The following is a 140,850-nucleotide window of genomic DNA, read 5'->3' as shown; positions in this document are numbered from 1 at the left end:
ACTGTGTTAGATTAGAGATCACTGGCAGTAAATGGTTCTCCAATTCCACAACGACAAGCAAAACACATCCTGATTTATCAGTGAACATAAAAGGTGCTTATCATTAAAGTCCTTTATTGTAGAAAATGTATTTTGCATCTAAATATGCTGCTCAGTCATCCCCCTTTGCATCATGTAAATACAAGCGACAGCGCCCTTAAATACTGAATATTTTATATAATTTGTTTGTATAAGATGATGCAAACATGCAATAAATAACACTTTCAATCAACTGCTCTCTTTACCTTTCATTAGGGTTAAAAGTAAAAGAAATTATTGTGCATGAAAATATCTTTCATGTCCGCATGGTTGTTCTACCTTTTTAATGCAGATAAAATATTTGTACCATGAGAAATAAAAACATAGGTTTTAAAGAAGAACAAAATAGGAGAAGAATAATGAAATGCATCATAAAATAAAGGACCACCGACAACCATGCAGTCTTTATAATTGGAGATATATCTTCAAAAATTACTTTTTATATATATATATATATATATATATATATATATATATATATATATATATATATTTGCCTCTATGGTCTTAAACTTAATAAGAGAGAAATGTGAAACCAACAAGTTTAATAAAATTCAACTCTTTATTTCTTTCTTAGAATACAAAGTGAAAATCTAAAAGAAACTTACATTATTGAATAAAATCCCAAATAATCCTAAAATTTCTACCACAAGTCCAAAAGTATAGCGTTCTGAATGAATTTTAGTATGAATGTGCTATTGTGCCAGTACACTTGAATGCTGATGTGCTAACAGTCTTAATATATCACAATGATATAATCTGGGATATCTTTGAATGAATTTGCAATAATCCCAAAATAGTGATTTAAAATAAATAATTAATTTGTAATTCCAGTGAATAATTTGAATACAATCCTCAAATTATAACTAAACACAGCTAAAAGACTGATTCAACTAGACAGATATTAAAATTGGAATGAATAATTCTGATGTAAACAACCTTTCTATAAAAGCATAAGACACAGTAAGATAACCAAGATGTAGGTCATTTTCCCCTCAAATTTATAAACAAGTTCATTTCTAGAACATTCAAAATTTCTACATGTATAAGAAAGAACAAAACCTTGAAACCAGGCATCAGTAAACAACCTATTTATAACTTACAAATGAAACTAAAAGCATGTACACAATCTTGAACCTTCTAAATCAAAAGGCCATGTCAACATCTTTCCATTTTCTTAAAATCTGTTAAGTCATGGACAAATGACCCCTACACTCTTACAATAACAAACAAAAGTTAAAATATGTGTGTGTGTGTGTGTGTGTGTAAATTATCATACTATGGTGGAATTCAAACACAGGCTGTGCAGTAAAACATGCCTCCATATGAAACATCTTTACATTTGTGACCACTAATCAAAGGGTATTAATAACTATGCCATAACTGTTTTCCCATTCTCACAGTAAGCATGCATAAATGCAGCAATAATTTGCACTTCTTATCTATTCTGTGATGTATTATAAGTTACATTGTTATTCTATTTTCCATGATACTTAACAGTTTATATGAAACATGCAGATCTTTTTTGAAGATGGCAATTAAAACAAAAAACAAAGGTGACCCGATTGCCGCAGAACAAAGAGTCAAATTATATTATAAAGAAAACAAAATTGATGATATTATTGATGATGGTCTCTGCAATATTGTTCAAGAAATTATGAACAGAGAGTACGATGAATTTTGTAATAACCATATTTCAGAACAATATGGACACTTCGATGATATGATGGACTGGGAAGAAGATAATAGAGTAAAGTTAATGAAGATATTTGAAGATATATGTAAAGAATGGTAATGAGGCTCTTTTGAAAATGTATAAGTTATCATCATCATATGAAATTGAGAAAAAATTTAGTTTGATTAGAGATGGTGTTATAGCTGATGTTCATAAGAAAGGAATGATGAACTTCGTAAGAAAAACGAGAGAGGCTGGTTTTAGCAAATAACAATATTCTCAATACACTAGAAGAACTGATTTCGATCGAAAAAATTAACCACGTGTAATTTTTTATTCCGGTATTAAGTTGTATAACACTCAAACTGAAATAGTTGACCAGTTGATGCTATTGATCTCATCGAAAGAATCCGGAAATGTAAGCACAGAAATTGACAATGAATTTGTTGAAATTTTTGATGATCTCAGATCAAATGGTTATCTAACATCCAACAAATATTATATTTTACATAATGATGTTATTACGGCGAACTGTTTCGCTAACCACAAAGCACAAACTACTTGCAGTTCACTTTTATCTAGCGGATAAAATAACAATGTTATCAGCTACATATCTGTTTGACTCCTCACTGACAATGCCTGACAGTGCAAACTTCTGTCTTATTTATAATCCACCAATCGAACTTGACCGATAACCAATACGAAATGCAAAATAGGGCAAGTATTATCTAATGCTAAGCATGCCATAGCATTTGTTAAAACCAGCTTCAGTGATGAATTTACCCTCTGAGTAAGCAAAGACTGTTGTCGACTGGAACATTTTTAAGATAAAACAAGGCACCTGCAATGTTGCAGATTTAAACAAAGCAATAAAATAGTTTATAACTGCTGGAAGCAGCGGTATCATCAGATTTTTTTAGCTCATTCCAAACTATAACTTATTACAATCAAGAATAACATTTTAAATAAATTATTCATCAATCTCAATAATAACAATAATAAGAAGAAGAATGCGTTATTTATAGAAGGTGGCTCATTAGTCAAGGACTATTCTCCCTTGAGGCCCACTTAAGGAGAGTATAATAATGCACATTATATGAAGATAGAAATAATTGCTGTTTATTTTAACATGTATAGTATTAAAATACTAAATTACATTATCTATTAGAAGCACATACATGCTCATGATATCTCTTTTTAAATACTCTAATATTTTCTGCAGATTTTACATGTAGTGGAAGCTGGTTCCACATAAATGTACCAGAGTATTGGAAGCTCTTCATAAATTGTTCTGTTCTTAGTTTTGGTGGTAGAAGGTTTCCATGTGATATTGATCTCAACTCTATTGTGTTGAAAAAGGCCTGAATAAGTCCTGAAGAAACTCTGGTGCAGTTCCATGTAGACATTTATATAAAAGAACTGCCTTGTGAAAATCTATCCTGTCATATATTGTGAACCATTTGAGTTCTGTAAATAATGCTTTTGAGGGATGATCAATAGATACATCTAAAATTACGTGTGCTGCTTGTTTCTGAAGTTTATGAATCCAAGCTCAGATTTAACACAGTTTCTCCATACATTTGAACAATAATCCATTGATGGAAGAATGCATGACTTGAAGTATAAATTTCGAGTTTCGATAGGTAAATACTTCTTGATTCTGCTGAGTAGGGCAATTTTGGATGACAGTGTTTTACAAAGCTTATCAATATGGTCATTCCATAATAAATTATTATCTATGGTCACACCTACAAGATTTTCATGTTTGACATTTTCTAATGGATGATTATTTATTGCATGAGATAGTTTTGGGTTTCCTGAATTGTGTAGCTTTTGTGATTCCCCAAAATCATATTTTGTTTACCTTCATTAATTATCATCCCATTTTGTTGTGCCCAGATTTGGACTCTAATAACATCCGAGTTTAATCTCATTTGGATAACTTCAGCATCAGAACTAGATGTATACGAGGTTGCATCATCTGCAAACAAATCTGTATTTTTGGATTCATTATTTAATGGTAGATCATTGATATAGATAAGGAAGAGGAGAGTGCCCAAAACTGAGCCTTGAGGGACCCCTGAATGGATCGTGCGAGTTTGAGAGCTAATATTGCCAATGCTTACTTGTTGAGACCTTTGGTTCTAGGTATGATCTAAACCAGTTTAAAGAAGGATTGTCGAACCTGTAACAGTTCAACTTTTACAGCAGAATTTCATAATCAACAATATCAAAGGCTTTCTTGAAGTCAAGGAACACAAACCCAGTCATATGTCCATCATCCATTTCCTTCAACCAAAGATCAATTAATTTGGTAAGTTCTGTTTGGCACGAGTGGTACTTTCTAAATCCTGATTGTGCTTTATGAAATAGAGAGTATGTTTTTAAAAAATTATAGACCTGTATGGCTACATGCTTTTCAAATAATTTTGAAAATACAGGCATAATTGATATTGGTCTGTAATTCCTTGGATCCTCCTTTTCTCATTTCTTAAGGATAGGTGTAACCTTTGCACATTTCAGTGTTTCTAGAAAATTACCACTCATTATACCTAAGTTAATGATATTTGTTAGTGACTTTGTTATTACTGGTGCAGCAATTTTAAGAATTCGTAGATCAATCCCATCCAATCCAGAGGAATTATTACTATTCACGTTAATTAGCATATCAGAAACATCAGCTTCACTAACATTAGCTAATTATCATCAGGAATTTTAGCTCTTATAAATAATAGAAGAGCATCATGTTCAACTGGGCTGTTATTCTGGTTGTGAATACTGTTACTGGAGATGCTTATGAAGAAATTGTTGAACATTTCCACAATGTCTTGTACAGATGCTGCTATATCATCATTTTGCTTAAGTCTAGGGATATAATAAATAAGATACATTCGGATCATTATTCAGATTCAATAAAAACAGTATGGATCTGCAATGGTTGCAACAATACCATATGATAGTAACTTGGTTATTAACGTCACAGATGTAAACACGATTTTGATAAACTGCTCTATTGCAACTGGATCGTATTCAGCACGAGATAGCCAAGGACAAACTATTTATTCTTTTAGTACTGATATTCCACCATGATGTCTAATGCAAGTAAATCCAAGACAGATAATATACTATCATGTTGGTGTTGAAAATCAAATATCGCCTATCACAATGACGCTGACAATTCAATCAGGGTGACACCTTGATCTCAATAACGAAATTTTAACATATTATTTGAATCTGCAATCAGCTAGCTGATTATAATGAGCTAGCTCACCACAGCTAGCTGACCATAGTTAACCAATCACATTAAGTTTTATTAGACAGTTTTGCATAAGAAAATGAAACAAAGAAAAATGTATTTCAGACAAATCGTTGGAGGTTTCATCGGAATTATATTCGCAAAAATATTTGAAAATGTACCTGAATTGCTCATAAAGTAGCACCAATTATGTCGGACGCATCGAAAGTTTTTGCCATAGGAGCCGCCGCCTCAGCATGTACAACTGTCTGACAAGAAAAAGATTTATTTTAATCAAGGGCAGAGTGAGGGTGCAGAAGATATAATACAAATAATTTCTGAAATATCACCAACATATGAAACTACTAAGGCGTTGATTAAAACAAAAACAAACAAACAAAAAAAAAAAAAAAAAAAAAAAAAAATGATATCTTCGCCAGACGAAGAATTTATCAGAAATTTGATAACAACAAATATTTGGTTCAATATTTCTTTTTAGTGTGAAAAGCTCGCGGATTTTATCTAAAACTTAAATCAAAAATGTCTGTCAAAAATTATACTGATCTGACCGAGTAAATAAGTACAGATACATCATCAACATAATACACATTATCAACACAATACGAGTATGTTGAGTATCTCGATGAAAAATCAAAAGAGAATAACAAATGGGGCACCAGGACGTTTAATACACGCGATGGAGAAGTGTTTCGACTGTCTCGTGAAGCCGTGCTTGAAATACATGTACAACTAATGACAGCACCAGTTCGTGCAGCACCTGGTAATATTGCTGCTGGTACTCAAGTATCACTCGTGAATAACGGTTGGAGTTTGTTCGAAAGCGCTAGATATCAACTAGCTAATCAAACCTTAGAAGATATTTCCATGCACTTGCCAGTAGCAAATACTATTCTTAACGTTATGTCGTTCAGCGACGACTACTCACGGTCTGTTGCAACAAATATGCTGTTTTTAAAGATACTTGAACTAGATCTGTTGTAACGGATAGTTGTATTTACAATGGATACCATGTTTTCTTATCACCATTTATACTGGCCGCCATGTATAGCCTATCTTGTGCTGAAAAATGGCGTTAAACCCTACAACATTAACAACAACAACAATAAGAGGCTAAAGTGCAACATCACTATACAGATGTCATTGGCAGACCTTAAACCGAATTTGATCTTCCAATAAAGATATAATTAAAACAAAATAAACTGTATAGCATCACTGAATGTTTCATAAATAAACAATACGTTTAAAACTCCTTGATGAAAATCGATTATAACATGGTTTTGTTCAAGAAAGAGGAGTTGGCCAATCAAGGAAGCTGTATTAACGGTATTTTGCCATTTTTCGTAGGCATTTGCCTGCGTTAGGAGCGATTCTTCCTACATTAGGTTTAGTCGCAGTGTCAGGAGCTTTTGGTGGAGAGGAATGCAAGGATGTAAGCAAACTATCTGGTATTAGAAGACAAAGAAAAGCAAAGAAATAACTGCATAGATACACTGTAATGATATATAAGATGCCATGAGTTTGGGAGTTTACCAAACAGCAAAATATAAATTTCACAGTATGCATCAACAACTGTACTAAACTCCATTGAGGTTAGAGTCACCAAAGCTCCATGGGGTTGACAAACTGGACCAGGGAAAGAGACAAATAAAAGAATTATGAAAGCTACATCAAAATAGATTATCTATTTATTCGCACAATTAAAATAAAATAAAGAAATTAAAAAAGGAGGCGCATGCGTATCGTTCGAATAATATGGTCATATACAAATGGTATAGGTACTTTAACAATTCTGTTAAGGTTTCTGTAGATCCTCAGCTGGTTGAGTAATCCATCTTGTTTCAACCAGCGAATTTTCTGATTTCTTTATTTTGTTTTTTTATCAGTTTATTTCTGGGATAGTTTTAACAACATGTTGCTTAAGTTCAGATAACATCTGTCTTACTTTCTGCTCTTTTGCCTTTTGACATATCAATAATCAGAAATCTAGTATATCTTATTAGGCTTGCTAGTATGTTGTCGTTAAGGCATCATCAGACCTTTCTTTGGCAGCAATATAATTATTGCCTTTTTAAGCCCATTTCATCTGCTTTTGATGACTGGAATCTTCTTTTTCCTCCAATAAAGATGATTAAGCAATTGTCTCTCATAATATCCCGGCCATATTTGAGTGATAAATCCACTTTCGTGTATCAGGTTTTGTATTACATTAAAGTCAATATGATTTCAAATTTATATAATTATATTACATTGTTTCTTACAAATTAGTTTGTAAAGCTTTCATTACATATTGGTTCCCTATATGATAATGATACTACTATATTACAATCCTCTGGAGAGAAGAAAAGTTTGTAACAATTGCTGCATGATATTTGTCACATACTACAAGTATGGCCTCGATTTCACTTTATGAATTTTACTCTGAGAAAGAATAAAGAAAGAAAAAAAAGTTGTTTACTTCAACTCTTACTGGTTCTGAATCAAGGTCAGGAACTAAGTCAGCATTAGATACACAGTTTATATTATCAGTTGTTTACAAAAAAACAGTCGGGTTAAACAGAACTGAACTAAAATTCTAGACAATGTCAAATCCAGTAAATAAAGTTACAATACAATAGCATGTAATGAAATATAAATAAGTAACAAACAAACAAGTAAATTAAATCAAATATAAATTAAATCAAATATACATAGCAAGTTGGGTCGAATGGCTGTCATTTTCAATATACGTAACTTAAAAAACATTTCATATTCTATATGACTACGTGAGAAAATAGTTGTACGACTAGGAAATTATGAATACATTAAGATGGATGATTCCCTGAGCCACCTATTATTTGAAATTCGTTATGTTTAAACCCGTCTTAAATGAATTATATTGATGATAAACAGAAAAGGATGTGTGCACCCGCGCGCGACAGATGCCATACTTTACGACTAGGGTGTGTGGAAGAGGTTGAGAGAGAGAGAGAGAGTAAATTATTACTTGGGTTCTTAACCTGTATCTCCAATGGGCGGCAAATAGCAACTCTTTCTAATCCCCCCCCCCATATATATATATATATATATATATATATATATATATATATATATATATATATATATATATATAAATATATATATATATGTGTGTGTGTGTGTGTGTGTGTGTGTGTTATGTCATTACTTCGTATGGATAATTGTTCCATTTTCTCATGATGGATCAAGGGGATGCATTCCCTCTCTTTGTTATACAAACATGTAATTGAAAGAAACTATAAGCTTTTTAAAAAAATTGCGTATTTGTCCCAGAATCTAATCATAAATAGTTCATACCTGTCTGTATAAAGGTACAGGAATATAAATGGAGAGTAAATGTATTTGTGAATGGAAACACTAGAGGTCTTACGAATTACGTTCATTGCCTTGTTCCTTTAAATAAATACCGCTGTCCCAATTGGGCTTAATCTTGTGGAAACCTTATAACATTGGTTCATGGGTTAGTTGTTGTATTTCAATCAAAGTCATATTAGGATTAACATATACTGGAAATTCTGCTGACATAATCAAAGCGAAACAAACTCTATGTAACTTGCACCAACATGGCGGCTAGAGCCTGTCTAGCGAAGAGTCATATGTGTTTTTATGTCCGTGTCGAAAAATCGTATTGCTAGGAGAGGTCATGTTCATATCTGAATTATTGTGCAAGCTATCTACAATAGACAATTCGGACGCCGTGTCTTGACATTAGCTTTACAGTGTGTACCGTTGTTGCATAAATACTAAAATGTGTTTGAAGATCATTTAAAGTTAGTTACAAAACCAAAATGAAACGCTCTATCTTAAGCACAATTATCAATAAGTGTCGTGATGTTTGAAGGTTACATCAGTATTGACCATAGACAGTTTTACCCTCGACACTCATTTTTCGTTCAAGAATATGAGAAAAATAATCAATTCATTATGCATAAATGTCGGAAACAAAAGTGCCATCAACTGGATCATTATTCACCGCCACCTCCCCTAATGTCTCTGATTATAGCTCAGAAAAGAACACAGTAATAGCGAACACGTATTCATTTTGATGTCTATAAATTCTAATTCGTTTTAAAATTCAGATACATGTTTCTTAGCAAGACTTTGTAACGGGTGTGAGGTTGGAGCTTCCTTCTCATGAACTACATGGAATAACAAGTTAAATCTCTGGACTGGCGGTGGGCGGGGCAAAATGTATCTCGTCCATGGTCCCAAAAAAATGTTGAATCATAATTACAAGTTATGCTTGTCGTTTTATCCGATGAAATTATTTATATGTATGTATGATTGCATGTATGTATGTATGTATGTATGTATGTATGTATGTATGCATGTATGTATGCAGATAGATAGATAGATAGATACATAGATAGATAGATAGATAGATAGATCTGTTGTTGGTGAAATAATAAGAAAACGAATAGAAGATATTTTAGCTTCATACAAAATTACCAATATAATCCATCAGCGTTGCAATCAGATTTCCACATAAAGAAGAACTCAGCAATTCATACATGCATGAAAGTTCACATGGATTGTATTATAAAGAAGTTTGCCTTAAAAAAATACATAATAGAGGCACGCGTATATTTACTTCCTGTTCGGTTAAGGGACGAATCGAGCAGTTGTGTCGAGGATCTAATGCTGTCGCTATTCTGCCAGATTATAACGTATATAATACCAGAGATAGTAACTCATTTCTGATGTAGAGACACTGAAAACACGAAGGAGAATGATACCTCTGCTTCTGGCAGTTATCTACGGCTTCTCCATGCTTTCAAGTCAAGGTATGTGTACATCTGTGCCTGGAATACTGGTTGTCACATATGACTAAATTTGACTGGGTTTTAAGGTTCGCGTACCTATGGGAATGTTATTGCAGTAATGATTTTACACCAAGAGTAATCTTTCATGAAAATGTGTTTTTTGTGTTACAATCAATTTTGTCACCAAGATTCGTCTAGCCAAAATTAGCCATCTGTTCACATAAACCTGACCAGCTTTTTCATGTAAAATATGAATTACGCAAAAACTGTTTAACAAATTCTACTTATATATTTGTATTGATTTAGGCAGAAAAGTAGGTCGGTGTACACGCATGCATACAGGCAAACACCCGTGGTTAATAAAAGTCACAAAAGATTGGTTTCAAATTGTAAGATAGAAAAGTATACATCCTTACCTCCGTTGGCACAAATAGGGAACGCAGTTTTATTCATACTCCTTATATCGTGATTTTGATGATCGATTAAAATCGCGAAATAAGGAGTATGAATTTCAGTATACAATTATATTCCTTATATATTCTTTACATGGTCATTTAAATACTAACTTTCCAGTTTATCCAAATCCCAAAAATTCATATACTAATAAAAATACCTTTCACACTCAAACTTACAGTTAAGTTCTTCTTGTAGGTTATTCAGTTTAACATCAATTCACCATTGCTCAGTATGTACTATCACCAAATACACAATCCCACCATACTCCTCATAGTCTCAAGAAGCAACATCTTCCTTTGAGCAGTACCAAGAGGGCTTATATCCAAACCAATGTTTGCCACACAGAAAGGAAGACGTATAGGAGAAAAATACTTGTGATCTTGGTCTGTATACCTCATGTGTGATTACTAAAAACAGTGGTGGATAACAGCCCACTTACATTTTGTTATTGGATATATATGGATCTTTCTGTGACAGTAGTCTTTAAAAACGGATGAAAATTAAAAAGAGGCTAGGGGACAGTCTAATAGTTAGACATTACAAGGATATATATTCAAAAAAGTAAACGAAAAGTAAGCTAAAAAGAGAGATGATTACTTAAGTGGCCAATATCTCAAGTTTAATCGACTGAAATATATCACATGCAAATATTTCTCCGTGTTCTGTGTGGTACAGTACTTCGTGGTTTCGTCTCACATTTACATATCGTCCATAGTGAAATTTCTAATGAAAATATGAGTCTCGCTAACTGGCCTATGGAATGGTACATGTCATTTTATATGGAGTTCTTTTTAAGGATCGGGGAATGCGTACTTCGGCGTTAATCAGTTTTATATAAGTATTCAGGATGTAATATATGGTGAGGGCATACAATTACTAAGGGTTTCGAATGTGAATGTACAGGCACAGTTTAACGTGGAAATAAAAATGTGCATCGATATTTTCTAATTACATAAAAAATGCAAACGGTAACATTGTTTTCCAATTGTGTCCAGAGAAAAGAAAATTACATAAATTCCCATAGGCTCCTAGGCACGTGAGATAAGGCTGAGATTGCGCAGATTGGGGCTAGTGAAAAGGATTCTAGTGTTGGTAAGGGTTGTTGTAAAGGTCATATATACCTAAATAGTGTAGATGAAAATCTTAACATTAACAGGTACCATCATTGAGACCGGGGCGTTAAATTATTCAGTGAAAAATATGATAATTAGCAGGTGTCATCATTGAGGCAGGAGCAATAAATTTATTCAATGAAAAATATGATATTTGCTTTCTGTGTTTAAGTCTTCGTCGATAACTGCTTAAGAGTTCAGCGATTAATTATTTAATTATGGGAAGATGCTGTTCGGAAAATATTTCTTTAACCGAGTAATAAGTCAATTCTGAGGAGCAGATGTAATTATGAATGATATTGAAGAGACCTTAATTTCGCACGGATTAGTTTCATACAATGGACCGTCCCTAATTTCTTAACATAACTAATTTTCGGGATGCTATTATGTGCAAGTATTTAATAGTTGGATATAAGAATAATTCTTTGTATTAAGTAATTGGGCCCTGTTTCTGGTGAATGGTATGAAGCGCTGATATTCAGATTTGAAGTCTTACTGATGTAAGCAAGCAAATGGAAGATTACGGTCTATTAAACGCGAGGTTATTTATTAATTATATGCATATTATTTATAGTATTTGTACTTTCAAGTACTCTTTAGCCTTTGGACATAGGGAATCATCTACCACAAGCCAGCCCCGCGCAATACTAATTGCTACAGGACTTTTTCACTGTTCCGGTACATCGGTTTAATTTATCATGCCCAAAAATTAAAAATTAGCTTTTGTATAAGAATTTTGTGTTGTCGTACATTAATTTTGAATCTTGCAAATATTGATTTAGCTATGAACCTTAAATTGCATGTACAACACGTGCTACGTATGGAATTGTGAAGGCCAAATGGGATATGGTGAAGTACAGTAAGGACAAATCCCATTTCTGTAAAATCAAACAAAAATAATATTTTTATACTTCTTTACAAGCATATGTTGATGTGTTCAGTACTTATACTTCTTTAAGAGACCAAGAATCATCCGAAGTTTTTCACGAGAGCAGTTTTTTTCCTTTTGAGTTTCTCAAGTCCACTAAATATGCTTTCATTTCTTAAGTGCGCTTTATGTTTACTTACTAATAATAAAGCCATTTTTATGAGAGCCTGCTTTGATAAATATTTTTCTGTTGTGTTTGCATCCCACTCAAAGTTTACCTGTTTGTTATAACAATGGTGTAGCTAGTAAATCGTAGACTTAATGGTTAACACTTCCTATTTAAATCAACGAGCTCTATAATGTCAACACATTATCTTGTACAGGCTATCAACTATTTTGTAATCTTAATTATCCAACTTTAGTTACAGTGTTTTCTTGTTGCAACATATACAACATTTAATATCCACATATCAGGTTCGTATTTTTTTGAGGTAATGACCATTTAAGTTTCGTAGGTGGAGGGGTAGATTTTCTTTTGAGGGAAATTAATTGTTTTAAAATACTATAATGAGTATACGATGATGCTATTTTATTATAAGGCAGAAAGCGAATTTTTTCCAGGTATTGAGTGAGGGAATTCGCTTTTAAAAATAAGTGCCAGACCTCTACCCAAAACATTAAATTGCATTTGAAGGACTCGGGGAGACGAATCGGATACATATCTAATACAGTCCCTGTATATTACTGTTGGAGAGACGAATCTTGTCCCTTCGTCACAACTTGAAAACTGTTAAGATCTCCATCTTCTCAATATATATAAATGTAATGGGATGGATAAATACATGCTCCTGAGTTCCAATCTTAAACTCTACTTCATACCCATCAGGTAGATGACATGCCCTTTGCGTCTAAGTTGCACGTATCATGATCCCTACCATATAGCCACATATACACTAATGTAGGATGAAGAGACATATGGACATTTACAGTGTTTCCACATTGGCCACTGTGTCAGGATCTGCGGTTAGTGGCATCCTTTGGACTGCAATAATATGCAATGGCGTGTCACAAGAAATTAACTTTTATTACCAAGGGAACAAATCAAAGTGCTTCAGAAATTATATAATTATGCCAACAAAATTAAATCAATGAGTAAGTGAAACGGTGAGTCGTATATATTGTCAACTAACAGGTCATAAATTACACGTTGAATAAAATCTGCATATCATGTGATGTTGTGTCCCCTGACACGAACACAAACACAAACACACTTAATTTTAAGGTACAGAATACACAAGATTTGTGTTTATAAATTATTAACAAATTAAACCTATACATTGCCTTTCATTTGTTTCCATTAGCTCTGAAAATTAAATTTCTTTGGACAAACGACTTTCTAGTTAAACAATCACTGAGATAAAGTGAGTAACCTAGCTTTAAATGAACGAACAGTTTGGCTCTTGCGTACACGAGCTACTGCAAGGTCCATTTATCAAAATCAGCACCGCTGAGGAAAAATCAGAAGTATACATATTTGTGACTATAATAGTGAACTATAATCATTCACAAGGTCACTATTTGTTTGTGTATGAGATGTTTTGTCATTCGAGAATGTTCAAATTAATTCTTGGCTGTCGCAACCAACCAAAGAAAGACGAATTATGGGTACAGCTTTTCTTAAAAAGGGTTGTCTGTTGTGCTTGAAATTAACCTAAATACTTTAATTAATGTATTAATTATTCCAACCATGCTTTCCCTAAAAAAATACTCATAGACATATATAAAATCGCATTCGCTGTTTTTACTTTTTTAATTTGTACTCTTAATGTAGAAGGATTATCATTTTCTGCAGTTCCTCATTATCCGAGTAATATTCTCATTTCGGCAAGTATTTTGCTCCTGTATACATACATAGTCATACTTGTCATAATAAAAATAGTGAGATAATGCATCTTCTATATTTTCAACACAAAGTAGGTCACTGAGACCGATATTTCAAACTTCACCGAATTTATTTTCATTTATTGAAAATGACATTGCTCAGGCTCTGTTTGTGCTACGAATGTCAACATATAGGATTATATGCGTCTTTATTAATTCGTTACCCTTATAATAATAGAAGGTCATTATCACCAATATTTCATATATAACTGGCTTGCGTTTTAGCCTTTTAACATTTAGCTCATGGAGTCAGGAGATTTTGTGCCATGTTATTTATCTACTAAGCTACCATAAATCGTGAAACTTGGTGAGCAGAAGATTAATACTGACTAATACACCGTTAGTGGAAACGTCGTGTTATATTATGTAAACAAAATAATTGATTAACGTTTGTTTAATATTTTCGAGAAACTTAAATAGGTAAAAGAGAGAAATTACTTTGGTTAAAACTACTATATGAAATAAACCTGACAGTTAGTTTACTGCTGAACTTATTCAGTGTTGAAAGTCATATTATTCTTCCCAATAATGCCTATTACCACTACACTACAGGACGAAATACATAGGATAACTCTTTCACGTAGCACATACATTGAGATACTTGGTTATTTTAGGGTAAGGAAGCATCTCAAGAAAAAAAAAGAAACGCAATATTGTTCAGTTTTTAAACAAGGTTTTGTCACGGAATTGTGTAAATCCCTTTATTTGTTAAATACATGTACTCAGGTTTCTTTTTTGTGTACAACGATACCCGAGGGTGGTTTATGTATAATGTACAATATTTCGAAATAGTGAGTTCGGTTCATCCTATGCTGCACGTGCGAGGTTTTCTCAATGGGAAAAACCGAATGCTTCCAAAGCACAGACAATGTGTGACGACTTCGTTTGTGCATAAATGCCCCACCGTAAGATTAAAACTTAACATTACGGAACGTCTTGTCAGTGAGCTGTCTCCTTTAAGGAGTTGCACATCTTCTGCTGCAGAGGTATGTGAATTATTAATTTATTTTGTATAAGTTAAAACTATTGCACTACCACATTTAATTTTGTATGTTTGCTATGTAGCTTCGGTTTACGTAGTATAATGCAAATATGTTATATTCTTGTTTGTGACTTAGCAAGGGATTTGTATTATGAATATAATGCTGCATTTTTAAGAAAGGTTTAGTACCGTAGGATTATTGTCTGTTACGGTTAGTTTACATCTGAACCTGTTTGTTGTTTTGTAATCATGCCGTATATCATCATCATTGGCGACTCAGTCTATAGAGACCATGCCAATTTCGCCCTTAAGGTGTTGTCTGTCTCTGGGATGTTGGCATCGCCTGCTGTGGCTGTGCAGGCCTATACTTGAGTGACAGTCCTTCTTGCAGTTGGTGCAGACATACTGGGAAGTCTGAGTTACTGTGGTTGCTGCCGCTTTATCCTTTCTCTCACGTTTCTCTGCAGCCAACTGGCCTCTCCTCACATCAGCGACTGATATGCCCTTGTTTACCATCAGTCTCCAGGTGCCTCGGTCCTCGGCCAGCACTTCCCAGCCATCGGTTGAAATGTCGCATTCCTTCACGTCCCTCTCGCACACATACTTGAAACGGAGTGAGGGGCGGCCGACTCTTCTCATGCCAGTGGCAAGCTGTCCATATAGAATGTCCTTTGGCAGCCTTCCATCCTCCATGTCCCAGCCATCGAAGGCGGCGTTTACTCAGCAGGGAGTACATGCTAGGGGTACTTGCACGCTGCAGGATCTCGCTGTGTGGAACACGGTCTTGCCAGCTGATTTTCAGGATGCGTTTTAGGCACCGTATATGGAAGGGGTTGGGCCAGCGCTCTTGCCTCATGTAGGTACTCCAGGTCTCACTTCCATATAGAAGGGTGCTGAGAATGCAGGTCTGGTAGACTTGGACCTTGGCGTGCTCTGTCAGCGCGTTGTTTTCCCACACCCTCTTCGTTAGTCGTGCCATGATGGTGTTTGCCTTTCCAAGCCTTCTGTCCAGCTCCATATCAAGCGAGAGAGTGTTGCTGATGGTTGACCCCAGGTAGGTAAAGTTTTTGACTGCTTCCAGGGTGACATCGTCGATTTTTATGGAAGGGGCAATGGTGGTATCTTGTACGCTGACATATGTCTTTTCCAAGCTGATGGTGAGCCCAATCTGCAATGCAGGCATTAGCGAAACGGTCTCCTAGTCTCTTGAGGGCTTCCTCGGTGTGGGCCAGAAGTGCTGCGTCATCTGCAAAGAGCATCTCCCTGAAGAGCACAGCCATCACTTTGGTGTTTGAGCGCAGTCGTGCCAGGTTGAACAGCCTACCGTCAGACCTGGTGTGTAGATTATGCCATCAGTAGACGAGTCGAGCAGGGAGAAGAAGATCCAGAAAAGGGTTGGCGCCAGCACGCAGCCCTGCTTCATACAACTGTTAATTGGGAAGGAGGTTGAGGAGGATCCATCATACAGGACTGTTCCCTTCATATCTGCATGGAATAAGATTATCATGCTGCGGAGTTGGGGGGGGGGGGGGGCAACCGATCTTACTCAGAAGTTCAAAAGGCCCTTCTTGCTGCCCAAGTCAAAAGCTTTGGTGAGGTCGATGAACATCATGTAGAGTGGTTGACTTTGCTCTCTGCTCTTCTCTTGGAGTTGGCGTAGGGAGAAGATCATGTCTGTCGTCGACCTGCCTGTTCTGAAGCCGCACTGGGATTCCGGGTACAACTGCAGCCTGCTGAGTATGATGCGGGCGTACACTTTTACCAACGATGCTCAGGAGCGTGATCCCTCTGTAATTATTACAGTCACTGCGGTCGCCCTTGTTTTTGTAAAGGGTCACAATTGTGGCGTCGCTCATGTATTGGGGAACTGCTCCTTCCTCCCAGCAGAGGCAAAGTAGCACATGCAGCGGTTGAAGCAATGTTGATAGCTTCGGGCGGGATGCTGTCACTACCTGGTGCTTTGTCGTTTGGGAGGGAGTCGATAGCTTTGCTGAGCTCCTCTAAGGTTGGCACTTTGTCGAGCTCCTCCATGGTGGGTAGATTCTTTATGCTGCTGAGGGCTGCATCGGTGACTGACGTTTCTCGGGAGTATAGCTCTGAGTAGTTCTCCACTTATCTGCCCATATGTTGACCACGGTCTGTGATCTTATCTCCCATCAGAGATTTTAAGGGAGCGACCCCTTTCACTGTAGGGCCTAGAGCCTTCATGATGCCACTGTATTTACCTTGGATCTTTCCGGACTCGGCGCTGAGCTGGATCCCTTCACACAGTTGTTGCCAGTAATCGTTCGCACACTGTCTAGCAATGCGTTGGGTGTTGCTTCGGGCACTTCTGAGAGCAGCAAGCGTTCGTTAATTAGGGCATTTTTTGTAAGCTATGAAGGCTTTTCGTTTCTCCTCGATTAGTGGTTCCATCCTTGATAGGTGTGCGTTGAACCAGTCCTGGCTGGGTCGTTCCTTCTTGCCAAACGTGGACATGGCTGTACTGTAGATGTCACCCTTCATGGCGTTACACTTGGCTATATCATCGTGCTCTGGCAGGTCCTGGAGAGCCTTGTCCAGGGCGGACACATACTTCTCAACCTTAGAGAGGACATCTGCGTATTGTTTATGCGAGGGTGTCCTTTTGGTTTTGAGCGGTATAGTGTGTGTGGCTCTAGTCGCACCCTGCTGCTCACGAGGGCATGGTCGGCGTCGCAGTCTGCACTGTGGTAGGTTGTAGTGGAGAGGACGCTGTTAAGGGCAGAGCGCCTGGTGATGACCAAGTCGAGTTGGTGCCAGCGATGAGACCTGGGGTGTTTCCATGTCACTTTGTGTTGTGGCTTACACTTGAAGAAGGTGTTTGCGACGCATAGACCATGGTAGGTGCACAGCTACAGCAGTCTCTGACCGTTTTCGTTGGTCTATCCAGTGTCATGATATACGAGGCAGGTAGGCCATGACTTGTGGTCCGCACCTACTCTAGCATTAAAGTTGCCGAGGAGGAATAGTGGTTCGTGTTTGGGGAATCCTTTGATCTGTTCGTCCAGCTGCCCATAGACCTGATCCTTTGTGTCTTCTGAAGACGTGAGGGTGAGGGCGTAGACACTGATGATGTTGACAGGACCTGCAGCAGTGATGAGGCGGATGGACAAGAGACCCTCAGTGCCCCCTGTGGGAGGTCCGACAGAGGCCAGGAGATTGTTTTTGATGGCGAAACCCAATCCGTGCTGGCAGGGCTCCTCAGGATCTCGACCCTTCCAGAAGAAGGTGTAGTTTTCCTCTCTGAGGGAGCCAATAGAGACGAGCCGGGTTTTCTGGAGGGCAGCTATTTAGTCTGGTGAGTTCTCTATCAATGATGGCCGTATTTCTGGTGTCGTCCACTTTTACTGTATATAACGTCATTACATTTGATCGCATATGCCCGTACACGGTGTTAGATGTATTTTCAGCTGACATGAGTGATCAGAGAATGACTAAGTGATCGGAGTGGTCGGACTGACCCGAATGACCCGAGTGATCTGAGTAATCACAGAATGACCAGAGTGACCGGAGTGGTCTGAGTGGTCGGACAGACCCGAGTGATCAGAGTGACCCGAGTGACGAGAGCGATCCGAGTTATCGGAGTCATCGGAGTCGACATGGTGTCAGCTGCAGAGCTAACTATAGAAGTCTACCATAGCAGCTGTGAAGCTGAACCATAGCAGCCGTTGAGCTTAATAAACGGTGTTGCTGGTCGAGAAGCAGGTGATCGGGAGTTGCTGACCGAGACTGGTGGGCACTGATTGCTTGATTGACTAATCTGGAATACTAACGGCTTGTTTTGCCAGTGTGACTGGTGGCCGCTTGTGCTGGTGACGGATGTAATCGTTTAGCCGTGGGTTAATTTTGCGGATTTCTAAAACCCAGTGTGGTTTTGGGACTGTAAAGATAATTTGTATATATGTCCCTTTTGTTTACATAATTTCACGATTTGAGTGAATGCATTTTACTATATGAGAAAAATACTACATTTTGTTTTACTGAGTAAAACCCATCGATCTTTTCGTTCTGAAATCACCGTGAATCATTTACCCATTGTCCTTGTACTGTGTAAGGTCGTTTATTTGTATTTTCGTTATTACGTCCTTGCGTTTTATTTTAATTGATCCAATATTTGGATCATATACACGCACACATTAATCAAAATTAATTGCTCATTCATGTCGTTCGTTATTAAACATTGTATTTGTATCACCATCAAAAGTGTTCTGTTGTAAATCCGAAATCCCACCCGGTTATCTTGTTACAGCTTTACATCGTCAGTTCCGTAAGGATTTGGCAGTGGCTATCAAGTGCGATAACATTTAAAGTGTAGAAATTCTCTTATTTAACGGATTCTCGAATATTTATTCTTATTTATCAATCTACAAACTTTCTCTCAGCTGTTAGATTGCTTGTCATTGGTTCATTTGGCACCAATTGCAAATTAATTATTGTTTTCTCATGATCCTTTCACTTGATTTCTCCATCAATATAAATGTATCTGTACCTGCCTTTGGCCATTCATTAACTTCAATCATTCTATTTTAGTCAGTTTCTAAAACTATCGGTTTGAAAGATATTATCCAAGGGAAATACACAAGACAAACAAAATTACTGGCAAGCATTTCATGCAGCTTGCATATTATTATTATTATTATTTTCCTTAACTTGATATTAATGGGCACATCTTCTTCACATAATATGCATGATATAGCATCTTTGTGCTAAATGGAGCAATCACATTTAAATAACTTAAGTAATTCTGAAAAATACTTCATAGGATGTAACACAGTTTTCGTAAGTGAGAACAATATCAGATGCGATAGGATCATTACCTTTAAACTTGTTATCGGAGAATTAGCTGAATTTTAATCTTACAAAGCTGTCGCTGAAAATCAGGGTTGTATTCACTTGCATTCTTTAAACATGTGTCGAATAGAAAAGCAAATTCGACAAGAAAAAAGAAGTACATTACATTTTCACCTTTTCTTAGCTTTATTTGTCTTCGCGACTTAGTTTCGTAACAACGGCCAAACACGCAAATGAAGGTTGACCAAAGTGATTTGCCGCTTTGAATTTCTAGTATAATATTTGTAAGGGTCATAGTCTGATCCGAAAAATAGGTAACAATCGTCATGAGTACATAGAACGGCATATGTATCTTGCGATCATAAACCATGTATGGCGCATTCGCGTCTGAATAATTGTGTATCGATAGAATCGAGCTACAGTCTCACTACATTTCTCCTTGTTTTGGGACAGGATAATGTTATATGATCTTCCTTAAGATATATCAAACAATAATTCGATTTTTACGGGCCTTGAAGAGACGATGAAAAATAGCTGAAACCTTTTAAATGTGTATACTAAAGATCCTTTCATTCTTGAAAAACGAGTTGAGGAATGTCTAAAATTTAAGGGACATGTTTATATTTCTAAGAGCCCAAATAATTGTATGTTGTGAATATTAATTCTCTATTCATCGTTACAAATAAGAAATATGCCAAGCGTATCAATATGCCACATAATATTTTAACTGTTTGACGAAGCATGGGAACAAATTAGACGGCACAATTCTGCTAAATGAACAAATGTGTATTCCGACCCAATATTTCATTGAGCTTATCCTCTTTGCTATTATAAATTCAGCTGTTAAAAATAAAGTGTATTTCAAACAAATGCATGTTGTCAATAGGAGAATTTCGACAGATACTGCTGTTTTAACAGGTCAGATGTTATTCAATAATAGCATTGTTCCATAACCAAAGATCCAACAATTTTAATGCTATTTCTTCTGCCATATATAATACAGCATATGTGGTCAAAGTATATAGAGAGATCAACTTACGTTTCGATGGAAGTGTTGTAAACAGTCTCTTGAAATCCATGTATATGACGCCATAACTACTCCAGCTAACATGACCGAGTGTACTTTGTGACAGTAATTTCGGAATGATACATTTTTGCAAAGTCACGTCCATGGCACGTTTTCTAACGGTTGGATGAACAGTTGCTCTTTGAAATGCGATTTTTAACTACAAATCTCCTTCTGAATATTAGTAGTGATCCAATTGTCCACTTGTATTTAATTCACTTCTCGATATATATTACATTTTGCGCAAGAATAGAAAGGTGCAGCAACTGAGCCAGAGTTGAACCTTATTCTGAAATCGTTTTGCTTTTTCTTTCTATCTAGACTCTTTCCATTCTAAATAAAATTTGCGTGATAAACTAATGGGTAATGATTTAATACTACATTTAGCAATCTCCTTGTCTAATTTTATATTTTTATTCAAATCAATTCTCGCAAAAGGGATGACAATTATTTAGCTCGTTTCATAAATTCACTATTATCTCATGCCCACTTGAGCTCTTCTATACAGAAACTGAGCTGTCCCTGTTGTTACGAATTGTCTTCATATGTTGAAACCTGCATTCGTTTTGTCACGAAAATGCTAACTGTTGATACTGTGTCAGCTGGCTTTAACATATACAATCTACTTTATTCAATGATGTTTTGAGACCTGGATATATAATTGTGCAGAATCATGTTCGTTGTTTAGGTCTGTAAGATTCAACCCTAGCAAAAGAAATAAGCGAATATATAAAACCTCTCCGCCCCATCAAAACTGACGACCACATCAGTGTTCTAGCGACATTAAAAGATATTACTGCAAGTTATCGTTGCATAGTCAGTGTTTAAAACTTAATTGCATACATTTCAGCCGAGGACTGTGTCAGAGGGAATCACAGTCTTGCTCGCTTTGGACCAACATGTGAATACCTGTGTCACTGCGGAATAAATCAGTGTGACAGGGTGACAGGAGCTTGTCCTAACAACGGTGAATGTGATGGTGGATGGATGGGATCCGGATGTCAGTACGGTAAGTACGCGTAATGTATCAAAGTACCATAAAATCAGACATATTTGTAGAGATTTATCTAATCCTGTATATGCATTGGCGGAGGAGAGGAAAATTCAACCCGATCATCGGAGTTTTGTACCAGGCAAGATGCGTTGTCCGACGCATCATTTTAAACCCAAGGGTGAACTTTTTTTATCCTACATTAGAGACTAACGAAATAATGATTGATCACATTTGTGGACGAAAAATGCGGACTTAAATCCTAATTTGTTTTCTCAACTCGAAATTGGCCTAAAGAAGCCGTTAATATCGGTAGGTCGATCAGTTTGAGGGACACTTAACTTCAACCGCTACTCGTGGTAGTTATTATATCTACTGCAATTAATATATATTTGGATTATTATGGAAGAATGTTCAAGTGATAATGGAAATTGCGAAGTTCCTGGCTAAATTATGGACACGATGCACATAGTAGAAATTTTAAACTTTTAACGAGTCAGGTTAACGTTTGAGTTATGATATATTAGTCCTGCACCTGTACTGCACTATGGAAACCACCATCATACACATATAGGAATATGAGAAAACAATATCCGGAGACATCGTGCTTACATTAGTGCCCTTCAGCTATATTTAATTGGATAGATTTACACACACAGAAAATAAGTCAGGTTCCATACCGATATTCATGTATGCCGTTCATTTGTTTTTAAAAAACTGTTCTCCAGTATTATATACGAGACAATTCAAAGCAGCCAAATTATACTTGAATGCTATACAATTTCATGCATTGGTCAAATCTCAGAAAAATTTAAAAGTTTTCTAAAATGCGCAGAATATTTTTCCTGTATTCTGATTAATGTTATACGCAAATATATTATGGACTTTCAGCACATAAAGTAATTGTTTATTGCTGCAAATATCCTTTTACTGTAATTATTGAAGTTTTAAAGGAACTGTCTTCTAATAATTTGAAGCGATAAGTAATGCTTTTCAAATCATTTTCTTCTTTCTGATAGAAAATTTTGATTAGATTTGTAATGCTACTTGTTTCGTGCAAAGGTGACGGTGAGATCTGAAATTACGCGCTAATACAAATGCCAGTGTTTTGTGGGGTTCTCGTCTCGGAATGAAAAATAACTTTGATTTCATATGCGTGCAGATATGGTTTCAAATACTTTCGAGCGACTTTCTCGACGTAATCTTAGATATTACCGTAGATAGTATTCATTCTATGAACGCATATAACAATATGAAGTGATTTATATGTGTTTATATTTGTGTGGCAAATATATGAATCACGCCCATTTATTCATTTTTTTTAATTAATCATACAATCGACGCAACACATCTTTTCATTAATAATAATAATAATAATAATAATAATAATAAATAACAAAAATAATAATGCATTGAAAACCAAATAGTGGTTTAAACATTTATTATATTTGGGTTATTTCTATTCTGTATATACATTTTAGGCAATACATTGCCAGATGACCTCCAGATCTACGAAACTTTGTGATCAGCATATCATTAGACACAAAATATCATCAGTCATTATCCCTGAGCAAACTTCTCTCTTCCCTTGCCTAAACTCTTGAAAATGTTCAATTGCAGTACCATTACTTGATGAGGGTGGGAGTCCTCGGGTGGTCGAGTGGTCTAATGCGTTTGCAGTTAGAGATCCATCACACATCTTATATTTGCGTGAGTCTCGCTTCGACCAAACGGGATATTGAAAAGCTTACCAGTAGCTTCTCGTGGGAAATTGGTTCTTCCTAATGTCTTCTACCTCCATATATTATACAGAGGAACATGTATAGCCTATCGTAGGTTTATAACTCGTGTCAGTCCCAACAAAACAAAACTTAATGGAGGGAATTGCAACGATATTTATTTCTAGTAATCTTTTTCTGTTCGTATACCGAAAAGCCCAGATTATGTCTTTAGGAGACTTCAAACGATCAATGCTTCAAGAAACAAATACTTTCAAACTTTTAGGCACGGTGATAGGCAGATAGCTAGTATGCATGCAAATCTGCGGAATACGTTCAGCTCGCTATGACAGTATCTCGACAGAGTAGGTTTAAGCAACACTTCCATCTGCATATATGTAGATTATACAGATACCAAAGAGCATTATTTATATTTATGTCAAACGTATGTTATGAAATGGAACATATTATTAGTTCAAGTAAAGCAATTTAATTAAATTTTAATTTTAATTTCATCTTGAACTTTTTAAGTTTGAGCCAGTCTCAAGCTACGAAGGAGGAAAATCAAATTACTGGTTTGGCACTTGAAATATATATTAAAACTACAGAACGTTTTGATCACGACTAGGCTTGTATATTTCCTGTGTCTATCACATTGGATCTATATTCTTATCTATTTTACCCTTTTGAATCCCCTCTTTTTCTTTCTTCAATAGGTTTGTTCTAATTTGTATTGATGAAGCTAATTTTATAAATATGAGAGTAATCTTAAAATATGTTGCATTAGAATGTATTCTTTATATGTGAAAGGCGACAATGAATTGTTGAAATATTTTATCCTATTCCAATGGTATTGGTTATAACGAAAATATCTTTGAACTAAACGCAGCCAATGGAATTGCCTCTTTGTCCATACCTGTATCATACACAAGCTGTCTCTGTTGAGTCCTTTAAAAACCGACTCTTGTCAACACTTGGCCCTGTCAGTCAACGATTTAATTTAGCAGCTTTGATACCAGTCAATAACTCTGTTTTGTGCTACAATATTTTGTCTATAGCTATGATGTATTTAGCAACTTGCAGCAGTTATCAAACAAAACTTGTAGCCAGTGAATCACATATTCTGGCATCTAATAGTTTTAGCAATGCAGCCTTTCTCGTAGGTGTTAAGCTAGAGTTTGAACACTCATTTATAAAGAGACCGCTTACTTATACCAAACTATCAAGTATAGTGAGAAATTGATTCAATATAGGAAGAAGCATGCACATTTCATTTAGTTTTCATTGAGAAGTCTTTATTTCAAAATCCTTTTTTAATATTCTATGCTGCTATCGTGCGTTTAAAGAAATGAAATAGAAACTAAAATGACGGTGTTTAGGATGTTTACAATTTATGTACTTCTTTTCACCTCTTTATTACAGTCAACATTGCATATCATGCAATTGTCAATAGCAACCACTTGAAAAATACAGCCACCATTGTGGATGGAACAAGCGACAGCTGTCCAAATGAAACACAAACGATAATTAATCCTGCATACGTTACGGTGTCGTTCCGGCGGGATGTGAAGATCACTGAAGTTAATATTGCCTTTTCTAAATCAGGTATGATACATGTCTTGCAATTATATATTTGTGCATATGACTATTTAGTTGCTACTTTAAAGGGGCACATTAAACGAGGTGTAACTAATATTTGGTCATAGACCAAAATTAGCTTCCACGAGCTGAAGATTGACTGAAACAACTGGTAGCCGTGTTAATAAATAATGTTTTAATAATAATTAAGATGATGGTAAAAGCTAGCTAAAATGTATTATTATTATTATTATTATTATTATTATTATTATTAAGCAAGCTTCAATGCATTTATCAATACAACAAGCGTGCTTGCAATTCTTTAAAATCTGTAACATCTTACATTTGCGATAAGCATGTATCAGCAAAATTTACTGCGTTGAAAGTCCCATCAATACACAAAGCTTTCATTTCAGCTGACGTTCCTCCGGCATTTGCTGTCAGTGTTTCTGATGGTAACCAAGCAGTACTATGTGGTTCGGTTGATGACACAAATGATAGAAAGGAATATGTCATTAAATGCAATAACACTCTATACGGACAATACTTAAACATCACCTCTCAATGGTCAGCTGGGTTGAAAGTTTGCGAAATTCAAGTTCCAGCAGGTATTCAGGTTCTAAGTGAAATTTTCCATATTTATGCCAGAGCAGCCTTTTGATTTTTCCTAGAAAGATTCATATCATAAGCAAAATAATTATTTGCTTGGACTTGATTTGAAAAAGACACCATACTGAAAGTTAGCTAATATGCTAAACAAATATAGCTAGAAGATGATGATCTAAAAGAAAATTTGAGCAAACATTATTGGTACAGAATCTAGCCACACATTATAATGATGTCAACAAAATAAATAAATTACAATGTTTAGAGACATGCGTCATAATATAGGGTTATGCAGTTCTATTCCTGCGTTTTGGCACTAGTAATTTAGTTAATTCCATTCACATTATATTATAAAGGTACCCAACATATATATATATATATATATATATATATATATATATATATATATATATATATGCCAATTTTATATTATTTTGATGAAGAAATATTTAGCTATCCTCTTGATATGGTTTCCTGCATGCCTTCTTGACTGTATCGTTATTGTCTATTCCGCTCATACATTGTCTTTACTGGGTCCATCCTCGTCCATCCTCGTCATCATTATCATCGTCGAGAGTTCGAGTACGGTTCAGAACTCTAAAACCATTCATGCAATCGCTATAACATGAATTATTCATTTTATAATAATGGTCTATATGTGTTTTTCCCTATTTGGAATTATTTAGTTAGTTTGAATTTGTTCATTGTGTTTTTTCGTCTGTCTGGCAGCACGTCTCTTCAAGATTCACACTTGCTGCAACTGCAAAATCCCATAACTGTGAAAGATAGCTATGAAATTCATGTGCAGCTTAATATTCACGATTCTTCACTTTCAGTATTTATAACATTTTTGCTCGGTTTGTCTCTATATCCACGTGTCCATCTTGCATATATATATATTCTCGTAGCAGAACGTTAAAATGGTTCAAGATATCATGAAGGAACTTGGCATATTTATTTGACAAAATGTATATATGTGCCGTTAACTATACTTCAGTTGTAATACTTTTCATGTTTTTGTGCGTGTAACTAACCATATCTCCATTATCAATACTTTCAGTAACAAAAAAAAAAGTTTCATTTATTTCTTTAAACTGGAATATCTTTTAGACTAGTAGCGTGTCGATTATTTAAGGAAATACAATATTTTAATTTTCCTGGTAGAAATTTGCTCACTTGGCCCCTCCTTCAACTAGTCATTACCCCTCGATACAGAGGCCGACACTTGTTTTTACAATTTTATACCACACGCCATCACTGATGACTACACATAATTACAATACTATTGATTCATGTTCTATGTCAAGATGAAACTATTCTTATTATCCTATAAACATTTTCTCACAGTGAATGAGGAAATAAGAATTTCATCTAATTTAATAACTTAAACCAAAAGAAAAATAACAATCCTAACAAGTAGGTTTAGTGTCTACGTTTGTGATATCGACGTTCTTTGGTAGACTATTTAGGAAAATAATTAAAGCATGATCATTACTATCGACAATGATCACACCATTTTCTCGAAAAGAGCAAAATAACAAAGAAATAAAAACTATTAATTCCAATGCTAAAATATGCATCTATTTCTGTACCTTTCCATCAATTAATTATTATAAAAGATCGACCACGAGCAAAATATTTTCTCAGGTGGCACGTTTATACGGCACCATCCATAAAATGTCCAAGTCTGATCATCAAACGTTGCGTTGTGAAATGTTTTGGTTTTATTAGTTTGATTGTTTATCCATCTTTCTAATATCACACTTTCGTTTCTAGAGCAGAACTAAAAATTGGAACCATATGCTTCTGCATCGTTGTATATGCATATCTAATGAGTAGTAAATATTTGCCTCTTGCTGTTATAAATCTTAATTATCAGCATTTTATACGATTTTTATCATCGATCTGTGCATTCATCATAATTCAACTCAGACTTCGCTAATGGAACAAAATCGTTCTAGATATCTTTATGAAACTTGGCATATTTATTTGACCAGATGTGTATATGTGCTGTTTACTATTCTTAAATTGTAATACTTTTCATAATTTTCGTGACATCAGTCACCAGAATCTACATTATATACAATTAATGTGATCCAAATTTGACATGTGCACCCACATGATGCTTAATTCTTCATTATATTGTTTGTAAATCTAAACGGCACATAATCATATTCTTCGACGAATCCTCCAATAGATGTACAATTAGTGATTTTGATATTCCCACTCAAAAAAAAAAAAAAGAAGAGCGCTCCATCAGCTACGAAGATAACCACAGACCTCCAAAACGCTTGGGGTTGGGGCCACCAATCGGAACCACTGCCAATACCCATGACCTCAGGGCATTGAACAGGAGCAATGAAAATATTATGAAATGATATCACAGAGTTTAGACGGGGATGTATAGGCTACCAATGTTAAGCGCGTGGGGTCGGAATGTGGAGATAGTACAATATATGAGGAATTTGTGGTGGTTATAAAAAAACAAGGGACATGATGTTTGTAGAAAACAGTGGAAGGAATCATTTTAGCAGAGTTATCTGCAAGCCTCAGTCAATTTGAAGAAACAATTGCACTTCAACAGAGAATGCGCAATAAGCTTAATCAGCATAAAATTATATAGAAACTAATATCATACTGGAGCTGTAGACGAACTACCCAGAGATGAGCTTGCCCGCAATGAAAAACTTGCTATCAGTGTATCCCAGTAGCGTATATGTTGAGACAGGAGCTTTATTTCACCTCCAAAATCTATATCAAAGCTGTGTATTGTTAGTGTGTAAAACACCGATAATTGATGTGTCAGATGGGCTTACTGTCAGCTATATTTCGAGCCAGCGATGATGTTGACCAGACCAGAACGTACCTTCAAGATATGGCAGACATTGATTTTAGAGGTATTAACCTAACTGTCAAGGTTATTAATACCGATAAATCTGAGTGCCGCAATAAAACTGTCTCGGTTAATGTTATGGGTTTAAAACATTATCTGTCTGCTATATATTAGCGACATAAGAGCAGTCTAACCACATGCTATCAATATATTGCTGCTTGCAGAGGTTCCCAAGATGGTGAAACGGTCGCTGTAACAGCAGAAAAGAGTCACTACGTTTGGATACGACACCTAAGCGGACTGGCATGGGAGCAGTGTAAAGCCCAAACCATGAAGCACCACTGATACAACGTTAAAGACAACAAACATCAGTTTATTGTGTTGCAGCTCAGGCGATATTGCATAGGAGCTACTAAGTTTGGGCTTATCTCCTTGCTCGCAATCCAGCCGACCGTCAACATTTTACATAATTAGTAGACCCAATATTAGCAGGAATGACGTTTTGATTAATTAGCATGTCTTGTGTCCAAACGGACAACGCTGTGATACTATCTCTATTTCCTGCTGTTAGAAATCGAAATTCCCTAGGGTCTGACGGTTCCATTTTCAATAAGGGTTTGTCAATATTCATATATCAATTCTCAAGGCTGCCGAAAACCTCATGGTAAAGGTGTGTGGGGTGTGATGGTGTAGAAAAAGGTATCCTTATATAAAGGAGAAGAAGATCAAACGATAAGCATTATTCCAAAAGTGGTTTCTTATTTTTGTTACTGTACCAGGTCAGCTTAAATCGCAGCGCTTGGTGACTCAGGTCACTTCCATAGGTTGTGCTTCTACAGACAATATCTTTTTTTTCTCTTCAATTTCCTTCACTTGTGCTGAGACGGTTGGAAGAGTCACAACTACGCGTCACACCAGCTTGTAGATTGTCATTCCTGAAGTAAGGTATTGGGGGTTCAATATCGCTCCGTAGTTGAAATAAAGACGAGAGCAGATGCTCGTAAAGAGGTGTTTGAATGATCTGGTAAAGTTTAGGAATGTTTGCAAGTTGATTGTCGTTTTCTATCAGCTAATGGCTGACCGCCATGATGCATAGCCCATGCAAATACATTCCCAGAGACTCTGCCGTCCAAACTCCTAAAGACATGGGTCTTATAAAGTTCTCATTTCTCATAGCTCATCGCTATTAGGCAGTCAAAGGTAAATGGCGGTGAAGGTATTTGTTTGCTATTCCAGAATCTGCAAACACTGAGAGATGGTCATTCAGTTACGCTAAACTTTTCTTGTGCTTCTCGCTGCTTTCGTCTACTGTGTTAATAACCGTTCACTCTGAACTTAAATGCGCACCCACGTTTGAACTGCAATCTTCCTCTTACATTTAGTATGCACATCCGTTTCAAGAGCTCCGCAATATTCTTGTTCAACGTCTTTTACAAAGTTGGGTTGTTTTAACAATGGCAGCTGTCAAAGTACTTGTAAGGTTTTGGATGATATGGTTATATATGCGCCTAACACTCTACAGCTGCCTATGTCCCCAGGATTCAAATGTCCCTGGTAAGGTATTCTGTATGAAGTCTCTCATAAAACTATGTAAACTTAATATCAATCCTGACAGATATGAAGGCAATATGTTCTTGTGTTTCGTTATGGCATACAGAGTTTCCCGAGAGTGTTTTATTTACATCCAGAGATAATTAATTCGTTTCGCCCAGTGCTGCACGACCAAATTGCTGGCAGTGAGAAAATCAATTAACGTAAGCTCTTTGGCCGTGAATTTCTTTATAACCAGGATACTTATAGACTGAAATCTGATTGTAGAATCACAATATTAGAGTATTGTCACGAAGGTTATACTTCATTAGAGAAATATTCAGATGTTGACATGGTTGTGTACAATAAAGATGTAAGTCAGTATCACTATGAGAGTGAAACTGAATAATTCACATATATTCTGCATGCGTATGGAACATTATTAATAGTTTTATACTTTGATCTCCCTTGGTGACAGTATCATACCATGTTAATAGTTTAGTATGGGTCTTATACTTTGATACTCGTATTGATAAATAAAACATTTTTCATAGTTCTGCTTAAATTCTATTCATTGATCATCCATAGTAATAGATCCATTGAACAATATGACATTTTGCATAGGTTCCATACGTTGATTCTTGTTTTATTACTGGTTTAAGTTACATGTTCTGATTAAGAATGATATCATTTCTTTTTATCAGTTATTAAACTCGGTGGGTACTAGTCTGTTAAATCTGTTGCTGGAGTAAATGCGCGTGAGGTTGGCTCAATATTTATTCACCGTTGTTAGAAATAATACCGTAAGAGGCAAGTGACATAACCACTATAGTACATGTGCATTAAGAACTATATGCTGAGAGAAAGAGCTGTGAAATATTTTCATATTGAAGAGGTTGTTAGTGGCTGATTATATGCATCATGAGCATTAGTATAACTCTTGACTCACAAAGTATATTGTATACAGGTTCGATAATGATGCGCACAAATATAATAATTTTTATAAACAAACACAAAGGATATTGACAAGTTGGTGAATCTCGCAGTAATCTTAGAATGGAACGAAATAAACTTGGGCAGATTTTTGTGGCAAACAGAATTAAAAATAAACTGTGGAATATCGTGCGTGAAAGAGTATACCCTCAAAGGAAACATAACTCGCCCACTGTGGCAGACGTGTTTGATGAGGTCAGTAACGAAGATGTTTCAGAGCAGGGAAATTAGATGCTTCGGGGTCATAAATATAAAAATTACATCCCAACACAATTTACTTTACAGAGCACATTACCGCGCTGCAAAAGAGAGAATGCGCATTTATATGAATATTTTTAGACGCTATCTTCGGGGGAAAATGGATGAAATTCATGATGGGAAGTTAAACATTATTAGGTACGTGTAATGGTCTCTCAAGACATATATCTTGCTAGTGTTCTCGATGATGCCTGCTTTACACTTGTTGAGGAAGATCCGTGTTGGAAAAATATTTTACTCAACATCTCTGAAGGGTTTCGCTGTGGTTGCCGTGAGAAAGTTGTGGTCAATTATTTCGCAAGGATCGATTTACAGCTTTGAGTTTGCAATGAAGAGTACGAGTGGGAATGCTGAAAACAGAAAATGTTGCAGTGTTTTGTCAATTACATGATCAATTAGATGAATGATCGGGCGTATGTAAATAGGACGCTCCATGTCAGTGGTACGCAGCAGATGCAAATCAAACAACCTTGGAAAATACGAATCATGTAGCAGAACATGTAATTGCGAGCAAAGTGGAGCACACAAGCCAATAATACGTGAATGAATGGCAGCGAGACCCTGAATGAAATGTGGTATTGGAGTCAAATCACACAACCAAATTTACTAGCCTTGTAGATCTGTTCGTCAGTATCATAAATTACGCAGACAAAAATCAAAACCACAAACGCCTGTGGCTGTCCAAGTAAAAACACAGATACCACAACAACAAATAAATAGATGAAATAATCGCCAGGACTAGAGCGAAATCAGTTTGTAATGCTGAAGAATAATATCAAAAAGTCATCGAAAAATTTCCCAGTTAGATAGATGCTTAGATGTCCCATTATTATAAGAATGATTACAGAAACACAGCTAAGACAGCTTGCACGATAGCATGGTATATACATACCAAGTCGTATGAAAAAAGCAGACATACTTGAATTATGGAGACCATTCTTTGAACGGAATCCACAACTATTACCGTCGATATCTCTGCGACAGTAGACTCGTATGAACAAAAACGTCGTTGTTCTAAGGAAGAATAAAATCGTCTTCTCGCCTCTGCTATCGCTACTTACGCGGATGAGTACCCTCACGTAGAAACACAACAATCACAAGTGCTAGAGTTTAGATTTCAGAAACGTAGTGGCGAGCAGGAAAATCACGTTGCAATTATTCCGTGGTATTATTAAACTTTGGTCACGCAGGAGTCAAAACAGACATTGTCCTCAGCTCTTATCTGTTCATGCCGCATAATATTGAAAGGATCGATTCGAAACTACTACTCCGTGGATTAACAGTGGTACCCGCGTGATTCAGAACCGCAAAGACAGCAGCACTATCAGCGATGAAATTGACAGAGGCATTGAAAAGATTCTCGAAACGCTGGAGAAATACACCAAAGCTGAATAGGGATGGACTCTCTAAAGATGTTATCAAGTCGAGGTCTATCTCTCGCCGTATCATCTGTTTCGGGGATCCATTTAAGCATCAAAAGCAAAATGGGTCTCACCCATGACAGTGATCAATATGAAGAATTTTGCTAATCGTTGTCCATGGAGCAATCTTGTCGGTGCTATGTCTGATCAGTGACAATCAATACATGAATCGAAAATATCGGCAACACTTGGGTACACTCAACATTGGTGATATCGATTTTCCTGTGCAAGTGACCAAAGCCACGCTGAAGAAATTTGAAACATGTATCCCAGGTATCACTGTTAATGCGTTTGCTTGTGATAAAGGATTTTATCCACTGGCACTATCTCCTAATGGACAGAACTATTGTCCTATCGAGTATTTTGGCGAGATTGTGTGGTGGCTGGACCACAAACGCACCGCTAGGTCTATCTACGTCGCCTGGAGCACAAATGCTCGAAACGCTTGTCTTTGGGGATATTCCATTTCCAGTACGTCCCCAGGATTAGCTTAAGATGCACCCGTGTTCAGTTATATGACCTGTTTACATGTGTACAATGAAACTTCGATGCGTGTATGTTTTTTTGTTGGGACAGCCAGCACAGCCGGCTAGATGCCAACCAAATCTTTCGTATACATCTCCCGTTTCAAAATTGGATGCGATTGTGTTGGAGATTTTTCATTTTGGCTATGTTCAAAGGTAGGAAGGTACAGGAAGATACGTGGTTGTCCACGCTGTCAGTGTTATCTAGAATTGTCCATGATGCGTCGGAGTCTCTAGGCTCTCCTTGCTTTCGAAAATCTATTTTCTCTAAACTTTGACCAGTGCAGGTATTTACAGAGTACTAGTCAAGTCTTGTGTGTAGTCGATCGAGTACAAAGCAAATCCGCTTGCAAGCAAGTACTGGTCGAATTCGAAAAGTTTGGCCTGCAACAAATCTATTCGAATATGGGACACATCGCATTTGGCTACAAATAGTGCAACGACTCTATTGTTGATGTTTTCTCTGAGCGCAAGTAATGGAAGGCCTGTGATTGTTACTACTATGAGAACGTGTATTCGTCAAAGCGGATTTCGAATACAACAAACCTCGTCAGTAATAGCATTTCATTGGGGTTATCTACGACACCATATCACTCGGATAACCATACCAACCAGCCTGTTATCTTCACATTGCAGTTGCCAGTGAGCAGATACACATTGATAAACCCTGCAAGTACGCTGGTTGTGACGCTTGCTGGCATTCATGCTAGCGTGTTGCTGATGACCACGCCACTTCTGGATATAAATATATTAAGGACAACTAACATTGTCTTGCCCTACATTGCCGTTGTTCCAATATGCCACAGCGGTCTGCTAGAGCTGAATGAATGCGTATCAGTTAGAACCGTCAATAAATTTAAGTTTCATATTTCGCTCCATATGCTACGTTAGATGTCATCCGTAAACGTATTTTAAAATGAACTTAACATTTCTCGAAACATACATGGAATTTAAACAGTTAATAAGTTCACCAACGATTATAAAACAATTATAATTATGATAATATTATATAAACATCTCAAAATAAACACACTTTGGTTTAGTACCATCAACTCTTGAATATTGCGTACGCTATATTGAAAGAACGGTGAGAAGACTAATCTTTTCGAAGACAGCTTCAATGCATAGATATTGTCTTTTCATGCTTGTAAAAGAAATAAATACTGCATGTAATACTGAACAAAATTCCCCTTCAATATGGCAATTCTTCGAAATGTATTTTTAAGAGCTTTATGCTGATAGAAAAGGCTGTTAAATATGTTCATATTGTGGAGATTGTTAGTGGCTGATTATATGCATCATGATAATTAGTAAAACTCTTGATACACAAAGTATAACGAAATAACATTTTCGATGGTTACAGGGGGGTGTACTACTTCCAAAACAATGAGATTTCTTATTCGCGAATGATAAATTGAGATCGTCGTATCATTTGAATACGTTATACAGGTTCGATAGGGATGCGCAAAAATATAATAATTTTCATAAACAAACACAAAGGACATTGACAAGTAGGCGCAACTTGCAATTATCTTAGAATGGAACGAAATAAACTTGGGCAGAAGTTTCTGGCAAAGAGAACATAAATACACTGCGGAATATTGTGCAAGAAAGAGTACACCCTCAAAGGAAACATGACAATTCGCCCACTGTGACTGATGTTTTTGGTGAGGTCAGTAACGAATATGTTTCAGAGCAGGGCAATTAGATGCTTTGGGGCCATAAATATAAAAATTACATACCAAAACAATTTACTTTACAGAGCACATTAGCGTGCTCCAAAAGAGAGAATGCACAAGCAGAGGAATAATTCCAGAGGTGAAATGGATGAAATTCACTATGGGAAGTTAAGTTATTAGGTACCTGTAATGGTCGCTCAAGAAATATATCTTGCTAGTGTTGTCGATGATGCCTGCTTTGCACTTGTTTAGACAGATCCGTGTTCGAGAAATGTTTTACTTAACATTGCAGAAGGTTTTCCCATTCGTTACTCTGAGAAAGGCGTGGCCAATTATTTCACAAGGATTGATTTACAGCTTTGAGTTTGCTATGAAGAGTACAAGTGGTAATGTTGTTAACATAAAATGTTTCAGTGCTTTGTCAATTAGATTAATGTTCCGGCGTATGTAAATAGGACGCTGAATGACATTGGTACGCAACAGATTCAAATCAAACAACCTTGGAAAATACGAATCATGTGGGATAACATGTAATTGCTAGTAATGTGGAGCAAACACACATATAATACGCGAAGGCTTAAGACCCTGAATGAAATGTGATATTGGAGCCAAATCACACTACCAAATTTGCTAGCCTTACGCAGAGAAAAATCAAAATCACAAGCGCCTGTGGCTGTCCAAGTAAAAACACAGATACCACAACAAGAAATAAATAAATGAAATAATCGCGAGGATTAGAGCAATTACAGTTTGTGGTCCTGAAAAACAAGATATAAAAAAGTCATCGAAAACATTTCCCAACTAGAAAGATGCTTAGATGTCCCTTTGTTATAAGCATGTCTACAGTACCACAGCTACGACAGCTTGCACGATAGCATGGCATATACATACCAAGTCGTATGAAAAAGCCGACATACTTGAATTATTGAGACCCATCTTTGAACAGAATCCACAACTATTACCATCGGTATCTTTGCGATTGTAGACTCGTATAAACAAAAACGCATTTGTTATAAGGAAGAATATAAACGTCCTCTCGGCTTTGCTATCGCTACTTAAGTGGATGAGTATCCTCACGTAAAAACACAATAATCAAAAGTGCTAGAGGTTAGATTGCAGAAACGTAGTGGCGAGCAGGAAAATCACGTGACAATTGTATCACTCAAGATGCTAAAAAACCGCTGATACATTTGATTCCTGGGAGTGAAGTGGTATTATCAAACTTTGGTCACGCAGGAGTCAAACAGACATTGTCCTCACCTCTTATCTGTTTATGCCGCATAGTAGATTAACAGTGGTGCCCGCGTGATCCAGAACCGCAAAAGGATCAGCACCATCAGCGATGAGATTGACCGAGGCACTGAAAATATAATCGAAATGGTGGAGAAATACACCAAAGCTGAATAGGGATGGTCTCTCTAAATATGTTATCAAGTCGAGGTCTATCTCTCGCTGTATCAGTATCACATGTTTCGTGGATCCAGTTAAGCATCATTAGCAAAATGGGTCCCACCACGGACAGTGATCAATATGAAGAATTTGGCTAATCGTTTTTCAATGATCAATCTTGTCGGTGCTATGCCTGGTCAGTGACAATCAAGACATGAAACAAAAATATCGGCAACACTTGGGTACACTCAACATTAGTGATATCGAGTTTCCTGTGCTCGTGACCATAGCCACTCTGAAGAAATTTTGAACACTTATCCCAAACATCACTGTTAATGCGTTCGTTTATGAAAAAGGATTGTATCCACTGGCACTATCCCCCAACTGACAGAGCTGTTGTCCTATCGAGCATTTTGGCGAGATTGTGTAGTGGCTGGACCACAAACGCACCGCTAGGTCTATCTACGTCACCTGGAGCACAAATGCTCGAAACGCTTGTGTTTTGCAGATATTCCATTTATAGTACGTTTCCAGGAATAGTTTGGGAAGTATCCGTGTTCAGTTATATGAACTTCGATGCGTGTATGTTTTTTGTCGGGACAGTCTGCACAGTCGGCTAGATGCCAACCAAAATTATCGTATACCTCTCCCGTGTCAAACTGGATCCGATTGTGTTGGAGATTTCGCATTTTGTTATGCTCGAAGTTAGAAAGGTACATGATTGTCCATGCTGTCAGTGTTGTCTAGAATTGTCCCTGGTGCGTCGAAGCCTCTAGGCTCTCCTTGCTTTCGAAAATCTATTTCCTTTAACCTTTGCACCAGTACGGGTATTTCCAGAGTACAAGTCAAGTCTTGTGTGTAGTCGATCGAGTACAAAGCAAATCCGCTTGCAAGCAAGTACTGGTCGCATTCAAAACGTTTGGCCTGCAACAAATCTATTGGAATCTGGGACCACATCGTATTTGGCTACAAATAGTGCAACGGCTCAATTGTTGATGGTTTCGCTGAGCGCAAGTAATGGAAGGCCTGCGATTTTTACTACAATGAGAAGGTATATTTGTCAAAGCGGATTTGAATACAACAAACCTCGTAAGTAATAGCCTTTCCTTGGGGTATTGTCCAAACCGATATCACTCGGATCACTATACCAAACAGCTTGTAATCTTCACCTTGTAATTGCCAGTGAGCAGATACACATTAATAAACGCTGCAAGCACGCTGTTGCTGACTATTGGCTGGCATTCATGCTAGCGTGTTGGTGACGACCGTGCTACTTCTGGATATAAATATATTAAGGAAAACTAGCATTTTCTTGCCCTATATTGCCGTTTTTCCACTATGCCAATGCGGTCAGCTAGAGCTGAATGAATGCGTATCAGTTAGACCCGTCAGTCAATTAAAGTTTCATATTTCGCTCCTTAGTCTCAGTTAGAAGTCTGCTTTAAACATATTCTGAAATGAAGAAAACATTTCTTGAAACATATATGGAATTTACACAGTTAATACTCTCATCAACGATCATTAAACAATTATAATTATATATATATATATATATATATATATATATATATATATATATATATATATATATATATATATATATATATGTCATGGTTTATTCTTAGATACTGGAAAATCTAAATTTACAACTGATTTCAGGATCAAATCTTCCGACTAAAGCGCAACATCACGATACCATGGAATCGAGCGGTTTAGGTGTTTTATAGTATCTGCATCGGAACCCAACAAAAACAATTGATTTCTGGATTTTATTACATGGTTCTCACAATTTACTGCGAATGAGATCATCAGCCACGACTTGAATATTGCGATCGTTAAATTGAAAGAACGGCGAGAAGACTAATCTTTTCAAAGACAGTTTCAATACTTAAGATATTGTCTTTACATGTTTAGAAAGAAATACATATTGCATGTAATACTGAATAAAGTTCCCCTTCAATTTGGCAATTCTCTGAAATGTATTTATATTCTTTTTACTTTATTATTATTATTATTATTATTATTATTATTATTATTATTATTATTATTATTATTATTAATTTAATTATAATACTATTATTGTTATCATTATTATTATAGGAAGAAATTTGGCGTATGGAAAACCTGCCATTCAGTCGTCTCTTGAGCATGTTTACTATGCTGGTAACGCTATAGATGGTCTAACATATCATGACGCGTCGTGGTTGACATGTACTCATACAATGTGGTCCACCAATCCATGGTGGCTACTGGATCTTCAGGCTTCAGTCATGATACAGTGGTTTAAAATTTTCAACAGACCGGACAATAATCAAGACTCCAGTTGTAAGTAGAATGTGTCATATATTGTTTATTCATGCAGAACAGTACGACAAAGTAAAACATTTCACTTCATAAAAAACGTACGTGATATCGATGTCAAGCATTAAATTTAAGGTCTTCACTTTTGAGGGTTTCGACCACACATTCAGCTAATAAAAGATATTTTCATTCATATACATACAACGGCGATAACGTTACTAAATATCAATTACAGTAAAGTGATGGTTTTATTATTTTAATTTGTAGAAGATAGTAAGGTCTAATACAATCAATAAACACCATCATCTAAAACAATATATGTAATGCAATCAATAAACACCATTATCTAAAGCAATATATGTAATAAAATCAATAAAAACCATGATCTAAAGCAATGTATGTAATACAATCAATAAACACCATCATCTGAGGCAATATATGCAATGCAATCAATATAAACCATCATCTAAAGAAATATATATATAATACAATCAATAAAAATCATCATCTAAAGCAATATATGTAATACAATCAATAATCATCTAAAGCAAAGCATGTAAAGATTCCATGACAAATATAATAATGCTTCCGCGTTCTTCTTAGTAAACATATGATGGTTTGTTCCTAAATAACGCATAAAAGTCCCATAACTAGATATACAGTTCACAATTTTCATACATCATGTTGTAATTATAGGTTACTGCATTTGTATGGGAAAGTATGAACGAGTTTTTTTGATGGAATACTACATGACCTTGGGAGTCCAGTATATCCATCCGACAAAACGAGTTCATATTTTCCCATAGAAATGCAGTAACCTTTTCATTATATGCTCATTGTTTTAATTCTACCTAAGGTTTAATTATATAAACAAAACACAGTAAAGAAACAACGTAAATGAATGTATGCCGTATTTCGAACTAAATACACAAGCGCATATTCGTCATTACAAAACAACAACATTATTACTGCGCACATAACTCCACCCATATAAATTTGAACTTAGTCGCAAGCTCGATATAACTCTCGAAAAAATGACGTGTCTAGTAAATTTGAAATTTGGAGTCATATTGTGAATGAATATGCATTGAAACAACTTTTCCATTTGATCTGAAATGAATAGAGTTTAGTATTTTTTTCGATTCTGCGAAATTTCGTGATTATGGACTGGACTTGTATGTGAAAATTCCACATGAAATATATGGGATTGAAGAAGCTAGGGAGACATCTGCAAATGTGTTTCTGTTTTTGTCATTGAATGTTTGTAATCATAATGTGGGAAAATATGAAGTCTTTCAATTGCAATTATCCAAAACACGCTATGGAATTTAATGCTTATTTAACTTTGAGTGCAGTAAGGAGGATGTAATTGCACTTACCATCGAAATTACAGTACAATTTCGAAATTTAATTCGGATTTGCAGAACTAAGAAAGTACATTTTGAGGAAATTCAGGATGTAAAACTATAAGTATATTTGTTTTTGCCATTTTTATCACCAGCTAACGAAGACAGTATATGACTTATCACTTGTACATTATTTGTAAGGACCTGTTATTGCGTCTGTTGTATACTGTAGCTAGCCTAAATCCGAAACACTGCATCAACGCGGAATGTGCCAAAGCAGCTGGTATGTGGCAGTCCACGAAACATCTGTTTTCGTTCATTTAGAAACAAATTTAAACAACCACAACGTAATGCGCCTCTTACGCGAGTGTACATGATTTGTTTACAAATCAAAAGTGCTGACGTCTGCGTCCATTGTCTGTTTAAAATAGAAAGTAGCTTCTTTATGCACGTGAATGCTATATGTGTATTGGCACACTGGTTAAGTATTGGGTAACACTGCACGATTCTGACAATGAAAGGTTAGTAATATTCGTAGTGTTTGACCTCAATACTCGCTACCTTGGTAAGTATGGTAAACTATGTGTAATGTTTACAGTCTCAACAGGATATATAGTATCAAATAGTTTAAAGGGTCAAAATAGTTTATAGAGTCAAATGGAAAGGGTAATGGTAAAATGGTTCCAAGGTTTGATCTGAAAACAGAGATAAACAAGGAAACACCTATACAAGACATCTACATCATTGTGCTGGCAAGGACGAAATGTACTTTTGCAATGAATTGGAGGGGTCCTAAAATGGACCACTGGAATTTGTTAACCAAAGAGATTTAACAAATGTTTCATCTTATTGATCTTCTTCTCCTCAAACTGCGTCTGCCCTCAGGGTCTTATATCAACATCCACTTCAGAAAGTCTTGTCTCTCCACGTATATTCTTATCTTCCAAATAACTGTATTGGTGATTCTTGTAATAACATTCAAGAAATTAGGGTATAGGATCCAAAGTGTGTCCACATCTTCGTGTGAGAAAATGTGCAACCAAGCACTACGAAACTGGTGTTCATCATCCAATGGCGGACCGAAGCGAATTTACATGTTTCACCAATCCAAAATCACGTTTCGAAATTCAGTCAGAGTACGGTGCCTGTCTTTCAATCAGAAGAGAGCGCCGCGTGACATGACTTGCATTATATAGATGCTCCAGAGTTCGTGCGCAGTGGCGGGTTAGGGAGCCGACTGCAGTGGAGACAAGGAGAGTAGTTAAAGGGGGCACTTTACGGACAATGGGAATTAGCATTAAAAACACCCCTGGGTCAGATTACGGACAATGGAAATTTAACATGGCGAAAAATCGTGGGTCAGATTACGGACAAGGGGAATTAACATGGCAAAAAATCGTGGGTCACTTTACGGACAAGGGGAATTTAACATGGCGATAAATCGTGGGTCACTCTACGGACAAGGGGAATTTAACATGGGATTTTTTTTATAAAAATTTTTTTAAAAAAAGGGGTAGGCAATTTAAAGACTATCTCTTTTCGAGAAATATGGGGGCCCTGAAAAGGGCCTTTGGGTTTTCTTCTTATTCTAATTTCTTCTTTTCCTCCACCAAGTTCTTATTTTATCTCCTACACTCTTCTTCTCTTTCTTTTTTTTCTTCTCCTCCTCTTCTTTCTTCTTCTCTTCCTCCTCTTCTTTCTTCCTCTTTTCATTTTCTTCTTCTTTTTCAATTTTTTCGTTCCAATTGCGTATTCTTATTCTTTCCTCTTCATCCTCCTTCTCCTCCTTGATCTCTTTCATGACACCACTAATCTTGTCCTTTGCTTTCCTTAAGTTATTAATTTCCATCTTCACACGATGGGGACTATAGGAATAATGGTCTTCAACCAGTCTTAATAGCATCTGTTCCATTATTCCTAAGTTGTCTAAAACGTCTTGCAAGGTTTGTATTTTGTCCATTTGGTTTGACGCCATCTTCTTTTTATTCTTTGCAGAATGGTTTGAACGACGAATACTGTGGGTTATTATAGTGAAAGCGCGGACGTGATGGAAAACATCCCCTAAAAACATAAAATTAATCTTACCTAGATCATGACCCATCAACGCGCGTACGTGAAGGAAAACATCCCCCTACTTTTTCATTTTATATAATATAACCCCAACTATACCCTTCACATACTCTAAGAAACCCATAATCTACTATCCACACCAACCTGCTTTATCACTTACAAACACAAACACACAATCAGACAAACACATACCCTCACATTTTTATAAAAAAGAGTTAGTGTTTATATTCACACTACTCTACCTACATACATTGGCAAATTGATCGTTATTTCTTTTCTAGAGTATTGGGTAGCCCTGAAAAGGGCTGTTTTGTTTGGAACTTCATGGACACCTGGTTAATGGTGGCACCTTCCAGGCCTGGCGCCACATACGCATCTTATCCCCCAGTTACTTTTTACCTTTTGGGGGGAGAGAGCAGAGGCAGGATATGTCGCTTCAGAATCCCAATTTTCGCTCTCTGGGATTTTGAAATTTCTTCTCTCCTTTTCCTCCTCCTCTTCTTTGTATCTTCTCTCCTCCTCTTTGTATCTTCTTTCCTCTTCTTCTTTATATCTTCTCTCCTCCTCTTCTTTGTTTCTTCTTTCCTCCTCTCTTATCCTTCCCTCCTCGACAATGGCTTCCGCGGCCAGTTCATTTAATATGCGCCTGGCATATTCCAGATGCACATGAAGCTCCAACAGTTTCTCAAGTCTCGTGTTCATTTTTTGGTGTTGATCAATCAACAAGGGTAGCTGGACTGCCGAACGACTTTCAATTTATAGTGAAAGCGCGGACGTGAAGGAAAACATCCCCTAAAAACATAAAATTCATCTTACCTAGATCATGACCAAAAAACAACAACAACGCGCGGACCTAAAAGAAACACTCACTCACTTTTTATTCTACCCATCACCAAATATACACCTCAAGCAGCCCAAAAAAAACAAACATCATTTTAATCTACTATCCACACCAACCTACTTTATCACTTACAAACACAATCACACAAACACATACCCTCACATTTTTTAAGAAAGAGTTAGTGTTTATTTTCACACTACTCTACCTACACACATTGGCAAATTAATAGTTATTTCTTTTCTAGAGTATTGGGTAGCCCTGAAAAGGGCTGTTTTTTTGTTTTGCTATGGCATTCTTTTTTTAGTTTCTAAGAATGCGATGTCCTCTGAGGATAGACTTTCTGGCGATAGGTCTGCTTCTTCGGAAAGAGAAGAAGAATTCTTTGGTGTCGATACGACAATCGACAAAGCCTCTGTCAGCTTCAGGTTGCTGCTGCTGCTGTTGCTGTTGTTGCTGCTGTTGCTGCTGTCTCTGAAGTCTGTACTTCTCTGTCCATTCTTCTTTCTCCCTGTTCATTTCTTCTCTGAAGAGCTCTTCTATCAGGTCTTCAGTGATTTTTAACATTCTCACATTCTCTATTTCTTCTGGTTTCGGTATCAGACTGTGTCTGACCCTATGCAGATTCACGTAGGCTTCGTTGAGCTTAGCTAGTTTGGAGCACATCTTCTTAGGAGGATGAGTCGACAATGGATGGCTAGACTGGGAACAAACCGGTTCTTAAAGTTAAAGCGCGGACGTGAAGGAAAACATCCCCCACACGGTTTTTTCGAGCCGCAACGTTCATGAGAGGGATAGTAAGAAATGAAAGAGCATCAATCCAACATTCTTCTAGCTAAACAAAAGACAAAGACATTTTTTCAAAACACAACATTTTTTATTCAAAAATCACTTAACACTAAACAACAACATTTTTAACAATAATCCAACACTATAACATCAAACAATTTTTTTCAAATTACAAACATTTTTTTTCTTCAATTACTAACTACTTTGAACAGGGCTGACAACGTTGTGAATGAAATTGTGATTTCCACTGTTGGAAATCATTAGGCCATTGTTGGACACTACGTTTCCTAGCTTGAGACAAAAGATAAGCATAATGGTCACAAAACCATCGATCTACTTTCACATCATTTCTAGCAGAAGAACGAGGATCAAAATGAGTCACTAAATGTTCTAAGGAATAGCCCAGGCTGCGATGATGCAGAAAATACACACAGTACTGTCCACACACCAAGGAATCTGTGCCTTGTAATTTCACATTATTGAATCGGGTGGTTTGAGCATTTCTTCTCATAAAGTCGATGATATCGTCTTCCAAAGGGGGCAATCCGTACGAATCGAAATATTCCACACATCCTTCTTGAGGAAAGTAGACGGCTACCCAGTGGGTTCCTGGGAGATGACTGTCGTCCGTGTTGATCACGTAAGCATCAAGGTCTTTAGGTTTGCGATGAGGGAGTTCATCTTTAGCACAGACGACAGGATTCCAAGAAGACGTATACGAACTGTGGTTCAAAAGGTAATAAAGTTCCCAGGTATCCATTGATTTGTGTTTTTTTCTTCACAGGTAATAATAAGTCGTCAATTCGATCCTGACTTTTTGCTTGAAAATGTCTGACGAATAAACGGTTATTCTTTCTGTTTCCTCACTCTGATTCAGGAGAGCTTCGATACGATGGATCTCTTGAGTGGTTAATGGTGGACAAGAATGTTCACGCAAGTCTTTATACCACTGGTGCAACACGTCTTTGTTCGAGATGAGACTCCAAGCTTCGTCCAGATACTCGTCCAATTTTTCTTCTTGACTTAACATCAGGCATTTATCGTGTTGAATTTGACTGGGATGATCGTTTTGACATCCATAACAATTTTTCTTGATCAGTTCCGTCATTTTGTCGACCAAGTGTTTGGCAAAACAGGAGACTAAATGGGCTTCTTGTTCTGGCCATCTCGACTTCATCATGATCACTTCTTCTTCTTTTTCCACGGTCTCCTTACATTCCATCTCCAAAGTTTCTCCATTAGGTAAAGAGGGATACCAGTCTTCCATAGCTTCTAATAATCTAGAATGACTTCTCTCAAACTGTTGATTTCTATGGTATTATCGAATTCGGCATACAGGATGACGTTCACTGTCTGTTTCAGTGTTTCTGCAAACTGAAGTTCCACACGAATCTGGCCAGATTTTATAGGGTGGAAATGTCCCTCGTCGCTGCCTTGGTCTGGAGTGAAATCAAAAGCCCACAAAGCATAGCCTCCGTCATAATCGTCGTACTCAATGCCGTGACTGGTGTTGGTTCCTAACTGGCCGGTGGCTTCGTACAGGGACAAGTACGATCTCAAGTAATTTTTGTTGACAAAGTCAGGTTCGAAAGGTCGGGTACACAAGGTCTTGCCATCGCGACTGACTTCGATTTTCTTCACGTTGAAGTGTTGAAAGTTGAAAGGATTTTCTTTGATGGCTCCGTTGAAGGCTGAATTCGAGACCATACCAAGGATTAAACGCTTGGGTAGCTGTCCTTGGAACAGATGATCTTCGGTTATGGATTGCAGTCCACTGGAAATGGTGAACGTTTTCACTTCCACACGTCGTATGGGATACTTGGCGGTCGTTCTGCTCAACGTTTGACTGATGTCGTTACCTACTTTGGGTAACACTTCCACGCGTCGTACGTAGAGTTTGGCCTCCTGGATTATGCTTTTAGGAGCCTTAGCAGGATCAGCAGCCTGCAAATGGAAAGCGGCACTGCTGCGATTCAGTCTCAAGCGGACATTCACCCCGTTCAGCAAATATTTCTCTTGCAACCACATGTCCAAATGCAAACGATCCATCAGTTCTAAACTTTTCTTGTTTAAGATTTTTTCTTCTCTTGCCTCAAAGCCGGAATTGCTTCCATCTATTGTGTCGAACTTGCCCGCTACGTCAGGTACCCACAGCACACAGGCATTGAGATGACTATCCTTGGCATCTGTTCCGTACGTCAAGAGATTTTCCAAGTAGGCACGGTAAGGGTATGTATCCATGCTGCTGCTGACTAGTTTGTTATTCAAGTACAAATCCACTGAGCTGAACAAGGAATGCATGAAATTGTTGACGGGAGCTATTTCGTCAGCGTCATCTACTCCACCATTATCTTTTTCTAGAACTTGGACTTTCAAGTACAAGTAACTGCTATTCAGATCGATGTAATCTTCGGGCTGTCCCTTGATTTCGAACTCGATGGGAGCGGAATCGGTCAGTGAGGAGACGGGATGAAATTCCACCCATTGAGATTCTTGCATCGTCATCATGGTGGGGGGCATGGCAAACAGATCCAGTTCCGTCTTGGAACAAGCGCAAGACTCTCGGTGCATCATTTTTCTCTGTGTCTCAATAATCGAAAACGTCTAAGTCTCGAACGGTTCTTCTTTTCTTAGCCTTTCTTGCTTGAAGTCTGGTGAAAGGGTGTTTTCTTCGTCGTCTCTTTCTGCCTTGTCCTTGCTGAATGCTTGACTCGGTAGCGTGCAGGGCATTTATAGGTGTCTCTCGTCGGCCCAAAATGTCTTTTCCCGTTTGCAGCAAGACATTTTTGCCTGCCCTCATGAAGGCTTCTTTAGGGTTTTGTTTGTCGATGATGACATTTTGGAGAAATTCTTTGCCTTGTGTCAGTGCCGCATCTTTCAAGGCGTGCAATCCTCGTGTCACCATCGGTTTCAACACTGGGGCCACCGAACGAAAGGCCGATTTTAACATGTCTCCTAAACCGTGTCCTCGTTGTCGAGCCACCCCTTGGTACACTGGATACATGACTTACTTACGAGTCGTGAGAGAACCGTTTTCGAAAATGGAGTTTCACCGTGACTTTTCCTTTGGTGAATGGAATATTTTGTCCCAAATCTCCTTTTATAGTAATGTTGACCGTGTCCAAATACGACTTGCTGACAGGTAAATAGTGAGGATGGACAAATTCGCGGTGGACGTGATAAGTGTTTCCACCTTCCTCGTCAGCGTTTGTGGCAGAATCCACTTTGAAAGGAATGACACGCAGTAACGGCACGGAGGTGTGTCCCACCACGTTGTATTCCACCACATCGGAGTACACGAAGATCAAATTCAGTCCTTGGTTCAGTTCTACCGGGAAACGAAAATACTTGGCAAAAGAGTCGTTGTCATAAATGACTGGTAATTCGGGGGATTTTTTTTGTTCTCCTATCTTCCTCATCTCCGTGTCACCGCCCAATATGTCAAACAATTCAGGACAAAATAAGAAAGACATGAATTTTTTGGACCCCTCAGAAAATTTCATCAGAAAGCGACGAGCTATTTTGTGGTATTCCAGGGTGACACTTTTTTGAACATTCCCCAAAGCTTTCAGAAACACGCCATTAAACTTGGAGGCTATGGCGCTGACCAAATGATGACCACTGAAATAATAGCCTGGGAGAATGGACAAGTTGTAGGTCCACGTTTTAGTTTTGTCATCATAGGTTTTATTGGTATATGTGCCAATCTTATCCAACTCATCTTGCAATTGTTTGTCATGAACTTCTACCTTAAAATAATTTTGATTGGGAATGACATTGTGGACTTGGGTTGGGTGAATCATTTCCACTAAAGCCACTTCCCAATGGGCTTCGTGATCTAAGGGGATGGCTTGAGGTAATTTGGCCGTGTAACAGCACAACGTGTTGTTGGGAAACACCTCCATGGAACTGTCACTGGGTAAGGTTAAGTAAAATTGATTTTGGTGACTCATAATTCCAGAGTTCTGTGGCTGTCCGAGGGAATATTAGTGGATGTCAGAGGTGTGTCTCCGCCCAAAATGGGGTTCTGGTTGTGGTTGTTGTTGGAGTGGTGACTGGCACTGGCACTGGACACTACGTTCCCGTTCGAGGAGAATTTCAGGGAGGGATTGGGAAGCAGGTAACCGATGCAACTGCTCAATAAAATGGTCCACAATTGTTTGTCTCCTTGTTGCAAACTCAAATTGGCAATGGCTGCCCCGATGACACAATACACCACGAAGATTTGGCAGAAAAAGACGATTTGCGTTTTAGGCACACGTTCTCCGCACCACACCCACAAAGGTTGTTTTTGTAAATCTTGCACAGAAGAACTAGGGGAAGAAGGAGTGGTCGACGTAGCTGCGTCTGATGTGTGAAAGGGCATGATGGTCACTTCTTCTTTTTATAGTCGATGACTTGCGAAGCGTCGATCCAAGAATCGAAACTGGGTGGATATCCTTTCCAACGTACTTTGACTTCTTTGACACGTCGTTTGCCCACTTTACGGGTTCTGCGTTCGAGAATGCTTTCGATGTCGTACACGTCGTCTTCTTTTTTGGTGACACGTTGTAACTCGGGCAAATAAAACGTTCCTTTGAGTACTTCTCCGTTCATGTCTTCCAATTTATAGACGGCAGGATGACGGCCATGTACTCGTCCAGTGACGCGAAACAGTTCGGTCGTCCAGTTAGGTAAGTAACCTTTGTCGAAAGTGCGTTTGGTTTTGCCAATGCGCACCCAATCTCCTACGGTCAACTCTCCACTTTTCTTAGGGACAGCCCTCGTCGGGGACGTACCGAACAGGCGCTCGAACACCAGCACTTCGTTGTCGGGAGTCACGTCTTGCGGGGCGCGTCCGATGCTTCGATGGTAAGATTGGTTGTACGCTTGCACCAGGTGCGGTAAGATGTCGATGTACTTCAGAGTGTGGTGATGCGTAAAATATTTCCACATGCGTTCTTTCAAAGTGCGTTGAAAACGTTCCACGATGCTGGCTTTGGTTTCGGGATTCTCGGTGGTAAAAAAATGAATGTCACGTTTCTTTAATTCTTTTTGGAAAGCTTGGTTCAGAAATTCGGTACCTTTGTCCGTTTGCCATCGAAGAGGGTGACGACCGCTTTTTTCAACACCCGTTGCAGGGCTCGCACTAACTCGCTGCTCGATTTGGAAGTCAAAGGCACGACCCAGGCAAATTTGGAAAAGACGTCGATGACACAAAACAAATATTTGTAGCCACGATTGTAGCTGGCCAAATGAGAGACATCGGCTAAATCGGCTTGCCGTTGATGATCGATGCCTTCCACTCGGGTGCGACTTCTGGCAAACTTGCGTCGAATGGGTTTGTGCAAAGTGTAGGTAGCTTGTTCTTGTAACCATCGTTGCACTTGAGGTAAACGGAGACTTTTCAGTCGCGTTTTGGCAGCACGATACAATTTTTGAACTCCTGCGTAACCTGCAGGATGGGAGGGATCGTAGTAAATGCTGGCTAAGACTTTTTCCATTTTTTATTTTGTGTTGATGTGTTAATAAGTCACCCACTCTTCGGTGATGCTACTTTGGGTGGGTCGAAAGGGTGGTTTGGAAACGGATTTACGTGTCCGATGGGCTACGGGAGTAGAAGTCGAAGGTAGTGGTGGTGGTGGAGGTGGCAATGGAATGGCTTTGGTTTTCTTTTCTTTTTTCGCTTCTGGTTTCTCTTCTTTCTTTTTCACTTCTGTCGAAGGAGGTGTGGACATCATCTTTTTAACCCAAGCTTTCATTTCTTCTCGTTGGGGTGTGGGGGACGGGGTCAATAAGGATGCTGCAATCTTACTCGAAATGGGAGCTGCTGACGGTGTTTGAAACACTTCGCGCGTCTCTTCTTCCTCAGGTCTTTGTGGGGTAGCATCTCTGGTGACGGTTGGGGATGACAGTAGTGGTGGTAATGATGATGATGGTGCTGGACTTTTCATCAAGGTCTTAAAATCTTTCAGAGTGGGTAAAGCTGTTTCGTCTAAAGCTTTCTGGTGAAAGAGTTGCAGTCTTTGCAAGAGTTGACCGTACTTTTGCGATTTTTCTGTTTCGGACAAATCTTGGCGATCCATTAAGGACTGCAATTCGTGTTGTAACTGGGACATCTCGCTCAAATTGGGATTGGGAGGTAAATGCGGGGTGCGTTGTTCTTGCCACCGATGGTATTCCATCCATCGTTTGTAAGGCACTAAAGCTAGTTTTCGTCCTTCCATGGGGTTGTCAGCGGTCGATTCTGAGATCTTGGGACTTCCGAGTGCCTTTTTATCTTGCTCCCATCAGTCCTCCCAACATGGTTCCCAAGACTCCTTTCAGTATGGGGCCTAACAAGAGAGGTAAAATGCCTCCACGTTGGACCAACATCTTCTTTTTTGACGAATGGGAATTTTCTTTTGAACCATTTTCCGAAGAACGTGACGATGTTTGCCTAAGCATTGTTTCTGGTGTTTGGACAAAGGGATCGTGCCTTTCAAAACGTTCAAACAACATTCGCACACGGTATCGATGACCTCTTTGGAGGCCGTTTGAATGAGTTTTTTTCGTAGGGGTGGAGAAGCTTTGGACAGGACAGATAACATGTCCCCATGTTTGGCTAAACGTGGTGGCAGTCCTTTCCTTTTCTTTCCTTGGGGTTTTCTGGAGGGTGACATCTTTGAGTCTTCAGGAGCACCAAAAAACACTGATATCCTACTCGGTCACAGGCCTTTTTTATACTGGAACGCGTCGCCATTGATTGTCTTTACGTCGTATCAGTTTGAGGACAGGCATGACACGTCGTGCAGGGGTACGTAACGGACTAAATCGAGCCAGTTCTTGCTTGGACAAATCCAGCAAACTTTGTAACATGCCCGATCTTTCATGGACTTTGATTTTGGGAGAAGGTACTTTGTGAGCAGCAGCCACTGCCGCTAAATTGGAAGGTCCTGCCACTGGGGAAGTTCTTTTGGGGGTCATCAACGGAGAAGTTCTTGGTGTAATCAACGTCTCCAAGTACTCTTCAGTTCCTGGTGACATCAACGGAGAAGTGGACAAACGTGAGGCTGTCGGAGACGCTGTGGCAGGTCGTGGTTTGCGAGTGTAAGGCTGCGTCCTGGCCGCAGTGCCTCTCTTGCGACTAGTTTTCTTCTGTGGACTTTTCTTTTTCTGAGGACTTTTTCTCTGTTTCTTTTTCTGGGGGCTTCTTTTCTTTTTTCGGGGTGGTGTCTGGTAAGAGGAGGGTCCCGCCACTGGAGAAGTTCTTCTCTTTGGGGACCTGGTCTTTTTCTTCTTGGGGCTTCGTTGAACTTTTGTCTTAGGGATAACTTTGGGGGCATTAGGATCCCATCTTAAGAGTGAGCGAATGATGACCCCTCCTAGAGTACCGCTCCCTCCAGGTTTCAAAATGATTTGTTTTTTGGTTTGAGTGTCGATGCGGGGATCGGCCAGTTGGACCAAAGCGACTTTGTTTCGATCGAAAAAGCGTTGGGTTTGATGAGGAATCTGAATGATTCCTTGGAGTAATTGACGTGCCGTCACCGTGAACCATCGTAAGACTTCTTTGAGACTAGCTTCTAAGACACGAGCTCGTGTTTGTGGATCTTTTTCTCGACTGATGCCATACAAGGCACGAATCAATTTGACGGGAAGATGCGACTGAAGGGACGTCATGTTCACACTGTGTGAGACAGACGAAAAAGGGTCTGAGGTTTTTATAGATTTTTTTCATGGGGAGTGAAATGAAGTCGAGGACGGAGACGTGTACAGGACAGGTCCTCCGTCTTGGCACCAGTGGTGAAACAAGTGGGTACGAAATCGCAAATCATCGGGGGTCGTAGGTTTCAAATCGACGAGTAAATAGGCGTGTGGTGTTTGAGTGGCATCGTCGTACGCCTGAGTCAGCCAAGGCGTTCCTAACTGTTTGGCTAAGACTTGCACTTGCGATTTATCTCGAGGGCTTTTAAACAAGACCACGTAATGCGCATTGAGACTGATGGTGCGATGGGCTTTACTTTGTTGAAACAAATTTTGGGTGATGTAAACGACACTGGCATTACGGTGATGCCCTTTGCGCGTGAACCACAATTTAATTTCTTCTTCGTCTTCTCCTAACATGTCGTCGAAAATGACCAAATGGGTTTGACGGGAGTCAGAGACGATGCCGTCGTCTTCTTTAGGAATGCCTTCCACAAACACGATGGAATCGCCTTGACTTTCTCGCAAGAGGCTGTACGCCGATTGCCACTCTTTGTAACACCACACGATCCGTTGAAGGGGCCGATCGATCAAATGATGTTTATGTTCGATCAAACGTTTGACGAATTCGGTTTTGCCAGAACCGCTAGGTCCAGCAATGAGCATGTTAAAGGGATGGCGAAGATACAAAGCCTCCCAACTGGCACGATCTAAGTGTTCGTCGATGACTTTGACAGTAGAGGAAGAGGGAGCATAGACAGTAGAGGTAGCCATGGTGTGAGAAATGTCACTTGTGACACGAAAAACAAACAAGACAAGAGTTTATATACTTTTTTCAGAACACGTTTATTGAATGTTTCAAATATGAACACGAAAGACAAAAATACATACAACCCAAATAGTGATGTACAGGAATATAAAACACAGCAAAGCGATCAAAGTGGAATATAAACAAGTGTCTGTACAACATGTTTTGGGTAACCAAGATGTCCTAGGGACGGTGTGTAATGTTCTTACAGTCTCTACATGAGGTATTGTCACACAAGTGTCCTCCCGGAATGACCTTTCAGGAATGTCCATGACAATCCTGTCCTGAAGCGAGTGGTTGTTCTCGGTGACGGGTTCTTCTGGCACCGTCACTAACACAGGTTGAAAAGTAACTTTTTTCCTTGAACAACTCTTGTGCATACTGGGCCACTTCTTGGGTCCAAGCCTCAAAACCCCCCTTTTTCCAGTCACGAACATCTGTCCAATGAGGGTGTAAGTCACAAGCTACACACACATCGTCATACACGTCTTGGGTAGCTAAAAGTTGACGAATCTTTTTTTCCTGTTGAGGTAGAGAAGTATCCAGATGAAACCGCAAGGCTTTGAGCCAAAGGAGCTTTTCGTGACCATTTAAGGCCATGGAGGTGGTAAGTACTGATCGTAAAGAGTCCACAAAGAATCGGCTGGTAAACGAAATCCCAGAAAACAAGTCACTAAGACACACACCACTTGTCGTCCCAAATTGAATGGATAAAGTTCTTGTAATAATCGATGGTAATGATCCACGGTTTGAATATGGTCATTGAGTTCCTTCCACGGAATCTGTTGGATTACATACGACATAAGTCGTGGCATAGCTGCCTGTTTTTATAGTCTCTTTGTTTCGAAAAGAATACACGTACTTTCTAGCCAGTGATGTTCGTTTTCCAGTGGGGAATGTAAATCTTGCATACTGTAACCGAAACGTCAGAGTTCGATTAGAAGTTTCCTCTTCCGCTAAGTAGATTCCACGTAACAAATGTTGGTAATCCTTTACCTCGTCTTCCTCAATGGGTTGCTCTAGGTGAATCTCGAAGTAACCAAAATGATCAACACGTGAATCATCGGGGGCCTGGAAGTATTGAACAAGGTCTGACCACTGAAACAATTTCTGACGAATCAGTTCTCTTATACCCTTCAGGTACCAGTGGTTAAAGATCTGGTGACGTAACGGATGCAATTGTTCTTTACGTTTCACTTGTATTTTGACCAGCTCTCGGTAAATGCGTTCTCTCAACTCCACAGGCAAAGCACGAATGTTCTCTTGTAAAGTATCCATGAATAGGTCATACTAAATCCTCTTTGGTCTGACACAAGAAATGTACTCTTTGCACAAACATGGTTTCACTTCAGTGTCGAATTTAAATCGTTGAGTCACTAATCTACACATTACAATTCGTTCAGAAGTTTCCTCTTTCACTAAGTTGACATTGTGTTCAAGATGTTGGTAATTCGTTAACTCTTCCTCTGGAATTCGATGCAGTACGTTTACAATGATGTAACTACAATCGTCCATACCAAACCAATCCTTTTTAAAACTAGAGGATCGTTGATCAATGTCTGTTCGATGGAACACTTTCAATTGAATCAATCCTTGTATAGCTTTCAGGTACCAGTGGTTCAAACACCGGTGACGTAACGGATGCAATTGTTCTTTACGTTTCACTTGTATTTTGACCAGTTCTCGATAAATGCGTTCTCTCAACTCCACAGGCAAAGCACAAATGTTCTCTTGTAAAGTATCCATGAACAGATTATTATGGTAAGAAGTTACTTCAATGTCTCGGTCCCACTAAAGGTAAGTAATGACAATTCGGTGACCATCGAGCATGTTCTACGTAGGCCGAATCTTGCGGTTCCCAGTGGTGAAGTGACACACCGCAACTGAAGCACTTGACTTTATCTCCTTCGCCCAAGTAGAAAAATCCGGCTCTGGCTAATTCTTCGGGGGTCGGTCCTCCCAGATACTTTGGCCATTTTCCTTTGAACGATTGAAGACGATTTTCAAAGTCGCAGTATTCCGACAAACGCACAGGGAACGAATATTCGTCTTTCACAGGTTCGTTTCGATGAGGGTTGGGTGACAGGAACAGGAGTTTGCTCAGGGCTGGATGACATCCGTAGGGAGGTAAACGTGAAGGTTGACATTCCCCTTTAAACCCGGTAAAATGTCTAAGAGGACGAGCGGCATCGCTTTCGCATCCCTCAGGTTTGACACGCACAGCATCACTTTCCATGACAGGGGCAGTGAGAACAAAGTTCCCATGATGCTTTACGGCATCGCTCAGGTCACAACGTACAGCATCGGTCCCATCGCAAGGTTCACAATCGCACTCGTCTGCAAACTCCGTTACGCAATTACAATGGTAACCACATGGACAATCGCAGTTTCCTTCCGGACATTTTCCGTCGCAATGCCTGGGTCTTATCCATCCAATATTAGTCACACTAGAGGAAGATACAACTTTTTTACAATCCCCAAACTGGAACGATGCCTCTTTCAAAGTATTCATCTTGTTCGCTCGGTCTTGGTAGTCACAATGAACTATCGATCTTGCCTAGGGTTCATTTTTTATATACAGACCAATACCGACGTGACCGTACGGTAAGGTGAAATGATTGGGAAGTCGCACTCGCTTCTGGTACACGATTTGATAGACTTTTTCCAAGGGTCGACTGACGATGTGGTGAGTGGGTAAACGTACAATTTTGTTCGGTTGGTAGGTGGTCACTTTAAAGTTTCCATCCTCTCCCGATTGCAAGGCTTCTTTCAATACCCCAAAGTTGACCACTCGACTGGTACGATAATTCAGAGTCAGTCCTTTCACTTTGCACGTCGTGTGCACTTCTCCTTGTTTGAGCAGCAGAGGGGGCGAATCGGACATTTTGTCCAATCGTTATTTGGCTTAATTATTACTTTCTGCACTCAACGATCTAGTGTCGTCAGCGCCTGGTAAAAAAAAAACGACGACGTCGTTGGGGGATCGTCGCGTCGTCATTTGGTTTAATTAACACCTTCTGCGCGCCGATCCCCAGCGTCGTCAGCGTCCGGTAAGCACATCGACGACCGCGTCGATGTCATCGCCCCCCTCTGCTGCTAAGTGGTTATTTACAATGAGGGTCTTTATGATCTTACAAACAGAGTGATCACTAACTCCTCCTCTTGCAGATCAATTAGGTTATTTGACTGATCGGTAAGTCTGAAATTAATTCTCGTTAAAAACCGATCATGGCATCGCATATAGACCGGATTAATCGGACTCTCAACGATTAAAAATCCCGGAGGGGCTGTTGGTGAAAACGAATAAAGGATATACCCCTGTTGAGCTTGATTTGATTGCTTGGTATCCACCTGATAACTCCCTTCGATAACATCACACACTAGATTGATCGCTATCACCGATGCGATATTTACGTTGTATGGAGCAATATGCCTACCACCATCTCCGTTATCGTGTCTGAGGATAGTTGATGGGGCGAAAAAATCATTAAGAGACTTTCTTAGTTCTGGCGCGTTGTATTCTGGAAACCTAAAATCGGGTAAATCGGCTTCTGTGATATTATACTCGGTTAGGAATTTTTGCTTATTATCATCGCTGTTAGCAGATATTATCCCGACGATTCGTTTATTAATATATTCCATGTCTGATATAAGTTGATTTAACACCTCGATGTGTTTTTGTGCTTTTGTTTTCCGTAGTTGTTCTAGTTGTGATTGGCAAATACGATTAATCTCAGCAAACGTATTAATGATATCATCTAAACTAACTGCGAGCTGGACGTGTGATTCAGGAGTGTCCTCATACAAAAAATACCATTGCATGGTATTCCTGTTTTGAAATGCAAACCGACTGAGTAATAACGTGTTTTTCATAATAGACAAATTATCTCGATAACTGGGATTAATCTCATGATACGATCGCGCATTCGTGTAAGATTCCGGCGGACTTTCATGAGGTGGATTCTCAGGCCATCCTAGTATGGTTCTTATTGAACTGTTATAAATATCAACCATATACCCCGGTGTGCTTATTTCAATCGTCGACGATAACGTCGGTTCATGAACCGTAATAGCGATTTTTGATTCCTTTCCTGTGATCGATTTTATCCTGCGTTGAAATTCTTTATTGATTTGCTCTATTTGGTATGACCCAGTTGGTATTGTAACCTCCTCCCAGTCTGGGGTCCCATCGGGTTTATTTGTCCGTGCAAAAACCAGCGAGTTATTAGGTTGTTGTCCGTTAAATGCGTCCGCTCGGATATTAGGCCAACTGTGATATACTCGCAATTTTGCCAGCGCTATTTCCTTTACTGGAACCGGTGATGGAAAGTTTACACTGAATTCGGGTTTCGTTGATGTTATCGATATCATATTTGTTTGTACCGGAGTGGTATTCTCCGCGATCCGCTGAAGTAATTGAGACCCTTCGGGGTTCAGCGACATTATTATTATTCGTTGTTTTTAGTGTCTAATTTTAACAACCAGGTGGTTTCGGCTTCCAGTTGAAAATCCTCGATTTTTGACATCGCGGAGCTATACAACTGGACCATCGTGGAGAATTCAACATCGGATACGAACAAATTATCAATCGATAACGAGATCAACCCGGATAATTTCGAGTATGCGTCGGATACTATTTGATGTTTTACTGTATACTCGTTGAGTTTTTTCTGAAAACACGATGATATCTTCCTAGTGATTGCGTTGGCAACTCCAGCAACTGTTGTCATTGCGGAGACAGCGATTGGAACAGCAATCGGGGTTATCGTGGTTACCGTGGATAAAATAACACCGGCGCCAGCTACTATGCCCGACACTGAGTACACGACCGCGTCGATGGCGGTTATTTTACGACGGTATTTTTTTATTTTTGCACGGTATTGTTCGGAAAGCGTTTTCAAGTTCGCGGAAAATTCTTTTGCGGTATCGAATCGATATTGATGTGACGTCGGTGATACCTCTGATTCAATTTCCTTGGTGGTCATTTTTATTTTAAAAGAACTAGTGTTTTTAATTACTTAGATTCGCTACAAATTCCACATACCATGTAATGTTTGCCCCGGCTAGATTTCCATCAACGGCATAAATTGTAAATAGTTCAGTTGCGTTCTTGTCTATAATTGTTGATATTGTATTGTTAAACCCGGATGAACTCGACGATAATATATTAAACTGCATCATTGAAATCAGTGTCAATCGATAAATGCCCTTAACAGTTGCGGTGATATTTACTGTATTCTGTGTAGGAGTCCAATCGAATGATCCATGCCGAATTGTGTATACTGTGTTGATGATGTTCTCATGAGGGGTTTTTATTTTTTCGAATTGCTCTGCTACTCTCGGTAGTCCGTCTTTAATCGCTTCAACATCAGTTCTGATTATTTCTATTTCCCGCCGACTCGCGTCTATATTATTTATGATCGTTACAACATTAGTTTTGATTGTTTCTATTTCCCGTGTATTCTCGGTCATACTTTTTTTGTTCGCTGCAACATCAAGTTTGATTGTTCCTATTTCATATGTATGCACGTCTATACCTTTTTTGTTCGCTGCAACATCAGTTTTGATTATTCCTATTCCCCGCCAATACGCGTCTACATTTTTTTTGTTCGCTTCAACATCAGTTTTGATTATTCCTATTTCCTGTGTATGCGCGTCCACACCCTTTTTGTTCGCTTCAATATCAGTTTTGATTGTTCCTATTTCCTGTGTATGCGCGCTCATATTATTTATGATCGTTGTAACATCAGTTTTGATTGTTTCTATTTTCCGTCCATGCGAGTCTACATTATTTATGATCGTTGCAACATTAGCGCCGATTATTCCTATTTCCCGTTCATGCACGTCTACACTCCTTTTGTTCGTTGCAACATCAGTTTTGATTGTTTCTATTCTCTGTCCATACGCAGTGATATCATTTATAGTTATTGTAATCTCATCCGGTTTGGTATTTTTTTTGCCAAGGAATTTATCAAAGTTGTCATCGATCCTGTTAACATTTTTTCGTAACGTGTAAAATTGGCCCGACAGCGTTGTAAACTCCGAAATAGTATTTTTTATTGTTGCAAGATTTGGTTCGGTTACCGTCGGGGTCCCAAAAAAACTAGCAGTAGTGAGTTGTATATCGGTGACAGATTTTTTCACCTGCGTGTCGAGTTTGATCACCAATTCATTCAACCTTATAAAACCGTTCTGGGCTAATATTACCCTATCCATCACATCCAATATATTTTCACCCGGTTTGAGTCGTCCGTCGCTGGTATACAGCGCGATAGTGTCCTCGGCGGCATCACGCTGTCGTATTAAAACGTCATTCAGTGACACATTACCGGATTTCAATTTACCCTGGCGGTCTTGAAATACAACTATTTCGCCCGGGTCAACACTTGTTAGATTCAACGTATCAGCGATTTCATCCTCAATTAGTTTTTTTATGTCGGCGGCGGTCGTTTCCGTGGATTCTTTCAGCGCCGAAACCGGTCGCCCCCAGATATCAATCATTATTATTGTAAATGTTATTCTCTAAAATCCGTTGAGCTTCTACGACCCCACTAGTGTATTCGTTTACAACCACATGAGGTGGTTTCCGCGATGATGAAATAGCCGCGAGTACGTTCAATACCTCGCGGCCACATATCGGCGGGTCACTCAATTGCTGTGTTGGCAGCGTGGAATAAAAAACCCGGGCTGAACACGCCCGGATATACCGCATGAACTCTTTCGGCGGGGCTAACCCGTATGAATCAAAATAGACGATCGCACGCGGATCAATTGCGTATGCAACCCAATGAGTTCCCGCTCCGGAGGACCCATCGAGGTTAATTATGCCGGTTTCAATATTTCTTGGTGCCGCCGGTAATTGATCCCTCATAAAAACACCTCTGAAGTTTTTTTATCGCTAGCGCGTTTGCGGCATCTATTAAATCAAAATTAGACATTGGAGTCATAGACTCAGGAGTCATTGACTCCCGAGTCAATAAACGGTTCCCGGTAGTCTTAGACCCTTTCCCGAGTACCATGAATACGGGGTTCCCGGTAGTCTTAGACCCTTTCCCGAGTACCATGAATACGGGGTTCCCGGTAGTCTTAGACCCTTTCCGGCCACGGGTCGTTTTTTTTTGTAGCCTTTCCCGGTTGCCTTCTTCAATGCCATCCCCGCCGCGGTACCAACGGCTCCTAACGCCGCCGCCTTAGCCACTGCTGGTGCGGCCGCGGCAATCAATGCCGGAATCGCAGCTAACAGCGGAAATATCCCACCGGTCTTTTCCATGTTTTTAATTGCTGCGGCCGAGAAATCTATTTGAACACCCTTTTTATTCTTCATCGCATCATTGAAATGTTTTATTTGACGCGCCGTCAACGATATCTTATGATTACCACCTGCCATCTGTGACGGCTTCAGCGTTATTGTGGTTCCGCATTGTTTAGCCGACTTTGATCGTAATTTCTTGACTTGACCATCAGTCAACTCTACACTGACGACACTATACGACATTTTATTGTAAACGCGTTTATGCTTTCAATTACATGTTTTCCACTGGCGCATCAACGATTCTCATTCGTCCACCAACGCCTTCCAACAGCATTGATTTATCGCTGAGAATGACAGCAACCGCTCTATAATTAACACCAGCCGGGGCTATACGAGCTCGGAAGTGTATATCAACGACGGATTGTCTCGTTAAATCAAGATGTTCCAACGAAAAGTAATAAATCGGATACAGGTTTTTAAAATCAAGTTGTGATATTTGCAAACCGGTGTCGACGTTTTGATCACGACCCATATATGACAGCAATCGATGATACACACGTGCGACATGGTTGTCACCGTAATTAAGCTGTATATCCTCGGATGGTTCCTGTTGTCCGTTTATTCTCAGCGAAACCTCCATGACTCCTAATCGATCAAATATCATATGGCTGCGTTCTTGATTACCCAATCGTTCCCTATTCTGTAGCGCTATGAATATATGACGCGGGGCTGAAACACCCTGTTTTGATGCTAGGTGCCATGTAAACGTATCGGCGACGTTATCCTCTTTAGCATCAGTTGTTACCGCTAGCCAACTCAACAACGATTTCCCTCCCTGTTCCATAAATGCTAACAATCGTGCTTCCGTGGTAACTGATGGAGTCAGCACCGGCATCCACAATGCCATTTTAGTTAAAATGACTTTACCGGCAGCGACGCCAGCAGCACGCCATATTGCATTGTTATCATCGCCCCTTCGCGTCAGCGCGATTGTATGCTTAGCCCCATAGACAACTTTTCTGACATTTCTGCAGAATCCGAATATGTGATGGAGTGGAATCGCGCATGAAAACTTTCGGCGTGGTCCTTGCAACATTCCTACTCGTGTTGCGAATCCTAGATTGAAATCATTGTTGGTGCTTTTTATAACAGTGAAATTGTCACCTGGTTTTGCTCTGCGGTCTGGGTTAGCTGCTTCATCCTGGTCAGTTGCGGTATTTCGTGGTGTCAGCACGTTGATGTACTGAATATGATCAGCGTTATCGGTGGAGTCCTTTGCGAACATCATAGATGGGCCCGCCGATCTTGTATAATCATCCGAGTATCTCGCCAACCCAATTATCGTCGTTGCAACATCAACCTCGCGTTCTATTGATTCAATTTCTCGCCCGTCAATAAGATATCTGGCGCTCTCAAATAACGCCATGATACCGTTGTTGACGAAGCCAACTCGAACACGATGGTCATCTGCGTATGGTGCATTATCGGCGGCATTTGTCACGAGTTCTCCCTCGATTTCGATAAACGCTTCACACGGCAAAAAATATTTACTGGTATCTTGGACTTGAAGTTCAATTCGCGATCGTAGGTCAGGTTGCGCTGCATAATAAGAATAATATTGATAATCACGGACAGAATCATCCCTGCGTACTGGGGCGTCCATATCAAACGCGGGATCAGCGGTACGCGCAAACATTCTATTATTTATCATGTTGATGTTTTCAATTGCGATTTTTTCGTCGTAAATTCTTTGAATTTAAACCACTCCCCGCTATCGCGTTCATGAGCGCGTTGGTTGCCGCATCGGCGGATGGCGAAGTCGTCGCCAACGACTCTAATTTTTCTTCCACGGCGTTATTTATTACTTTACTGACATTTGCAGGCATCACTGTCGTTGATGGCATTACCGGTGGTTTCTGTTTTTTTCTCCTGAATTTCACCAACGACATTAGTTTGTCTCGCGCGGCAGAAAACGCCCTTCCGGCAACATCTCCAATAGCACTAATTCCCTTATCACGAATAACATCAATAGCCTTCATTCCTAATTGTTTGGCTAACGGCGCTACTTTTGGAGCCATTCTTGTAAATAACCCCGCAATGGTGCTACCGAGACCATCTCCATAGTACGCGCGGTAAACAGGCAATCGCGAGTTTACCACGTAGACGAGTACTGGTTTATCATGGTTGTAGTGTATGATCATCCTTATTAAAAACACCAGTTTTCCAATTAATCATCCACGAGTTCGTCTATGAGTGTTCGATATGCATTAATGTCCATAATACCGCCTGCAAATAACCGCTTGCAAATATCAGCGGCCTCATTGATTATTTCCGTAGAGTTATTTCCGGCTCGTTTTCCTCCGATTAGTACTTCCAGCCGTGATATATCACTGAGAACACTATTAGGACAGGTAACGCCGTAGGATTCTTTACCAACAGAGTATCCTTTTCCTTTTTTTGGTGTTATACTCTTAACTTCCTTGTGGAATGCGTCGTAATCGGATTTACTACGATGTGGTAATGCATCTTTATGTTTACTTGCTAAATACACTATTCTTGCCCAGTCCTTTAACGACTTTATATTTTTCTCGTAACCGCTATTGATATGCTTCTTATCTCGTATGTTCTTAGCAAAATTGTTGGCAGTAAAATTAATTAATTCTTCCCTGTTGCTGAAGCCTCTAATTTGATCTATTGTGCTCTTCTTGAGTACAATACGGGGTATATTCCCCTCTTTTTCTTCCGGTATTTCTTCTTCTGGTGTTTCTTCGGGTATTTCTTCTTCTGGTTCTCTTGCGGTGGCGCCTGGTTCTTCTTCGTCGGCCATTGTAACATAAGGTTCTTGTGGTTCGGTTATAGCGAGTGGTGGTGGCCTCCGTGTTGTAGCAGCCGCTATTTTTGCAGGGAGTGTTTCTAAAGACCTTTTTGTTTGTTTTGTATCTGCCGCTATCTTTTCAAGCGCACCAAGAACGGGCACAGTTGCCGCCGTAACATCCTTAGTCGCTTTAGTTACCGGGGCAAATAACTGTTCGCTTCCAACAGTAAAATCGGTTTGCATTTGTTGTCGCGTTTGAAGTTTCTCTCTCACTCTGTCTCGTAACGGTATAAACTTTTTAAGCGCTGCTAGCCGCTCTCTGGCTAGCCGAGTAGTAAGTGATTCACCTACCATTATTGTAAATTGATCCGCAATTTTCTAATTTTCCGCCGAGTGTACCATCGGGAGCTCCACGGAGTTTTCGTCTATAATCCTTCTAATGTTTTTGATCTTACTAGAAATCTCCCGGCGTCGTTCATAAACACGTCCGAGTTTTTTTCGTATTATTTCAACGGCAGTAAATAGTCCAATGAATGCATTTGCGTCATTGTGGTACAGGTTCTCATTAATCGTATGTTGTAATCGTTTTATAAAAAAATACTCGCGGGCCAGGGTAAAACGCCCCCGTTTCGACTGTTCGTTAATAATCTCATAATCGGATAATATTTTTTCACTGTCGAGACCATCAGATAATTCAATTCCTTGATTTTTTAATTTTGAAATCTCAGTTAATATATTATTGATGTCTTCGATATTCATTATTCTTATAAAACATCTTATTTCTAATATCAAAAATTTTAATAAAATTATTGGGGCCATTTTTGACCCCGTTTTTTGTATGGACAGTACAATGCCGTAGATCTCCACTCGAGTGTTGTGGCAGATTGCAGGCATACATGGACGGTACAATGCCGTAGATCTCCACTCGAGTGTTGTGGCAGATTGCAGGCATATACATATACTTAATTAAGGACATTCACATCTTGGAACCCCAAAGCATACATCTCCGGGAGGGAGGCCTAGGGTGACAAACGTCATCGTAGACCGCCCAGAAGATATGCTTGGGGGACATCACTACATGTACTTAATTAAGGATGAATATATTTATAATGAAATGATTGATGGATGATGGGACGGCACAAGACAGCACAAACATAAAACGGCGGGGCGGAACTCTACGGCCAATTCAACCAATCAAAAGCAACCCAATTAAATTAACCCGGTTGCATGATTGTGAACAAAAGACAACCACACGCCCGGGTCAAGAGCGTGGGTTAGTTTTGATTAGTTGAATTGGCTTTCGAAAGCCCCAGGCTTATAACGAGTCATCTTATATATAAAGTGACTAATACAGCGGCGTCAGTCACAAGGTGTGTGTTAATTTGAATTCCCTTGAATCGTTTGAATCCTTAAATACTTATTAATGGTGTTTCACGGCATTTAAATGAAACCAAATACTCAAATAAAACATTAAAAAAAAGAATACAGCTGTTAGATAATAGCGTGTATTTCATTAGTTTTCATCGTAAAATGATTAATTAATCGCAACATTAATTGGACTTCAAGGGACATAACTCTTGTCATGAGACGCTATCACAAAACGAGTTATCTCCCTTTGATGTTATATATGAAAATCGAATTCTGTGACCCGTCTTTTTTGAGATCGCTGTTTTAGTTATATTCTCCGCAACATCTAGAACTGATTTACTACAAATATCGAAGTATTTACCAGCCGCATTCATAGAGCGAAATATTTTTTCCTCGTGCGTTATTGTATCAAATGACTTTACGGGTTTTGCCTTTCTCATCCCTCCTGTTTTTCCAAATTTGGAATTTTTGACTCGGTGTAACAGCTCTTAGATTACACAGTCTGTTATTTTGAGGACATCCATCAATGTGATCAATAACGAGACCGTCGTTGATCAGTCCGTTAAACGCTTCATACACCATCCTGTGAATAAGACAGATTTTTTTCCCAGCATTAAATCGCAAGTATCCGTGATTATTTACGGTACCAACCGGCTTCTTCAGTCTGCGGTTTCTAACAATACCGTCGCGAGATGCCTCGTAATTAACAAACACAGGGTGAGGTCTGAACTCTTGGTCCATTTGTATAATAATACTACTTGTCTAATTTATTATTTGGTTTAATTATAAACCTTGCAATGTAGTCCTGAGGAGTTTTGATGACGAAGTCTGCGGTGGGGTCAATGACGGCGTTTTTAATTCGTTTGTCATAATAGCGTTTTAGTTCCCTGTATCGCTTTCCGCCACAATTGATACACAACTGGGATTTTCCTCTTACACCGACGTGGCAAACCAAGCACGGTAGGGGGCCAAGAGAACCATTACGAACGCTTTGTAAATGATATCCGCAGAATTCACCTCTACATGATTTATTGCACGGGGTTGTCGACCCAATCATCAACCATTTGCAGTGATTCATTATACTATATTCTTTCATTTAAATACTTGTTTTAATTATATGGATGAGTTCGAGAGATTAGCAGCAATTAAGCCCCGGAAAAATATTAAGTTCAATCTCGATAGAGTCCTCAAGGACACACCAAAAGCGTTAATAAACGATAGAACCCTGTTGAATAAAATACGCGATTGTATCGATGAATTCAAACGTGATGGTGCATCTCATAGTTGGTCAACATTTCGAATTGATGGCGTTGTTGATGCTACCATGAACGACAACCGCGCAGCAATGATAATATCACAACTTGACGGTAAAAGGTATTTCTTCAGAGTAAAATTCATTGTCCGGGTGAAATCAGGCGATTGGATCATACGTGATAAATTTGAACCAGTTCTCAGCGACAAGAAAACAGTCACTGTCAGCCGCGACTCCAAGCCGGGGTTGTTAACCGGAATTGACAAACCATACTATGAACGAGCGTATCCTGAAACAGCAGTTGTTTATGGAATATACCCGTTAAATAAGAAACCTGATATCGGAAAACTGAAACCGATGAAACAGTCAACTGGGATAAATTGTGTAGCAGAACGAATAATAGAGCATTTTACAAATGCATGTCGAGGAAACAAATTGACTGATTTACGACGTAGCAAAATCAACCAGTGGGAACTAACCGTAAAAGAGCGTGGAGCAACCATCAGCGACATAGCGAGATTAGAAACGTCGTTGAGATTTCCAATAACCGTTACAACGATAACCGGTGAAGTATTATACGAATCGAAGTATAAATCGAAGGGAGCCCCAATCAAAATTATCGATCATAACGAACACGCATGGACGCCCGTGATCACAATATTTCCACGGGATAGAACAGTAAAGTATATACCCGAAGAATTTTTAGGAGAAGAATTCTCCCGGGATGGTTTCCTCGCGGAGAGGAAACTATTTGATGCTATTGCCTACTTGTGTAAAAACGACCCTGTATCAGTGTGGTTACTTCGCAGCGCTGAAAACGATGCGGATACCTTTGATCAGTTTGTAAGACCAAACGGCGAATTATATCGCACTGAAGCATTTCACAACAGGATGAAAAAAACCGCCATGGAATTTGAAGAGCATGATGAACAACTGCTAACAAATTGTTTTACGATTCCATCGGTTGTAGCTCATGTTGCAGCAAGGAAAAATGCGTGGAGACCAACGCGCAGGGAATTTCTACCGGATGTACAATCCAGTTGTTTGGAATACTATCACGGTGGACTATGGAACACTGAATACAACCGCGACGCTATGATCTCGGTTGATATGGTTGCCTGTTATCCAGCGAGTTTTCTCGGGTATGGATCCGCCGCTGAGTACTTTAGACGATTTGGACACCCCAGTCATGAAATGACTCGTGTTGCTATTAATGGACCACTGCCTGATTTTGATTTAACCGGATTCGCTCGCATAGTATCATTTGAATTCGCGGCAGGACTCCATCGCTGTTGCTATATTTGGATCGGTAGACACATGGCTGAAAAGAGATGGCTGCCAATAGCGCTGCTACGGTATATGATTGATTGTAGCATGCTAGTTTCGTTGATTGTCAGTGACGCGATTATATCATACCGGGCACAGACTGAAGTCTGGTTACCAGAACCGGAGCGTCTAGATAGCATAATTGACGAGTCCAGAAAAAACATTGATGCCGACGAGGAATATATCATCGAATGGTCCAGGAGGATATTTAACCAACGAAACCGCGAGGCAAAAGATCTCGGTAGAAGAATAATTGGTAAGTTCACACAAGGTGGAAAAAACCACGACTACAAACGATATTGCTCACGGCTGATTATAGATGACGCAGAATATGATTTCGTAATCAAGGACACAGTGGCAAAAAATAGATACGTGAACTGCAAAACAGCTTTCTTGTCCAATGGAACGAGGTTGGGTACAGTTGTTACCTACAGCGATGGAGACAGCCCGGCGTATCCACATTTGAGGGCGTCTATGCTGGGATATGCCGCTATCAATTTATTCTCGATGATAAATAGATTCCCCGATACCGCGGTTAGAGTAGCCGTTGATTCGTTTTATGTTGACGTAGCGTATAAGGGAAACGTAGCCGAGTTTACTAGTCCGGACGAGAGTTGGGGTACATGGAGAATTAAAAATGAAATACGACGCGATTATTCCCCGTCAGCAGATGTCACCGTTGAGAACAACTACTTACGCGGTGATAAATTGTCAGAATGGTCTAATGCACCATCGTGTTCTGATCCAATTTGTAGACACAAGACGGTTTATTTAAGCGGCTGTGGCGGGTCAGGAAAGACGACTCGGGCAATTGAATTATTTCGAACGCGGGCAAGTATAATCGTGCTTACACCGACTCATAGACTAGCGCGAGAGATAAAACAACGAAATGTTGACGCCGTTACTTATCACAGCTTCTTTCGATACAGCGGCGGTGAGTGGACTCCTGATCGAATGGGTGAAAAATTTATTCCCGACATTATCATCTGGGATGAGATATGTACTGTTTCGTTAGATACTTTACAAATGTTTCTTGAGTGGTTGCTGCGCGCGAATACAGCGGTAATCATGTGTGGGGACCATGGCCAACCACCACCATTTGTCGGCGAGGGTCCACATGATTGGTTAAGGGGTTTTGTGGACTATTATGAAGAAACCGATACTGATTACCGAGCACTTGATGAACAACTGCGCGAGGTTAAGAAATTAATCAGATTACAGCCGGATAGAATTCAATGTGAAATAATTCGCGAGGTGATTCCGGAAACGCCGTTAAATGAATTCTGGGAAACATGGAGACCAAACGATTTGATTGTAGCGAGTAGAAAGATAGTCAGAGACACACTTCAGCGGAAGTTGTTTACGTTGCATAAGGAAAAGTTTCCAACGCGTCCAGTGCCGTTATGTTATAGACCCGCGGACACACGGCGGCAGAACATTGAAGTTGAAATTCCAGGCCGGACAGAAAAACAAATTCTCGTGCTGAATGATATCGTGCTCGTTGATATCAGCGTCGTCGAGGACGCGCTACGTGCTGATAAATCCCCGTGGACGCTAGGATACGCAACAACAATACATTCCTCGCAGGGACTAACCATCACGGACACAATTGTTTGGATAGTTGATAATCGCATCGAATGGTCGAATCTAGTCTATCTTGCAGTGTCCAGAGTACGAAGGATAAATCAGCTTCGAAGAATTGTTATTGACGGAGCCGGTGACGGAGTCACTGACGAAGCCGGCGACAAAGTCACCATCGATGCAAGCGTCATTGATAGAAAACTCTCGGGTTACCGCCAACAGGATAAAAAAAAACAGCGGCGTTTTGATATTGATGCCGAATTAATAATCTCGCTACGACAACAACAGAATAATCACTGCGCAAGTTGCAATTGTATAATGAGTTGGCGTTATTCGGATAAAGACACTCGCCAATTTACCGTGGATAGGATCGATAACAGTCTCGGTCATGTCAAAAACAATGTGAGGTTGACCTGTCTTGAGTGTAATAGACGCAACGGCGCTAGTTAAGACCACGCGGGGGTAATTGAGTATCGTTAGGTATCACTTGTAGTTGCTCGCGTGTAAATCCGCGCTGAGGAGCAATTGAATCCAGTCTATAGATCGGTGGTCTACCAGTTGATCGTGTTATCGTTGATATGTTATGTGTGGTAACACTCCAAATAGGATCGGTAGCCCTTTTTTTACCGCCTTCAAGCTCTCCTGGTTCATATAGATATCTAACAGTGACATCGCCAAGAATCGGCTTAGAAACGCTATTTATTTTTAATTTTCCGGGTATATACTCGTATTTAATCGCGTCGCTGGGCTTCATGTTGATTACTCGGGTAATCTCGTTATTTAACGCTGCAATTACACCTGGCAACCTTTTAACCCATTCACGAGATCGTTTTTCTTGGATGAATTCCTTCGCGTATTGATATCCAAATAACCGTTCAGCGAGAGTCCGATTGAATCGTTCAACAATTGCCTGATCACGATGTAGCGCAGTATGACCTCGTCGTATCGCGACGCTATGATGTTTCAGCGTTGATAAAACAGCACCGCGAAATTCACTACCGGGATCAACTTGTAATAGATTTGGCCAGCGCAGAGGGCCTCTTCGATAAATTCTTTCAAACGCAGCGGCTACTTCAGTTGCTGACTTTGTTTTTAACGGCTCCGCTTGTTTGTATCGACTCGCAACATCAACTACGGTTAGCGCGTATTTGTAACCGTTGTCATGCGGCAGAAATAGTATATCAGCCTGATGAACTTCATTAGGTACGCTGACATCAAAGCGCGAGAAGTTGATTTGTTTAGGCGGTGGTAGATAGATTTGCCATATAGCCTGTTTGGATAACCAATTAGCCGCAGTGGTCTTTGTTACCTTTGCAGCGCTTGCAAGCTTACCAATTGCGGCCTTCCCCTTCCAGTATCCTCTCGGAGAATAATAGATGGAATCCATCGTTTTTCTTGGATGATTGTTATTAATTACCAGCGCCAATCATTAATTTACCTTTCATAGCCGATTTTACCAACCATGAGGCCAATTTTTCTTTGACGGATTTATCAGGAATAGCATTTAATGCGTGAATTAATTTTACATCCGCGATATGACGCTGTTGCAGATCGCTACTTTTGTAAGCAACATCATGAGCATGACACGCCTTATCGATAGCGTTTATTGGATACTCACCGGGTTTGGGCTGATTTTGATCATCGAGTCTAATATCTAATCGTGTTCCGGGGCCACAGTAGTTATATCCTGGGAGGTGTTTTTCTCCTGGATACTTTGCCCACGGTGTTCCGGGGAGTTTTGCCAATTTGGCTGCGATGTCACCTCCTCGCTTTTTTTTAAAACATCTCCGGGTCTAATAGAAATAAATCTAAATTTCTTTGTACCGCATTGTACACACTTACCAGTAAGCGCCGATCTGTTATTTCTTGTCGTAACGGTTGTCATATCATTTGTGCCAGTACGCACTCTACACTTCACACAATATAGATCCATAATTTATGTATAGAGATATGAATATAATTGATTTTTCGGCGACTAAAACAAGAGAACCAGTTAAGCATGTTGCAGCGTTACCAAACTCGATCCGGATGATTATCATCGGACCATCTGGATCCGGCAAGACGCAATTGTTACTCAATTTAATAATGAGATGGATGAAGTGGGATAAGTTGTATTTGGTTGCTCCTAGCGTAGATGATCAACGATGCTACGAGGTGTTGAAAGATTTCAACGAGAATGCATCAGCGATCGCTAAAAAGAATGTTATTGAGTTTATTACGGATATCAATGATGCACCGGGTATTGATGATATTGATGGCGACGTTAACAATCTAGTCGTGTACGATGATGTTATGTTAGACAATCAAAAGAACCCAGCTAGGATATTTTCCAGAGGCAGGCATAAAAACACTGACGTGATATATGTCACTCAACGATACACTCAGATTCCAAAAGTAATCAGAGATAACTGCAATATTCTTGCTGTATTCAACGGCGTTGATACACACACGCTACGAAATATTTGGCAGACATGGTGCGGCGGTGACATGGACTTTAATGTTTTTCGAAACTTTTTTAGTCATGCTCAGTCGACCCCACATGGATTCATAACGATAAATTTACATGATCCTCGGACACGATATCGTATTGGACTTGACCAAATATTCGGTTAGTTGTAAATAATTTTCATTGTAAATAACCACTTAGCAGCAGAGGGGGCGATGACATCGACGCGGTCGTCGATGTGCTTACCGGACGCTGACGACGCTGGGGATCGGCGCGCAGAAGGTGTTAATTAAACCAAATGACGACGCGACGATCCCCCAACGACGTCGTCGTTTTTTTTTTACCAGGCGCTGACGACACTAGATCGTTGAGTGCAGAAAGTAATAATTAAGCCAAATAACGATTGGACAAAATGTCCGATTCGCCCCCTCTGCTGCTGTTTGTCACGGTATTCGTAGCCGTAATTTTTGGGACCGCCACTGACAAAACTTAGAATCTTGTCGTCGGGATGCTCGTCTGTCCAGGCTCCTAAACGGTCTCCTTCGATGTTAGGGTGATGTTGAATCGGGTGATGGATGTAAATGCAACTGTCCGTGTCAAAGTACAGGACGCGTTCTTCTAACAGTTCTAAAGCTTCGTACAATTTTAAGCGAGCATGGGCTGTCACGTAAGCCGCAATGATGACATTTCCAAAAGGGTCGTCTTGTACAAAGTCCAGATCTTCTTCGTAATTGACCAAGATCAAATTCTCTCGAACGACGTCCACGTGTTTCATGTATTTGGTTTTGTCGTGAATCATCTGGAAGTAGCGGGAAGGTTCTGTCAAATATTCCGTCTTCGGTAAACACGGTCGTTGTGCCATTTTACCCCACAAGCAATTTAACATCACTTTGGCAAACGATCGCCTGCCTTCGTTTTTCTCGATGTGGTCTAAAGTGATGCCTTCTTGTTCGTAGTATTTCTCTTTGAATTGTATTTGGTCTTCGGGAGTGTGACACCAGGAAGGATAGCCGCTGGCTTCTTGCTTCAGTTTCAAAAAGGCATCCACGTGGTCGGCGAAAATGCCTTTCTGACTGGGATCACCCTTGTGGTATTGTTGTGTCTTGGGAAAGTGACAAATTTCGTACACTTCTAACAGTTGGTATCCCATGTCCAGAGCTTTGAACAATTCTACGCTGACCCAGGTTCCCGTCAAGGCCCGTTTTCCTGGGTGTGCTGACAAGGTTGGTCTTGGTTGCACGTTTCGGCACAAGTACGGCACAAGGGAAACATCAGTTTGCCTTGACAATGGTGAGGTAAGACGGGATGGTATAGGTTCGTGGGAGGCAAAACTTTACACTTGATCAAGCCTTCGTATTGTCGGATGTTTTTCAGGTCGATGTGTTCCGTCAACAATTGCGGATGCCCTACAGGAAAGCGACAATATTTGCACACGTAGGGATACAGCGAACACACGTCCAAGTATTTGATTTCTTCTCCTTTCTCTTCGTCGGCTTGGTACAGCAAACAGGTGGCATTGGTCCTTCCTCCGTACAAACTATCCCTCGGGTTCAGCGGGTCCATGAACTGGTAACTTTCCACGAGGCGTTTAAACTCGGGATCGGTTTTCATACGGTGATCGTACTCGTGTTCCCACATTTCCACCACTTGGTATCCTTGCTGTTCTAACTTTAGGCGACGCTGACAAGTGTCCTGGTACAGGTCTTCCATGGTCCGTTGCAAAAACTGATTTTTAGTGTCACGGTCAGGGTAGCAGACGGGACATCCGTGAAATAAGCAACCGTTAAACTCGTACACGATCTTGGGGTTTTCTAAGTCCCAGCCATCGACCGAATACGTTCCGATGGTCTTTTCGCCCCCTCCGTTGCGGGCATGTTGAATCCACTTGTCTTCCTTGTCGCACAAGTAATGTAACCAACGTAGGGCTTTGACCGAGTATTGACGTTTGACAAAGTGGGTCGTTTGAGGACTGATGACAGCCACGGTGTTTTCAGGCATGAATCGTTGTCGATACACTAAGGAACACGCTTTGGCAATGGTGCAAGCTTCTTTCAAAGGATCGACCCCTCCGTGTTCCATGAACAGTTCTCGAAATTTTCCACAGCAACGTCGTAAAATGTCCACGTCGGAACGACAATACTTTAACATTTCTTCCTGAAAGTCGAAAGGGTCCGAGGCGTGAGCCTGGTACCAAGCGTAGAAAGGTTCTCGTTGTTCGGTACGCATGTTGTCGGGGTCGTAATAGTGAGCCTCAGGCAAATGGGGTAGAACGGCATGTTGATTGGCTTCCGTATTGAAAAAGTGTGGAAAGTACCCTTTAGCCATTTCTGTCATTCCAAACGTTTTAGGCATTCGACTCAAAGGCATGGCCAAATAGCTCATCGAATCTTTAAACTGTACTTGTCCCACTTGCATGAAAATGATTTTGGCTCCGTTCAAAGTCACTTTAGGACGCTCGGTGCCTTGTTCCGTATAGTATCTGAGAAGAAACTGTCCATCGTATCCAGAGAAATTGTGAGCCATCACCGTGGCATGACGATGACAATCTCCGTAACGTTCGATGTCCTCTTGGCTCCACGTCTTGTCGACGGGGTCTAAGACCCATTGGGCAAAATCGGCTAACGTGTTTGGTCCCCGAAAGATTTTTTCACGCCCTCCGGGAATCTTGCTGCAGTGAGGGCAATGACTGAAGATAGGTTCTTGAATGCACTTCTCGCACGCTCGATGAGCCACGCAGAAATTAGGAATGTGAATGCCAGTCTCTTGCATGCATTCGAAATCGAAAAAGATGAAATTGCCTTTCTTCTTGTGACCGTCCTCTTTCTCTGGTGGGGGTTGGTATTTCTGCACGTAACATTCGTGTTCCAAGTCCACGATGTGGTGACAAATGTGACATTTTTTCTTTCCTGAACATACGTGTGCCTTGGTATTATTGGTACGTATGCCTTGTCCACACGTAGGGCACAATCTCAGGAGTTGACAAGCGCATTTGTTCTGTGAACCTTGCGTCTTCAAATGTTGTTGGTAACAGGTAGGGCTGACAAACGTGCGCAGACAAGTGGAACAAGGCACTGGTTCTTCGCTCAGACAGGGTGGAGAGGCCAAACATCCTGAGCATTTCCATCCACAATGTTTGTGTTGCTCTCGATTATTATAACCATAGTCACATTTCTCACAATAATAAGCATATCCCAGGAATCCAGTGATACTGGTAAATGTATCGAAATGGTCATCGTGATGATAAAGGTGAATGTATTTTCCGTCCTTAAAATCTTGGCCTCGAAACAACAGAGGTCCGCGCACTTCTTGAGGGTGCACTTTCAAGGTGTAGCGTGGAGCTAGGGCATCTTGCAATTTTTGCATCTCAGGAATGCCACAGGGTGTGTCTTTGGACAGTCCGGCTTGTTGTAACAGGAGTTCTGCTTCGTTTCGTTGTTTGGCTCGGTCGGAACGTTGAATAGTGTCCCAGGTTCTTTTCCATTCTACCGTGTCGTTCTTGTTGGCATAGGTTCGTCCCACCACGATGGCACGGGCTAAACACATCTGGTCATGAGGGTTGTTAATTCGGACGAGACTCTTTTTGGTGTTGCGAAGGTCGTCCACCAATAACATCTTTTTGCGTCCTGTCCCTTGAGGAGGAGAGACGTGGGTCATGTCCAATGTGGCTTTTCCATCGGTGATGTCAAACTGGTCATTAGATTGTTGCACGTGTTGAATCTTGTCCATGACTTTGGAAGCGGTCAATTCTGCAGGGGTGCTAAACTCGATCCAAACAGGGGATTTCAAACCGTCGTGTTGTATGGAAAGTCTCAAGCGATCGTCTTCTTTGGGTTGACATTGTCGCTTGAGTGCAGTGAGCAAAGAATCCCACACCTCGGTGATGAACACTTCTGCTTTCTCTAACGGCACTTCAGCCTTGAAATCTTTAAACTTCACCGTGTATTTGTAAGCCGTAGTTCTAAATTTTCTAGAGGAGCGCTTTTCCGTCTCTCGAATGGAATAGTACTTTTCAGGGTTGACTAAGGGTGGTGAACTTGGTTTAGAGGGTTGGGATTCCGGTTCACTCATGTCCTCTTCAAAATCACTGGCATGAATTTGTGCCAAGATTTCAGCCCTGGTACGAGGCGATAGATCACGTTTCTGCCTCTTACTTTCTTCTTCTTTCTTCTCGAATGAATGGGATCGTTTCATCTTGAAAGCAAAAAGTCAAATGACTCAAGTTCAAACACCATAAACTACTTTATAGTCATAGCAGACCAGCGTATATAAAAGGGCGTGTGTCTTGTCCTTTCACTATTCATTTCACTCTCAAGCCGAGCACAACGATGGAAGAGACTAACCAGATGGAACGTTTCGTCAGAGCTTTGCGAGGGGTCATTAGAAAATTCTCTTCAGACCAGCCTACGGACTACTCTCCTTCCTTTAGAGATAAAAGTCAAGATACTTGCTATATCTGTCAGAAGAAAGGGCATTGGTCTTCAGAGTGTCCAGACCGTCAAAAAAGAAAAAAAACAGGGGATAAAAAAGACAAAAGTCAAGATACCTGTTATTATTGTCAAGAAAAAGGACATTGGTCTCCAGATTGCCCAAAAAAGAAACAAGAGGAGTCAGAAGAAAAGAGGAATTCTTCAGAAGAAGAGAGGGATTCTTCAGAGGAAGAGAGGGATTCTTCTGAGGAAGAAGGAAGACAGGGGAAGAAAAAGAAACAGGAGAAAAAAAGAAGAAGGGAAGAAAGCGAGGAGGAAGAAGAAGAGGAAAAGAGTGTGACGGTGAAGAAATTCAAAAAACAGAGAGACTAAACAAGGAGAAAAGAAGAAATCAATGAACTTTTTATTAAAGTGTTGTGTTGTGAATTGTGAATTGGATTGTAAAAAATGGAGAAAAGAATAAATGAATGATATAAGGTAAGAGTCTTTGAGTTTTGATTTTAAAATAAGAAGCTACACTCACGCACTCATACACAGACACGTAATATAAGGGTAAAATGGGTGAGTTTTTTTGAGTTATTGGCAAATTGAAATTGTATTTCTTTTCGAGAAATGTGGGTGGCCCTGAAAAGGGCCTTTTTTTCTTTATGGTGCAGGGGTGAGTTTAAGCAATCAATTTTAACTGCCTTAAGCCTTTGCCACGGCCAAGGCCTACTTCTGGACTGCGTAATGATTGGGTTGAAATCACTAAGGGTGGTACGGTAGGTTTAGTCACAGGGTTGACATGTTTGGCTCGGGAAGGTCGTATTCTCTTCGGTCGTGATAAAGAAGTCTGATACATTTGTTTCAGACTTCTTAACTCCGCTAAAATGTCCAACAGTACCGTGACCGTTTGATTTTCACCCTCTTGTTTCTTTGCTGCTACTTCTTCTTGCTGTTGTTTTTTTCTTACCTCTTCTTCTTGTTGCTGTTGCTGTAGGAGAAAAGCCTGTTCCGCTTCCTTTTGTCGTTGTATAAATTTCTCCAATTCTTCTTTCTGTCTCTGTCTAAAATTCTCCACTTGCGGTAATGAAGAAGGTAACGAAGGTTCCGGAACAAATTCTTGCGAGGAGAGAAAATCCACAAAATCCCAATTCACCTCTTCTGAAAGTAAGTCCGGGTTCCCTTGGGCGGTCTCCCCTGCTGGTGCACCCCACTGGATCGTTTTCTGAGTTTCCGTCATGTTGAATCACTATCGCATAGATTGACTGCACACAAGCGCTAGCGAATCTATATTGACTACGTGACGTCACAGACTGCTCTCTTCGGATTGGATGCGGGCTGACTGAATTCTGTAACGCGTGTTCGGATTGGTGAATGAACTCAATCCGTTTCAATCCTTTCTGTCCCTATAAATAAGCGCAGTTCACTGTATTGATTCACCTATTCTCGGAGCCTCAACATGTGGACCGACGTTGAATCTTCAACCCTTGTGTCAACAATGATGTTCAGGACGGACATGCTCATGTATGTCCGATCCAAGTGGACCGTTGTCTACAGGACCAACAGCAGTCTGTGGATAAGAAGAGTCTATATAGAGAGACAAGGTTGCCTCAAGAGGACTCTGATGTATGGCCCTGCTGTAAGACGAAGTTTGAGGAAAAGATGTCGCAAATGCCCTTTATGTTAAGGGCATATTAACATAAACCAAAGGCCCTTTTCAGGGCCAGCCATATTTCTCGAAAAGAGATAGCCTTTGAATTGCCTACCCCTTTTTTAAAAAAATTTTTTTTAAAATTTAAAAAAAAAAATCCCATGTTCCATTCCCCTTGTCCCTAAACAAACCCAAACTCTATTCCCCATGTTAAATTCCCCTTGTTCGTAAAGTAACCCACGATTTTTTGCCATGTTAATTCCCCTTGTCCGTAATCTGACCCACGATTTTTCGCCATGTTAAATTTCCATTGTCCGTAATCTGACCCAGGGGTGTTTTTAATGCTAATTCCCATTGTCCGTAAAGTGCCCCCTTTAACTACTAAGGAGCGATGGCACGGTAGCTATGAAAACAATGATGGTTATGGTTCCAGAAGAGGACTAATTTAATTGGGATTATGAAGATTGTCTTTCCTCTTCGCAACAACATCTTCTCCACCTTCTCCTGCCTTACCTCGGGTAGAGGATTAGAGACATAAATAGAGGGAAAAGAAGAGTGACATTACAACAACATAACGAAGCAGAGCAAGCCTTTGCTTTTCAACAGCAAGAGCAAGAGAAAAGAATAGTAGAAGAAGACAAAAAGGAAAGTTGGGAGGACAGAATACTGACGGTACCAAACGCTGTGTGTGCTGCACGACATTTATACAGTGGTAATGTACCTGAAACAAATGTATCACAATTCTTTACCTCGACCCAAACAAATGAGACCTTCCCGTGCTAAACATTCCCAACCCAGGTATCACTACCTATAATGTCATTACCACTGTTATGTACTCAGCAACAGTGACCGCAACAAATCATCCACAATAGCAGAAGAACCAGGACTTGTTCCTGTCAAGGGTATAAAACAGTGAAATATAACCATGACCAGTCTATGAGGTTGTTAATGAACAAACATAAAACAGTATTTTCCAAAGGAATCCATCTCTGCAGAAAAGCGATTCTACTCAAAGTTAGCCAAATCAATAAAACTTAAATCCTTGTTCCCATCATGTGTGAACTTTCTGCGTGTGTGAATACGTGTGTGCGCGTGCTTTTATCCATAGTCTATAAAACTCAAGACGAAGAGGCTCTTACGTTTCCTTTATTATATTCATTTTTAAAATCGATATGACATTTCACAACACATCACCAAAAGTAACTGGTTTCTTCTTCTTCCACTATTTCTCTTTTGAATTTATTCACCAGCAGCGGTTCTTACTCGTCTTTAGTCTCTTTTCGCCGTCTTTTCTTGTTCATCTTGACATATATGGGTTCTTAGTCATCTTTAGAAGCCAGGTCCTCCTCCTCCTGTTTCTTTGATTGGTTCTGTTTTTTTGTAGCTCATTTTGTAGACCAGTGTCATCTTTCCTGACAATGTTAATATATATCTTGGCCGCTGTCTCTCTCTTTTCCTGTATTTCCTTTGCTGGCTGTGAAGCTTTTTGGTATTCTGTTATCCAATGTCATTTGTCCTTACTGGTATAGCAAGTATCTTGACTTGTATCTAGTGAGGAGTATTATGTCGTCCTCTCTGAAGTAACATTATTATACCGCCCCCTCCCCTGAAAAATTTCACCAGAAGTTCAATCCGTATTTGCTCATCCATTGTGGCAGTTTGAGAGTTGAATGAATTCTTGACTCTAACAGACTCCACCTATATATAGGGGTCTGCTGCATGTAAAAATAGTCAAATTAAATTGTGAATTCAAAATGAAACTATCGCACGACCAGTGAAAAATTAGAAGAAAGTAAGAGTCTACGACGTGACATATCACCTTGCATGAGAAGTTTTGGCTCAAATTCGTGCCAGCGATTTTGAAGTCGACATGTGTGACCCTGAATGAACGCATTAACACAAGGTCCAAGAGAGTCTACCTCCATCAATAGTCAGCTAGTAACACCCGAAAAGTATTACTACATTCGAGAGACGGAAAAACGTTCCTCCAGAAAATTTAGAGCCACGGTTTACACTTAGATGGTGAAGTTTAAAGTGTTCAAGTCCGAGGTGTCGCTCGAGGAAACAGAAAGTTTCATCCCCAATTTGCAGGATTCCATGTTAACCACACTGAAACGACGATGGCAAGCCAAACAATGCGAATGTTTGAGACTTTCTTTTTATCATAACCATTTGAAGCCACTATCTGGTTCGAGTTTAGCAGTCCAACATAATTGACACCTGCTAAGGTATCAACAAGATTCAACACGTTCATCAATTAAATGACCAATTTCACATCACCAATAGTAAAGCTATATTTTTCATGACTCACATACCCCTCCGAAAGGGGCGGTGAATGAAGTCAAGTGTTATTGGCAGACGACGTTCGTAGCACCAAACAGAACATCGTCCACATTAACATTGCCCAAGAAAAGATGCATTTACCTCGGTCCGTCGTCGGGAGATGAACGTATGCTAACAAGGACACTGTAGAATGGAAAAGAGACTGAAGCAGCATTCGAAGATCTGTCCCACTCAAACAAGAAGCAGAACTCCAGTTAAAGCATGCTGGACAATTGAAAGGCATGGCCCGTGGAGTTCCTCAAATGCAAGAACTGTACGAAGTCTTGGCTGCTTGAGTCGCGTTGAAAGTATACCCTGAAGTGGTGCATGGGACATTGGTGTTTCGCGGTCCAAATATCCCAGACAGAAAATTCATTTGCGTATTTCACCACGAATAACATTTTGATCCCATGATCTGTATCACCGGATTCCTCGAATGCTCGCTATTGGAAACATGCACGAGAAAAGTTACCATCGTGGCCTGAAGTTAGAGCAAGAACGATAGCAAGTGGTTTAAATGTGGCATCCAGAGCACAATCGACGATTGAAAACCGATCGCGAGTTTAAGCGCATCGTAGAAAGTAGTAACCTGGTGGACCATTTAAAACCATGCTACAGTGTATTTGGAGGATGAATAAATGACATGCACGTTGTACCTCGAGAATAAGGAGAAAGAAGAAACAAATTAAAATACCTGGATTTGTGTTCACTGTATCATTGGGTGTGAAAATATTGTAACTTGCAACTGGACATCCACAAATTTTCACGGAACACATATATGTGGAAAATATTTGTCAATATAAAATATTGATCAGATGCAAAGCCTTAACTCCCACCAACTTGTACCATCCAGGCTTACTCTACCATTGCCAAGGAAAACTGATGTTTCCCGTATGTCGTAGATTTGCCGAACCTCTAAGCAAAACTAACATATTCATCACACATAGGAAGAACGCGCTTGACAGGAAATACGGTGAGCGTGGAATTGTTTCTTGCTCTGGAACTGGGATACCAAGTATTAGAAATGTACGAAATGTGCTAATTCCCCAAGACAGACAAGTAATAAAAGGACGTCAACACAAATAAATGTATTTTCTCGAGCTAAGTCAACGCTTTTTGAAACTCAAACAAGAACTCAGTAGCTATCTTTCCAGGTACCAGACTCCCGAAGATCAAGACAAATTTCTTATGAAGTGCAGTTCCAAGTAAGAACTGCCGACAAGTTTGGAGATGTCAGCATTGCTGTATGTATGACGACCCACGCTCGCTAATAATTCTAAGAAACCTTAGAACCGTTAGGAGATCGTTTCCTGCACTTTGACACAAAACGTTGGGTCTATATTGACCATCCTCATCATCCTTACCCATAGATTGAAAGAGACAGTTCAGGGCATGAACGGATGATTATCCTAAAATCAAACTTCTGAATTTTCCTAGAGACTGTCCTAGAAAATGTTACGGTTACGAATAACGAAACTCACAGGACAAGCTACACGCCTACTGCAAAGCGAAAGGTTTGACACTGAACTATCGAACGAGGTTAGTGGTGAACTTTGACGTGTAGAAAGATGCTTTACAGTCGGTTGAGGGCCGACACTTTATTGGGACCAACTACGAGTCGTTTTTTGGAAACAAATTGTATCAAATCGTGCACCAGACGAGTGCGTCTCCCAATTTACTTCACTTTACTGCACGGACACCGAAATATTGCCGATGTACAAATAGTACGACTTACAAGACTAACACTTCTTTTACGAGGCTAAAAGCCGAGTTAGAAAGATGAATCAATTCATACAGTCACAAACAAATAAAGGGTTCAAGTTCATTATAAACCTGATATGACTGAAATAATTCTTATAACAATCTCAAAAATCCAAATCACACAGTTATGTTAATCATTATTTTTTGTTACTTTGCGCATCATTATTTTCAAGTTTTAAATTACTCGCAATAATGTGTTTCTGTGCATGCTTGGGGCGTTTTTCCATTGAATGTTTCGGTCAGGCAGATTCTTTTGCGACGTAAGATATTTGTGACATAAGTCACATTGGAAGGATTGCAACATATATGGAGCAGGAACACTTGCGATATACAGCTGTAAGATGTGTATAAATACATGGAAGTGGACAGTGAATTAGTTTCAATTTCCAATGTTTGTCCTTTAATATAAATCTGCAGATGTGTCTCGTGTTGTGTTTATATATAATTAAAGATGAAATGTTTGTTTGCATTATTCATTGGAATTTACAAAATGCTCATTGACTCTGGACTAAAATACTATTCTAGGATTATTCTGAGTTTATTCAAGGGAGTTCTGGACAATGCCTTTATAATACATCAAAACTGTTGGCATATCAGCACATTCGAAGACTTGGAATCTACTCGGACTGCTCGATTTTCCCTGAACGGTTTAGGAGTATGTTGGATTTAATTATAACACTCTGTGTGTATATATGTGCATATATATATATATATATATATATATATATATATATATATATATATATATATATATATATATATATATATATATATATATATATATATATTCTTCGTTCAATGCCTTAAGTTTGTTCCTCTTTCAATATTTCGTTATTTCTACAGTCGTTTATCCAGGGACTTAAATTAGAGTAATAAACAAACATGGAAAAGCTTTGTTTCTAAATACACGTGTTCCTCTGTGTGTGTGTGTTGACGCGAGAGAGAGAGAGAGAGAGAGAGAGAGAGAGAGAGAGAGAGAGAGAGAATTGGTGAGAGGGTGGAGGGAGGGGGAGGAATGAAGATAGAGAAACAATTATAGACGAAGAGTTCAATTGCGATCTTCACTATTCGTGGACAAGTCTCATTATTATTGAGTAATCAGCATCTTTTAAAAAGTCTATATGCCCTGGATTATTGGTGTGTGTATATGTGTGTGTGCGTGTGTGCGCGCGCGTGCTACTCCAGATTAAAGGAAAACTTGAATGTATATAGATTCTTCTTATGCAGAACCCCATATTGATGCACATTTAAATAATTTATAATATTTTTCATACCTGAACGCTTGCCAAATTTTCTGTTCAATTTTTCATTCTAATATTAATACGTAAGTGGAGTACGTCGTTTCAAGGTTTTGTTTTATGTTTACATGTGTATGAAATTGAATGCCATATGATGTTGCTTATTTTCACGTACAAGGGTTAAGTAATATGCTTGATAAGACCTGTTTGGCCTTCATGTATATAATCCAAGAATACAAATAGCACAACGGAGAAAAACAGACAATTTCATTTTTAAGTTGATTGATATTTAGCTGTCCGGGATAAAAATGAAATATATATTTAAGGAAATGAGAGGGGCATATTGCATGGTTATGGACCGACATGACTCTTCAAGTACTTACCCTTTTTAACTTTGTCGTTTGATGATTGTGTCTGAGATTACATATTTTGTTTACCTTCCTCCGATAAATAAAAGATATAATGTATATACATGTGTTCGAATCATAGATTGTCTGGCAGAGGACTATCATAGTTGAAAACGCCAGTTGACATATATCTCTGCATATAAGGCATTGTAGGAACTTTTCGTCATATCGAAGAATGGAAAGACTCACAAATGTTTCACGCACGTTCTTTTACGTTTGATAAACTTTAGCATCGTATACCTAAATTCTTAAGATTCTCTCAGCTTAATCCAAAGGGAGTGATATGTTGGCTGAACATGCATGTAGTCATCAGAAAGCATCTGTACAAATTTTGTCAATACTCAAGCATATCATCATTGGGCTAAACAGTTAGATTTTATAGCTATAATGTTCTGAAATAAAGATATATAAGAGCTCTGTCATTAATTTAACGAACTTCTAAGCACTATAAAGAATGTTTGAACTTATAAATCTTCCAGAATTACAAAAATATCTGATTATATATGTACAACCTAGATGACAATATACAAAGGCTATCGGCAATAGCGTTGATTCCATTTTATTTAAACCATCATCTAACGAAGCCTGACACTTCTAGAGTCAAGTACCAAAATCGCCTCATGAGAAAGGCTAAGTGTTTCAAATAAGACGAACGTATTGTATAATATTTCTTTAGAACACGATGTGCTGATATCAGTTACAAGTACATTCATAAGTATTCTCGTGCATGTTTGTGGAGTTATTCAGATACATCATAAATGTTTTTGTTAGACGTTTTTCACAAATATATGTGTACTTCAACGAACTCTTGTCAAATCATGCCATGAACTACTGGTTTCAGTGAATGAAAGATTAAGGAATTTCCGGATTTTACTGAGTTATGACAACATGACATTCAGTCAATCTTACCAGGACCAGTACAACGGCACCAACGACCCTCCTCTGGTCATAGAGCCGGGCCTTAAACCTGACGTCTTGGCTCGATTTGTTAAGATTGATCTACAGGGGACCAACCGTGTACTGAGTTTATGTGAAGTACAAGTTTTTGGTGGTAAGCATATTTTCTATTCTTTTGATTATTTTCACCGGAATCTGAAGTTACAATGTCCCCTGGCTTTTCATAGACTACCTGATGGATCTGGATTGGATGCTTTTTGGTAACTGTGACAGTTTGGAGACAATCGAAAAATAAATTTGCCTTATTTGAATAATCTGATTTGCATAACAATTATTTAATTATTTAGCCATTGATCTGTCTCTTGCTTGAAATTAATTCTAGAAAGGTAACAAACATTAACAAACATCCAAAACACATTAAGTCTTAAGTGTTAGTTTTCTCATTTTTCTGTTCAAGTATGTTTTTATCCTACTTTCTTCAAATCCCTCTCCAACGTGTCCGCTACAAACTGTTCTTTTTTGCCTAATTCGGCTATTCACGAAACGCATTGCAAATTGATAAATTGTTTGTTTTCTTTTTTTTAAGCTTCTTGTTTTGTTCATACTGATTAAATAAATATAAGCCATATTCATGACTTAAACATAAATGATGGTTTCAGTGAAAAAGTTAGAGCGCTACAAATACAGCTTGGTTAGCATCTTGCGCACTTAAACGAGTGTGAAATATAAACTAATCGAAATGACGAACCAACAAGGAGGTAATTGAAACAGTGAAATGTATTTACAGTTGATTTGAACTATTATTATGCTTTCGTTAACTTTGATACCGACCATAATCGTATTTTTATCTTTCATTTCTCTCTACCAATCTACCTCTCTCGCTCTCCCCTTTCTGTGGTCAGTTTGACTGTAGCGCTCATTTATTTATTTATCGTGTGCAATGCGTTCTCAGCCATTTAACAGCGTAAGCATCAGCAAGATGAAAAACCTGCAGTCCAGCGGAGACCTTTGTTAGTGGGCAGTTGTTCACAAAGTGTGACATGGTCTGTATATTTCCACAGCAACTGGAAGAGTGAGTGGCATGGCCCCATTGTGCAAGGTTGACTGCACAGCGACCCTGTTATATCTGGAACCGGTTCAGCGTGGTGCACAGATGACGTAAGGGTTAAATTCAGGAGGGCAGACAGGAGGATTTAAAGCTCGCGGTTCGCATTTGCATTGGTAAGGTGGAAGACGCTGGAGACTGTCTCTGCTGTGCTTGGTTGAGACGCCATTTCTTGAAGAAGTCCTTAATTTCCTCCATGTCCTTGTTCAGTACCTCATCAAGCTCAGTAAAGGGACGATATTGGGTCCCAAGAGCAATGTCATCTGCATACATGAACTTGGGCGACTGTGTTTCAGGTAAATCATTGATATAGACACTGTACAAACATGGTGAATTAACAGACCCATGTGGGAATCCTTTGATCTAACGGCTCCGCGAGCTGCAGATCTCTAGGATGTGCACTCTGAAGTGCCTGTCGGGAATGAACAGTTCGATGGTCTTGACTAACCAGCACGGCAATACTCTATACATTTTCAGCAACAGCCATGCATGCCAGACAGTGTCATATGCCTCTATTATATCAAGGAAGATAACTCCAGTTTTAAAGACTGTAACGTTTACCATCATTCACAGGTCCAGAAACATCGTCGCATGACACTGGCGAAAATCCTTTACGTTCGTTTTCTCGCGGATACATTCTCGTATCTTCCTATGATGGTCGATCTACCGATCGAGTGACGTTCGGACATACAATATTTAAAGATTCTCGCGAATACATTCTCGTATCATGCTATCGATCGATCGATCGAGAGAGACGGTAGCAACGTTCGAACATACTTACAATATTTAAGGATTATAGTCTTTTAGAACCTTATTAGAGGTTTAAAATATAACAAACAAGAAGAACATTAAATAGACTTACAATATACTGGTGCCTTCTTACAATGCAATATACAGTGCATTATCATTGTCAGGGGCGTATTAACCATTAAGCAGACTAAGCACGTGCTTAGGGCACCAGAGCCAAAGGGGGCACCACAAAGTTGAGAAAAGGGTGAGAAAAAAAAAAAACGAATGAAGATTTGTAAAAAAAAAAATGATAAAGCTAGTGCAAATTGATCATAATGTTCTGTTTCTTGATCGTGGTGTACCCTAGGGTTATCTTCCCAGGTGTACGTGGAAAGGAGGGGGGTACGAAGATTTGTCAGTGCTTAGGGCACCAGTGAGCCTTAATCCGCCCCTGATCATTGTATCATTGATATTGGGAGTATTGAAGATTAATACCAAGGAAAATTTACACGTTACGTTTAAACGACCCCGGTTATTGTATGTTACCGGTTGCAAGTATAGTTTCAAGGGTCTCATCAAGTCCAGCCAAACTTATTTTTCTCTCTCACTAAACAGCGTTTCGGGTATTTTGTCTAGTAAGCATGAGCTAAAAGTGGCTGGGGTGGATAGAGAGCGGGGATAATTTTTTTTACATCCCCATTGATTAATCAAGGCAAATTTATCATTGATCTATATTATACTACCGTTGAAACAATGTTTATATATGCGTATTTAAAGTTCATTTAAGCCAATATTATGTTCTGATTGGCATTGCTACCGACCATATTATTGTTTTCATGAACAATCTCTCCCTGTGTATCCCCATTTCCGGTGGTCGTTTTCACTGTAGCTTTTACTATCACTCATAGGTCCAGAAATGATACGGGAGAAAATTTGCTATGCTAGTTTGTTTGCTGATATCTCGCCCTTATCTTATTACGAGAGAGAGAGAGAGAGAGAGAGAGAGAGAGAGAGAAACAGTGTGTGATTTGGAAATTTTAACGTAGCTGTAAGAATTTTTAGGTCATATCACTTTGATGTCTGTAGTGTGGCAGTTTATAGTGATTTTTTTAGCATTGTGGCATCATCCCGCAGACATGTAGCATGATGTGTCACCCAGTCACATTATCCTGACATCAGACCTACCAGTTCTAATTTAATGATGAGCACATAGCAAGGAAGCTAATAGTACCAATTTTTTAAGTATTTCGTATGACTCTAGCATATGAGGCGATCGCTCTAACCACTAGGCCACCGGAGTGGTCCGAAAAAATGATATGCCGACAGACTAGCCAAGAGAGGAGCGTCAGTTACCAAGAAGGTATTATTATTATGGTCAGTCCCTCTGTTTCTCTGTTGGTCAGTTAGTCAGCCGCCCGACCAATTAACATGGAGGGCAGTAGAGAGGAAGGAGCGGCCCTCGGACATTTTAATATTGACAAATAATCTGCTTTTGACAGTGCTGTTGAAAAGGAAGTGAGAGAATGCATTAAAAAAGTGAGGGAACGCTTGTTACGCAGACTTGGGGTGGGGTGGTGTACAAAGGAGAGAGCAAAGAAGTGTTCTCACTAAACTACAACCATGCATTTTGGAATATTAATATAATTAATAAAAACAGTAAATATATTTACAGTACATGTGGTGATCTTAACTACATTATTATCGATACGGTATCGACAAGCTATTAAACTTTGTGTCATTGTTATTGTGACTGCTATACATGAATCACAGGAAAAGTGTAAAGGTATCGTTACCACCACGCCGGTTATTTTAGGTTTCGTATTGTAAGGTCAGTTTCAAGGGTTTCATCTAGCCGAATTTTTACTCTCTGACTCCACACATATCAGTGTATGAGAGAGAGAGAGAGAGAGAGAGAGAGAGAGAGAGAGATTGCTATGGAATTGTGCTGGAGATGTTAATAATTTTTTTCGCTTTTTTTTAAAAGTAGCTAATGATTAATCAGTGCCAATTCATCACAGATCTATATAATCAATAGCTACTGTTTAAACAATGTTTATATATGCGTATTCATTAACCGTGTGCGGATCTCAATTTCGTATACTGCTATGTATATTTAATTTAATTGTTTGTCTGTTAATTTTTTTTCTCCATTACTGGTTCTTGTAAAGTAACATTGTTTACAGGACTTGACACTGTCAAAACTGAGTTCAGTTCTGTTTGACCTGATTGAATTTTTTATTTGTTTTATTTCATTATGTAAATAACTAATAATCGCTTAATTATTCTGAATGTGCATGAGCCATTTAACTGAAATATTATTCAGGTAACCATATTGATTTGGGTCAGAGTTTTTTGGATTCCAAAGTGAACTTTATAGGGTATTATGTTTTAAATATACAAGGCTCATTAGATCATTAAAGAATGTTATTTTCCGTTAGGTGAAGGTTGTTTTTAGAAAATGCTAATGTGTGACCTGAGATCAAACATATAACTATATTATCTTATGACTGTCAGGATTTTGCCAGTTAAGCTTTAAAATGTATCACTTTCAGTTGTGTTATGTTGTGTCCAGTTTGGGCTGAATTTTCTTTTCTTTAAATTATTGAATTCAAGTGATTATTTGCTCTGGAAATAAAAATGTGCTCTGATAAAACTCTTGGATAAAGACATGCATTAGAATTTATACTGATTTCAAACCTGGAATAATATTTATGTGATTCAACAAGAAATTGTTGACACATCAGTACGACGCAGACCATAACACACACGCCATTGCCTTCAATTTTGGACCTCTTAGGGATTTGAACTTTATATTATCAGGACTTGTGTCTTTAATTCTTAGATTATTTGCTGGATTTAATTTGCAATACCGTAAGTTCTTTTTTCTCAAATTTTCACTTTGTGTTCTAGGGAAATAAATTATTTGTTAAATTTTACAAATCTTCTTGTCTTCACTATGAAAGCAATGTTATTTTTAAATGTATGCGATACCCATCTATCTATCTATCTATCTATCTATCTATCTATCTATCTATCAAGCAGATGGAGGTGTTTTTGCTTGGAACACATCACGGACTCATCTCAATACATTTTCACTCTGTAAAATCACCATGAAGACAGAGTAATTGTTATTATCTCAATATTAGCATTACACACCACCTTGTTTCGGAACATACCTTTAACACATTAACCCCATTAGCGCCCCGTTCAAGCATCATTAGGTAGTACCATAATTCCTAGCTCAATAGCGTCATGGTCATTTAAGATACAATAATGTGGATGGTATTATATAAAAATAGACAGATGTAGCTCTACAGTGGTACCAAATAATCTGGAGTTTCTAGTCGCATTACAAAACACAGATGGAAGAGCGTATTTTTTAGACCAATTTATTTTTACACCCGAAATTCGCTCGCGGTTGGAATCCGATTTTGTATCCGGAGTTTAGACTTTTTTGCCTCAGATCTAAACCAGATCGTTCTGAACTGCACACAGACAGAAGAATCAGGGCGGAAATGTCCTGCTACAAACTATTTACCATTATAACTCATCAGAGATTGCGCTATACTGGATCCTTTTGGTAACAGACTTGAAAGCCATGGAAAAAGAAAAAGGTCCCCTGCCGTCTCACTGCCCTTTCCGCATCACGAAGTCAAGAATGAAGTTTGGGCTTGTACTAGACATCACTCGGTGGATGGCAATGTCTACCTCAGAATCGTGATTCATCAAAGGGTATTTTTCCGTTCCGGATCTCGTCTAGTATTGTCTATGGTGTCTTTCACGAACAATATCTTCTGACCCGTGTTGAGAACAATATCTTCTGACCCGTAGTTCAGTGAATGTATTTCGTCGCTATTAAGCGGGAAGGAAGGAGCCTTCAGCAGGTCGACACGGTCGTTCCGGATGTAGTCACCGGGCTTCTACGAAAAGTACAGTAGGACTCCGACGTTGCTGTCTCGGAAAGTAGCGCGCCCCATCTCGAAGGATTGTTACTGTACCTCAAGAATGTAGGCCATATCGTATGTCGCTGTTTATCGGCAAGAATATGAGGCAAGCGCAGGTCCGAACCCCTAGCTATGCTGACAATATGGGCCTTGCGCACGTCTTCGGCCTACCGGACTGTAACGTTTTGGTGGTCGGTCGTTTTGATCTGGGGCAGTACTTCGCGTGGCATGGTTTAAATGCCGACAATGACGGTTTCTGCGATGGTCACACATTTCCGCAGCTGAACTAGAGCGACCAACATCCACTTGCAGGGATCCTCCATCTAGCTTCCGAAAGCAGATTTATTCACGAGTCTGAGGTAACCTTATTAAGTTTATTTTCTACTTTGGCCGGCAAATCCGTGTTAAGCTTTATGTAGAGCGCCATCCTCGTGTTCTAGTTGAACTCCATGACCATGCGGACATTAGTAACTCTCAACCCTAAGCGTTTGTTTAGCTTGATGGTCCATTGTGGATCCCGCAGTAGTCCTTTTAACCCTAAATGGTCACCATCTTCTAACTACCAGTATATTTACCGCACAATGTTCGAGCTGGGTCGCGCAGGTAGTCTCAGTGGAATTCGTCTGGCGTGGTCATATCGGCGGGTACTTGCTTTGCTCGTCATGGGATCCGCTTTGTCATATGTAGCGCATCGCTGTGTGGTGCCATATGCGATAAATAATGGCATACATGGTTCCGCTATCCTTGAAGATGAACCAAAGAAACAACATGTCAGAAGACTGTTCACCTGCTGATAACATACACATAGTCAGCACTGGAGTTGGTAATCCAGATGTTAGGTGTGCTTGGCCATGATCGGAACCGGTAATACAACTAAGACAAACCTCCAGAGAGCACACATTTGATGAACATGTGCATATAAATGTGGGTAAAAGCTCAAACTTCACACAAGTGTACTTGATGATGGCATTCATCTCATCCTGCTGAAGCTAAGATAATTGGATGGGTCTTGGCAGTAGTTTGCTTATAGCAGCAGCACATCAGTGCGCAGTTAGATAATGTGGTCGCCCCCTGGAGTTTAGAAATCGAAATGCTGTCATACCATTTTTGAGTGTGTTCTTATATACTACATCAATGTCAGCGAGGCTGCGAGTTCTGCAGAAGGCCTCAATGGGGATCAAGTGCATCCCATCTAATCCCTCCTTACGCTCAATGTTCTCGTAGGGATATGCTTTCTTTTTGATGAGAAGATTGATGTTGATTTTTACCTAGTCGTTCTTGATAAGAAGAACACCATTGGGGAAGTTGACATCAAGCCTCACTTTGCTGCTGTTGAGGAACTGGCACAGACAGAACGCGGAAGTTGTCCTTGTTGAGGTTCTTGAATTTGCTGATACGCACACTTCTAACTCAACCAACCTTTCGAAGTGCTAGACGACGTGACCCTCAATAGAGGCATTGCATCCACCAGCCGGTCGACCTAGTCAGGCTGCATTTGGGTGATGGTACGGCTAAGAAAGTAAATCTTAATCTGGACGTCCTTATCTTCTGGCTGACTGGAAACGGCTCTGTTGCATCTGACTTCATTGGCAGGGTTCTCTACACGTTGGGGCACATATCATCCAGGAAAACAATCGCATACCTTTCGACACCTTGGCGTATGCGTACCATGTACCTGTGAGTATCTCTAAAATACATTTTGGCTCCCTGATCGCGTCGCGAACCACCAGTAGCTAGTGCAGCCACATTTTAGTCTTGTGTCTCGGTGTGTCGAGCTACCCGCTGAGCAAATAATCTGGGGATTAACTTTAAGGCATTCAATTCTTTCAGTGCATTTTTGTACATGTAGCCACAGCATTGCTTACAAATCCTGTGCACGACTCGAATGGTTGCGCACATTAAGCATGATGAAAACTCGGCTTCAAGTGTGCTTGGCTTTATGCGCACGGCATTCGCATCCCTTACCTCATGTCTGCATAATTTCAACCATTCGTACTTCCTGTGTCCCACCATGGTGGCCCGCTGTGAACATCCATTTGTTCGAATGCGTATACCAAAGTGTAGAGCTTCTTAGATCGTGCTAGGCCTACGTGGAAACCGCCACGTGCTTCATACACTCTAATCCACGATTCACTGCGCTCCCACTAATAGCTAATCGAAAACAAGCTGATTCCAAACGGGCTTCGTTTTCAGCCAGCAGCCATTGCACACCTGCTCAGGCAACATAAGAGGTACTTGTTTTCTGCAATTCTAATAACTGAAGTTAAACAGCTCTAGGCAGGTGTTTTAACTCTAGTGGTACAGACTAGATATCAGAATGAACTGAGTTACAATCACTTTATTTGAACTTTAAGTTTTGCTTCTCTTGCTTTAGTGCAGGTTTACCAAACTTGTAGCTTGCAAGTGAAGCTCTGTTTATGAAAACCATTGCATTCTGTGTGAACTCCTCGGCTAACATAGTTGTCTATTTAATACATTTGAATAATTTGTCTGCGAACTATTACATAGTGTATAAAGCAAGGATCAGTCATATTTTTTAGATTATTGTTATTCTGTCAAGTTTGCCACTTTTTATTACAAAATATGTTCAATGCTAGCAGTCATCACGTTATCAAATATGTTTTCTTCTAAATATATATTTGAGTGTACGGAACTCTTAAAAATCAACATTATTTAAATGATCCCAACACTAAGAAAAGACTAACGTTTATATGGACTATTTTACTCATTCACCAAAAACATGACCTGCTTTACTGGTAACTAAACTAATATATTGGCCAACCTGAAAAAAATATTCCTGTAGGATGTTCGAAAGTATGAACATTTTAATACATACAAATAGAAGCACACACAATTTTATGCTGGACGAAACAGCAAAGTTGTTTTGCAGTTTGCATCTAACTAATGGATTCATGACAAACGTCATCTTTGTTATTTTCATCTCTACTAGAATGTGTGCCTGGTTACTATGGAGGCAATTGCGACAAATCATGTTTCAACTGCTCAGCTTTAGACTGCGACAAAATTACAGGCAGATGTCAGTCGTGTGTAGCGGGAAAGTATGGTGATCAATGTCAAATAGGTAAGAATTCTACAGGTACTATTTAGGGAATGTGTTGTATGCTGATTCACCCTCTTCTTCGCTCTCCTTTTTTCTTTTCGAGTTCAAAACTTACTCTTCATAAACACATACAGTCACATACAATGCTGAAAGAATATATATATATATATATATATATATATATATATATATATATATATATATATATATATGTGTGTGTGTGTGTGTGTGTGTGTGTGTGTGTGTGTCTAGATATAGCGATATATGAATGACTGGATATATTTTGCATATAATATGGAATTCTTTCTTATATGCTTGCATCTAATTGCTCTACTGTGTGTATAATAAATCTTAATGTTCAAAGAATGCAAATTATTAAAAATTCCTTTGATTTTAATTGCATGTTGTGAATAATTTAGGATAATATGAGTGTATTTTAATTCTCTATTTATCGTTACAAATAAGAAATATGCCAAGCATATCAATATGCCACATAATATTTTAACTGTTTGACGAAGCATGGGAACAAATTAGACGACACAATTCTGCTAAATGAACAAATGTGCATTCCGACCCAATATTTCATTGAGCTTATCCTCTTTGCTATTATAAATTCAGCTGTTAAAAATAAAGTGTATTTCAAACAAATGCATGTTGTCACGCAAACATGGTTTGAAAGTCAGATTATTGAAGTAAAATCAAACATATCTTAATAGGAGAATTTCGACAGATACTGCTTTTACAACAGGTCAGACGTTATTCAGTAGTAGCATTATTTTAGCTCGTTTCATAAAGTTACTATTAACTCATACCCACCTGAGCTCTTCTATACAGAAACTGAGCTCCCCCTGTCGTTACGAATTGTTTTCATATGTTGAAACCTGTATTCATTTTGTCATAAAAATACTAACTGGTGATACTGTGTTAGCTGGTTTTAACAGATACAATCTAATTTACATATCGTTATTCAATGATGTTTGGAGGCCTGGAGATATAATTATGCAGAATCACGTTCGTTGTTTAGGTCTGTAAGATTTTACCCTAGCAAAAGAAAGAAATGAATATACAAAACCCCTCCGCCCCATCAAAAATGACGACCTCATCAGTGTTCTAGCAACATTAAAAGATGTTAATGCACCTTATCGTTGCATAGTCAGTGTTGAAAACTTAATTGCCTAAATTTCAGCCGAGGACTGTGTCAGAGGGAATCATAGCCTTGCTCGCTTTGGACCAACATGTGAATACCTTTGCCACTGCGGAACAAATCAGTGTGACAGGATGACAGGAGCTTGTCCTAACAACGGTGAATGTGATGGTGGATGGATGGGATCCGGATGTCAGTACGGTATGTACGCGTATTCTAAATATGCGAAAACGAGATTCAACCGTTGAATCAAAGTACTATACAATCAGAAATGTTTGTAGAGATTTATATAATCCTGTATATGCACTGGCGGAGGAGAGGAAAATTCAACCCGATCATCGGAGTTTTGTACTAGGCAAGATGCTTTGTCTGGCGCATCATTTTAAACCCGAGGGTGAACTTTTTATCCTACACTAGAGACTAACGAAAGAACGATTGATCACATTTGTGGACGAAAAATACGAACTGAATTCCTAACTTTTTTCTTAACTCGAAATTGGCCTAAAGAAGCCGTTAATGTCGGTAGTTCGTCAGTTTGGGGGACACTTAACTTCAACCGCTACTCGTGGTAGTTTTTATATCTACTGCAATTGATATCTATCTGGATTATTATGGGAGAATGTTCAAATAATAAGGGAAATCTGGAAGTTCCTGGTTAAATTGTGGACACGATACACATAGTAGAAATTTAGAACTTTTAACGAGTCAGGTTAACGTGTGAGTTAGGATAGATCAATCCTGCACCAGTGCTGTACTATGGAAATCACCACCATACACATCTAGTAATATGAGAAAACAATATCCGGAATCATCGTGCTTACATTGGTGCTCTTCAGCTATATTTAATTGGATAGAGTTACACACACATAAAATAACTCCTTCACCAATAGTTTTGGTTTGACATACAAGTCAGGTTCCATACTGAGATTCATGTATGCCGTTCATTTGTTTTTAAGAACTGTACTCCAGTATTATATACGAGACAACTCAAAACAGCCAAATTATAATTGGATGCTATACTACTTCATACATTCGTCAAATCTCAGAAATTTAAACGTTTTATAAAATGCGCGGAATATTTATCCTGTATTATGATTAACGTGATAGGCAAATATATTATAGATGTTTAGCTCACAAACGTAATTTTGTATTGCTGTAAATGTCCTTTTAATGCAATAATTTAATTTTTAAAGGAACTGCCTTCAAATAATAAGAAGCGATAATGAATGTTTTCCTAATCATATTCTTCTTTCTTCCGAAACAAACTTTTGATTGCAATATTAATTCTATTTGTTTCTTCTGAAGGTGACGGTGAATTCTGAAATTACGCGCTAATACGAATGCCACGTGTTTTGAGGGGTTCTCGTCTCAGAAGGAAAAATAACTTGGATTTCATCTGCGTGAAGACATGGTTTCAAATACTTTCGAGCGTCTTTCTTGACGTAATTGTGGTTATTACCGTAGAAAGTATTCCCTCTGTGAAATCTAATATGTTTATATTTGCATTTCAAAATTATGAATCATGCCCATTTATACATCTTTTTTTAATTAATCATACAATCCAGGCAACACATCTTTTCATTAATAATAATAATAATAATAATAATAATAATAATAATAATATAATCAAAACCAAATAGTGGTTTAAATTTTTTATTATATTTGGGTTATTTCTATTCTGTATATACATATTAGGCAATACATTCCCAGATGACCTCCAGATTTACGAAAGTTTGTGATCAGCAAACCATTAAACACAAAATATCATCAGCCATTATCCCTGAGCAAACGTCTCACCTCCCTTGCCTAAACTCTTTGCAAATATCCAATTGCAGTAACATTACTTGATGGGGGTTGGCGCATGTGGGTGGCCGAGTAGTCTAATGCGTTTGAAGTTAGAGATCCCTCACACATCTCATATTTGCGTGAGTCTCGGTTTGACCAAACGGGATATAGAAAAGCTTACCAGTAGCCTCCCGTGGGTAATTGGTTCTTCCTGATGTCTTCTGCCTCCATATGTTATGCAGAGGGACATGCATAGCCTATCGTAAGCTTCCCAACGAAACCAAACTTAATGGAGGGAATTGCAACGATATTGTTTCTTCTAGTAATCTTGTTCTGTTTGTATACCTAGAAAGCCAGATTATGTCGCTAGTAGACTTCAAATGATCACTGCTTCAAGAAACAACTACTTTCAAACTTTTAGGCACGGTGATAGAAAAATAGCTAGTATGCAAGCAAATCTAAGGGAAAATTTCAGCTCGCTATGGCAGTATCTCGACAGAGTAGGTTTACGCAACACTTCCATCTGTATATATGTAGAAGATACAGAAATCAAAGAATATCATTTATATTTATGTCAAACATATGTTATCAAAGGGTACATATTATTATTTGAATTAAAGCAATTGAATTTAAATTTAATTTTAATTTCATCTTTTTAAGTTAGGGAGAGTCTCAAGCTACGAAGGAGGAAAATCCAATTACTGGCTTGGCAGTTGAAAAATATATTAAAATTACGAAACGTTTTAATCACGACTAGGCTTGTATATTTCCTGTGTCTGTCACATTAGATCTAAATTCTTATTTGTTTTACATTTTTTAATCCCCTCTTTTTCTTTCTTCAATATGTTTGTTCTAATTTGTATTGAATAAGCTAATTTTATATATACGCAGTCACCTTAAAACATGTTGCATTAGAATATATTCTTTATATGTGAAAGGCGACAATGAATTGTTGAAATATTTTAGCCTATTCCAATGGTGTTGGTTATAACGAAAATATATTTGAACTAAATGCAGCCAATGGAATTGCCATTTTAGCCATACATATATCAGGCACAAACTGCCTCTGTTGAGTTCGTTAAAAACGGACACTTGTCAACACTTGGCCCTGTCAGTCAACAATTTAATTTAGCAGCTTTGATACCAGTCAATAACTCTGTTTTGTGCTACAATCTTTTGTCTATAACTATGATATATTTAGCAACTTGTAGCAGTTATCAAACAAAACGTGTAGCCAGTGAATCACATATTTTGGCATTTAAGCAATGCAACCTTCCTCGTAGGTGTTAAGCTAGATTTTGAACACTCATTTATAAAGAGACCTCTTACTTATACCAAACAATCAAGTAAAGTGAGAAATTGATTCAGTAAAGGAAGAAGCATGCACATTTTATTTAGTTTTAAATGACAAGCCATTATTTTAAAATCATTATTTAATATTCTATGTTGCTGTCGTGCGTTTGTACAAATGAAATAGAAACTAAATGACAGTGTATAGGATGTTTACAATTTATGTAATTGTTTGGCATCTTTATTACAGTCAACATTGCATATCATGCAACTGTCAATAGCAACCAATTGAGTAACACAGACACGATTGTGGATGGAAGAAGCGACAGCTGTCCAAATGAAACACAAACGATCATTAATCCTGCATACTTTATGGTGTCGTTCCAGCAGAAAGTGAAGATCACTGAAGTTAATATTGTCTTTTCTAATCCAGGTATACTACATGTCTTGCGATTATATATTTGTGCATATGACTATTTAGTTGCTACTTTAAAGGGGCACATTAAATGAGGTGTAACTAATATTTGGACATAGACCAACATTAGTTTCCACGACCTAACGATTGACTGAAACAACTGGTGGCCTTGATGATAAATGAGGTTGTAATAATAATTATGGTGATGGTAAAAGCTATCTAAATATTATTATCATTATTATCATTGTTATTATTATTATTATTCTTATTATTATTATTATTATTATGCAAGCTTCAAATCATGTATCAATACAACAAACGTGCTTGCAATTGTTCAAAACCTTTAACATCATAATTTGCGATATGCATGTATCAGCAAAATTTACTACATTGAAAGGCCCATCAATACACAAAGCTCTTCATTTCAGCAGACGTTCGTCCGCCATTTGCTGTAAGTGTTTCTGATGGTAGCCAAGCAGAACTATGTGGTTCGGTTGATTACACAAATGGAGAAAAGGAATATGTCATTAAATGCAATAACACTCTGTACGGACAATACTTAAACATCACCTCTCAATGGTCAGCCGGATTCAAAGTTTGCGAAATTCAAGTTCCAGCAGGTATTCAGGTTCTAAATGAACTTTTCCATATTTATGCCAGAGCAGTTATATTTCTGCGTTTTGGCTCTAGTAATTTAGTCAATTCCACTAACGTTATATTATAAAGGTACCCAACATAGCATCAAGTGGGAATACAATACGGTAAGTGTCAGACTACAGCATGATTCTGATTTAAAAGCGTCCATATATATATATATATATATATGTATGTGTGTGTGTGTGTGTGTGTGTGTGTGTGTGTGTGTGTGTGAGTGAGTGAGTGTGCGTGTGTGTCTGTGAATATCAATAATATTGTATATGGTCAGGGGTTATGTATAAAGACAGACATGACATATGGCCTTGTGTTGACATCACTAAAATGCATTTTGCCATCTTTAGATTATTTTGGTGAAGTAGTTAGCTATCCTCTTAAAATTTATTGACTGCATAAATATCGTCTATTCCGCTCATACATTGTCTTTACTGGGTCCATGCTCGTCAACATTATCATCGTCGAGAGTTCGCTTACTGGTCAAAACTCTAAAAAAATTCGCTATAACATGAATTATTCATATTAGAATAATGGTCTATATGTGTTTTTCCCTATTTGGAATTCTTAAGTTAACTTGAGTGTGTTCATTGTATTTGTCCTTCTATCTGGCAACACTTCCGTTCAAGATTCACACTTGCTGAAACTTTAAAATCCCTAAACTGTGAATGATTACTATGAAATTCATGTGCATTGTAATATTCACAATTCTTCACTTTCAGTATTTATAACATTTTTGCTCGGTTTGTCTCTTCATCCATGTATCCATCTTGCAGATATACATTCCCCCATGGAAAACGTTAAAATCTTTCAAGATATCTTGAAGAAATTTAGCATATTTTTTTACAAGAAGTATATATGTGCCGTTAACTATTCTATAGTTTTAATACTTTGCATGTTTTCGTACAATCCATATCTCCATTATCAATACTTTCATTTATTCCCTTAAACCGGTATATCTTTTAGACTAGTGGCGTGGTGATTAATTTAATGAAACAAAATATTAAAATTTTACTGCTGGAAATTTGCTAAATGGTCCCTTCGTTTAGCTAGACTTTACCCTTCGATACAGAGGCCGCCGCTTCTTTTTGCAACTTTATACCACAATTCATCATTAATGACTACAAATAATTACAATTCTATTGATTTATTTTCTATGTGAAGATGAAACTATTCTTATTATCCTATACAAATTTTCTCACAGTGAATGAGGAAAGACGAATTTCATTTAATTAATAACTTAGAACCAAAATGAAAAAATTGAATAACCTAACAAGTAGGTTTAGTGTCGATTTGTATGCTGTCGACGTTCTTTGGTAGGAAATTAATTAAAAAATGACCATTACTGTCGAGAAAGACCAGCCACTTTCTCGAAAAGAGAAAAATAACAAAGAAATACAAACTATTAATTCCAATGGTAAAAATAAGCATCTATTATTTGTACCTTTCCATCAATTAATTATTATAAAAGATCTAGCACGAGCAAAATATTTTCTCAGGTGGCATGTTTATACGGCACCATCCATTAAATGTCCAAGTCTGAGCATTAAACGATGAACTGTGAAATCTTTTAGTTTTAGTAGTTTGATTGTTTATCCATCTTTCCAACATCTCACTTTCGTTCCTAGAGCAGAACTAAAAATTGGAACCATATGCTTCTGCATCGTTGTATATGCATATCTAATGAGTAGTAAATATTTGCCTCTTGCTGTTATAAATGTTAAATTGCAGCATTTTATACGATTTTTATCATCGATCTGTGCATTCATCATAATTCAATTCAGACCTTGCTAATGGAACAAAATTTTGCGAATCGCTAAAAATATGTGTAGGAGAACTTGTAACTTTAAAATTGTTTAATATATCTTTATGAAACGTTGCATATTTATTTGACCAGATGTGTATATGTGCCGATTACTATTCTTAACTTTTCATAATGCTTTTCATAATTTTTGTGATACCAATCACCAGAATTTACAGTATATGTAATTAGTACGGTCAAAATTTGGCAAGTGCACACACATGATGCTTGTATCTTCATTATATAGTTTGTAAATCTAAACGGCATATAAACAAATTCTCCGACCAATCCTCCAGTAGATGTAAAATTAGTGCTTTTGATGTTTTCACTCCAAAAAAAGAGCGTTCACCATCTACGATGAGCATGACTCCAGACCTCCAAAACGCTTAGGGTTTGGGCCACCAAACGAGACCACTGCCGATACCCATGTCCGCATGCCATTAAACAGGAGCAATGAAAGTGTTGCAGTTTTTTTTTATTTGAACAAATATTGTCAGTGATATCACATAGTTTGGACGGGGATGTATAGGTTACCCATGTAAAATGTGTGGGATCGGAATGTGGACACAGTACCATATATGAGTGATTTGTGATGGTTATAAAAAAAAAAACAAGAGATATGATAATCGTAGAAACCAGTGGAAGGAAACCTTTTAATAGTTATTTGCAAGCCTCAATCAATGTGAAGAAACAATTGCACATCAATGGAGAATGCGCATAAAGCTTAATAAGCATAACATTATATACAATCTATGTATTATCATACTGGAGCCGTAGTCGAACTATCCAGCGATGCGCTTGGTTCGTTTGCTGGTCAAGATAATGCAATGATACTGAAGCGCATTGAAAATCATAACCGTGGTGTGTTTAGATGGGCCTTTGCCCGCAATGAAGAACTTGATATCAGTGTATCCCAGAAGCGTCCATGCTGAGGCAGGAGCTTTATTCCAAGTCCATAATTTATACCAAAGTTGTGTATTGTTAATGTGAAAAGCACCGATAATTGATGTGTCGGATGGGCTTACTCCTCTCAGTTATATTGCCAGCCAGCGATGATTTGACCAGACCAGAACGTACCTTCAAGATATGGCAGACATTGATAATAGAGGTATTAATCTAACTTTCAAGGTTATTACTACCGATAGATTTGAGTGCCGCAATAAAACTGTCTCCTTTAATGTCTTGGGTTTAAAATATGTCTACCTGCTATACATTAGCGACGTAAGAGCAGTCTAACCACACGCAATAATATATTGCTGCTTGCAGAGGTTCCCAAGACGGTGAAACAGTCGCTGTAGCAGCAGAAAAGAGTCACTTTCTTTGGATACAAACATCAGTTTATCGTTTTGCAGCTCAGACGATGTTGCATAAAAGCTAATAAACTTGGGATCGACGCCTTGCTCGCAGTCCAGGCGACCGTCAACATCGCGAATTACCTAGTGGAGGCAATATTAGCAGGAATGAGGCTTTGATTAATTAGCATGTCTTGTGTCAAAATGGTCAACGCTGTGATACTATCTCTATTTCCTGCTGTTAGAAATCGAAATGCCCGAGGGTCTGACGGTTCCATTTACAACACGGGTTTGTCAATATTCGTATATCGATTCTCAAGGCTGCCGAAAACCTTATGGTAAATGTGTCTGGGTTGTGACATAGCTTTTCTTTTGTAAAGGAGAAGAAGAGCAAACGATTAGTGTTATTCCAAAAGGGGTTTCTTTTTCATGTTACTGTTTCAGGTCAGCTTAAATCGCAGCGCTTGGTGACTCGGGTCACTTGCAAAGGTTGTGCTTATGCAGACAATATCTTGTTGGTTTTTATCAATTTCCTTCACTTGTGCTGAGACGGTTGGAAGAGTTAGAACTACGCGCAAAGGTAAAGGGCGGCAAAGGTATTTGTTTGCTATGCCAAAATCTGCAAACACTGAGAGATGGTCATGCAGTTGCGCTAAACTTTTCTTGTGATTGTCGCTGCTTTCGTCTATTGTGTTAGTAACCGTTCACTCCGAACTTTTGTATGCATCCACGCTTGAACTGCAATATTATTCTTACATTTGGTATGCATATCCGTTTCAAAAGCTCCGTAATATTTTTGTTCGACGTCTTGCACAAAGTTTGGTTGTTTTAACAATAGATGCTGTCAAAGTACATGTAAGGTTTTGGATGATATGGTTCTATATGAGCCTAACTCTCAACAGTTGCCTATGTCCTCAGGATTAAAATGTCCCTGGTAAGGTATTCTGTATGAAATCTCTCACAAACTTTGTAAACTTAATATCAATCCTGACAGATATGAAGGCAATATATTCTTCTGTTTCGTTACCGCATACAGAGTTATCCGAGAGTGTTTTATTTACATCTACAGCTAATGAATCCGTTTCACCCAGTGCTGCACGACCTAATTGCTGGCAGTGAGTAAATCAATTAACGTAAGGTCTTTGACCGTGAATGTCACCATAGCCAGGATACTTATAGGGTGAAACCTGATTGTACTATCACAATACAGATAGTTTTTACATGAGGCTTATACTTCTTTTGAGAAATCTTCAGATGTGGACATGGTTTTGTACAATAAAAATATCAGTCAGTGTCAATATGAGAGTGAAACTGAATAATTCACATATATTCTGCATGAATATGGAACATTATTAATAGTTTTTTACTTCGATCACCTTTGGTGACAGTATCATATCATGTTAATAGTTTAGTATGGGTCTTATACTTTGATACACGTATTGATATATGAAACATTTTTCATATTTATGTTTAAATTCTATTAATTGATCACCCGTAGTAATATATTCATTGAACAGTATTACATTTCTTATAGGTTCCATACGTTGATTCTTTTCGTGATTCTTAAAAATTGTTTTAAGTTAGATGTTCTGACTCAGAACGATATCATTTCTTTTTATTAGTTATTAAACTCGGTGGGTACCAGTCTGTTAAATCTGTTGTAAGAGTAAATGCGCGTGAGGTTGGCTCAATATTTATTCACCGTTGTTAGAAATAATACCGTAAGAGGCAAGTGACATAACCACTATAGTACATCTGCATTAAGAGCTTTATGCTGATAGAAAAGGCTGTAAAATATTTTCATATTGAAGAGATTGTTAGTGGGGATTATATGCATCATGAGCATTAGTGAAACTCTTGACTCACAAAGTATATTGAAAGGATTTTCGATGGTTACAAGGTGGCGTACTACTTCAAACAGAACGGGATTTCTTATTCGCGGCAGATAAAGTGAGATTGTCGTATCATTTGAATACGCCATACAGGTTCAATAAGGATGAAAACAAATGTAATAATTTTCGTAAATAAACACAGAGGGCATTGATAAGTTGGTGAATCTGGCAGTGATCTTAGAATGGAATGAAATAAACTTGGGCAGATTATTGGGGAAACAGAACTACGAAAGAGTACACCCTCAAAGGAAACATCATAACTTCCCCACTGTGACAGGCGTTTTTGATAAGGTCAGTAACGAAGATGTTACAGAGCATGGCAATTAGATGTTTCGGGGTCATAAATATAAGAATGACATACCAACACAATTTAGTTTACAGAGCACATTACCGTGCTGCAAAAGAGAGAATGCGCAAGTATATGAATAATTTTAGACGCTATCTTCAGGGGGAAAATGTTTGAAATTCACGATGGGAGGTTAAACATTATTAGGTACGTGTAATGGTCGCTCAATAAATATATCTTGCTAGTGTTCTCCATGATGATTGCTTTACGCTTGTTGATGCAGATCAATGTTTGAAAAATGTTTTAGTCAACATCGCAGAAGATATTCTCTGTGGTTACTCTGAGAAAGGCGTGGCCAGTTGTTTACAGTTTGTGATCCTGAAAAAGAATATAAAAAAATAAGTCATCGAAAACATTTCCCAACTAGAAAGATACTTAGATGTCCCCTTATTATAAGCATGTCTACAGTACCACAGTTGCGACAGCTTGCACGATAGCATAGTATATACATACAAAGTCGTATGAAAAAGCAGACATACTTGAAATATTGAGACCCATATTTTGAACCGAATCCACAACTATTACCGTCGATATCTTTGCGCTAGTAGACTCGTATGAACAAAAACGCATTTGTTATAGGAAGAATAAAATCGTCATCTCGCCTCTGCTATCGCTACTTAAGTGGATGAGTACGCTCACGAAAAATCACAACAATCACAAGTGCTAGAGTTTAGATTTCAGAAACGTAGTGGCGAGCAGGAAAATCACGTGACAATTATTCCACTCAAGATGCTCGAAAACCTCTGATAAATTTGAATCCCGGAATCAAAGTGGTATTATTAAACTTCGATCACGCAGGAGACAAATCAGACATTGTCCTCACCTCTTATCTGTTCATGCAGCATAGTATTCAAAGGATAGATTCGAAACAACTACTCCATGGATTAACAGTGGTGTCCGCGTGATCCAGAACCGCAAAGAGATCAGCACAATCAGCGATGAAATTGGCCTAGACATTGAAAGGCTGGAGAAATACACTAAAGCTGAATAACATGTTTTCAAGTCGAGGTCTATCTCTCGCCGTATCACATGTTTCGTGGATCCAGTTAAGCATCATTAGCAAAATGGGTCCCACCAAGGACAGTGATCAATATGAAGAATTTTGCTAATCGTTGTTCAATGACCAATCTTGCCGGTGCTATGCCTGGTCAGCACCAATCAAGACATGAAACGAAAATGTCAGCAACACCTGGGTACACTCAACATTGGTGATATTGAGTTTCCTGTGCAATTGTCCAAAGCCACTCTGAAGAAATTTTGAACACTTATCCCAAGCATCACTATTAATGCGTTCGCTTATGATAAAGGATTGTATCCATTGGAACTATTCCCCAATTGACAGAACTATTGTCCTCTCCAGCATTTTGGCAAGATTGTGTGGTGGCTGGACCACAAACTCACCGCTAGGTCTATCTACGTCGCATGGAGCACAAATGCTCGAAACGCTTGTGTTTTGCGGATATTCCATTTCTAGTACGTCTACTGGAATAGTCTGCGATGTGGCTGTGTTCAGTTACATGACTTGTTTCCATACGTACAATGAAACTTCAATGCTTGTATGTTTTTTGTCGGGACAGTCTGCACAGTCGGCAAAATGCCAACGAAAATTTTCGTATATCTTTTCCGTTTCAAAATTGGATGCGATTGTTTTGGAGATTTTCCATTTTGTTATGTTCGAAGGTAGGAAGGTACATGGTTGTCCATGCTATCAGTGTTTTCTAGAATTGTCCATGGTTTGTCGGAGCCTCTAGGCTCTCCTTGCTTTCGAAAATCTATTTCCTCTAAACTTTGCACCAGTGTGGGTATTTCCAGAGTACCAGTCAAGTCTTGTGTGTAGTCGGTCGAGTGCAGAACGAATCCTCTTACAAGCAAGTACTGGTCGAATTCGAAACATTTGGCCTGCAACAAATCTGTTGGAATCTGGGACACATGGCATTTGGATACAAATATTTCAATGGCTCTATTGTTGACGGTTTCGCTGAGCGCAAGTAATGAAGGTCTGCGATTTTTACTACAATGAGAAGGTATATTTATCAAAGCGGATTTGAATACAGCAAACCTCGTCAGTACTAGCCTTTCCTTGTAGTATTGTCCAACCCCTTATTCCTCGGATGACTATACCAAACAGCCTGTTATCTTCACCATGCTGTTTCCAGTGAGTAGATACACATTTCATAAACCCTGCAAGCATGCTGTTGGTGACTCTTGTCTGGCATTCATGCTAGCGTGTTGATGAGGACCGTGCTGCTATATATATATATATATATATATATATATATATATATATATATATATATATATATATATATATATATATATATATATATATATATATAGACACTTAAGAAAATATGCTAGTGTTGTAATTAACAGATCCTGCAGCTGTCTAAAATCAATCTTGAACGTTTGAAAATTCTTTCTTAAGTGACTTGTGCCTGTCATGGTTTATTCTTGGATACTGGTTTACAACTGATTTCAGGACCAAATCCTTCCACCAAATCGCAACATCACGATGCCCTGGGAGGGAGCGGTTTAGATGTCTTATAGTATCTTGATTGCTGGATCTTTATTTGAAGATTCTCACAATTTACTGCGAATGACTTTGCATCAGCAAAGATTTGAATATTGCAAACGTTATATTGTAAGAGCGACGAGGAGACTGATCTTTTCAAAGACAGCGTCAATACTTAAGATAATGGTTTATATGTTTAGAAACAAATAAATACTGCATGTAATACTGAATAAAGATCCCCTTCAATGTGGCAATTCTTTGAAATGTATTTGTATTCTTCTTACTTTAGTTTTATAATGATAATAATAATAATTATTATTATTATTATTAACATTATTGCTATTAATATTATTATTATTATCAATTTAATTATAATACTATTATTGTTATCATTATTATTATAGGAAGAAATTTGGCGTATGGAAAACCTGCCATTCAGTCGTCTCTTGAGCATGTTTACTATGCTGGTAACGCTATAGATGGTCTAACATATCATGACGCGTCGTGGTTGACATGTACTCATACAATGTGGTCCACCAATCCATGGTGGCTACTGGATCTTCAGGCTTCAGTCATGATACAGTGGTTTAAAATTTTCAACAGACCGGACAATAATCAAGACTCCAGTTGTAAGTAGAATGTGTCATATATTGTTTATTCATGCAAAACCGTACGACAAAGTAAAACATATTTTCACTTCATAACAAGAAAACAAAAAAATAACTTATGTGATATCGATGTCAAGCATTATATTTAAGGTCTTCACTTTTGAGGATTTAGACCAAACATTCAGCTAAAAAGAGCTATGAGACAAATATTTTCATTCAGATACATAAATGGGCGATAACTTTACTAAATATAGATTCCACCGGTAAAGTTATGGTTTTATTATTTTAATTTGTAGAAGATAGTAAGGTCTAATACAATGAGTAAAAACCTTCATCTAAAGCAAAATATGTAATACAATCAATAAAAACCATCATCTAAAGCAATGCTTGTAAAATTGCATGAGAAATATAATAATACTTCCGCTTTCGTCCTAGTAAACATATAATGGTTTGTTCCTAAATTATGCGTAAAAGTTCCTTAACTAGATAAACAGTTCACGTTTTTCATACATCACGTTGTACAGTTCCTTATACGATACAACTACAAACTATTCTCATAATCAAAGTCTTAGTCAACTGGAAAAAATCATGCATCTGAATTGCTACACCAATAAGACAAATATAATCTGAAATGTAGTTTCAGAATATTTATCCGTTCTTTTCTCAACTTGTGTCACCTCAAAACCAAGTAGTATTCTTATTATACTTCGTCTGACTTAAAGGGTACTATAAGGCCTCTAATCCGGCCCAAAATTGCAGGAAAATGCTTGATAATGATAGGCAGAATTAATATTTAATACAAACACTATCATTCAAGTTAGATATGGGTGCCATTTACTGGCTAATCTCGGTTCGAATCACGTAAAATTCTCTACCGTTTATCATATTATTACTTGACATTCAATATTCATTATGCCAAGTATTTTCAAGTATTCTCCTGTAGAATCCAATGATAGCACTTCTCGTTTTTTTCTGATTGGTGTATACTTGTTATTCTCTGTAATTGATGTACCTTGATATTTTTGCGTAGCAATCTAGAGTGTCTGCTACGCACGAGTGCGTATACCACGGACTTAATAGTATCATATTTTGGTGTTGTGTTCTTAGTGGTGATGCAATATGGATTAGTGCGTGCAGTCAAGGCGATTGGTGCCCTTAACTCGCGTACCTGTGTGCAATATCTCCGTAGAGACGAATTATACATTTTCTAACCTGTAAGTCACTATACATGGCGAATAAGGTACTAAATGGCACTTGATGCGCAAACAGGAAATTTTTTGCTAAAGTGGTCCATAGGTTTAACATGTGAATGTCGATTGAGACCTAAACGTGAAATTGGCATGGGTGACGTGATGCCAATGGACACTGGTTGCAAAATTGCAACAGTGTTGTAAGTTGCTGACCTTAATCGTGCAGGAACTTAGTAAACATGGTCGAGTTTGACCTCAATACGCGCTACCTTGGTAAGTATGGTAAACAATGTGAAATATTTATAGGCTCAACAGGATATATAGTGTCAAATGGTTTAAAGGGTCAAAATGGTTTATAGGGTCAAATATGAAGGATAATGGTAAAATGGTTACAAGGTTTGAGCTGAAAACATAGATAAACAAAGAAACGCCTATACAAGACACATACAATATTGTGCTGGCAAGAGTGAAATGTATTTTTGCGATGAATGAGAGGGACCCTAAAATAGATCACTGGAATTTGTTAACCAAAAATATTTAACAAAGTTTCATCTCACAGATCTTCTTCTCCTCAAACTTCGTCTGCCCTCAGGTTTATAGATCAACATCAACTTCAGAAATTCTTCTCTCTCCACGTATATATTTCTCTTCCAAATAACCGTATTGGTGATTCTTGTAATAACATCCAAGAAATTAGGGTAGAGGATTCAACGTGAGTCCACATCTTCTTGTGAGAACAGGTGCATATAAGGACTACAAAACTGGTGTTCATCATCCAATGGCAGATAGAAACGGATTTAAATGTTTTATCAATACAAGATCACCATACGAAATTCACTCAGAGTACGGTGCCTGTCTTCCAATCAAACTAGAGCGCCGCGTGACGACATGCAGTATGTAGTGATCCAGAGTTCGTGTGCAGTGGCGGTTTTGGGGTCCGTCTGCAGTGGAGACAGGGAGCGATGGCATGGTAGTTATGAAAACAACCAGATTCATGGTTGCAGAAGAGGATTACTTTAATTGGGATTTAGAAGATTGTCTTCCTGTTCGCAAGAATTTGTACCGGCGTCAACATCATCACTAACTTCTCTTTCCATACCTTGGGTAGAGGATTGGAGACAGAGACAGAGGAATAAACAAGAGTGATTTTACAACAACATAACAAAGCAGATCAAGCATTTAGTTTTCAACAGCAAGAGCAAGAGAAAAGGATAGTAGGAGAAGACAAAAGGAAAGTTGGAATGACAGAATACTGACGGTCTAATTCAAACGCTGTGTGTGCTACACGACATTTATACAGTGGTAATGTATCTGAGACAAATATATCACAATTCGTTCACTCGACCCAAATGAAAGAGACCTTCTCGTGCTAAACATTCCCAACCCAGGTATCACTACCTATAACGTCATTGCCACTGATAGATACTCAGCAACAGTGACCTTAACAAATCATCCACAGTAGCAGGAGAAGAACCAGGACTTGGTCGTGTCAAGGGTATAAAGCAGTTAAAGCTAATCATGACAAGTAAATGAGGTTGTTAAAGAACAAACACAAAATAGTATTTTCCAAAGGAACCCATCAGTGTAGAAAAGATATTCTACTCAAGGATTGCCAAATCGATAAAACTAAAATCCTTGTTCCTATCATGTGTGAAATGTGTGCGTGTAGGAATACGTGTGTGCGTGTGTTAACCATAGTCTATAAAAATAAAGATCCAGAGACTCTTACGTTTCCTTTGGTATATTCATTTTGACAATCAATATGACATTTCACAACACCTCACCAAAAGTCAATGGTTTCTCCTTCTTCCACTCTCTCTGTCTCTCTTGAATTTCTCCACCAGCAGAGGTTCTTTATAGTCTTGTTTCTTTTCGCCTTCTTTTCTTGTCTATCTTGACATATATGTGTTTCTAGTCATCTATAGAAGCCAGGCCCTCCTCGTCCTCCTCTTGTTTCTTTGATTGGTTCTCTTTTTTCTCAGCGCATTTTGTATACCAGTGCTTTTTCTCATGACAATGTTAACATATATCTTGGCCGCTGTCTCTCTCTTTTCCTGTCTCTCGTTTGCTTTGAGGTGTGTTGGTATTCTGTATCCCAATGTCCGTTGTCCTGACTGATATAGCAAGTATACTGACTTCTATATCGTGATGAGTATTCCGTCATCTTCTCTGAAGTAACTGTATTATGCCGCCCCTCCCCTGAGAAATCTAACCAGATGTTCAGTCTGTATTGGCTCAGCCACTGTGGCAGCTTGAGAGTTAAATGAATACTTGACTCTAACAGACTCACCCTATATATATATATATATATATATATATATATATATATATATATATATATATATATATATATATATATATATATATATATATGGGTATGCTGCATGTAAATATAGTCAAATTAAATTGTGAATTCAAAATGAAACTATCCCACGACTTCAGTGACAAATTAGAAGAAAGTAAGATTCTACGACGTGCACTAGCAGAAGTGTTGGCTTAAATTCGACATTAGTGACCCTGAATGAACGCTTTAACACCAGGACCAAGAGAGTCTACCTCCATCAATAGTCAGTCAGTAACACCCGAAAAGTATTACTACATTCGAGAGACGGAAAAACGTTCCACCAGAAAATTTAGAACCACGATTTGCACTTAGACTGTGAAGTTTAAAGTGTTCTAGTCCGAGGTGTCGCTCGAGAAAACAAAGTTCCATCCCCAATTTGCGGGATTCCTTGTTAACCACACTGAAACCAAAATGGAAAGCCAAACAATGCGAATGATTGAGACTTTCCCTTTATCATAACCATTTGAAACCACTATCTGGATCGAGTTTAGCAGTCCAACATAATTAACACCTGTCTAAGTTATCGACAAGATTCATCACGTCCATCAATTAAATGACCAATTTCAGATCACCAATGGCACAGCTAAATTTTTCATGACTTATATAGCCTTTCTAAAGGGAGGGATGAATGCAGAAAAGTTTTAATGGCAAACGACGTTCGTAGTACCAAACAGAACATCGACCACATTAACATTGCCCACGACAATATGCATTTACCTCGGGCCATCGTTGTGGGATAAACGTATGCTAACAAGAATGACACTTTAGAATAGGAAAAGAGAGAAAAGCAGCATTCGAAGATCGGACAGACTCAAACAAGAAGCAGAACCCCAGTTAAAGCAAGCTTTACTATTGAATGACATCGCCCGTGGAGTTTCTCAAATGCAAGAACTGCACGAAGTCTCGGCTGCTCGCTTCACATTGAAAGTATACCCTGAAGTGGTGCATGGGCTTTTGGTGTTTCGTGGCCCACATTTCCGAGACAGAAAATTCATTTGCGTTTATCATCACGAATACTATTTTGATCCTATTATCTGTATCACCAGATTCCTCGGATACTCTCTATAGGAAACATGTACGAGAAAACTTACCATCGTCGCCAGAAGTTAGAGCAAGAACTATAGCAAGTGGCTTAAAGGTGTCATCCAGAGCACGATCGACGATTGATAACCGATCGCGAGTTTAAGCGTATCGTGGAATGTAGTAACCTGGTGGACCCTTTAGAACCACGCTACAGATTATTTGGAGAATGAATTAATTCCATATGCATGCTGTACCTCGAGAATGAGGAGAAAGGAGAAAAAATCAGATACCTGGGTTTTTGTTCCCTGTATCATTGGGTGTGAAAATATTGTCACTTGCAATTGGACATCTACCAATTTTCAAGGAACACATAGACGTGAAAAACTTTGGTCAATACAAAAGATTGATAACATGCACTGTAGAATGGAAAAGAGACTGAAGCAGCATTCGAAGATCTCTCCCACTCAAACAAGAAGCAGAACTCCAGTTAAAGCATGCTGGAGTATTGAAAGGCACGGCCCGTGGAATTCATCAAATGCAAGAACTGCACGAAGTCTTGGCTGCTTGAGTCGCGTTGAAAGTATACCCTGAAGTGGTGCATGGGACATTGGTGTTTCGCGGTCCAAATATCCCAGACAGAAAATTCATTTGCGTATTTCACCACGAATAACATTTTGATCCCATGATCTGTATCACCGGATTCCTCGAATGCTCGCTATTGGAAACATGCACGAGAAAAGTTATCATCGTGGCCTGAAGTTAGAGCAAGAACGATAGCAAGTGGTTTAAATGTGGCATCCAGAGCACGATCGACGATTGAAAACCGATCGCGAGGTTAAGCGCATCGTTGAAAGTAGTAACCTGGTGGACCATTTAGAACCACGCTACAGTGTATTTAGAGGATGAATTAATGACATATGCATGTTGTACCTCGAGAATAAGGAGAAAGAAGAAACAAATTAAAATACCTGGATTTGTGTTCACTGTATCATTGGGTGTGAAAATATTGTAACTTACAACTGGACATCCACAAATTTTCACGGAACACATATACGTGGAAAACATTCGTCAATATAAAATATTGATCAAATGCAAAGCCTTACCTCTCACCAACTTGTACCATCCAGGCTTACTCTACCATTGCCAAGGAAAACTGATGTTTCCCGTATGTCGTCGATTTGCCGAACCTCTAAGGAAAACTAACCTATTCATCACACATAGGAAGAACGCGCTTGACAGGAATATGGGCCAGCGTGGAATTGTTTCTTGCTTTGGAACTGGGATACCAAGTATTTCGGTCAGGCAGATTCTTTTGCTACGTAAGATATTTGTGACATAAGTCACATTGGAAGGATTGCAACATATATGGAGCAGGAACACTTGCGATATACAGCTGTAAGATGTGTATAAATACATGGAAGTGGACAGTGAATTAGTTTCAATTTCCAATGTTTGTCCTTTAATATAAATCTGCAGATGTGTCTCGTGTTGTGTTTATATATAATTAAAGATGAAATGTTTGTTTGGATTATTCATTGGAATTTACAAAATACTCATTGACTCTGGACTAAAATACAATACTTGGATTAATCTGAGTTTATTCAATGGAGTTCTGGACAATGCCATTGTAATATATCAAAGCTATTGGCACATCAGCACATTCGAAGACATGGAATTTACTCGGAATACTCGATTCCCGTGACTTGTGTAGAACGGCTTAGGAATATGTGGGATTTAATTCATATCACTATATATATATATATATATATATATATATATATATATATATATATATATATATATATATATATATATATGTCTTTGTTTCTATAGTCATTTATCTGGGTACTTGAATTAGCGTAAATAAACATGAAAAAATTTGTTTCTAAATACTCGTGTTCCTCTGTCTATGTGTTGAAGAGAGAGAGAGAGAGAGAGAGAGAGAGAGAGAGAGATGGGGGAGGAAGAGAGATAAAGAAACAATTATAGACGAAGAGTTTAATTGCGATCCTCATTGTTCGTAGATAAATCTCATTATTATTGAGTAATCAGTATCTTTTGAAAAGATTCTATGCCCTGGATTATTTAAGTGTGTACATGCTTACGTGTGTGTGCGCGCGCATGGTCCTACGGGTAAAAAAGCTTGAATGTATATAGATTCTTCTTATGCAGAACCCATTATTGATGCACATTTAAATAATTTATAATATTTTTTATACCTGAACGCTTGCCGAATTTTCTGTTAAATTTTTAATTTTAACATTAATATGGAAGTGGAGTACGTCGTTTCAAGGTTTTGTTTTAAGTGCACATGCGCATGATATGGAAAACTTTACCGCTGTCAACTTGAAATTGAATGCCATATGATGTTGCTTATTTTCACGTTCAATGGTTAGGTAATATGTGTAATAGGACCTTATTGGCCTTCATGTATATACTCCACGAATACAAGAACCACAACGGAGAAAAACAGACAATATAAATTTTAATTTCATTGATATTTAGCTATCCGGGATAAGAATGGAAAGACTCACAAATGTTTCACGCACGTTCTTTCACGTTTGATAAACTGGTGCCCTTTAGCATCGTATACCTAAATTCTTAAGATTCTCTCATCTTAATCCAAAGAGAGTGATATATTGGCTGAACATGTATGTAGTCATCAGAAGGCATCTGTACAAATGTTGTCAATACTCAAACATATCATCATTGGGCTAAACAGGTAGATTTTATAGCTAGAATATTCCGAAATAAAGATATATAAGAGCTCAGTCGTTTATTTAACGAACATCTAATCACTATTAAGAATGGTTAAACTTATAGGTCTTCGGGAATTACAAGAATATCTGATTATATATGTACAACCTAGATGACAATATGCAAATATTATCGGCTATGGTGTTGATTCCATTTTATTTAAAGCTTCATCTTACGAAGCGTGATACTTCTAGAGTCAAGTAGCACAATCGCCTCATGAGAAAGGCTAAGTGTTTCAAATAAGAGGAACTTATTGTATAATATTTCTTTAGAGCACGATATGCTGATATCAGTTACAAATACGTTCATAATTGTTCTCGTGCATGTATGTGGAGTTCTTCAGATACATCATAAATGTTTTTATTAGACCTTTTTCACAAATGTATGCATACTTCAATGAGCTTTTGTCAAATCATGCCATGAACTTCTGGTTTCAGTGAATGAAAGATTAAGGAATTTCCGGATTTTACTGAGTCAAGACAACATAACATTCAGTCAATCTTACCAGGACCAGAACAACGGCACCAACGACCCTCCTCTGGTCATAGAGCCGGGCCTTAAACCTGACGTCTTGGCTCGATTTGTTAAGATTGATCTACAGGGGACCAACCGTGTACTGAGTTTATGTGAAGTACAAGTTTTTGGTGGTAAGCATATTTTCAATCATTTTGATTCTATTCACCAGAGTCTGAAGTTACAATGTACCCCGGCTTGTCATACAATACCAGATGGATCAGGATGAGATGCTTTTGGTAACTGTGATAGTGTTGGAGACAATCGAAAAATTAATTTTCCTCAGTTGAATAATCTGACTTGCATAACAATTATTTAATTATTTAGCCATTGATCTGTCACTCGTTTGAAACTAATTCTAGAAAGGTAACAAACATTAACAAACATCCAAAACACATTAAGACTTAAGTGTTAGTTTTCTCATTTTTCTGTTCTATTATGTTTTTATTCACTTTCTTCACATCGCTCTCGAACGTGTCCGCATCAAAATGTTCTTTTTTGCCTATTTCGCCTATTCAAGATACTCGTCGCAAATTGATATATTGTTTGTTAACTTTTTTAAGCTTCTTGTTTTATTCATACGGATTAAACAAGTATTAGTCATATTCATGATTTATACATAAAAGATGGTTTAAATGAAGAGAACTACAAACTCAGCTTCGTTTTTGGTGGTAAGCATATTTTCTATTTTATTTATTCTATTCACCGGAATCGGAAGTTACAATGTTCCCTGGCTCGTCATAGACTACCCGATGGTGATAGTTTGGAGACAATCGAAAAATTAATTTGCCTTAGTTAAATAATCTGACTGATATAACAATTATTTAATTATTTAGCCATTGATCTATCTCTTGTTTGAAACTAATTCAGGAATAGTAGCAAGCATTAACAAGCATGCAAAACACATTAAGACTTGAGTGTCAGTTTTCTCATTGTTTTCTCCGGTTTAATTGAAGAAAGTAGAGCACTACAAACACAGCATGGTTAGCATCTTGCGCACGTAACGAGTGTGAAATATAAACTAATCGAAATGACAAACCAACAAGGAAGTAATTGAATCATTGAAATGTATTTACAGTTGATTTGAACTATTATTATGCTTTTATTAACTTTGATACCGACCATAATCTTATTTTTTATCTTTCATCTCTCTGTACCAATCTACCTCTCTCGCTCTCCCCTTTATGTGGTCAGTTTGACTGTAACGCTCATTTCTTTATGTATCGTGTGCAATGCGTACTCAGCCATTTAGCAACGTCAGCATCAGCAAGATGAAATACATGCAGTCCACCGGGGAAGTTTGTTAGTGGACAGCTGTTCACAATGTGTGACATGGTATGTATAGTTCCATTGCAACTGGAAGAGTGAATGGCCTGGCCCCATTGTACAAGGTTGACTGCACAGCGACCCTGTTATATCCGGAACCGGTTCAGCGTGGTCCACAGATGACGTAGAAGGTCGAAGCCAGGAGTGCAGACAGTAGGATTTAAAGTTCGCGGTTCGCATTTGCATTGTTAAGGTGGAAGACGCTAGAGATTGTCTCTGTTTTGCTTGGTTGTAGACGCCATTTCTTGAAGAAGTCCTTAATTTCCTCCATGTCCTTGTTCAGTACCTCATCAAGCTCAGTAAAGGGACGATATTGGGTCCCAAGAGCAATGTCATCTGCATACATGAACTTGTACGACTGTGTTTCAGGTAAGTCATTGATATAGACACTGTACAAACACTATCCAGTGCTGCAATACTCTAGAAATATTCATCAATAGCCCTGCATGACAGATCGTGTCATATTCCTATATTAGATTAAGGACGGCAACTCCAGTTTTAAGGACTGTAACGTTTACCATCATTCATAGGTCTATAAACATCGTCGCCTGACACTGGCGAAAATCCGCTACGTTCGTGTTCTCGCAAATACATTCTCGTATCATGCTATCGATCGATCGAGAGAGAGACGGTAGCAACGTTCGAACATGCTTACAATATTTAAGGATTATAGTCTTTTAGAACCTTATTAGAGGTTTAAAATATAACAAACAAGAAGAACATTAAATAGATTTGCAATATACTGGTGCCTTCTTACAATGCAATATACAGTGCATTATCATTGTATCATTGATATTGGGAGTATTGAAGATAAATACAAAGGAAAATTTACACGTACCGTTAAAACGACCCGGGTTATTGTATGTTACCGGTTGCAACTATAGTTTGAAGGGTCTCGTAAAGTCAAGCCAAAATTGTTTTTCTCTTTCACTTCACAATGTTTCGAGTATTTTTTCCCGTAAGCATGAGATAAAAGGTGCTGGGGTGGAGAGAGAGAGAGCGGCGATAATAAACAAATTTTCTTGTTTTTTAGATACATAATTATTGATTAATCAGGGCAAATTTATCATTGATCTATATAATACTACCGTTGAAACAATGTTTATATGTGCGTATTTAAAGTTCATTTCAGCCAATATTATGCTCTTATTAGCATTGCTACCGAGCATATGATTGTTTTCATGAACAGTCTGTCTCTGTCTTTTCCCATTTCCAGTGATAGTTTTGATTGTAGCTTTTACTATTACTCATAGGTCCAGAAATGTCGCGTGATACGGGAGAAAATTTGCTATGCTCGTTCGTTCGCTGATTTCTCGCCTTTATCATGTTACGGGAGAGAGAGAGAGAGAGAGAGAGAGAGAGAGAGAGAGAGAGAGAGAGAGAGAGAGAGATTTGGAATTTGTAACGCATCCTTAAGAATTTTTAAGTCATAACAGTTCCATGTCTGTAGCGTGGCAGTTTATAGTGATGTTTAGCACTGTGTCATCATCCCGCAGACATGTAGCACGTTGTGCCGTCCAGTCACATTATCCTGACATCAGACCTACCAGTTCTAATTTAATGCTGAGCGCCTAGCGCGGACGCTACTAGCCCTTTTTTAAAGTCTTTTGTATGACTCGCATGATTTCAAACCTTGGACTTCTACTATATGAGGCGAACGCTCTAACCACTAGACCACCGCAGTAGTCTGAAAAAATGATATGCCGACAGACTAGCCAAAAGAGGAGGGACAATTACCCAAAACAGTATTTTTATTATGGTCAATCCCTCAGTTTCTATGTTGGTCAATTAGTCAGCCGCACGACCAATTAACACTGAGAGCACTAGAGAGAACTGAGCGCCCTTCTGACATTTTAATATAGACAAATAATCGGCTTTTGACAGTGAAGTTGGAAAAAAGTGAGAGAATGCCTTAAAAGGTGAGGGAACGCATGTTACTCAGACTCATACAGGTGTGGTGTATAAAGGAGAGAGCAAAGAAGTGTTCTCACAGCAGTACACCCACTAGTTTTGGGACATTAATATGAGAAATAAAAACAGTAAATAGATTTACAGAACATGTGTTGATTTACAGTACATGTGTTGACCTTAACCACGTTATTAACGATACAGTCTCGAGAAGCTATTTAAAGTTGTTCATTGGTATTGTGACCGTTATACATGAATCTCAGGAAAAGTGAACATATATCGTTACCATCACGCCGGTTATTGTAGGTTACTTAGTGTAAGGTTAGTTTCAAGTGTCTCATCTAGCCGAATTGTTTTCTCCCTCAGTCCACACATATCAGTGTATTGAAGAGAGAGAGAGAGAGAGAGAGAGAGAGAGAGAGAGAGAGAGAGAGAGAGAGAGAGTGGATTGCTGTGAAACTGCGTACCATGTGTAATTCATTTATATAGATGGGATTGTTAATAATTTTTTTCGCTTTTTTTCTTTAATAGCTAATGATTAGTCAGTGCCAATTCATCATTGCTCTTAAGAATCAATAGCTACTGTTTAAATAATGTTTATATATGCGTATTCATGCACCATGGGCGGACCACAATTTCATATACTGTTATGCACATTTAATTTAATTGTTTGTCTGTTAGTTTTAATTATTTTTTTAATTCCATTACCTGATCTTGTAATGTAACATTGTTTACTGGACTTGACATTGTGCAAAGCTGAGTTCAGTTCTGTTTGACCTGATTGAATTTTTTAATTTTTTAATTTCATTATGTAAACAACTAATACTCGCTTAATTATTTTGTATATGTATGAGCTAATTAACTGAAATATTATTCAGCTAAACATGTTGATATGGGTCAGGAATTTTTGGATTCCAAAGTGAATTTTATATGTATTATGTTTCAAATAAACAAGGCTCATTAGATCATTCAAGAATATTATTTTCCGTTAGGTAATAGTTGTTTTTAGAAATTGCTAATTTGTGACATGAGGTCAAACAGATAACTATATCATCTTCTAACTGTCAGGATTTTGTCAGTTGTGCTTTAACACGTATCACTTTCAGTTGTGTTATGTTGTGTCTAGTTTGGGTTGAATTTTATCTTCATTAAATTATTGAATTCAAGTGATTATTTGCTCTGGAAATAAAAAAGTGCTCTGATAAAATTCTCGGATAAAGACATTCATTGGAGTTGATACTGAATTCAAACCTGGAATACTATTTGTGTAATTCAACAAGAAATTGTTGACACATCAGTACGACGCAGGCCATAACAAAAGCGCCACTGCCTTCAGTGTTGGACCTCATAGGGATTTGAACTGAGTTTTATTCAGGACTTTTTATTACGCGGACACGTGTCTTTACTTATTTGATTATTTGTTGGATTTAATTTGCAATACCGTAATTTCTTTTTTCTAAATTTTTCACTTTGCATTCTAGGGAAATAAATTATTTGCTAAATTGTACAAAGCTTGTTGTCTTCACACTTTTCTTTTACTTATTTAAGAGCATAGACTTGTAACGATACCAACGGTACTGGTATATCATATTGTTTCATAATCCACTATGAAAGGAATTTTATTTTTAAATGTATGTCTCATGGTCATATAAGATACAATAACGTGGATGGTATTACATAAAAGTAGACCGATGTAGCACTACACTGGTACGTAATTAACTGGATTTTCGAGTCTCATTACAAAGCACATAATTTGTTTACCCCCGAAATTCGCTCGTGTTCGGAATCCGATTTTGTATCCGGTGTTTGGAATTTTTGGCCTCAGATCTAAATCAGATCGTTCTGAACTGCACACAGACAGAATAACTGGGGCGAAAAGTGTCCTGTTTCATACTATTTACCATTATATCTCATCAGAGATTGCGCTGTACTGGGTGCTTTTGGTAATAGACTGGAAGGCCGTCGAAAAAGAAAAAGGTCTCCTGCAGTGTGACTGTCCTTTCCGCATCACGAACCAAGGATTAAGTTGGGGCTTGCACTAGACATCACTCGGTGGATGGCAATGTTTGCCTCAGTGTCGTGATTTGCCAAAGAGTATTTTTCCGTTCCGGATATCGTCTAGCGTTGTCAATGGTGTCTTTCAAGAACAATATCTTTGGACCCGTGTTGAGAGCACAGTAGATGCTCTAGCGGGTGTAGCTGCGGTTCGTCCTATCGATGACACTATAGTCGAGGTGATCTTAGTTTAGTGAATGTATTTCGTCGGTATTAAGCAGTAAGGAAAGAGCGTTAGCAGGTCGCCACTACCGTTCCGGATGTAGTCACAGGGCTTCTACGAAGAGTGCCGTAGGACGCCGACATTGCTGTCTCTGAAAGTACCGTGCCCCATCTCAAAGGATTGTTACTGTACCTCAATAAAGTAGGCCATAGCGTATGTCGCTGTTTAACGGCAAGAATAATGGACAGACGCAGGTCTGAATCCATAGCTATGCCCACGATACGGGCGTCGCGTACCTCTTTGGCCTACCGGACTGTAACTGTTTGGTGGTCGGTCGTTTAGATCAAGGGCAATACTTCGGGTGGCATGGATTAAATGCCGGCAATGTCGGTCACGGCGATGGTCACACTGTTCCGCAGCTGAACCAGAACGGTCAACATCCACTTGCACAGATTCTCCATCTGGCTTCCAAAAACAGATTTATTCATGAGTTTGATGTAACCTTATTGAAGTTATTTTCTACCTTGGCCTTCAGATCCGTGTTAAGCTTTATGTATAGCGTCATCCTCGTTTTCTAGTTGAACTCAATGACACAGCGTACTTTAGTAACACTCAGCCCTAAGCGTTAGTTTAGCTTTATGTTCCATAGTGGATCACCATCTTCTAACTACTAGTATATTTATCGCACAATGTTCGAGCTGGGCCGAGCAGGTAGTCTCAGTGCCATTCGTCTGGTGTGGTCATACCAGCGTGTACTTGCTTTGCCCGTCATGGAGATCCATCTTGTCATGTGTAGGCCATAGCTCTGTGGTGCCAGAGGCCATGAATAATGGCATAAAAGGTTCCACTATCATTGAAGATCAAACAAAGAAACAACATGTCGGAAGGCTGTTCGTCTGCTGATAACATACATGTAGACATCACTTTGGTTGGTAATCCGGATGTTAGGCGTCATTGGTCATGATCGGTACCGGTAGTACACCTGTGACATACCTCCAGAGAGCACACATTTAATGAACATGTGCATATAAATGTGGGAAAAAGCTCGAACTTGACACCAGTGTACTTGATGATGGCATCAATCTCATCCTGCCATCTCATCCTGCCGAAGCTAAGATAATTGGTTGGGTCTTGGCCGTAGTTTGCTTATGTCAGCAGCACATCAGTGCGCAGGTAGAGGTTCTGGTAACCACCAGGAGTTTAGAAACCGATACTCTCTTAGACCATTTTTGAGTGTGTTCTTATCGACATAAATCAGTGCCAACGAAGGCCTGAATGGGGAACAGGTGCGTCCCATCTAATCCCTCCTTACGCTCAATGTTCTCGTTGGGATATACTCGCTTTTTGATGAGAAGATTGAGGTAGATTTTTGCCTAGTCGTTCGTGATAAGAAGACTCCCATTGGGGAAGTTGACATCAAGCCTCACTTTGCTGCTGTTGAGGAACTGTCACATTGAGAACGCAGTTGTCCTTATTGATGTTCTTCTAGCTCAACCCACCTTTCGAAGTGCTAGACGACGTGACCCTCAATAGAGGCATTATGTTTACCAGCCCCGCGACCTAGTCAGGCCACATTTGGGTGATGGTAGGCCTAAGAAAGTAAACCTTAACCTGGACGTCCTTATCTTCTGGCTGGCTGGAAACGGCTTTGTTGCATCTGACTTCCCTGCTCAGGGTTCTCCACATGTTTTGGCACATACCGTCCAGGAAGACAATGGTGTACGTTTCGACACCTTGGCGTATGCGTATCCTGTACCTCTGAGTACCTCTAAAAGACATTTTGGCTCTCTGATCGCGTCGAGAAACACCCGAAGCCAGTGCAGTCACACTTTATTCTTGTTTCTCGGTGTGTCGAGTTACCCGCTGTGCAATCAATCTGGCGAATAACTTTAGTGCCTTCAATTCTTTCAGTGCAAGATTCCTGTACATGAAGCCACAGCACTGGATACAAATCCTGTGCACGACTCGAATGGTTGCACACATTAAGCATGATGGAAACTCGGCTACTAGTGCATTTGTTTTTAAGCGCACGGCATTTCGTACTCAGAGCTTTCTCATCCCATACCTCATGTCTGCCTAATTTCAACCATTCGTACTTCCTGTGTCCTGTCATAGTGGCCCGCTGTGAACATTACACAAATGCATTTCTTTGAATGCGTATATCAAAGTGTAGAGCCTTTTGGATCGTGCTAGGCCTACGTGGAAACCGCCACCTACTCGATGCACTCCAATCCACAATTCACGGCGTTCCCACCTATAGCTATTTGAAAACAAGCTGATTCCAAACGGGCTTCGTTTACAGTGATTGTATCTTTCGCCAACAGCCATTGCACACCTACTCAGGCAATATATGAGATAAAAAAAATTCTTCTGCAATTCTAAACAGTTCTAGGAAAGTGTTTTAACTCTAGTGGTACATACTAGTTATCAGAATGAATTGAGTTACTATCACTTTATTTTAACTCTAAGGTTTGCTTCTCTTGCTTTGGTGCAGGTTTATCAAACCTGCAGCTTGCAAGTGAAGCTCTGTTTATGAAAACCATTGCATTCTGTGTGAACTCCTTGGCTAACACAGTTGTCTATTTAATACATTTGAATAATTTGTCTGCGAACTATTACATAGTACATAAAGCAAGGATCACTCGTATTTTTTGATCATTGTTATTTTGTAAAGTTTGCCAACATTTTGTATAAGATATGTTTAATGCTAGCAGTCATCACTTTATCAAATATGTTTTCTTCTAAATATATATTTGAGTGTAAGGAACTCTTAAGAATCAACATTATTTAAAGGATCCCATCAATAAGAAAAGACTAAAGTTACTGTGGACTATTTTACACATTCATCCAAGACATAACCTGATTTATAGGTAACTAAACTAATATATTGGGCATTCTTAAAAAAATATTCCTGTAGGATGTTCGATAGTATGAACTTTTTAATACATACAAAAAGAAGCACACACAATTTTATACTGGACGAAACAGCAAAGTTGTTTTGCAGTTTGCTACTAATTAATGGATTCATGATAAACGTCGTCTTTTTTATTTTCATCTCTACTAGAATGTGTGCCTGGTTACTATGGAGGCAATTGCGCCAAATCATGTTTCAACTGCATAAATTTAGACTGCGACAAAATTACAGGCAGATGTCAGTCGTGTGTAGCGGGAAGGTATGGTGATCTATGTCAAAGAGGTAAGAATTCTACAGGTACTATTTAGGGAATGTGTGTATTCTGATTCACCCTCTTCTTCGCTCTTCTTTTTTCGATTTCAAAACTTACTCTTCATAAACACATACAATGATGAAAGAATATATGATATGTGTGTGTGTGCGTGTGTGTCTAGATAGAGGGATATATGAATGACTGGATATATTTTACATATAATATGGAATACTTTCTTGTATACTTACATCTAATTGCTCTACTAGTGTATACTAAATACTAAATCTTAATGTTCAAAGAAGGCAAATTATTACAAATTCTTTTGATGTTAAGACATACACCTATATACTACTAGAACCATGGCAAATTAAGATGTACTCGACTGCTCAATGAGAAGAAAAGTCAATAGAAATTATTGTGGTACAGAAAGTAATACAATTTTCCAAATCATCGGCGATTCTGTTTCAGAAATGGTCGAAATAGGCAAGTTTTGTTTCCATTTATGCTCATTGCATATCAATATTAATCTATGTTTTAAAAAATTATTGCTTGCATACGATCTTACAGATTGTGCCGACGGATTTTATGGCGATAATTGTTCCCATAAATGTGGTAGATGTCTTGATTCGTGCGATAAAGTTAATGGACGCTGTCCAGGAGGCTGTCAGAATGGATGGAAGGGTGAAGAATGTTTGCAGGGTTAGCTTTTTTGATATATTAATGCATATTATTAAAACTGTAAACATTAAAGCCAGTGAAGGAAAGAATGAAAAAAGGGTAATATCAACCAGTAATGTTAGGAGTGTTTTTCCAAGTTTCCCTGTCGGCAAGGAAAAGACCATTATACAGTTTGCTAAAATTGTTTATACCTAGTCGAGAAAATATTGGATGGGAAAAATAATCTAAATACTTGACAAGGAGAATATTCGAAAGAATCCATTACCTTTAGGAGCGAAGTATTGAAAAAAAAATATACTTTCTGAATTGAAAACCACATTTTAATATTTTTTTTGTAACAAACAACTTTAGTTAAGGGCGTGTCCTCAGTAATAATGATGACGATGAAAACTGGAGAAAAGTCCATACAAATTTGCTGATACCAAATACATTTCTCCACTCATGTATATTTTGATACGCATTGAAATAAACTGAATATTTTATATTAAAACCAGTCTGGTAGAATTTAAAAAAAAATAGACCCACTAATTGTCTCTAAACAGAGCTTCGATGCCACATTACAGTCACTTTAGAAATGATTTCAATAACGACATTGCTAATGGAAATAATAATAGCAGGTAATCATTTATATTTAGAGTGCGATCTTTACTTCTATGGGAACTGCTCTACACCCTGTGGACACTGTGCACTCAGAGATTCTTGCAACAAAGTGAACGGTTCATGTGGTGTGGATGGATGCGCAAGCGGATGGCAAGCAGAGAATTGTGATATACGTAAGAATCATCGAAATCAAAATAGAATTAAATTTGTACAGTACGAGACCTACAATAACCGCAACTAATCATCCGGGTAGCTTTAAACGTTTTCCGATCTTGTTAAGAAAATTCACATGTCGATTATTCAAAAGAGATAAATAAAACAAAACACAAATTTCTTAATTTCAACGTATATTTCATACAGTTTCCATTTGCCATCTTTTCTAGATGTTTCTGTATATTTAAATATAAATGTTTCTATCCTAGAATTTGTCACATTTGTACTTGCATTAAATAAATGCTGATTGAAGATTAAGACAAAATATTTGCAATCAATCCCATTTTTATTTAAAATGAAGAAGTTTAAATAGCTGTGAGGCAATCTTCTGTGTAAATTAATGATCTTTAAGAAATTGGTACACGTTCAGTATTCATGTTTACACTATTCATTGAAAATTCCAAGATGTTTGTACAAAGGACATTGTACGATCTGCTAGTGGGAAACGTTTGGCCTTTGACTTTCGACCTTTCGGTGAGAAAAAGTCCCAAATTTATATTTAGGCACCTTTAATTAGTGTCTTGTAGACAAATATTGAATTATTGATTGGGTTTGCAGTGTACAACCCATTTAAAATAGTAGCTGAAATGAGTTAAATGTTCTATCTGAAAGTCCTTGTATATGATTCACAAGACCTTTAATATTTAGTCACCCATCTTTTTCTCCATCTTTTGTTGATGAACACAATTTGTGTTCAGTGCAGAAGACGTACAGTTTTATAAAACGCTCACAGCATTTATCTGTGTAATCTTTTCCTCGATGAATCGCTAGGGCGGAAACCGTACTGTAAAAAGTTATATTTATTGACTTACCATTTTCACACTGGAAATGACGAATCGACTCTGAGACTACGAACACTTATGAGACATTGTACCTGAATAATATTTCCACTCAAATTTATGAAATATACAATAACGCAAATATATAAAGCTTACTGAAAATTGTAATATCTAACTCTCAGCATGCGCTAATGATTATTATGGCAACTGTAGTACACTCTGTGGTCACTGCGAGGATTCATCTGTTTGTAACAAGGTTAACGGGTCCTGTGCATCTGGTCTGTGCTCCGAGGGATGGAAAGGAAATAAGTGTAGTATCGGTAAGAGCAAACATAAATTAAATAACATCAAATGACTGTATCCACATTCATAATATTGTAAGGTAATGCAGAGCTCCTACAAATCGGTGGATATATATGTATTCCACAACCCAATGTCACAACTATACAATCCAAACAAATTAGTTTTAATTTGATCGACAAGTATTTATCACTTTCCTTGCGTTATATAGCAATTTTATAAAAAATGAGTTTGCAAAGAACTTTGAATGTTTCAGAAAGCTTTATCTTAGACTTTGGCATTTACCTATCAAGTTAGTACCGATTGCAAAGAGGACATTTTCTGCATTAAATATGTGCTGCTCCCTTGGGTCTAATACTTTTTCTTTATATCTTTGCAATTAGTAATGATGATGGGATGCTTTAGTCTCAATAGAATTCCCAGTCAAAGGGGAATTTAACATGAGAATATTGTGACTGTATAGCCTCAAAAAATATTGTGACTGCATAGTCTAAAAAAATAATGTGTCTGTTTAGCGACAATAAGAAAGGAACAGGTGGTTGACGTCATGGTACTGGACGCTGGCAACAATGTTGCAAGGGTCTGACCTCAATCGGGCGGAACAGCGAGAAAAAAGCGAGAACGCTTTGCAGGGTGGAAACCCGTTCCATATAGAAATATCACACAAACATAGCAAAGACAAACACAAACAAATACAATTACACAAAGATGGCAAAGGGAAGCGCTATATTTTCGAGGAAATGGGAGTAGCCGTGAAAAGGGCCCTTGAGTTTCTTCTTCTTTGTCTTCTATTTTCTCTCATTCCTTCTACTTCTCCGCCATCGTCTCAGTTTTGTCATCGCCGTTGTCGTCCTTTTCTTCTTCTTCTCATTCTTTTCCTGCTCCTTTTTCTCCTTCTCTTCCTGTTCCTTCTTCCATTTCTCATTCCTTCCAAACAATCATATGGATTCTATCTTTATCATCTTTCTCCTTCTTTTCATGTTTTATCATTTTATTTAATAGGTTTTTTCCTCTCTTTATTTTGTTTATCTCCATACACAACATATGAGAACTATAAGCCCTAAACTGCATAGCTACGAACATATACTCCACCATGCCTATGGTATCCACGACTTCCTGCAACTTTATCATTCTCTCCTAATGGCTGTTTTCCATTTTTAGTTCAGTGTTGAATGGTGCGAATGACAAACGCTATGATTTATATACTTGAAGCATGGACGTGACGGAAAACATCCCTTACAATAACTTCACATATTATTTACTATTAAGAAATAAGGGAGGAAAATAACCCATTATCTACTATTAACAAAGAAGGGAAGAAAAACAACTTTATTTACAATCAACCAAGAAGAGAAGCAAATGACCCCAATATCTACTGTCAACACAGAAAGGAAGAAACCACCCATTATATACTATCCATATAGTGTATGGACCAGTTTTTCTTGTTAAGATAAAAAGCAAACACTTACACACACAGACACACACACAAGTACGCGTGCGCACATACACATACACACAACGCACAAACCAAACGTACGCGTGCACACAAACACACAAATACACAGCAGTAAAGGAATTATTGTTTATAGTCATGCTACTCTACATTCAAATTTGCAACTTGAATAGTCTGTGTTAGAGATCTGGTTAGCCCTGAGAAGGGATTTTTTATGAGTTTCAGATACACCTGGCTAACGATGGCACACCCCTGGATCAGTACCACAGACACATCGGCGGCTCCAGTCTTGCTCCCAATTTATGCGCATGGTAGGGAGCGCAGAGGCGGGTTGAGTGGCCTCATCGTCCCAGTCTTCACTTTGGGTACTGATAGTAGTGGTTTTGGGTGTTGAGGGAGGTGCGATCTTTTGTTTTCCACCTCGTTTTCCTTTGTCCTGTCCTCCTCTTCGTCTTCGATCCTAGCTGCTTCTGCTATGATCTCGATGGCCAGCACGCCAAGTATGTGCCTGGCATATTCAGGTGCATCTGATGCTGAAGCAATTTAGCAACTCTACTCATCTTCTTTGCAGTTGAAACGTCAACGATGGGTATCCAGACTGACGAATGCTCCGTTTATATTTCTGAAGCACGGACGTGAAGGAAAACATCCCAACACCAACACGTACAAGATCCAAATCATCACCAAAAATATGGAACGCACGGATCTAAAAGAAACACTTTATTTTTTACTTACAAACACTGACTACACACACACACTTTCTGACAATACAGGGAAATGAAGTGCTTTTAGGTACACTTCTATCCTTTTTTCACATAAAACAAAGAAACGAAGTGCTTATAAGCACACTTCTATTTTTGCAACTAACCAACATAAAATTTGGCAATTTGACTAGTATCTCCTTTCTAGAGTATTGGGGTAGCCCTGAAAATGGGTGTTTGTGGACGGTATTATTGCAATTTGCTATCGACTAAAATAAGTTTCTGTCTGGCGGCAGGTTTTCCCACAGGATATGGTCTGCTTTTTCGGAAAGAGAAGGAGAACTCTTTCTTGTCTATACGGCATTCTACAAAGCCTCTGTCTGGCTTCTACTATTGCTGCTGCTCTCTCTGCTTCTGAAGTCTATGCTTCTCCGTCCATTCTTATTGCTCCTTCTAGATTTCGTCTCTGAAGATCTCTTCAACCAAGCCTTGGGCTTTTGTTAATATCCTGACATTATCTATCTCTTCGGCTTGGGTATCAGGCTTTGCCTGACACGATGCAAATTTAAGTAGGCTTCGTTCTGCTTGGCTAGTCTTGTAAAAATCTTCATAGGAAAATAAGTCAACCATGGATTGTCAGCCTGGAGACTACCGCGCTTTATAAATCTCAAGCGCAGATCCGACTGAAAACATCCCTACGGGTTTGTAGCTAATATAAGGGTGAGGGATAGAGAGAAGTCAAAGAGCATATATTGTCACAATATTTGTTTTGAAAAGAAACCACCAAGATTGTTCAAAACACATTGCCTTATTCAAACAGCAACTAACATTAAAACAATTCATGTAACATCAAACAAACAAACAATTTTTGACAATGTTGACAACGTTGTGAAATCATGTTAGACTTCCACGAAGGGAAGTTATTGGTCCGTTGATGTTCACTACGTTTTCTAGCTAAGGACAGGAGATATCCATAATGATCACATAACCATCTGTCTACTTTGTCATTGTTTCTAGAAAAGTTACGATCAAAATAAGTTACTAAGTGTTCTAAAGAATACCCAAGATTGGGTTGATGAAGAAAATACACACATTTTGGTACACAAGGTTTTGCTATCGCGGCTGACTTTTATTTTGCACACGTCAAAGTATTGAAAATTAAATGGAGTTTCCTCATAGGTTCCACTGAAATCTGAATTCTAGAAGATGCCAATGGTTAACGTTTGGTAACTTTCCTTGGAACAGACGATCTTCGATCATAGATCACTATCCAGTGGCAATGGTGAATGTTTTCACTTCCACTCTTCGTATGGGATACTTGCTCTAAGTGTAGCTGATGTCGTTTCCCACTTTAGGCAACACTTCTAAGCGGCTTCTTGGATTTTGGTTTTGTAATAGGCAGCATCAGCCATCAAACAGAATGTGGCACTGCTGCGATTCAGTCTCAGGAGGACACCATATCCATTCAGCAAATACTTCTCTTGCAACCACATGTCCAAATGCAAAGGATCTATCAGTTCTAAAATTATGCTGGGTCCTTTGATTTTATTTCGTCGGGCGTTCAATCTCACATTGTGGTTGGGTTCTTTCTCTGTTATCAAATCGGTATCGTCAAACGTGCCTGACGTGTCAGGGTACCATGCTACGCAAGTATCCATATGATTGTTCTTTGTTTCTTTTCCGTAAGTCAAGAGATTGCGTTTGAGGCACACGTTCTCCACACCACTCACACAAGGGTTGCTATTGTAGATTTTGCACAGAAGATCCAAGTGAAGGAGTGGTCACTGTGGTAGTGGTTGAGGCTGTGTTGAAGGGAATGATGGTCACTTCTTTTATTAGTCTATCACTGGCGAAGTGTCTATTTAAGAATCAGAACTCTGAGGATAAGATTCCAGCTTACTTTGACTTCTTTGACACGTCCTTTTTCCACTTTTCGGATTCGTCATTCGAGAAAGCTCTCGATTTCGTACACTTTGTTTTCTGTTTGGCCATGCGTTGTAACTCGGGCAAGTTAAGCGTTCATTTTAACACCTCTCCGTTCATGTCTTCCAATTCATAGACATCTTGATGACGGTCACGTACTCGTCCTGTGACAGGAAATAATTCGATGGCGCAGTTGGGTAAGTAACTTTGTCGAAAGTGCGTTTGCTTTTGCCAATGCCCACCTAATCTCCCGTTGTCAACACTTCACCTTTCATGGGCACAGTCACTGTTGGGTACGTTCCAAACAGGCGCTCGAAGACGGTCACTTAGTTGTCTGGAGTCACTCCTTGGTGGTACGTCCGAGGCTTCGATGGTAAGATTGGTTGTACTCTTGGACCAGGTGAAGTAAAACGACGATATACTTGAGAGTGTGTTGATGCGTCAAATATTTCCATATGTGTTTATTCAAGGTGCCTTAAAATATTCCATGATGCTGGCTTTGGGTTCGGGATTCTCGGTGGTGAAAAAATGAACGTCTTATTTCTTCAATTAGTTAGAGTGTGTCATCGCTGAAGGAGAGGGTTTCAGGGACACGGGTTTTCATTTTTTTATCATATGAGGAAAGACGCGTATCAAATTGAGTTTGGCCGGCATCACTAGCAGCGGAGAAGTGGAATAAACTGCGACTACTGGAGGTGTGGTCACTGTCGTTGCAGGTCGTGCTTTGGGTGATGTAAAGTTGCGTCCTGGCCGAAGTACCTCTCTTGTGGGTAGAAGCTGCTTTATGTGGTCTTATCTGGGTGCTTTTATTTTTCTAAGGACTTTTCTTTTTCGATGGTTGTGACCTGGTCTTGACACCACAGCTCTTTTTTATGGGTCTGTTTGGCCTTTTAGGGAGTGACTTTGTCTTGGGGGAAAATAGGTGTCCTAGGGACAGTGTGTAACTTTCTTAGATTATCTACACTGGATACAGTTACACAGTGGTCCTCTCAAAATGTTTTGTCATGGATGTCCATGTCGATGACCGTCCTGTCCTGAATGGAGTGGTTTTCCTTGGTGTCGGTTTTTTTTAATACTGTGACTAACATAGGTTTAAAAGTTACTTTTTTCACTGAATGTTGGACTTTATGATCGCAAATCTTGGGCATAATTGTACATATCTTCGGTCCAATCCTCGAAACCCCAACGTTTCAGTCACGTGCATCTATCCAAAGAGGAGGTAAGACACAAGCTACACATGCATCGTAGTAAACATCTTCAGTGCCTAAAAGTTGACGAATCTTTTATTTCTCGTAGAGGTCAAGAAGTATCGAGATGAAAGTGCAAGGCTTTTAGCAGATCTTGTGTATCTTTAAAGTTACCACTCTCATGGTTTTGGTGGTTATTGGTATTGTTCGTAAAGACTCTACAGGGAATCGACTGGTGAACGAAATCTCAGCAAGATTGTCACTTAGACACACACCACACGACGACCTCAAATAAATGGACATAGTTTTCATAACAAATGTTGGTAATCCTCTACCGTCTGAATATTGTTTTTGATTTCCTTCCACGAAATCTGTTGTATCACGACTGACAAAGGCCATGGCACGGTAGCCAGTGTTTATACCCCCAGTGTTTGAAGTAATAAGTGTACGTTTTGAACAGAAGTAGTTTTATTTCAGTGCCGTACTAATTTGTTTTAGTCACTTGTTCACACACTACACACTGCCCAGAATGTTCCTCTACAGACACAATTTGATCACGTAAAATATGTTGGTAATTCTGTAACTCTTCCTTTGTAATTTGTTGTATTATGGTTACCTTGTAGCAAGTAGGATGAGAAGGCACCAAAGTATTCTTGTCCCCGTCCAGTTGAACAATGTCTGACCATTAGAACGCTTTCAAATAAATCCATCATCTTATATCCTTCAGGTACCAGTGGTTCCAACATTGGTGACGTAGCGGATGAAATTGTTCTTTGCGTCGGACTTGTAATTTGACCAGATCTCGGTAAATCCGTTCTCGTCTCTACAGGTAGACTGTGAATGTACTCTTCTTAACTAGACATTCACAGCAGTGTCTTTCTTTTGTCGGAGACAATAAGTGTACTTTTTATAGAGATGATCGTACTCCATTGGTAAATCTAAAGTGTTTAGTCATTAACTTGCACATCACACACCGTTCACAAATTTCCTCTTGAACTACGTTTACATTGTGTAAAAGATTTTGTTAACCATCTAACTCTTCGTTTGGAATTCGTTGCAGTAAGTCTACCTTGTAGTAAATAGAATCAATAGCAAACTAATCCTGCTAGGCAATGGGTAGTTGATCATTGTCATACCACTGGAACACTTGTGGTTTGAACAATGGTGGCGTAACGGATGCAATTTTTTTTTTGCGTTGAAATTCTCGGTGAATGCATTCTCTCAACTCCACAGGAAAAGCACGAATGTTTTCTTGTAAAGTGTGTGTGTGTGATTTAGATTTTTAACGTAGCTTTAACAATTTTTCAGTCCTATCGCTACGATGTTTGTAATGTGACAGTTTATAGTGATGTCTATCACTGGGGCATCATGCCGCAGCCATGTAGCATGATGTCCCACCCAGTCACATTATCTTGACACCAGGCCGACCAGTTCTAACACTAACTCCGAATGCTGAGTGTCAAGCGAGACAGCTGATATACTATTTTTGTAAGTCTTTGGTATGACTCAGCCGGGATTGAAACCACGACCTATTGCGTCCGAGGCGGACGCTCTTACCATTAGGCCACCGGAGTGGTTTTCTTCTAAAGTATCCATCTAGAAATTACTGTGGTCGTCCTACTAAAGGTAGGTAGTGATAGTCCAGATAAGCAGAATCTTTCTGCTCCAATCGGTAAAGTGACACACAACAACTGAATCACTTGACCTTATCCCCTTCTCCAAAGTAGATAAATCTATCTCTGGCTAATTCTTCGGGGGTAGGTCCTCCCAAATATTTAGGCCAATTTCACTTGAATCGACTTTCAAAGTCATATTAGTTAGGCAACCGCACAGGGAACGAATATTCTTCTTTCACCGGCTGATTTCGACGAGGGTACGGTGAAATCCTCATAAGTGTACTCAGCGTTGGATGCGATCCGTAGGGTGGTAGTTGCATGGTTTCACGTGGAGGATGATATTGACCATGAAAACCGTAAAATGATTAGGTGCTCTGTAACGAGTGGCATCGCTTTCACATTCGTCAGATTTGACACGCACGGCATCACTTTCTATGTTATTAATGGTAGTAGTAGTCAGAGCAAAGTTGTTATGATGTTTTACTGAATCGTCCAGGTCACAGGCATAATTAAGAGTCAATTCTTTTACTTTACACTCAGTGTGCACCTCTCCTTGTTGGTCCCGGTATTTGTAGCTGAAGCTGTGGGACCGCTACTAGCAAAATTTAGAATCCTGTAGTCGGGATGCTCGTCTTTCCAAGCTCCTAAATTGTCTCTCGCGATGTCAGCGTGCCAGTGACCCAGGCGATAGGTGTAGATGCAACTGTCCTCGTCACAATACAGCACACGTTTTCCTAATTGGTATAACGCTTCGTACAATTTTAAGCGAGCATGGACAGTCACGTAGGCCGCAATGATGACATTTTCCAATTCGTGGGATTCTAGAAAGATCAGTTCTTCTTCGTAATTGGCTAGGATCATGTCTTCACGAAGGACGTCCACGTGTTTCCTGGTTTTGTCATGAGTGGTCTAGATGAAGCGGGAAGGCTCAGAAAAATACTATGTCTTGGGTAAACAGGGTCGTTGTGCCCTACAAGCAATTTAACATCACTTTGGCAAACGATCGCCTCACTTCGATTTTCTGTTAGTAGTTCTCTTTGAATTTAATTTGGTCTTCGGGTGTCTGCCACCAGGGAGTATAGCCACTAGCGTCTTATTTCAGTTTCAAAAAGACATCAACGTTGTCTGCGAAAACGCGTTTCGGCCTCTCGTTGCCCTTGTGATATTGTTCTTACTTGGGAAAGTGGTAAATTTCGTACACGTCTAACATTTGGTGTCTAGAGTTTTAAACAATTCCTCTCTGACCCACGATCCTGTCAATGTACGTTCTTCCTGGTTGTGCTGACAAGGTTTGTCTTTGTTGCACGTTTCGAAACAAGTACGGCACAAGCAAGAGAAATATCAGTCTCCTTGGCAATGGTGAGGTAAAGCGGGATGGTACACGTTGGTGGGAGGCAAGACCAATTTAATAAATCCTTCGTATTTTTGAATGTTTTCCACATCGATGTGATCCGTCAGCAATTGCGGATGCCTTACGGAAAAGGGACAATATTTTCACCCGTACGGATATAGCGAACACACGTCCAAGTATTTGATTTATTATAATTTCTCCCCGCCGGCTTGGTACAGCAAGCAGGTGGCATTCATCCGTTCTCTGTACAAACTGTCTCGCAGGTTCAGAGTGTCCACCAGCATGCGACTTTCCACAATGCTTTTAAATTTGTGCTCGTTTTTCAAACGGTGATTGCATTTGTCTTCCCACATTTCCACCACTTGCTATCCTTGCTGTTTTAACTTCAAGCGCCACTAACAAGTGGCTTGGTACAAGTCTACCATGGTGCGCTATGAAACCTAATGTTTAGTGTTACGTTGAGGGTAGCAGATGGAACATCCGTGAAATAAGAATATGTTAAACTCGTTCACGGACATTGGCTTATTTTAAGTCGCAGCCATCCACCGAATACGATCCAATGGACATTTCGCCTCCTCAGGTTGCGAGCGTGTTGAATCGATTTATCTTCTTGGTCGCACAAGTAATGTATTTAGCCTAGTGCTCTGTCCACGTACTGACGTTTGATAAAATTGGTCGTTTGAGGGCATATGACAGGGGTGTTTTCGGGCATGAATCGTTGGCGGTACACTAAGGAACACGTTTTGATAATGGTACAGGCTCCTTTCAAATGATCAATCCCTCCATGATCCATTAATAATTCTCGACATTTCCCACAGCAACGTCGTAAAATGTCCACGTCGGATCGACAATACTGTAACATTTCTTCCTGAAAGTCGAAGGGGTCCGAGGAGTGAACGTGGTACCAAGCGCAGAAAGCTTCTCGTTGTTCAGTGCACATGTTGTCTTGATCGTAGTCGTGAGTCTCATGCAAATAGGGCAGAACGGCGTGCTGACTAGCTTCGGTGTTAAAAAAGTGCGGAAAAAAGCTTTTGGCCATTTATGTTATTCCAAACGTTTTAGGCATTCAGCTGAAAGGCATAGCCAAGTAACTCATCGAATCATTAAACTGCTCTTGTCCCACTTGCATGGAGATGATTTTGGCTCCGTTAAAAGCGGCTTTCGAACGTTCGGGATTTTTTTCTTAGAGTATCTGAGAAGCAACTGGCCATTGTATCCCAAACAATTGTGACCCATCACCGTGGCATGGCGATGGCAATCTCCGTAACGTTTGGTGTCCTGTTGACTCTACGTGACATCGATGGGGTCTAATATCCTTTGGGTAAAATTGTCTAGCATTTTAGGCAGCTGAAAGCTTATTTCACGACCTCCATGAATATTGCCGCAGTGAAAGCAATGACTAAAGCTAGGTTTTATTGTGCACATCTCGCACGCTGGATTAGCCACGCAGAAATTAGGAATGTGAATGACAATTTGTTGCATGCATTCAAAATCGAAAAAGATGAAATTCCCTCTTGTTTGGAATTATTATTTTGGAATGAAGCATTCGTGTTCCAAGTCCATAATTTGGTGACAAATGTGACATCGCTTATTTCTTCGATATACGTTAGCCTTGGCTTTATTGCTACATATGCATTTTCCACAAGTAGGGCACAATTTCGGCAGCTGACAAGCACTTTTCCGCTGTGAACATTTGCGTCTTCAGATGTTGGTAACAGACTGAGCTGTCAAAAGTGCGCTGACAAGCATTGTCGTCAAGAGATATTTTTCTGATCTTCTGTTACATTAATTAATTTTCTATATATTATCAAACACATGGACAGAGCTAGATAGATAGATCGATATATATATATATATATATATATATATATATATATATAGAGAGAGAGAGAGAGAGAGAGAGAGAGAGAGAGAGAGAGAGAGAGAGATAGAAAGATAGAAAGAAAGATAGATGGATAGATATAGATAGTCAGATAGCGAAATATATATATATATATATATATATATATATATATATATATATATATATATATATATATATATATATATTTAGATCGATAGTTAGATATATAGATATAACGTTAGATAGATAGATAGATAGATAGATAATAAGAGTTTGACATATACAATTATATATTCTATTTCAGCTGCGAAAAAGTTTCAGCAACAACCAGTTACTGATACTAATGTGGTAGGAATAGGTGCATCTGTCAGTGCTGCTGTTGTCATAGCTGCAATTATCATCACCGTTGTAATATGTATAACTGTAAAAAGGCGAAGGCAAGTGAATATGGAAGAAATAGTTATAAACAGAAATACGTCTCTCAAATTAGTCCATTATATCTATAGATGATATTTGTGCGTACAGAGCAGATATTTATACAGAATCATATTATTGTTTCTTTCAAGTATCTGGAGGACAAAACCTTTAAAACAATTAAAGTTGCAAAATATACCCTTCTACTTTCTTCACAGTATATATTTATTGCTGGTTGTGACTAATATACTTGTATACTAAAAACGGATACAAACTTAACTGTCATCCTACATCGATACACACATCATACTTGCATATGAGAAGAAAGTTATCCAATGAATGAATTGTATTTTTTACTGGAATCTGTATGTGCGGTCTTATGATTCATTACACGTCTCATTCATTTTAGAACTATTGTTGCTTATGTGTAGGATTGCCTGTGTTAAGGATATATCTATTTATCTATATATATATATATATATATATATATATATATATATATATATATATATATATATATATATATATCCTCTCTTAAATTTAAAATATAGTTTTATTTTAATTATTTGGGTTTATGACATTTATATTTTGAATTCTTTAATTCAGTGGCTCACTTGTGTTATAGTAAAAATATATGTACAGTAAATAAAAGCTGATTGTTAAGGTCAAATCAATGACTATATCGGTCATGTACGCCAGGCTTTTATTTTGAAAGAAGGTCACGTGATACTAGGAGTGCATTTGGTCCGTAGAGATATCAAGCAGACCATACTTCTTGATGGGCTCCAAAATGTGAGGAAGTTGTATCTTGACTGTTAAGTACTTCACAGTTTAAGGATTTGTACCTTTGAGTGTCTATTTTGTGATTCGTGATTCAGATGTTGTTTATTTGGTGCTCACATAGGGACTTTGTAAGAGAATACAAGTACCACGAATATTTATTCTACAGTGAATATGACCATTTTATAAGAGAGAGAGAGAGAGAGAGAGAGAGAGAGAGAGAGAGAGAGGGAGACAGACATTCATACAGACAGACAGACAGAGAGGAAATTGTAATTTGTTGATGATATTTGCTCGTTGGATTTAACAGCAGAGAGGAAAAGTATTTATTAACAAATAGGCATTACCTTGAAGATTAAACAAATTTCATGGAACTTACCTTGAAGTAAATACTTTTTGATTATTAGAACCGCGATTCTTTAGTAGGGCTACTAGGTTAGCACATAAGCACATTGCAACTTTCTTTGGGAATAATTTTATATAGATTCCAGATTAATGTGAAATTGATAGTCCAGTTTAGGATCATAGTCTAGGAATTCATACAGTGTAAGAAATGTCTACTACCTTGGCCATAGCATTGTTGTCCAAATCTGTTATGAGCGGAGAAACATTTACAACGCTTTAACGAATTATAAGTAAATCAATATACATAGCAATTGTAATGTAACCTTGTTATGAGTAGAGAAATATTACGATTTACGAATTTGCACCTCTGATTGACCCTATTTATCTTATAATAGGAAAAAGGATACAATGGAAAGAAACACCACAAGAATGGAAATGTCTCCCAATGTCAGTAATTTATATGGCATTAATGCAGGTAAATTTCTTAATTTAATATAAACCATGCGCTTTAAACTACAGTTTCTTTGAAGGTCGAGCTTTAATGCTTATTTGGATCAATTCCATTAACAACGAAAATAGATAAAAAGGAAACAACAACGTCCGCATTCCATAATTACCATAAAATAGTAAAGAACAACCTGGGTTACGTATATATAATTGAATTATCATAAAGCCTATGTTTGCAACCAGAAATATTTGAGATGCATAAACGTGTTAGCTTTACTATTCAGGGACATATGAACCACTATCTCGTCTTTCTGCAGAATACAGTTTTTGCCTCTTTTAGATATACCGATCCAGAACATAGACAACACGACCATTGAAAACCCAAGGGCCTATTATAATATTGAGGAACTGAACCAAAACCAAAGCGGGTCAACGAACATTAAAGTAGAATTTGATGTCAATTTATGCAGTCACTATGAGGTATTGTATTATATGTTTCGTTTCTATTGGGTGTCTTAATGTATTTGTCCACATTGTAATTAGTGCGAGAGTTAATACTGAGATATTAAAGACTGTATTTTCTGTCATTCGCAAAATATATATTCTCATGTGCATATTATTTTCCCTATGATAAGCTGATTTACATTGAGACTACATAGTTGAAACTTTGGTTATTAGCTCATTTGTCAAATGAGAAACAGCCATTCGCTTATGAATGATTTGTTGCAATATAATGGGTCCCTGCATCGCACGACAATAAATACAGATGTGCAAGACATCTGATTCATACTCTGAGAATCGGGTCCTCTTCTCAAAATAATGTCTGCATTAACTACACAGTTATAATTCAGGACACTGAATGATATAAAGGCATATCCATAAAATTGTTATATTTTAATTGTTAGGGAAAAAGCAATTGTTAAAAGATTAGTTAATAATTACTTGAATGAAATGACTGAAAAAAATTATATATTCATGAAAAACAATCTTAATTTAAATTTCTCATACCGTTGTTTAATGACCAGAACATCCAAGACCTATCCCTCCAAATCAGTTTCATTTGTTGCATGTTACAACGTTTGCATTAAGAAGAAATTGAAAATATTTATCAAAATAGTTTAAAAGGCAAATACTGTTATTCCGTTCTAATTAAATAAAGAAAAACAATTAAGCAAATTCTTGAAATTCTATTAATTCTTCCTTTTTGAACTTTAATTGCTAAATGTTGAATCTAATTACTTTGGTACGATCGGTTGAATATATTTAACAATACGCCTAAAACTGAATATTGTTCTGTTTCATGATAGGTTGGAAAATTACTGTTTACCATTGCAGCGTGAAATGGTTGTAGCATTTGTTAGCTTTGTATGGCTTTTTTTAGGACATATTGAATAGTTCAGTCATTCTAATACATACGTTGATTTGCCCTGTTCAATATGGTACTCATTCCAGTGCATTTCATTAGAATTATTTTCTCTTTTCACTCCTTTCTCAATCGGGACTATACGATATAAGTATACAGTTTGTAAAAACAATGCGTAACCTTTGGTTATTCACTTAGCTCGTCAATGTGCAATTTGGCCATAATTTGAATAGACCGATGTATTAATTGTTAAATTGCTCAACTTAACATAGTTTTCATATGGACAAATTTCGTGCATTCTCATAGTTATTTTTAACCTTCAAGCAACAGACTGAAAATCAACCATTACAACTTGTCAATTTTTAACCAACGAAAATTTTCGTTTAAGCTGTGTAATTAGCTGGAAAGGAAAACATGGGTTCTAGGTCTGATAGTTAATTCTGCATACACATCATCATAAAATGAGAATGGTTGATAAGTTTAAAACCTTCCCCATCAATGCACTATCATCATCATTTTAGATTAATTGAAGGAGTATTCAAATTGTCTTTGTCTTGTTAAGAAGGACAATTATGTACCACTTTTAGAAGAAGTTGTTGAAAGTTGGAATACAATATCATTGCCCACAATTATCAAAGCGATATATGTTAAGCAACAGCAATAAATCTAGTAGCATTTAAGATCTGGAAAAAGAACAATTTGAATCAGTTTCCATTATGGTCTATATATACGACATCAGGTTGTGCTATAAAATGTTACTCTGAAGATTTTGAAATGCGCATCATCGTCTCAATTTTAGAAGACGCCAAAACACAATTGTTTCGTTTATGGAATAGTGGAAAGTTAAACTGATTCCGTCGAATAAAGAAAACAAAAGTTTGAGTGGCATAAAGTATGCATCAATGCACTTTCAATTGAAAAGTCGATTCTTGTCGAATAAATTGTATTTTAAATTTCTTTAGAGCAAAATGAACATTACGTAATTAAATAAAATATGATGCCAAATAATTTCTTCCACAATAGGCATTCTGCTCTACATTTTTAAAAGTGAAGCAAGCAGCGGAATAACTGGTAAATGGCTGATATATTATGAAAGGATTAGTAATAGTATAGACCAAACATTTACAAAATAGTCATGTTTAACAAATCGTGACCTAGCATAGTGCTCTTTGTACTTACAATTGAATGAAACGATGAAACAAACAACTATCGAGCTATTATCCTGGTTCCGATATGATATTACACGAGGCTGAGTACATTTTCGATATATTTATTGCATCCATGTAAAATAATCGATTTTTGTTTCTTCCTTTAAGCTCGAAGAAAGTGTTAGAAATAAAAGACCATTTCACTTATCTCTGACAAAACTGATCTTTTGGCAGCATATTTTGAAACAACAATCTATTTAATAGTAGCAATGGGATGGAAAGCAGCAACAGTGCACTCAAAACCTTATCATATATCAAAATGAATAATTAAGGAGCTAAAATATTTTACACTCAATATATATCGAGTGAGGCATACAAATGGAAGCAATACCAGACATTTGTTAATGGAATATATACAGCACATAGTTAAAGTGCATATGATATTTCTTTCCCAGAAACTCGAACATCACACGGGAGCAGCAGAATCCGCTTACTCTGCAATAGATCACAGTGAATCGGGTACGTAATCATTTAGAAATAACAAGACATTGCAGATTTAAGGGGAAAAGATTGCAACAAAACTCACTGTTGTTAATTAATCATGGATACATAATGTAATCATTCCATCATAACTTTTTTTATTAAATGTGTTATCTAAACTAATAAACGAACTATCTTGATTATCTTAAGTTTGTTTCGTTGTTAGCCACGCAAGTCACCAAATCTTATAAATTGCAACAATTTTAATAATGGAAAGTAGATCCATAAACTACCTATCCCATAGTCAAAATATTATTGCTTAGTACAATATATTATAATTTGTACGGGATGATATTTGTAATTTTAAGAAGTGTGTGTTAAACAAATTGCTTTCGTTTGACCTCACCTGACAGTGGATTCAAAGCAGTTTTTTGATGAACTCTGTTCTTTCCCGAATATTAAAAGAAAAATTTCTAATGCGTAGTTTACGTAATGTTTTTGGACAGTACACACACACATACAATGATACCCTCTGTTATATATATATATATATATATATATATATATATATATATATATATATATATATATATAGTGAGAGAGAGAGAGAGAGAGAGAGAGAGAAAAGGTTTCAATATTATAAATATGTAGGACGCCACAAGGACTTACTATACGGTGCAAACCTCGACGAATCCCGTGCATATTACCATATTGTCCAGTCGACAAGAGATGAAGAGAAGGATTCACAGTAGGTGAGTGGCAGTAGTACTCACACAGAGGCTTCCTGTAGTGCTGATAAGAATCCTGAGATGTTCAACATTAAGAATTGTTTATTTTCCACTTGGTGGAGTCAATGTTCTCTCTGCCTATTACCATTTAGAAACTAAGAGTGAAACTTGCCAGTTATTTTACCAGACACAGTGGAGACCTTTACAAATAGTTCTTATTCAAAAATGTCCTTGAAGAAAATATTTTTGTTCTTCAGAAAGATGAGAACTGATCGAAAATAAAAGATTTTATGGAAGCAGCACAACTTTGTGCACGAGCGACTTTATGTAGAATGAAATAAATGTAATAACGAAGACGCTTGCTTCATATTGAGATAACATTTAACATAAACCATGATAT

General features: G+C 38.5%; 3 protein-coding genes and 1 long non-coding RNA gene across 4 annotated transcripts; all 4 read left to right on the top strand.

The window, feature by feature from the left end:
* The first annotated feature begins 9,638 nt into the window (after nt 1-9,638).
* Nucleotides 9,639-26,183, top strand: LOC149798470 (uncharacterized). Its single transcript, XM_089960610.1, has 4 exons — nt 9,639-9,808; nt 21,875-22,033; nt 25,156-25,338; nt 25,728-26,183. Exons 1-4 carry the CDS (start codon nt 9,754-9,756, stop codon nt 25,970-25,972), a joined length of 642 nt encoding a protein of 213 aa, XP_089816736.1. The 5' UTR covers nt 9,639-9,753; the 3' UTR covers nt 25,973-26,183.
* A 2,540-nt stretch (nt 26,184-28,723) lies between these two features.
* On the top strand, nt 28,724-113,711 carry LOC149798469 (uncharacterized). Its single transcript, XM_089960877.1, has 9 exons — nt 28,724-28,814; nt 38,645-38,869; nt 83,028-83,237; nt 91,812-91,943; nt 93,109-93,267; nt 96,392-96,574; nt 96,988-97,176; nt 105,452-105,676; nt 113,407-113,711. The coding sequence occupies exons 1-9, from the start codon at nt 28,724-28,726 to the stop codon at nt 113,709-113,711; spliced, it is 1,719 nt and encodes a 572-aa protein (XP_089817003.1).
* Nucleotides 113,525-135,186, top strand: LOC149798468 (uncharacterized). The gene is made up of 5 exons (XR_016421629.1): nt 113,525-113,616; nt 121,999-122,130; nt 122,669-122,800; nt 123,415-123,552; nt 135,050-135,186. It is a non-coding gene; the product is annotated as an uncharacterized LOC149798468 (long non-coding RNA).
* A 1,497-nt stretch (nt 135,187-136,683) lies between these two features.
* Nucleotides 136,684-140,483, top strand: LOC149798467 (uncharacterized). Its single transcript, XM_089960609.1, has 4 exons — nt 136,684-136,759; nt 137,072-137,211; nt 139,698-139,761; nt 140,374-140,483. The coding sequence occupies exons 1-4, from the start codon at nt 136,693-136,695 to the stop codon at nt 140,472-140,474; spliced, it is 372 nt and encodes a 123-aa protein (XP_089816735.1). The 5' UTR covers nt 136,684-136,692; the 3' UTR covers nt 140,475-140,483.
* The last annotated feature ends 367 nt before the right edge of the window (nt 140,484-140,850 follow it).

Source organism: Sinohyriopsis cumingii, chromosome 6 (genome assembly GCF_028554795.1).
Source record: "Sinohyriopsis cumingii isolate HCF-2022 chromosome 6, ASM2855479v2, whole genome shotgun sequence".
In the NCBI taxonomy this organism is placed as follows: domain Eukaryota; kingdom Metazoa; phylum Mollusca; class Bivalvia; order Unionida; family Unionidae; genus Sinohyriopsis; species Sinohyriopsis cumingii.
The sequence above is the reverse complement of the archived record's forward strand: the minus strand, read 5'-3'. Positions and strand labels throughout refer to the sequence as shown.

Bases quoted from the DNA above. Each gene is read 5' to 3' on its own strand.
- LOC149798469 (XM_089960877.1), top strand. From the start codon at position 28,724: ATGGGCTTACTGTCAGCTATATTTCGAGCCAGCGATGATGTTGACCAG. The intron at 83,238-91,811 runs GTAAGCATATTT...CATCTCTACTAG, and splicing joins TGAAGTACAAGTTTTTGGTG to AATGTGTGCCTGGTTACTAT. The intron at 91,944-93,108 runs GTAAGAATTCTA...CCTAAATTTCAG, and splicing joins TGGTGATCAATGTCAAATAG to CCGAGGACTGTGTCAGAGGG.
- LOC149798467 (XM_089960609.1), top strand. From the start codon at position 136,693: ATGGAAAGAAACACCACAAGAATGGAAATGTCTCCCAATGTCAGTAAT. The intron at 137,212-139,697 runs GTATTGTATTAT...TTTCTTTCCCAG, and splicing joins ATTTATGCAGTCACTATGAG to AAACTCGAACATCACACGGG. The intron at 139,762-140,373 runs GTACGTAATCAT...ATAAATATGTAG, and splicing joins AATAGATCACAGTGAATCGG to GACGCCACAAGGACTTACTA.
- LOC149798470 (XM_089960610.1), top strand. From the start codon at position 9,754: ATGATACCTCTGCTTCTGGCAGTTATCTACGGCTTCTCCATGCTTTCA. The intron at 9,809-21,874 runs GTATGTGTACAT...CATACATTTCAG, and splicing joins CTCCATGCTTTCAAGTCAAG to CCGAGGACTGTGTCAGAGGG. The intron at 25,339-25,727 runs GTATGATACATG...CTTTCATTTCAG, and splicing joins TATTGCCTTTTCTAAATCAG to CTGACGTTCCTCCGGCATTT.